At 42.6% G+C, this 144179-nt stretch overlaps 2 protein-coding genes across 3 annotated transcripts; one reads left to right on the top strand and one right to left on the bottom strand.

The window, feature by feature from the left end:
• Nucleotides 1-18052: 18052 nt before the first annotated feature.
• On the bottom strand, nucleotides 18053-41355 carry tacr1a (tachykinin receptor 1a). Its single transcript, XM_006625357.3, has 5 exons — nucleotides 39758-41355; nucleotides 26682-26876; nucleotides 21788-21938; nucleotides 21178-21374; nucleotides 18053-19790 (listed from the first exon to the last, which is right to left on the bottom strand). Exons 1-5 carry the CDS (start codon nucleotides 40150-40152, stop codon nucleotides 19496-19498), a joined length of 1233 nt encoding a protein of 410 aa, XP_006625420.1. The 5' UTR covers nucleotides 40153-41355; the 3' UTR covers nucleotides 18053-19495.
• Nucleotides 41356-62817: 21462 nt separating this feature from the next.
• LOC102689647 (tetraspanin-15) lies at nucleotides 62818-141861 on the top strand. 2 transcript variants are annotated; one of them, XM_015344585.2, is made up of 8 exons: nucleotides 62818-62860; nucleotides 99202-99387; nucleotides 102973-103047; nucleotides 104782-104877; nucleotides 112544-112660; nucleotides 122464-122517; nucleotides 123606-123722; nucleotides 137876-141861. In XM_015344585.2, exons 1-8 carry the CDS (start codon nucleotides 62834-62836, stop codon nucleotides 138203-138205), a joined length of 1002 nt encoding a protein of 333 aa, XP_015200071.2. In that variant the 5' UTR covers nucleotides 62818-62833; the 3' UTR covers nucleotides 138206-141861. The 2 variants fall into 2 exon arrangements, with proteins under 2 accessions (XP_015200071.2, XP_015200006.2); XM_015344520.2 differs by lacking the exon at nucleotides 62818-62860 and adding an exon at nucleotides 71161-71649.
• The last annotated feature ends 2318 nt before the right edge of the window (nucleotides 141862-144179 follow it).

Genomic DNA, 144179 nt, shown 5'->3' with positions numbered 1-144179 from the left:
AATAAATTAATGTATTTAAAAACACATTGTCTGTTTCTTCTCTCTGAGCTGTAGTTTTAATGAATAAGGCTTTGTGAACATGCCTTTTCAAGCTAAAATTTATGTATTTTAAAATGAATGGCTGTCACCTGGATCTTTTATACCTGTCAAGATCAAAACATTAGGCTGAAAATCTTCTGATATAAAAAAAAAACAAACTAAGAACAGAATAACTTTGTTGTGTGGATGTTTAAACAGCATATATAGATCCTGTAGCTTCTTGCTTTATAGGGTACATCATTAAAAGACCCTGTCAAGTTATGATAAATATGTTTCATGCAAACTAAATATTTTTAGGAAAATTAGACTTTTTTGTGCTTTCTAGCTAGCTCCCTGAGAATCATTCTTAAATGTTTTCTCAAGTTGCTTGCTTTATTAGTCTAATGAATGCACGTCCCATTAAGTTTGACGCAGGCATGTCTTTAAGAAAACCTAATTAAACCTTGCTTTTCCACCAGGGGAACTGTGCAACACATTTTGATTAGTAATGTTTCTGTCACAGTGGAGTCTTCTGAAGTGTTTGGTGCAAATGTTTCCAGCAATGCAGTTGTTGTAATAACCATTTATCATTTATCTCTAATAAGGGTTATAATGTGGAGTAATACCACTTTAAATTGAGAATTGTATTATGCCACAGGTGAAAATGTATAGCTCTAGAATGCACATATGCTTTGCAATACCATAGTATTCCCAGTTCCCAAATGTTTGGATGAAACAAAATCACTTAGCTACATACCTGAAAAACAGAAAGAGATCCCAGGTCTGCAAAGAGAAGCACCAATGACAGAGTCTTTGACTTAATTAATTGTGCAATCTCCTATAGAAGATGGGTGTTGTGGAATCTTCACAGGAATTCATAAAACTGTCTTATCAAAGAAACCCATCTTGATCATTTAACCTTCTTAGAGAATAATACAAAGCTCACTGGAATATCATATCAGTTGTCTGTTTTTGGAGAGTGCTATCCTTGAATTTAATCATGGTGAATTACCTCTGTGGTCCACCAGCCCAGAGTGCTGCAGTTGTTTCACTGATGGATACAGTAATTAATAGGCAATAATTTACACTGGAGAGAGAGAGACCTCTTGGACAATGGGGAGATTAGTGTGACCTGTGATGTGGACCCAAATCTGGGGTCTGCTGACCAGCTGAAGGGCACCTGAAGTCAAACTGAAGGTCGATAGCGCTGGTGTCGGATGGGCTTCCCCATGCTTTAATGTGCTCTGTTACAACCCCAAGTGTCTAGGGGTAAAGGGGTGTAACATTTAGGATAATTCTATTGGAAGCAGGGGGATTCTGGTGAGGGACTAGGAAGCGTGATAACAAGGGTAAGGAACTAGAGTGGTGCCAAAGGAAAGAAAATAAACAAAAGCTGGCTAGGACACTGAGGGAAAACTAATCTGACTACAAAAGAAAACCCGAAACACACGGTCTTCGGCATCTTCAACACCCTAGCTAATCTGCACTGACTACCCAAAACCATACAAGACAAATGGCACTCACCCGTACTAATACAAAATCAACTAAGTGTGTAAAGTGTACCCAACAACCTAAACTAACTTTATATACAAAAGTTCACACAAAAACAAGTGAACCAGGAAGACAAATAAGGGAAAACAAGAGTAATAAACAGGAGCAGGGTACAAAAGAACACAAAAGTTGAACATGTAACACTGGGGCAAGGTAATGGCAAAACAAGGATGAACACACAAACAAAAGTACAAAGAAACTAACAGAAAAACCAACAAAACCAAAGCTACACGGAAATACAAGCAAAGCCAAAGCCAAAAGGGACCAAAGTCAAACCAAAGGCCTCTTCTTCCTGAAAGCCTCCATGTTATATAGTGAATAAAATGTGTTCTGATTGGCTGAGAGTTAATTGATGATGACGTCATTTTGAAACAGTGGTGTGATGGTTGGCCAATGGGGAAGGGAGAACAATCAAGGGTCAGCAGTGTGGACATAACAGAAAAAACACACACAGAACACACACTGGGACGTAACATGCTCTTTCTTTCAGCAGGGATCTTCACATCTTCCTAAAGGGACAGCGTAGGTGTGTTGGTAGAATTTTAATGTCTTATTTTAGCTCAAAATTAATTAAAACAAAGCAGATGTCTGACAGGTGCAATTACACTCCCAAGGCTATGAAATCCTCCTGTGTTTTGTAGATCCCAGCAGCTGGGACTTAACCTTCCGTTTGAGTGTAGTGCTCTGCACTGTTTAGCCGACTGTCTGGATTTATCTAGCACACACTTAGTTCACAGTGTCTTGTTCGCATCTGGCTGATGGAGTTTCTTCTTCTCCCCATGTTTGTGTGTCAGAGTCACACTATTCCATTCCATTCTAAATGAAGACTTATGCTTACATTTTATTTGTAAACATTGTACATCCCCCTTGAACGTCACCACGTTCTACACACTTTTAACTATATATCCTGTCGTTCTGTTAGCCTTTTTTATGACTTTCAAACACTGTCTCAACGATGAAAGTTATGTGTCCACATAAATGCCTCAGCCTTGTTTATAGATTGACGAAACTCAGTGTTTCTCATCTCGTGTATATAGTTTCTGTTTTTGCTAACTGCATGTATCACTTTGCACTTGTCTACATTAAATGTTACCTGCCAGATATTTCTCCAGACAGGGGTTTCCTTTGCAACTTCTACAGTGTTTGCCAACCCTCCAGTTTTGCTATTGTCTGTGAACATGATTAGTTTACTAACCATGCCAGAACCATTAGTACATAGGAAAGGTTACAATGAGAAGGGGGCATATTGGGCCACCTAGTCTGTTTAGTAATTAGTAGATCTTATCCAGTCATTTCTTGAAAGAAGTCAGGGCTTAAACAAAAAGGTTAGGGAGCTTGTTCCTTCCTCCTACAGCCTACTGGATAAAGAAGTGCCTCATCTTTTCAGTCTGAAATCCCCTTCCCTGTAGTTTTGACATGTACCCCCTGGTTAATGTTTCACTGTTCATTCAGAAGACAGCTGGGTTGACTTTGCTGACGTCTACCCTTATACTTGTCAGGTTTCCTTGTAGTCCTCGCTGTTTAGGACTAAAAACATTCATTCCCTTCAGTCTGTCAGTGTAAGACATCCCTTTCAGCCCTGGAGAGCCCTGATATTCATTAGGAAGAGCAGCGGTCTTTAATACTATTCAATGTAGTACTCTGATAATTACATTACCCAATTATTGCATTCAATTATTTGTACTCTCTACTTTCTTAATCTAATAAATGTCATGTCTTAAAAACCAGCTTTGTCTATACCTCAGCATAGTTACAAAACTTTTTTTCGAGAAGAAATCGGCACATCTATCCATTTCCGATTCATTTTATCCAGTAAAGGGTTGCAGGGGAGCTGGAGCTTAACCCAGCAGGCAACAGGCGCAATTCCACACCACGCGCACACTCACACCACGGCCAATTTTACCAGAAACAAATTACCCTACCAAAATGTCTTTGGGCTGTGAGAGTAAATGGGGGCACCCAGCAAAAATCCAAAAAAACCTGATGAGAACATGCAAACTCCACACAGATTGCAGTCTGGGAATTGAACCCAGGTCCCCAGTTCTGGGAAGCAGTAATGCTCACCATTATGCCACCCTCTAGAAGAAATCCCCACTGAGAAATATTTTTGAGGGGCTATATTATTGCTTTATAAATTAAAAATTGATCTTAAGAGCTTATTTTATTTTTTAAATGTCTTCTTACCGGTGATACACTTTGATATTCACAGAAATACTTTCCATGTTAGTCTGAAAAGAAATCTTTAAAACTATGTTTGCTAATGAGACGACCTGAAACAGAGTTCAAGCTCTGGAACTCATTTTTTAACTTTATACTACATGGATAGTAAGAAGTAAATATACAACGTTTTGTAATATTAGGTTAATATTCAAATCCCTTTTACTGAAGGCGACAGTACGAGATTCATTGTATTCTTTCAAATGCATAATTTATTTTCAAACGCTGAAAAAAATCTAATTAAATTCTATTATGTGAACACTGTGGTCGTTAGTAATTTTTTAAAGGAGGAAGTCAAGAGCTGCGTTCAAACACTAATGAGCGCGAGTGTCGCATAATTAGAGGTTGTCGGAGAGATAACTAGCCTCTTTCACAGTGTAGTTTTGATAAGGTAACTAATTACTGTACCCACATGGGCAGGAAAGCAGTAGCAGAATGCAAGTCTTCTGATACGAATTAAACATGCCTTTTTTCATACGGTATGTTCAGACTTGATGTCTCAATGGCTTGCTTTCTTTTACAATCTAAAACAAAACAAAACAATAGTTTTTTTAGCATTTAGATCATCTAGATTCCGGTTTTGTTAGAAGGAGCAGCAGATCAAACTGAAAATTCTAATCAATTTTTAAAAATAAAATTGAAGATTGGGCAAACACCTGGCCGATGTCATTTTATATAGACAAGAGCAGCCTGTTACTGCAAAACACTAACTATCATGATTAAATGGGAAAATGTGAGTGAGAGGAGGATGGTTATGAAAAGATTTGGGTGTTTATGTCAACACATTATTTACTTCTTCTATAGTCTATAATATGGGGAACCCATTGAGAAAGCAAACAAAAGTCTATGATATAAAGTTACTGACCCATCCATCCATTTTCTAACTACTTCTTCCAATTCAGGATCACATGAAATAGTTAATAATGTAGAATTTAAATCTAGGGATATTATGTTAAGAGTTTGTAACAACTAATTAGGCTTTGTTTAGAATATTGTGTAGAGCGTTGGTCACTATAAAGATATTGCTGCTCTGTATTCAATTCAGACAGGAGCCATTCTGAGACATGAAGACTACAAGGGATCCTGATACAGGGGCCTTCTTCAAAATATAAAGTTCAGTGAAGTACAGACTAGAGGATACGAATGGAGATTACATAAAAGTTCCTTTCAAACTGAGAAAGGAATTGTAGGGGTGTGAAACAAGCAAATCATCCATGTGGTTGAAAGGATACTATGGCTTCCTTAAAGAAATGGCTGGATGAGATCCAATTAACTATCAAACGAAACTTTGTATGAGATGTTGTCACGATATTAGTCCCCCCTCCTTAAGGGTGCTCCAGCCCTTTCACTCAAGACTTTATTCGGTGCACCTGTTTCCCATTCCCAGCCCACCTTAAAGCCAGGCGCTGACGCTCATCCGGGCTCTGCATCTGATTTCCATATCGTGCGAGTCCGGGACCTGGAAGCGCCTGGTCCCGTTAAGGTTTTAACCTCTGTCCCCGTTCCCCGGTTCCGACCCAGCCTTTGTGGTTTTAATTCCTTGTTCTGATGGATCTCCTGGTTTTGGACTTACCCTTGTGTTTTGGATATTCCCTAAGGACTACTCTTTTGGATTGTTCGCCTCGGCCACACCTCCCCCGTGCACCAGCGCACCTTGGACACGCCCCCTTGTCTTCAGCCCCGTTTTCCTGCATGACGTTTCCCTAGTGTTTCCCCTCTCCGTCGGACTGTGTCGTCCGCATAGGGTCCGGAAAGAACTGTTCGTTACAGATGTGTTGTTGAAGATCCAGCTGTCACTGGGACTATGTATTTTACACTTGTAATAAGAATTCAACAATAATGTTAACAAGAGAATTGTTGCTGACATAGATTGATTAAAAATAATTAACTGAGGTTATTTATTGTATGTTTAGGCATCAACCAATTACCAGTTGAGCTCCACATCAGTCAAGTGACTTCCTCTGTGAAAACAGACTGACGCAGTGTAACTGGAAGTCTAGCTCAGTGAGTGCCAGTGACTGAAGTGAACGTTAACAGAATATGTCTATTGGTGTTACATCTGTAATGGCACATTCTGCCACAGAAGTTAACGTAACAGTTTAGCTAAATGGCTTTTGAAAGGGAAGCATAACAACATTTTATTAACATTTTCATAATTGTTTTTCCTAATAATGCTTCCTCCCTGCCTCTTGGTTTGAATGGTTTAACATTAAGTTATGCAAAGTACCACGCAATAGAAAAATTACCTTAATGGGTGTGCAATTATTTTCATTATGGTCATGACACACAAAGGTCTTGGGGCAGAATTTTTTTTAAAAAGCTAGAAAACCACAGGAAAATTAATTAACAGTTTTTCTAAAAGCTAAAACATTATGCATCATTTGCAACCAGGAAAATGAAAAAAACAATCTTGCAGAGAAAAGGTTTTGTTTTTATGCATACCACTTTTGGGGATTAACAGAAATTTTGTTCCAACAGAACACATACCTGTCATGTTATAGCTAATCATCGATATAAATATCAATGTACCTTAAATATCCCCAGTGATTGCTTATCATCTCTCATTATTTTTAATTACTCACAATACGGGTAGATTTGCTTCATGTTAATTATGCAAACAGCGCACTCTGTCTTGTTGTAAAATGTGATTAATGTTTGATATCACATATGCAAGCAAATGTCACTGATACAGATATACATGCCTTATAAAAATAGATTTGGACTTTGAAGGTAACTGTTTCCTACACTTACTGTGTTTCTATCCATCCATTTTTGTATCATCTCATCCAATTTCGGGTTGGGAGGGAACCAGAGCCTATCCCAGAAAGCAATGGGAACAAGCCAGGATACAACCTGGGCGGGACACCAGTCCATTGCAGGGAACACACAGACACAGATACAGACACACTCACATCAAAGGCTAGTTTTCCTACAAGCTACTGGATGAAACGTATAGCAAGCTCCACAAAGATAGCACCCCAGGCCTAGAATTAAACCCAGGACCCAGTTAGGCAAAAAAGCTAACCCCTGTAGCACTGTGCCACTCACTTCAATAAATAAAAAAAGAATCTTGGAGGTATTCAAGCTGGAAAGCTCTACAGGAATGTCTGGGCAAATCTTCTTTAATAAAGCAGAATTTCATACTATTTAAAAAAATCATGTTTTAACTTTTTTTTTTACAACTCTTGTATGAGTCTCTTCATTTTGCATCATCTTTGACTGATCATGCCTAATCAAGGCTAACATTTCTTCATTGGTTTTCCCAAAGGATTTCCAAACGTCAGTTTTTATAGCAAGCTTTGAGATATTTGATTGATCAAACTCGGGAGGAGAAATTGGTGACTGAGGTCAAAACACCAAGCATGCAGCAGAGCTGTCACAAACACCTCTAGGATCTAGTATCAAGGCCCTTAGTCTTATACAGGACCTGCATAGCAAGACATGCTTTCACTTGCCAAGAAAGACAGAATATTAGAATTAGTAAGTGTGTGGTACAGTGATACAGTATTCTATTTCAGGAAATACAGGACGTCACATTTTTTCAGAAATCTGACAGTTTTCTTCTTGTTTCCATTGATTTCAAACCATACATTTTCCTGTTCCTGGAGTAATTCTATCTAACATATCATAGCAGCCTTAAAACAGGAGTGGACTGGAAGACAGATAAACTAAATTCCATCACAGAACTTTAATGACCAAAACATATATTTCTTATCCCGCAACCCTGTGGAATTCCATTTTCACTAATGTAAAGAAATGTTAATTAACTTTTTTCACATACATTTGTTCCTGGTAATGGATTTTCACAGTTACTAACCATAGTAGTCGGTGTATGTGATTAATGACTCAGCTGCGTTTATTATATTAGTGCCTCAGAATTGCAGAAATACTGGGAGAATGTAAAACAATTCTGCTCGCTCCCCTCCTCAGTCAGAAAGCAGTGCCCAACAATCTTGTTGAATTAAAAAGCAACTGAAGCGTGCATGCCATTGATTGACTGGTGAATTTCATTATCTTCAAATTCTTATGCTAAACTCAGAAAAGAGCAGTTCACAAGTTTCACAGTGATCAGAACTCAATTGTAAACTTTGCAGTTAAATGTTCATTCCATTGTCAGGAATGAACCAGCCTAACAAAGATAAGAACTGTCGGGAATCTAGTTTAAACTCATCAGCTTAATTCCTTTGCCAAAAATGTTTGTGACAGTAACATAAAACTCAAAAAACAGTGGTAGGAAAAGCAAGGAGGCCTTTCTGTCTGTGTTGAGTGTTTGATTGTGAGATGAGGATAAATTCCTGAATTGGCTCCTACCGTTTTTTGAATTCTTACTTGGTTTCTGCTTCAACAAAGTCCGCAATCACCGGTCTTTCTATTGATCTTCCTATTGTCAGTCCTAAATGGATCCCGGACTGTGAGTAACTCTTTTAGTGCACCCCTCACTGTACTAATTGTATTGTATGTATTGTACTATTATTATTATTGTATCATTCGTTACACTGTGGCTGTGTTGTCTGTGTAATTCTGCACTGCAATTTCCCTCACGGGATCAATAAAGTATCTATCTATCTTTAATCTGTGTTTACGTCCCCACACACTTTCTTTACTGCTTAGCTTGACTTTATCACTACCTTCCAGGAAACTGATTACTTCTTTCCTTGAGACTAAAGAGATTCAGTCACTGTGACATATCTATGTATGGCATTTCCTGGAGACCATGGCTATCTCTTGACCAATTCTGGTCATTTTTCTTTGAATGTTTTCGATAACAACACCTTTTTGGAATAAAGTGACCGGAATTTAACAGCATCTTAAATGAGGTCTTACTGCTACAGTTCTGGTCTGGGCCTTGCATATACAGACGAAGGGACCTCCTCAGCCTAGTACAGTGCAAGATTGTGTAATAGGCTGAGGCTAGCAGGATTGTTCACACCTCTTTGAAGGTATTGTGGATCCCCACAGATTATTACATACCATTACTAACATGTCATATTCCCCATTTGTTTTTACACTCCTTATTAGTTTTTTACAAGGCTTCAGATTTTAGAGAGCAACATGAATTAGAACAGGGAGACACATGTCTTGTTGCGCTCTGCAAGAGACGATCCAGACAAGAGCAAACATGTCATTTTGAGCCAGGGTTCTGTTTAGAGGAATAAATTTGATGCGCCACCAGACTGATTTACATATACACACCATATTTTGTTCTGTCTTGAAATCTCATTTATTTTCCCCTCTGCACTGGGGTGTTTTAAGCACCATGTTAACTATCGGATTAGTTTTGTCATCATCTTGCTAAGATATTCAGCACCGTGATTGAGCCTCTGGTCTTGTTCTATCCCTGACACAGCTGTCTAATCACAGGTACATTGAGAACCGGTGGTTCCTATGAACCTGAGCAGCTGGAAAAGGGATATAATCTATTGTCAGGTATTTATTATCACATTTCCCACTAATCACTTCTCAGGGGCTACATCTGTGTATATGCTTCAAAGACATAATCATTTTGGGAAATAACTGACGATATTAAAGGAAGGGGTGATTTTCCTCCAACTCTTTGCTTAAATAACCAAATAAAAACAGCCCATATTTTTGTTCCATTTCGTCACAAGCTGTCCTGCAGGGATCTAGAGATTCACATATGATGTCTAGAAAGTTATGTATTGGCATGTTACCTACTGTATGTGAGCAACTCAGCCAAGTCCTTCTCTTTCCTTCTGAAAAACCAGCAAGAAAGCTGGGGCTCTTTCCTGCTCCAAAATCAAAGAAAATGGTAGTGTGCTTATTATTCTTGGTTGCTGTCAACAAGAGGCAATTTAATCTGTCATGTTGAATGTGTTTGCTTGAGGGTGAATACTGCATTATTATTATTTAATCAAGTTGAGGTGAGGCGATATGAGGGGGAAGGGGGGGAGAAGGTAGTCTGAGAAAAATCACATTTGTTTGCAGTTTTTGCCTTAATGGAAGTATTTTCCTTATCCTGGGATACACTGTGCACTTATATAGGTAAAAGTCTCTGTAATCTCTGTCCCTACCTCAGCCCTCCCAAGTGTTTTGCTGTGAACTACCACTTGTGAGGAGGCTCCCGTGCTGTGGAGTTTGGTCAATGATGCTGGAAGGGGAGATATATTCCCTGATTACATTTGGAATTAGTAGGTTTGGGAGAAGACTAACACATTCTGTTTTCTGTCTAGGAATTCCTTCTGGCTTACTGTAGCAAGGCTTTGCTAGCTGTCTTCTGGCATGTCCCCCGTCTTTTCACCACCCCTGAAGCCCAAATTGTCACCCGCGTCTCCCCAACTCCATGCCAGTTCAAAATTATTTTCCAATCAGTCATGCAGTAAACACCAGAGGGCGCATTTCTACTACTTTTCTTTATTCAGACAAAACTCCTTTGCCTTTCCAAAAAACCTCTCTTGGAGCAAGCATGCAGTGTTGGCTGGTTGAGTACTACACACTCCCATGGTATAGAGGGAGTCTGAGCATCGGGACTGCAGCTTGACTGAAGCCTGGAGACAGTTGGATTAGACCAGACATTTCGACAGCATCTCTTCTTACACTAAGGCAACAGTCTCTCTCTTCAGTCCCAACTCAACCATTCATCCTCCTTCTTGTCCTGTATCCTTCATGTTTCTCCTCCTCCCTTCAGATCTACAGGGTTTGGAAAACGTGCAGGAAAAGCTTTCAAGGATGCTAAGATCTCAAGTTAATCTGCCTCTGGAAAGTATGTTTTTTTCATGTTTGGGGCACATTATTGGGTACTTTGAGGGTAGAAAATGCACTTTTATGTTTCTTCCTAAAAACTGGGGCACTGCTTACAGCAGTCAGTATGAGGTTTAATCAGAGACCCAGCGTTAGTGTTGGACATTGTTTCAGTCAAAACCAATCACACACCTGACCTTCATGATGCAAAAAGCACTAACGAGGAAGAGCACTAAATTCTGGGTGGTGTTCTCCAATCCTTCCAGCCAGGTTGGGCACACTTGTATAATGTGTAGTGTAAGTCCAAATCCGTTTTCTGAGTCATGTGAGATAGTAAGCTGCAGAAAAACACCACAGAGCATCTCTGAAATGTTGACTCCAGCTACACTGGTTTTCTGCTAATGCATTTCTTTCAGGGTGGTGTGTTCAGAGAGGGGGAGGGCAGTGAAACAGGTGGCCGAAAGAGGTTAGCGCCACCCGTGTATCCCAGCGTTCAGGCAGAGCTCGAGGGACTGCAATTTTAAGAAGGAACGCTGCTGTCAAATACGATTGAACGTTTCCTTTTGTGTAACTTTCTGGCTTTAGTGCTTTACTCCTGGTTCTCTGTCTGTTCTGGGACTTTGAAATGTCACTCTTTGTTGGGCAGACATCTATAAAATGGCCTGGGCTGGCTGCCGCATACTTAAATCGATTTTTGGTCTCAGCTCTGCTGCATGCCATCTGCGCAGGTAAAAGACTGAATTGTTTCTGGCTCTTGAAATGGGGATAGGTCTCAGAGGCTGTCAGATAATGCACAGGGTCTCCTGTGCGGTGCCTTGTTTTCAGTATCTCATCTCTGAAGGAACATCACGTTGAGCTGACTCGCGCTTGACTCCTTTCTGGGAAATAAAGGCAGGTCTCTCCATTCAGCAGAGGCACCGAAGTTCAAAGGGCTATAAACCTTTCATTTTGTCGCTCTTCAACTCCAATGCAATATGTAATTTAAATGTACTCTCTGTTTTTCTCTGTACATTTTAATGTAATTATTTTGGGGTTTGATTCCCAGGCAAGGGTGGGAGTTGTTAATTGGTTTTTGGTGTCATTTTACCGGCCAATCTAACTTCTTGAATTGTCATCTGGTAATAATCCACAGGATGAACAGTGTACAAAGCTGTAGAGGTAAGTAACTTAAGTACATAATTTGCATGAAAAAATAGAATTACCACATGCTATGATGAATGTTCTTAGAAAAAGCATAACTGCATAGCTGAAAAATAAGTATATAATGTACATTTAAGAATATGCTCATTGAATTTCTGTGTACTCTCATTTCAAATACAGTTCAAAACATGTGTTTTGCATATATGTCTAGCTACAGTTACTAACTTTCTCTCTTTAAATATGTAGCAATACTCTTAGTCTTGAGGAAGATTTTGGAACAAAACATTGAGTAGTTTTGACCCATGAAGAATGTAAACACAGATTCTTTTTGAAAAGGAAGACATTTGGAAAAGGGGGAATGATAATAAAAAAAATTGTATTTAAAAATCTTGAGTGTGGTCCAGTTTCTGGGATTGTTTGTATTTTTATCAATTCCAATCATTTTGGGGACCATTTAATACATAAAATGAGAAATCCAGGATTCCTCCAAATAATGGATTTGGAAAAGGAAATATTTCTAGTTCTGTATTTTTTCAGTGCTGTGAAACATTTCATCTGGGAACTGTAATTTAAATTTTCAAACTTGTAGGTGTTTCTAAAGCCAAATATAATCAGAGATAATCAGCAGAAAAGTTACAAAAAAAGACTCTGGAGATAACAGTAAAGCTGAGTGACAATTATAAACCATTTTTATTTAGGAAAACATGGTTTGTAGCAGCAAACAATTATTTAAAATTTGAATCAGCATTCAACTGCAAAATGGTAAACACAATGAGGTACTGTTAATGACCATTTTAAAATAAAAACTGAAATTAAACACAGACAAAACTGACCTGCACCATTCTAAAAAGCACAACACTGAGGCAGCGAGATGGAAATTTTGGAATACACCATTCAGCTCACAATTTACTTACACTTTGTAATTATGTACAGCCCTCAATTTCCCACAACACCAACCCAGACTCCCCATCCTGAGCCCCCTCTGGCTAGATTAAGATCTGTTAATGTCACACGCAAATTCAGGTTTGAAGGTTGTCAGCCACATGTGGTAATTTTGTCATTTATATGCTAAAGCTCCCAAGAGATGCCTGCAAAAAATTGCTTTTGGAATTCAAGCTTTAAATACAGTATTAGGCTGTGGTTTGGAGATATCTATACCCACGTGGTAGGTTCAAATAAATAAAATAATTATGGTAAAATATATGTTTAAAAAACAAACAAATGTCACGTTAAAATGCATTTTCATAAAGCTGGATCCAGTGGGCATTAAATACAGGAATGAGAGGGAAGGTCTTGCACTCTAATCACTGTGTTCCAGCTGCTCTGTTCCCTGTCAGAGAGGGGGAGAGGCTGTGCAGGCATCACACCTAGTCATATCATTGTATTTTGGAGTCATTTCTATATTATTATACACTTTCTCTAGTCTGATAATGCATGGCACCATGCCACAAGTTTGCTCTCCTTTTAACTGCAATTCTTTCATACCTGTGCTGCATCTCTGCAGATGAATATAGATTTATATATGTGTATGCATCTAAATTTACACACTTGGATATTTTTAAGCTGCAAAGAAGGAAAAAAAACTGACACTTGGGCTGTGGAGGTCACAAGTGAAGAATACTCCATTGTCGCAATGTCGTGTTTTTTCCCCCAGTTTACAGTGTGGAATGAACATCTTCTCATTACTCCACAGTGTTTGCACATTGATGCAGCTCCTTGTATGAACATATATGCACGGTATGTCATGAAAAGTTCAAACCCTGCTTAAGATGGCAGCATGTTACAATTATTTGAAGAACATAATGATTGGTCATCATTTTGTCAAAGGTATTTGTCATTCAAATGGTTTCTCGGCAGAGCTTTTCGATTTTCATCCTTTTTTTAAAATAGGGAATCATCGAATAATTATTGTATTAACCTCCTTACAATGCTAAAGAGATGCAAGTTATTGTAGCTGCTGTTAAATAGGCAATGTGGGTCCACTCCTGTGTCTCTTTAAGCAAGCAGTGCCTTTTTCCAGGAAAAGTTTCAAATGGAACTGAAACTCTTCTTGCAGGCAGACAGCTTTCTAAGAAACCTGTCCTAAAGAGCATCCCCCAGTTCAGAAAAAGACTGAAGCTGTCAGGAACAGTTCTATCCGGGCCCTATGCTGACGACACGATCCAGAAGGTGAAGAAACAATAGGTAAAAATACATGCAGGAGTGGGTCAGGAGACAGGGGGGCGTGTCCGAGGTGAGCAGGTGTCCAGGAGAAGTGAGTCCAGGGCAAACAATCCAAGCATAAATCCAAAAGGGAAATCCAGAATGGGAGGCAGAGTCCAAGACCAGGGGATCCATCCAAAGAGGTTAAAAACCAGAACCGGGTCGGGACCGGTGGGACAAGGAATCAGGAACATGAAACTAAAACCATAACGGAGCCAGACGCAGCAGGACCCCGGGCTCTCAGGAAACGGGATTCAATGAGAAGCGCCGGGCAAACGCCTGCGTCTGGCTTTAAAGGTGGAACTAAAGAGGGGGTGGAATAGGGAACAGGTGTGGGGAATGGGACAGAACGAGGAAGGGCTGGAGCGCCCTTAAGAGGAGGAGTAACGATCGTGACTGAAGCTTGTGATTATACCAAAAAGGTATCAAGAGGTTCTCCTGTAAATAATGTAAAGGCAGACCTACTTTCAAAGCACTGTGGGGTGAGGGGGTGGTGCAAAATCTTCCTGTTTCTGGGGGTACCCCAGGACGATCTCTCAGAGCCCCCTAAGGGTGCCTCGTGCCCCTTGTTGAAAACTCCTGACATAAGTTATTTTCTTCCTTCCTAATCCCTGTTCAACTTAGTAAAGCTGACAGCCACATGTCTACAGAGACATGGTAGGAGCTCAAGGCTTGTTATATCACACACAGCAACAGGAAAGTGGCTAATCTGAACCATCAGTTTCTGTCCCTCACCAGACCTCAGGGTGAAAACGTGTTGTAGCTACCAAACACAAAACAGAAAAGCAGCTGTTCTTGCTAGTTTTTTCCCCTTTATTTTAATTAAATTCACTGCTGGCTTCATTGGACATTCAGGTTTTTGCTTCCGAAAACACAGAACTGCTTGCCTGTCCGGGGGCAGACAGATTTCTTTTAGGTGACCAATGGTGGCAAAATAAGGCAAAACTGAAATTTTCCATTTGTTCTCCATGGTAGCTGGAAAGGAGGCATTACGTTTCACTCACAAAGGCACTGGCAGTGTGACTGACTACCTGGATAAGGACAGGCAGTCCTTTGACAAGTGAAATACGAGCTCATTAAAACTCTGACATTCTTGCAATTAGAAAGGGATTCACAGCTTAGCAGTTACTGAACATTTACAGAGGCTTTGCTGATTTTTTGGTAACTTTACATGCTGTAAAAAAGCCATTACATTTTTGTGACTTGTGCTTTTCTTGAGTCTGTAGATATGAAATAATTCAGAAGGACAGTTTATCTTTGACAGCATGTGCTAGCAGTTACAGGGGGGAAAAATCTTACAAGACTTCTGTAGATCTATTTTGCGAAAATTGCTGAAGACCCATCCTGAATCTTTTTGTAAACCTCTACTTACCACGATGGCTAAAAGATTTTAACATTGAACCCATATACAGTAGATTCACAAAGACCAGAATAAGCAAAATATACAAAACATTTCCTAACAATGAATCAGAGAATTTCACAACACAGCACCCACCTCATCACTCACTAAAGCTAACCAAGCAAAAAATCATGTATCAAAGAATAATTTGTTTTCTGGATTTTGTTGTGTTTTATTTTGCTCGCATTTCACATTATTAAGCAAAGCTGCATCGTATCTGCCTTCTAGAGAGATACTGCAATATGACATTGTTTTTTAAATGTTTTTTTTCTTACTCCCCCACAGTAATTAAATGAAATATCAAAAGGTACCTTCCAGTTACTTTTGAACCAGAAAAAAAACAGAATAAAAAAACCCTACCCCTGTGTTAAAAGATAATCCCAAGGAAAATAAATCAAAACACACGACATAAAACATACAAGTAGGTTTCACTCTCATGAGAAGGAATTCTTGTACAGAATTTCTTCACACTGTGAATTGCCTTTTAATAAGGACAAATTATCCAGTGATGTGGGCAGTAAATTAAAATCCTTTCTTCTTCAGATCCAGCACGCTCCAGGCAGTCTCAGAGCTGAGCACGCACAGCTAATTCACCAGCCATGTTTCTGAAGATCCAGCCCTGCCAAGTCATCATGTGTCTATACATTGATAAGTGGCTGCAACAGCAAATGTGCATTGTGGAGTCCATCAACTTATCAAAAAATTGAAAAAATGAAGCCAGAAGACTCTATGACAGTCCAGGACCAGGACCCTGAGCTAAGCAACGAGAGGTTTCTGCTTCTCTCCATTAGGGAATCATTTTTGTTTGATCCACAGAGCACTTTAGTCCATTCACTGAGCAGCAGCACTTTTGCAGGCAAAAGAATCCTTGTTTCATCTTTCTCCAGGACAGGTACAATAAAGGCAATTGTAGCTCAGAGAGTCCTTGGAACTCTTATGGCAGAGACAGAAGAAACTTGGTCTATAAACAGAATAGGCAGCCACACATGTGCAGCTCAGTCAATTGTCTACAACCATGTAAAGTGTGCATGTCTTTACTCTGCGGTATTGCTCTGTGTGGTGGAGGATGGGACTATACTTTTTACATTGTTCTTAGTTTTTTCCAAAGCTGATGCAGGCATGTCCATTTGATTGGATTTTAGTTCAAAAGGGTTTCTACAGAAACATATGAAAGGCTACAAGCAAGAGGTGGGTACTTGGCCCATCTAGCCCATATTCAACCATCTCCTGAAAAAAGCCATGTTGTCAGCTTCAGCAACAGTGTTGGGTAGCTTATTCCATGCTCCCACACCCCGCTGGGTAAAGACAAGCCTCCTGTTCTGGTTTTTAAATGAACCTCCATCTGGTTTCCATAACATCTTTTCACAAGGAATAATGGGATCAAAGAATCTGACGTTCTGTGAAGTTGTGTTTGGTGTTTGAAGTATAATATACTGTATTCTGGTTTGACCTGCTGGGCTGAAGGCCAGCCCCCTGGCCATAGAACAAGGAGACTCAGACTGCAATGCAGATGAGGAATGACCTGGGGGGACCTGCAGAAGTGGACATGGAGTGCAGAAGGGATACATGGTACAAAATGTGAAAAGAGTTGTTTGCGTGAGATATACAGAATACAGCTCTGACATCGGTAAAGATTTAGAACAACTGGTTGAAATTGTCTTGCTTTTTCTTATTCCTCCTGAGCTTACTTTTCTTTTGACACTTAAAATTATGTGTTTTTTTTCTTCAACAATATAAGTCAAGGGACTCATCTGTTCATCTCCACGCAAATTCACTGAGAGGGGGGCAGGCAGTCAGGATGTCCCTGCTCTACTTAGTTCAATTTAACAGGTGAAGGTGCTGCATTCATTACAAAATGAGCAGAGGGCTGCAGATGAAGCATTCCAAGATTGACAGAGCATTTAAAGAGTGCATGCTTTTTCCCCCGCTGTTGCTGAAGCAGTGAATATGGTCTCTCTAACTGCAATTTTCGTGGAGAGATTGAAAAACAGAGACACTTTAGCAAGGCATGCAGTGGAAATGAACTGGGGTCTTGTTATACTAATTGTAGAAAGTTAGGATTCAATGAAAAATAAATGCTTCCTTCTTCAATGGGATTTGATTTTCTTGAGATTGTGTGGATTCAGTTGACTAAGGCTTTACTTTGTTTTCTGCTCTGTTAGTGGGGGTTCTCCTGCAAGAACAGTGGAGACTAATTGTTACCAATTGGGTTCAATTAACAAATTTGAATGCAGTTCAAAATAGTGCTGAGATCAAAGTCTTGCAACAGTGGGGAGCAGATGAGCCAAAGGCCATGAGTCTCTGGTTTAGTGTGATAGTGTGGGGATATTTCAAGCTCTGAACATGTGTGAAAGTATTCTTTTTAAAAACTCAGATTTTTGCTTTTCAGCTTATCAGTTTAATGACTCTTTTTTGCAAATCTATCTTTTTTTTAGTAAATTACTATTTACCATAAAAGTTGATGATTCTCATTTTCACTCTCCGTTACCGTGAGCTCCACAGTGATGTTTTTAATGCTCAAAATAGAGGTCTGTAAATGAATTCATCATGATATATTATTACCTCATAGTCTAGCCTTTCAGTGACCAGCTTACTTATGTGGCATGCTTTTAATTAAATCTGGCACAAAAGAAGTCCCTTACTGAAGAGTGAGGTTTCACCAAAACTGACACTAGTAATATCTTTTCATACAGTATCTGTTCTTAATTACTTACGTCTCAATCTTCAGAGCTCGCTGACATTTTACTGACTCAATACATCAATGCTGGCAATTAAGTTAACAGTTAACAAATGCAATATTAATTGAAAAGGAAACCGTCTCAGATATGAAATTTAAATGCTCACAGGCAAGTGGATTTTTAATTCCTTATTTTGTCATCAGTGGGCTCCTTCTGAGAAGAAGGTAGGAAAGTCATCCATCCATTTCCTAATCTGCTTATCCAGTACAGTCTTGTGGGGGAAGCCGGAGCCTATCCAAGCAACAGGCACAAGGCAGGATACACCACGGACAGGATACCTGTCTATCGCAGGGCAGAGACACAGTATATATGTATATGATGGTGACAATGTATGTTAATGGTGGGGGTACAATTTGTTAAATTTTGCAGAGCTTCAAAGAAATAGGAATCAAATTGCAGTTCTCTGACTTGGAATGCAAAGGCCAGGGCTGCAGGAGAACAGGGAAATATATGGAAAGCCAGCTTTTGGTCCCATTATTGTCTTGCAATTTTATTTTCTGCATGTTCTCTTGAGATTCTTGAAAAAATAATGATATTTAAGATATTATAATGATATAATAAGAAGTGCCTGTCTTATTATATCCAAAGTGGGCAGGAGCTGTACTTTGCTGTTTTGTTATTGCCTTTCTCTCTCTTCTGTGTCATCCAAATGTCAGTAGCATGTGTAATCCCCAGCCACAGCGCCTCATACATTTCCCAAAATAGTTTTCACAACAGGTGGGCCCATTCACTTTCCCTCCCCCCACCACCTCTGCCCTCCACCTCTTGTTTTGGTGGTTTTGTTTTGTTGTCAGTAGTTGTTTGGTTTTGTGTGGCAAACAAATATTGGGATCTGAAACGCTGAGCTGGAACTGTTGTTCTCTGGACTTGGCATATATTTGAATTCAGCATAAGGCAGATTAAACAACCTAATATTTGTAAAACCAAGGAGAAAGCAGGCATGCAAGGTCTTATATATAGAGTTGCACAATATTTACAAATCCATATGAATGTTTTGTCTCATAAACCTCATTGTAGTGGTCATCCATCTCTGTTATGGAGATGCTTTCTCTAGCATGTTCCTCTTTAAATGAAACACAAGTATGATCTTAACATTGCTGTGGTATTCCTCTAATTGTATGCTAGTAAAGCTCTTGTGTATGGAAACTTCAAGTCTTTGTGTTGATATGGGACTGGGATGGGACAAGCTAGGCTGAATATTGCAGTTCATAGCTTGTATACGTTGTCTAAATAAGTAGGGGCAGGAGGAAACTTGGAAGGCCATGATACTTTTCAGAAGAAAAAACTGGATTCCCTTTTCATGAGTAAATGGCAACTCTTCATACAGAGAACAGTGATAAGTAGTGTTGATGCAGCTCTGGACAAGTCCTGGAAAAATTAAGGCTCCCCAGAATGGCATGGATTTGGAGACAAGACTAGCTCTCTGGAATTGAGCAGTTCTATGTGCTTTGCGAATGCTTTGCAAATGCAGCTTGTGAAGAGTTGCTCCAGAATGAGGGACAGGCACGAGATGGGATCTTGGTGGGTGTGTCTAGGACATGTTGGTGCTGGAGTAGAAGCTGGATGTCTCCGACACGGTCTTGGAGATGCTCCGAGAGGAACCGTTGGAGGTAAGGTCCAGAGACAGGCGCTTGACCAGCAGGCCCTCCTCAGGGTCCTCATCGATGGCATTGATGACGGTGGACACCGTGGTCTCCATGCGGCTCGCCTTGTACATGCTATTCTGCGTGTGGAGGTACCGTTTCGACTTCAGCTCCAGGCCCTCATAGTCAGCGGCCTTCACACAGGGGCACCAGCGGAACGCCTGCTTGAACCCCGCGCGGAACCTGGAAGCACAGGACCCAGAGGGAGTCAGAGGCGGACGTTTCTCTAAACCAGCGGCCATGTGACCCTGCAACTCACTTCTGACAACCCACTGAAGCTCAGCAGGTGTGAGCCTGGCCAGTACCTGGATGGGAGACCTCATGGGAAAAAATAAGGTTGCTGCTGGAAGAGGTGTGAGTGGGGCCAGCAGGGGGTGCTCACCCTGTGGTCTGTGTGGGCACTAATGCTAATCAATCAATCATTTATTTATTGATTTACTTGCTATGTAGTCCTTTGCAACAATATGCTACAGAGCACAACTACACACTGTGTCACTTTGTTCATTTACTGCTAAACAACACAACAAGCACCTTTAGTTCCTGTGGTCCCTGAGTTACTCCTGAAGCTGGATCAGAAAGTTCCTGTATACTTTTGAAACAGTAAGAGGAATTTAAACTCAGAACCTAATGGAGTCCAGTGTTAATTCACTGATGTGTTCTAATACGATGCCATTTGCACATATCCCCGCTCTGGCCTTGTTACTGGACTATGTATTGTCAGACACCACAAACAGCTTAAAATGTACACACTTCCAGATTAGAATGGGAGAATAGTAAGAGTAGCAGTCACAATTAATTTTGATTTTGAATATTTTTTAGTTCTTTGGCCAATCACAACACTAGAGGAGATGAAAATTCTCAGTCCACCTTTTTGAGCATACGTAAAACCATTCTTTACTGAGAAAGTGACAGTGTCTTGAGCTCCATTAGTAATAATAATAATAATAATTGCTTACACTTATATAGCGCTTTTCTGGACACTCCACTCAAAGCGCTTTACAGGTAATGGGGACTCCCCTCCACCACCACCAATGTGCAGCATCCACCTGGATGATGCGACGGCAGCCATAGTGCGCCAGAACGCTCACCACACATCAGCTATCAGTGGGGAGGAGAGCAGAGTAATGTAGCCAATTCATAGAGGGGGAGTATTAGGAGGCCATGATTGATAAGGGCCAATTGGAAATTTGGCCAGGACACCGGGGTTACACCCCTACTCTTTTCGAGAAACGCCCTGGGATTTTTAATGACCACAGAGAGTCAGGACCTCGGTTTTACGTCTCATCCGAAGGACGGCGCCTGTTTACAGTATAGTGTCCCCGTCACTATACTGGGGCATTAGGACCCACATGGACCGCAGGGTGAGCGCCCCCTGCTGGCCCCACTAACACCTCTTCCAGCAGCAACCTTAGTTTTTCCCAGGAGGTCTCCCATCCAGGTACTGACCAGGCTCACACCTGCTTAGCTTCAGTGGGTTGCCAGTTGTGAGTTGCAGGGTGATATGGCTGCTGGCCATAGTACTGCCTTGCTGCGTAAGTGACTGGAAACTTGCAAGGTGGTGTGGCCATACCTCTCATTCAGGCAGCAGTAGATGATGGGGTTGTACATGGTGGAACTCATGGCCAGCCACATGATAGTCAGATACACCTGCTGGATGAAACGCTCCTCAGACAGGTGGGGGATAAACTCATCCAGCAGGAAGTAGAGGTGAAAGGGCAGCCAGCAGATGGCGAAGGTGCACACTACCACAATCATCATCTTCACCACCTGCATTACAAAAGCATGGCAGAGCCGAGAATCAAAGAAGAGGCACAGACAATTGAACACCAATACTAATACTAAGTACAAGGAATCAGCCTATAAAGACATGCAAAGGCCCATAACAGATAAAAGATATAAAAGAAATTAATATGACACAGGCTATGTCTCAAATCACATAGATTAAGACATTAGTGTGTGACAATTTCTCTTGCATAGTTCTGATCAGGATAAAATAAGCCAAGGGTGGTGTCAGCTATAGATGGGCTTTCCAGAGGTAGCAGACAAGAGAACTTCTGCCCCCACAGTAAACGAAGGGACACAACCATCTTTGAGCAGGGAGCAGCACCAGGGAGAGGCTGTTGAATGCCAATTCAGTGTCGGCTGGGGATTTGTTTAATCGTGTGGATGGATGGTGTCACCTTGCGCTTTGCTGTCAGCTGCTCGCTGTAGCGGTCGGAGGAGTCACCAGGAATCTCGCTTGCCCACAGGGTGAGCCCTACCACCAGGTAGGCACACCCCATCACCAGAAGGGGCAGAAAGTAGATCAGGATGGCCACACAGATGTAGTACCTTCAGGAAAGAGATGAGAGGAGGCTCGAGTCAAAAAACTGCAACTCCCCTCACACGCAGATCCCATATAGAGATGCTTGTAAGCACACTCCCATTAGTTGAAACATGATGCATGTACAGTATGTGTGTGCACATGTGCCCATTGGTATGTGCACACCAAGAGATGCATGCAAGCATTTTTGTGCACTCACCAGTAAAGTACCTCCTCAAAGAGAGAGAAACAATTACTGTTCTGAGAAACTCCCGTTATAAATAAAAACAAATGGAAAGCAGTAAGTTTCAGATCCTTTTCCTCCGTCTCATGTCTGACGGATTAGTAGCCTTCTTAAAAGGATAATGTTTACAAAATCCTCCAAGACCTAATAAGCAAATTGATTATTTAAAGCAACCTAGTGTGGAGAGGTTTGGAATTTTAGTGATAAATCCACGATCTCCAGGACATCGCATATAAATATGTGGCACCTTGCACAGCCCATGAAATACATTTTTTTTAACTGCTGCCAAGAAAAGACTGTTTCACATGTTACCGAAAATAAATAGGGAAGAAAGGCTTCATTACAAAGAACAAGATTCCGAACAGTTACCAGGGGAGCCTTTGAAGCTCAATTTATTTACAACACGAGTAACAGCGGTGCTAATTAAAGCATCTTGGAGATAAATGCAAAAGACAGGCATGGTGCTATGCAGGTGTATTCAGGGAAGTGAGGTTGCCTGTTCTGCATTAATTTTCAGATATTTTCTATTCACAGAGAATGCAAAAGAGAGCACAGATCTGGGAGTTAGATATGTAAGTCTGTTGTTTGTTGCCTTGGGTGTATGAAAAGAGCAAGCTTTTAGGTCAGATCTGAAATTGATAGTATTCTAAAAAGAATTGCTGGTTATCTCATTTAAGCCTTGTGGGTATCAGGCCCTTGTGTAAGATCACCACAATGTTTAGCAGAAATTCAGTAGCTTGGGTACATCCTAATAAATGCGATAGACACATTTTGGAAAACTCTGGAGCTAAATGAGCCATCCATAAGAAAACCTTCCCTGTTAAAAATACCAAAGTTTCCTGCAATTAAGTAACATTTAGGAATGCAGTTAGGATTAATTAAGATTTGAAAAGATTTTGCATAAAGTAATTACTTGAATGGTTCCCCAGAAAAGAACACTTCGAGATAATGTTACTGAATTTTGTTTCACACTGTCAAATCTAGACTCTGATTTCTGGGCACATATCAAGGTAGACGTTTTTGTGTTTCTTTCAGTGAAATTCGTGTTACAAAAAAAAACCTAAGAAAGAAAATCTTTTTATTGCATGCTTTATTGAATTTTATTAAAGATAAGATTTTTGATTGCAAGGGACTTTTGTGAGCCTTTACTCCCTTTGTATTTTTTGGATTTGAAGGTAATCCCAAAAATATGAAAGAAATGTAGGGAAAGCAGGTCATTTACCCCTGTAAAAAGGGGTTTCCACAATCACGAGAACCAGGAACAATTAGTTTACAGCCTTGTTCTATACAAACTGAACTGTTCCACTGATTTATAGATTCCATAGATTTTCTAAAGGCAGAAGGCTTAGGTGTTCTTGTACTAAATGGCTTTGGGTAATTAAGGAAATTCCCTATAGTGGTATGCTGCACAACTAAATCAATAGGACTTAGATACTTTAAAACTGGCAAAGGGGAAGCCAGAAGAGGATTTGGAAAAGACAAGCTACGGTAACTAGATCTGTAAGCCACTCTCTGCTTTCTCGCACCAGGGTAGTCAGGTTCATGTTAACAGGCGGAAAACGATAGACTAGCATAACAGCCTCCCAGCAGATTGTATGCTTCTGAGAGGAACAGATGAATGTTCCATTAGCAGGGGTGAATGATGGGAATCTGCAGCTAGCAGGAGTTGCAATACAGTAGGTCTATTAATACACAGCCACGTGGCCAATAGGCTAATCCCACCAAGGACAAAGACTATGCGTCTGTAGGTGAGGGGTGACTCCTGCCGGCAGTTTCACAACAAACGTGGCAACTTTAAAAGGCTCTTGCTCTGGGGCAAAGCTTCTGATTTTCATTTTTTTTGCAAGAAACATAGATACAGAAGGATTTATTGTCATTATTTTTGCATTTAAATGCAGGTTTAGGAAAAAAAGCCCTGGAGTTTATTTGCAATTAGAAAACATGGAATATTCCTTAGTGCTGGATCAAACTAAAGAAGTGAAACATCAGTAAAAATCCACCAGTACTTCCTTCCTTTGTCAAAACCTGTAAACCTTTCTACTCTTTGTTTAGTCTAGTTAAGCCATTAAGAGTTATTTTAAAGGTTTTGTTTTGTTTTATATCCAGCCTGTGTGGATTTTTTCAAGAAATGTTTGAAAGTATGTTTCACAGCTGGCAAACTATAGAATAAGTTCAAACGGAACCTAATTTTGAATCAAGACAGTATCTAGTCTCTTAACAAAGGTCCCCGTTGTTCCAAAGGTGTCTTGAGGACACAGGTCAGTGTTTTCACTTCGCAGCAGAAAATCTTTTCTCTGTGCTGTTTGTACCAAATTGCAGTTGTGTTTTCAGGCATGCAGGATGAACAAGAATATTTGTAGTAAAAGGGAATGGAAAACCCACTGATTGACCTCCAGACCTTTGGAATGGCTCTACTTTGGGATTACAACTGTGACTGACTTTTCTTTGCATCTGTACAGTATAGTCATTTCATTCCGATTATTACAAAGGGATTAAGTTGTACAAATTGTATACACTGCGAACTGAGCCTGCAGCCTTCACTGGCACGCTACATCTCTACCTTCAATCACAAAACTGAAACTATCAAATACAGATACTAAAATAGTCAAAGAGGGCAGATGCTAAGAACACACTTTGATTGTTTATGTGCATATTTCTGAATATTCACAGCTTGACTGCCGACAAGGCACCCATTGGAAAAGCTATGAAAAGAGCAGGGGTGGTTTGGTAAGTGATTCAGAGAGCACGTAGAGCTGCAGTATAACAGCCAGCATGAAGCAATTAAGAAAACTTCATTTGAAGAATGAGCTGAATATGGGAAAAAATGAAAACAAAGATTTTTTTTGCATTTAAAAAGTCTATTAACCTGCAAAATATAGCAGGTCTTCCAGAACACATGATTAAGCTCTTTCTGAAAAGGACTCATTCAATCATGGAGCCACATTAATCACATTATTACTCAGTGTTTTAGAGCTGTGACAGCAGGGAGAAGCCTTATATTAAAACACTGTGACATATTGCCTTTTTAATCTAGGTTTGGACTGCAAAGGGGATATTAGCCTTGCTGTGTTCCTTTGTCTACAGCTCCACGTTAGACTGGCTAACAGCTTCATTCTCAGGATTAGCCTGCCACCCTACAACCACCCCCTCCTCCACTCACCCGGGGGAGGTATATCTGCAGACTGTTAATAACCGACTAACCTCGGTGCCAGTGGCCTTTATCAGGCCTTATTACTATAATAAATACCAGGGTCTGCAGCCAGTTGACTGGAGCTTTTGGTCGATTTTTCTGACAGAGGCCTCACTATTATGCACTATATTTTGATTGTATTGCTCTGTGCTTTATCATGCTCTCCGTCTGGGATAGCTGCTATGAATTGTATTCGAAAAGGCACTGGCCTGTGTTTGACACTATAATTTCAAACGTCTTTAGTGTGGAGATGCCTAACAGACCTGGAGAGTCACAGTGAAGAAGCCAGTGAGCAATGTGAATGCAAAGGAATGTTAATGTAGTTTTCCACAATGACCAGTGGGCATCTTCTCCCAAGGGCACACAGGAGAGTGCCTGCGCTACTGCAGAGGCTTAGAAGCAAACTTCGCAATGGGCAGTTCTGTATACCATAGCAGTGTTTGATCAGTGAAACCTTAATAACTGCAGCAGTATTGTAGAACAATTGCCCATGTCTGTGTAATTGTTTGCTTTGACACGCCTAGTACTAATAATCCTGGGTGCTGGAAGTTTTTATGGTAAAAAGACGCTTACATTTACATACAGCAGTAGCAGGATAACCATGCTGGAACGTATGAGTTAAAATGTTTTTTGTATGAGAAAGGTTTTTGTACAGATTTTAATAATAACAAAAGAGATAACATCAGACGTTAATATCCTGTCTTGTTACAGCAAGACATGAGTAAAACAAACGGCTTGATTAGCAGAGTTAGTTTTCTTAGTTTTTCATAAAAGAAAACCAGCTGGTTTTATGAGAGAGCTTCTAAGGGCCCTCTGGATTAAACAATATGCTTATTAAAACACATCACCCTGCAAACTCACTGCAACTGAAGCTGAGCAGGTGTGAGCCTGGTCAATACCTGGATGGGAGACCTCCTGGGAAAGCTAAGGCTGTTGATGGAAATGGTGTTAGTGGGACCAGTAGGGGGACCAGTACTGATGGGGACACTATACTGTAAAAAGGTGCCGTCCTTGAGATGAGATGTAAAACCAAGGTTATTAAAAATCCCAGGGCATTTATCGAAAAGAGTAGGGGTGTAACTCCAGTGTCCTGGCCAAATTTCCCCCTGGCCTTTACCAATCATGGCCTCCTAATAACCCCTATCTATTAACTGAATATCATTTGCTACTTCAAAGTGTCATGATTGCAAGCTTTGAAGCCACAAAATAAAGTGCAAGTGCCAGGCACTTTATGTTGTCATAGTTTCAACAAAAAAACAACAAATGTGATTTACGAAGACTATCACTTTACTAAACTCGGAATGTATTGTAGCCAGAGTGAGTGCTGTCTGGACTTACGTCCTCCTGAAATTCCAGATGACATATTTGGGCCAGTCAACATAGCAGACGATGCGGCCGGGCAGCTCGGTGGTGTTGGAGTAGTAATACTGTGGGAAGGCCAGGCACAGAGCCAGGAACCAGATCACTGCCATGATGATCTTGGTCTCCGTGGATGAGAGCCGCTGCTGTAGAGGGTGAATTATGGCCACATACCTGCCAAGAGACCAGGAGGCTCTGTGTTACTGACAAATGCATGAATTACACAGACTGTGATTTCTCAGACCTGACCCTGAAGTTCCCCTTTGCTTGTGGATTTGTCGTCTCAAACGAGTTCTCTCTTCCTTCTTCCCAAGCCTTCCCTGAACTTATAATTTGCTCAATCAATCAGTTACACTTTTCAAGTGGCTTGTACCATTTTATAGCTGCCGTGAAACCTTTAAGCTGATAAAGAATTGAAAAACAATAAAAAGTCTGAGCAAACCAATTATTAGGCGGACTTTTTGTTTAATTTAATTTATGGAGAACTCCACTGGAATAAAACTTAGCAGACACAAGGTCTTCTAGGGCCATGGTTAAAAAAAAACCTTGAGCAGACTGTTGAGTGAACACAAATAGGCAACAGTACTCACACATCATGAGGTTTCCTTGACAACAGAAGGTGAGAGGACAGCACAGTACACAGGCATTTTCATATACTGTACTTGCTCATAGTACATCTTTTGTCATGTATGGGCAAGGAAAGCCGATTCCCTTACAAAACAATCAAAACAGAAAGAGCAACGAACAAAGTGGAGTTCAGGGCTTTGACTGCACAGCATGTGTTTTATAATTATGGATCAATTCCAAACACTAAAAACAGCATGTTCAAGAAATAATAAAAGAGAATGTCTTTCCACAAGCATCACACAAAGTCTGATTGCTCTTGAGGTCAGAGTTGCAAACCGAAATAAAAAGACAAAAAGGTTGATGTGTCACAACAGGGCAGCTCTCCTGTTTGAAAAATCCTCTGAAGTCATCTAGTCATGCTGCTCTTCTGTGACAAGGCGCTATTTCACCTCGAATAACTTTGTTTTAGAAACATACATGGTAACTTCATTTTAACTGGACAAAAAACAAAATCGGACTAAGTTCTGGCTCGGACTCCAGGCTATTATCATCCTAAAAAAAAAGAATGCTGGCCCTGGCACGACAGCAGGTTGTGTCATCATCAATCTGTCTCTCTGCCCCGGCTGCTGCAGAATTTGACCACCTGGAACTCGGTGCACCTGGAATACTGTTCTAGCAGCTCTTGAGAGGAACAGCAGCAACAACAAAGTTGACAGTTGGAGGCTTGCACCTTTTATGCACCTATAAGGCTCAAAGGCGCGTACCTCCAGATTCAGAGACAGTTTCTTTCCAGAAGATATCAGATTACTGAATTCCTGCCCTGCCACTGTCTCACACTGATGTTTCCCCCCCACCCCGCTCGTGCTGACCTGTATTTAAGCTGTATGTTATTTAACTTTGCTGTTGTTGCTGCTGCTTTTCTGTGTTTATCTTTTGGTGATTCCTTCATGTCTTTGTATCAGAGCATACATGCAAATAAGCATTTCGTTAAACTTGTGTATATGACACATAAACTGAACAGAACTTGTGCTTCGCTGACGTGTTCTGCGATAACGTGCTACTGAGGTGTTGCTCCTGGTGCGATCCAGGAATGTAAAGAACCCACGTGCGGCACAAAAGGCAGGTGAGTTGGGGAACCCACAGGCAGCACACTGGGAAGCCCAGACATCTGTGTTACTGGGACTAGAGCAGGCTGCTTGCTGACTGGCTCCTTAGCTAATCACCACACCATGTCTATCTGTGTGCATGGCTATTCTGCTGCCTTTCTTCCAGCAAGTGGGTTCGTAACATTCCTGGATGTTCTTGAAAGGTGGATGAAAGCACTGTGAGAAAAGTCCCTGCACCTACAAGCAAGCATTCAACCAAGCTTTGCCCTCGGTCTAGGAAATAAAACAACACACTTTAGTGTTTTCTTTTTCAATCCAGAGCATCTTTATGAACAGTGATGATCTTGCACCAGCAAGGTTAAGCCATTTCAGGGAAGACTTGATGGTTTCAAAGGGCTGTGTTTGAGCCTCATAATGAGCCTTATTATGATGAGAAGGTGATGGGTACTTGAGGAAAACACCTCAGGGATTTTTGGGGCAGGGAAAAGGGCTCCAAAAGCTGTCCCAGAGGTATGAGATGAACCCAAACATTAGAATGCAATAGATATAAACGAGTACACCAGCCATTATCTAATAAAATAAACATGGTGATGTGCTGGATGCTTTTCCAATTATGTTTAAAGAGCAAGCAGTGAGGTGGAAAACAAGATGCTTCCTTTTCAAGGAAAAATCAATGCTGTATGTGAGGCTTGAGAACACAGGGTGAAGCCCAGAGACACAGAACTTCAGCCAGAATGAGACTACAGTTACAGCCGCGCTCTCTGATGGACGCTTTTTTTGTGTGTGTGTCTGTATTTATTTAGTTGACTTTGTTGAGCTTACATTGCTTATTGTATTGTAATCCCTCTTTCCAAATTCCTGCATATATTAATTTTAAAGCCCTCATCTCTTTTTCCAGCTGCTTTCTCATGACGGTGTCTCAGGGACTCTGGTCTGCCAGCAGGGACTGCGTGTTCGTCAGCAAAGGTACAGTAGGTGCTCTCACTGGGCAGGGGGAGCCCAGAGGGACATCTGAGCAGAGATACCTGCTGGGTTCAACTAGCACACTTGTCAGAGAGAGAGGGCGAGAAGGGTGAGAGGAAGCGAGAGAGACACAGAGAGAGTGGGAAAGAGGAATGGGGAAAGTGGAAAGAAAGAGACTGAGAGGAGGGGGGGGGAGGGGACATCAGTGTGAGACAGTGGCAGGGGCAGAATTCAGTAATCTGATATCTTCCGGAAAGAAACTGTCTCTGAATCTGGAGGTACGCGCCTTTTAGCCTAAGAGGAGCATAAAAGAGCATATAGTGAAAGAGGGAGAGAAAGAGAATCAGAGATGTACAGGGAAGGAGATATACAATAGGATTACTAAAAGACAAATTTATAAGGGATTATCTGCCATGCTAGGTTTGCTGCATTTTTGTTTTGGAAGAACAGATAACTAATACTTTAAAGTGCCTGACTAGGAATATTAAAATACCACTCTGGGGATCTACTTCATTGTTTTTTTATTAGGATAAAACAGGTGTTAATGTAAATGGCAGTTAAAGGCTGTCACCATGGGAGAGAAACACAGCCTGTTCACATGCTGTCAACCAGACGTGTGTGAAAACATGATGTACCACATAGTCTCACAAGACCTTAAAATATAGCTTCGTATGGATTCTGAATCCTTAGTTCAGAATTCTGAATGCAACATTGCATAACAAGTCACCTATACTTGTATGTTGCAGCGGTCACTAAACCTTGGGGTTGTTTGAAATTAAAGTAAATGTGTCATGAACAGTTCTTTCCGGCCCCTATGCAGACGACACAATCCAGAATTGTGAGGGAACACTAGGAAAAAAGTCATGCAGGAGAGGGTATGGAGACAGGGGGCGTGTCCAACGGGTGCAGGTGTCCAGGGGGAGTGATTCCGGGGTGAACAATCCATGTAGAAGTCCAAACGGGGAATCCAAGACAGCAGCTAAAGTCCATGGCCAAGCGATCCATCCGGGGGATAAAACACGGGAACCGGGTCGGAACTGGCAGGAGGGGATCAGGAACAGAAGGTTAAAATCATAAAGGAGCCAGACGCAGAAGGACCCGGGCTCTCACGAAATGGGATTCAATGAAGAGCCTCGAGTGACGTCTGCGTCTGGCTTTTAAGGTGGAACTGAAGAGGGGCTGGAATAAGGAACAGGTGTGGGGAATGGGACAGAACGAGGAGGAGTAGCGATCGTGACAAAATGCGGTGTTCAGTAAAAGAGAGGAGAATATACTGTATTTCTCTTTTCTGGATACATATTTTATAGTTTAGGGATACAAGAAAATTCAGTCTGTGCTCTGGATGAAGTGGCCTGAAAGGTTTGCTCCCTTGCCCAGCTACACAAATGTCACACTGAACAGATGAAATGTCATCGTTGATGGTGGCCACACCTGTTTTCGCTTCATGGAAATGCCAGAATGCCAAGTGGGAATGCCCTCCCCCCTCATCGGCTGTTCTCTCAGGTTTTTACTCCAATGTGTGTGAAAATGTCCAGTCTTGCCCCGTCCTCTAACTGCAAGGAAGCATTATAACACCATGAGGTGCATGAACCTGGGAACTAGGAAACCAGGGCAGAGAGGCCTTAAGAAAGTGGCTGAGTTTTACGAGTTAAAGAGCTAAAGGGTTTTATGGCCTGTTGACTTTGGCCTTTGTTATCACATACATTGAACCTTTCACAGTTCAGTTTATTTATTAGCAGTGATGGCCTGTGTGTGTGCTGTCTGGTTTCAAAGAAAATATTTACAGAAACACACCACGCCAGTCTCCCATCCTCCACACAACATAAACACACAGAATGCTCAGGCTAAATCTGCCTGGTTTATGATTCCTGCCTCTGAATTTTAAATTGTATTTTTCTTTCTGCCATGCTGCTCCAATTTAGTTTGACTAATTTACACCAAGGTCTGCAATCAATTCCTTTCCTAAGGAGCTTCCTTCCAGAGATTGATCAGCGTTCTTATTAGCTCTTCTCAAATTGGCTTTTTGCTGGTTTTTTTCTCCTTTTCCAAAAAGGCTCATTTTAATTCAGACATTTAAGAGGGAGTCGGGCAGAGAGAGGTTGTTCTGTTCGGTGTCTTGTCTTATTGAGGATGTTTCGAATGACAAGGGATATATATGAATAATTGGGTCACAGTGAGAGCATGTCTGGCCTGTTGTGACAATGGGCTTTAAAACTGCCAATATGTAACCATAAAGGGATATAATCTGTCCTCTTGGTCCTTTATTCCAATTTATTTTAACATTAAAGCTCTCAGTTGTCTGTTTCAAAACAGTTAACCAATCCAATTCAGCACTTCTCTCCAATCTTGAACAGTTTGACAGGAAACCTTTCAAATCATTTCCCTGAATAAATTTGAACTGTTTCCAACTAAGCTGATAATTACACGAATTGAGAAAGTGAGAGCAAGCTATTCCTGGAATGAAAAAAAAAACATACCAGAATACCACGAGACTCTGGGACTTGAGTTTCCCAAAAGTAACGCCTTCTCAGCTCATCAGTACAAAAATATTGGATGCTGTTCTATCTGTGAAATCTACATCATGGATAACAGATTTGTGGAAACATTTGAAGCATGACAAAGGTATGATTGAGAACATGTGGAAAAAGAGATTGGAAGTCTTGTGAGGGTATAGAATATCATGATAATTCCTAAGGAAATCATGGTTCTTGAATGACAAAGCATGCCATGGACCAGAATAGTGGGTAAAGGACAAATTGCAATGGGACTGTTAAAAAAAGGCATTGTGAAAGCAAAGGTAAGTAATTCAGGGTAAGATCAAATACAATGGAAGTATATTAAACACACAGTGATGAAAGACTGATAAGACATATGTAAAGCATATACAGTATGACTACTTGGAAAGCATAACAGATCATGAATGAGAATATGGCAAGAGCCTTTTGAGACCCAGGTACCTCAAAGTGCAAACAAAATCAAACCAAAGTGGCACCAGAAAGCCTGCGGAACTGCAAAGTTCATCCAGGCAAGGGTTTTAACTCTGTGAGGTGTTCAGCGATGCGTGGAGAGGATAAAAACCGAGAGAGCAGAGGCAAGCTCAGCACTGCTCTGACTCTGTGCAGTGCAGGCAGATAAGTTACAACTCCAATAATATACACGCAGGGATTGTAAAGCCAGTGCCTCTGCTCTGTACGTCATTCCAGCCTCCTGAATAAAGGGTCAACTGCAGAGCCTCTCATAAATCTCTGAGACTCTTTTAAAGGTCCCTAAATGTGTACAAAATAAGATCAGTGGATTTATCTTTACAGTGTAATGCACAAGACATGAGAAACACTCACCTTAACCTGCTGCTGTTCAGATAGTAGATCATCAAATATTTGCTGAGTAATTGCTTAAAATAGCTTGGGAAACTCTGGTATATTCAAGAATTGCATAAGCATACAGTATCTCCAGCAGATAAAGAGATGCTTTACTTTACAGCAGGAGCCTTCTGAATGTAGTAACCATTAACCCAACCATAGATGTCCAGTCCGAAACAGTTCAAGCTGATTTGTGGTGAGATCCAATCATGATCAGAGAACAACAGTAAATTCTGGGGGGTGCTGTACCAAGATTCTTTTTTTTTATCTTCTTAGTAAAGCTAGGTCTTCCTCCCTTGGATATATTGTTTTGGTAGCATCCCTCATGGGCCACTACATTACATAAAAAAACGAGACATCATAATAACTGATGGCAGCCTGTAGTTTATAATTGTGGGTTGATGGGGTCAAAGAAAGTTTAGAATTGTTTTTGCCTTTACAAGCACATTGCCTTTGGAAAGGCAGTGAATAAACAGTCTCAGCATGCTAACTGAACTCTGGCTGCTTGTAAAATGTGTCCCTCCTGCAGTCTGCTCAGCATCTCCCTTCCATAATACAGACACCCTCATGAGCACAAATGTCACACACCTGTGGTTCTCTCTTGCCAGATGGTTTTATTTCATTATCCAGCTGCAGAACTGACTGTGTTTGGCTTGTGTCCACTCTGTGCACCCACATGGGTGCACACAGAGGTTTAGACAGACACCCCCGAGCACCAAAACTCAGCACTAGAACCACATATACAGTATATAGATATGACACACAGAAGCACATGACTATGAATGCCCAGGAGAAGCAGTCCATATGACTGCTTTTCCTGGGCCCGATTAAATAGAGGATAGATACTCTGACTTGGTGAGAAGAACCCAGTGTCGGTTTATTTATCAATGGGACCTTCTTATGTTCCAAGGCCTTGGTGCCTTTTGGAACTGTGACTTAGAATGAAACATCTGCCGTGTGAACTGACCTCCCATTGATGGTTATGGGCAAAAGAATCAACAAGGACTCCTGTTTTGTCTTAATGTTAATCCATATCTCCTGGCGTCTGCTTTCTAAGACTCAAGCTGGCTGCAGTTAGATAATGTAATTGCAAAATTGCATCCTGCAGTTGGCATACACCCATCCAAAACACTTTCAAACCATCAGATTCTGTATTCTATATATCTATATTATACATTTCTCATTTTCATGTAATAAAATGCCCACTATACAAAGTCTATAGAAATCATCTAATGACATCCACAACATAGTCTTTCTCTGCAGGGCCAAATCCTTCAAGTTTTGAGAAATCAGACAGCACTGCAGGACACTAGCTGACACTGTGATGCAAAGCAAATCTGGAGCATGCAGTGTCTGTATTCTGTGTGTAAGCCAGACTGGGATGCCCTGTTATAGCATCAAATCGGAACAGGTAGCTGGAGGCAGAGTGCGCCTGCTGTTTTCTGTACTGGCTTTGTGCAGTCTAACGCAATGTGATCAAATGAGAGATGTCCCTTTGCAGCTCTTGCAAAGTTCATCTGCAATGCATACCCTGCTCTGTCAGAATCCAGAAATAACACATGACATAAGGCGATCCCTTTTTTTGATGATGCTGTTGTCGCTGCATTTTGAAAGACGAGCGGATTTCTTGCCCCTGAAGGAAAAATACAGCAGCTTTGAAAATATGGAAAGATGGAGCCATACTGCGTGTGGGGAACTTGCACTCTCTTTCTGCTCCTCAGAGTATCACCACGAGCCTTTAAAACAGAACATGCAAGAAACTCAGACAATACAATTTGCTTCTACTTTTCAATGAGTGCCATGCCTCAATGAAAGTTCATTCTGTCTCCAGCAGGTCCTTAATCTTTCATCCTTCCCTACATTTTAGATGAATATAAGAACATAATACCTGACTGAAACACTATATATGTATTTAATGCATTAGTATTATCCCTTTCATCTTCTAATGTTTTGCCATTTTAGCTCTAAGTCATTCTACCTCATCTTTTATTGTACTTCTGGTGTTGTATTATAAAAAACATATACCTGTATATTATTAATCTTGTGTAGCCTCCATTGCAAAATGCTTTCTATTGACTTTCTCTTGACCTTTCTACTATCATTCCTTGCTTGTGCTTGCAAGTTATTGGTCTCTGTTTCTTAAACTGGATCCTGTTTTACAATGATTCCTTTCTCTTTTTTCTTGCAATGATTTTTTAAATAGTAGTTTTCAGCTCTCCATTTGCTTACTTGAGGATGAATCTGTTTCATGCAGAATAACAATCCATCAGAATGTCTGGAAACTCTCTGGAAATGTTGGCATTCATGCTCTACTGATTCCATATCTGTCTTCTCCCATCTTACAGCTCTTTTTTTTTTTAGAATTCATTTATTTAGAACAGTCTGCCTTCCTGAAATTATAAACCTTAGGGATTCTACCCGGACAGTATTAAAATATACTTCAAAGCATTTATTCTTTGGTGCCGATGCTTGGCATTTTCTTTTTGACTGCGGAGCAAATGCTGCAGCCCAGCTTCCACAGGTGTCTGGACAGAATGTGACCTTGATCCAGTGGCATGATGGCTGGGGTGGGGGGTCATTCTGCTCGCAACCTTCATCCACCAGCACAGCTGTTGAGATAGCCATGGTGGTCCATCTTCTCCAGCCTGTTCTGCCATGGAGTTCCCAGTTCTCCATCACTGAGAAGGGAAGATGCAGAAATCCTAACAGAGTCCTTCCATGCTTCATCTTGTTGATGCTGACTCTTCCTTGATCATTGCCCAGGTTTCAAGGCAAGAATGAGCGATACTCACTTTGGTGCATACCACATGGAGATCACAGCTCTATTAGATTTCTTCCACCTCTGACTTCTCCTCATTATTTTCAATCATGTGTAAAAAGACTAGATCTCAGAGGTATTCCTACCTATCACTGTGTGTTAGCCATGTTACAGTGATTCCATGCATGTCATAGTCATGACCGAAAATGGCAACTTCTGTGTCTTCCATTTCATTTTTAAAAAGACTGCTGGCATTCAAGGACACACACGGCATCATCCGGTTCTCTCGAGGTCTGTTTCTCTCTCAGCAGAATGGTACCCTTCTCATTCAGATGCAAGCCAGTACACCTCTGCAGATAGCACTTGTTGCACAAAGCTTTCACCACTTTCGCAGAAGTGGTCTTCATCACCACATGTCCTCCTTAGCATTCCATTCCAGCTGACCAATATCAGTGAGTAACTGATCAGAAGTCACTGGAGTACAAATTTGAGGTAAATGAAGGTGGACCTATGAAGGTGGAGCATTCAATATTGTGCAATTATTATTATTATTATTATTATTATTATTATTATTATTATTATTATTATTATGCATTTAGTCATTTAAAAATATTATTTCTATTTCTTGATTGCTAATGCAATGCAACAAATTCGCAAAGGTCATATGTGTGCTATAATTATGTTTCTAGTATATTGTTTTAAACGACTGTAAAGGTGAGTGCTGATTGTGTATGCAAATTTGTCAGTGCATTTGTTAATGAAGTGCCTGAGTTGACCTTTACCCTCAACAATCTGGCTCTGTGCCATCGCAATTCAAAACGGGCGAAAGACCAGGATTATATCTGTCCCTCATTCCGTTCCCTCAGCGTTAACAGAACAGTGGGCTTCAGGCTAGCAGTTTCTCCTTGCCCGTTTCACGAAGCCAGAAATACTGGATTCAAATTAATTAGAGCGCATTCGGGCACAAAATGTTCATTATTGTTGTTTGCATAGATCTGAAGCACTAAGCACTAAAAGCTCGATCATAATCTTCTCTTCATTTAATAACGCCGAGGACTTTTACAGCACATTTTTATGCGCGCAGGAAAATAATCCGAAGTACTGCGTGTATAGCGTAGCTTTCTCCCGGGGGACACCATTCTGTATTGAGCTGTGCTGGCTGAGCAATGGTTTTATAGTATGACACAGCCAGACAGTTTAAGGTATATACTGCTGTCCCTATTAACCATCAGCGCTGACTGATCCATAATGTTTTCCAAGCACGTACTTTATTTTTGCCAAATGTTGTTCGATGATTAGCGATACGATGGCGCAGTGGTTAGCAATACCGCTTCCCAGCTGTGGGAGCCCCGCGTTCGATTTCAGAGCCGGGGTGCTATTCACGCGTGTTTCCTTCGAGGGCTCTGGTTTTCGCCCCACAGCGTGAAGACTTGCTGAGAAGTTAGTTTAATTGCTTTCTGGGAGAGCTGGTCCTGCCCTGAGAGCGTGTACCGTACGTGTCTGTGTCTGCCCTGCGATAGACCAGTATCCTGTCCAGGGTGTACCCCGTCTTGCGCCCGTTTCTTGCCGGGATAGACTCCTGCTCCCCCATGATCCTGAATTGGATGAAGCGGTTAGAAAATGGATGGATAGCATTCGTTTCACACATACATCGCAAATCATCACTCACGAAAGGTTTGCTTCAATTCTTAGAGCACTAATGAACAGATCCAGTTTTTTAATACTAATAATCCCACCACAAAAAGGTTAATACACAAAAAAGCAGTGCGCATACTGTGTTATTACACATCTTACAAAAAAGATGGTGTACTACATCATAATACATGTACAGTATATCCTCGAAATAAGAAAATCGAAAACGTTTTTTTTGTGTCTTTTGGGGATTTTGGAACACCTTGTATAGACTATGTGTAAGAACTTGAAAAGTAAAGACTATAATGAATGAAGTACGTAACCCAATTTGTAAGTTAAACTGAATAAAATCACAATGAGGAAGAAGGCTCCACAGCCGAAACGTTGTGTTTTTCTTCTCTTTTCAGCGTGGAAAAAGCCTTTACTTGTTCCTTTGCAGCCTAAGCATTCTGACGCAGTAGTATTGAACTACTTAATACAATCGCTACTAATAAATTAAATGTTTCAGTATAGCATACAAAGTTGTAAAAAGCATACTTCCACACACCAGTTTTCAGTAAACAGTCTCCTGAGTGAAATATTCATACCCCATCTATCACTAGGCTTATTAATATGCCGCAGCTTTCATTTAATTTACAGTCAGTAGTTAAGTGGCGAACAATGGAAATTTGTGGGAAGCAACAGGTCCTCAAGACTCCAAAATTTCCTCTACAACGGAAAGGCTATCAGTCTTGTTTTTTTTCCGAATTAAGCAGTGGTCTACTCACACATACACGTCGCCTTTTACCTTTCCGTTTCCACCCCTATATCACTCTCGTCCGCGCTGACGCTCAGCGCCTTCGGGAAACTGCCTCAAAACCGCAGTTTGCAGAACTCAATCTTTGAATATTAGTCTTATTAGATTGCTTTCTGCGTGGAGAAGAAAAACGGGAGACAACTGAATTTTCTTCCTTCGTATGGTCTTTATTTCCTAAACTGTCTCATTCCTCCCCTGATTGCTTCAAAATTGCTTAGCTGCGGCACGTCTCTTTTTGAGAGAACGGCAGACCATTGCTATCACGTTATTTAACTTCTTCATTCACCCACATACTGTACATGCACCGCTACCAGACCTTACATCCGAGTTATAAAAACCTTCCTTAGGAAATGGTAAACGTTATGTTTATTTAAAGTGTTGGAGGATGCGCTTCGTGTAGTGCACCCATACAAGTCGGACCGCACAATATAACTAAGGCATATTTAAATTATGCCCAGGTGGGGATCTGCGTCAGCTTGCGTTCGCTGCAAAGGAGCGAGTAAAGGTTAATTTCACGCTCAGATTAAAAATAGAAAGAAGAAACACAAAGTTTCGGCTGTCTTAAGGAGGACCGAAACGTTGTAATATTCAGTATGAATGCTTTAATATTTCACACATCCTTAGTATTACATCCGCAAGTATTGAGTACTACAGTTTAACTGATAAGATAAGATCACTTTATTGGCCATATACAATTTCTTGCATTAGGAATTCGTCTTTTCGCGTACCCCAACTTGCTCTCCATGAGACCCAGACACACAGACTAGTAGAGACGTTTTTTGGGGGAGAGCCGGGGCAAAGTTTCACAAAAGCCGTCTTTATTGTTACCCTGTTGAAATTAAAATGGAAAGAGGATATCCTTCCAAACGAAACATATTTTCCCTTTATTGCCTAAACCTGTGTGAACTATAACGCCGTCTTCATGGAGAATTCACCTGCAGTATCAATCTCGTCTCACCCAACCCGTCGTCGTTCGGTCTGAACATTCCTCCGCTGTTAAAAGATTTCAAACTGTAACTGTATTGTAAACCAATAATCCGCCCGTTTTCTAACTGCTTTATGCAATTCGGGGGCGCGGGAGAGCCGGAGCCTATCTCGGCAAGCAACGGGCGCCAAGCGGAATACTACTCCCTCCCTGGACAGGACGCCAGACCGTCGCAGCCAGGGCACACATAGACACAGACACAGATACGCACACACTCACATCACAGGCAGTTCTCCTTAGCAGCTATCTACCATGGTAGGTCTTTGGACCGTCGAAGGAAACCGGAGCGAAACCGAGGAGACCATACAAACTCCACGCAGATAGCGCCCCAAGTCCGAAATTGGACCGAGGGCTCTAACGTTACGAGACAGACATTACAAAGCACTGCGCCGCCACAGTTCTATATCTTAGTAGTAAATTAGGAATCAGGGAGGGGCCGAGGGTAGGGACTCGGGTCAGGAGCGGAGGGCTTCTCGTTCAGATTTGGGTTGAAGTACCGTGCTGCACGCCTGCTGTATGAGCAGGTCAGCAGGTCGCCGTCGAAAATGGCAGCTAGTTCTCTAATGTGTTACTGACGAAACATGGGAACGGAAACAAAAACAGGTTTAAATTCAAACTGCCTGAGTCTACGCAGGGTACCCGACCCCAGGATACAGAGGAGTGACTTCAGAGCTGAAAACTGAAATACACGCAGAGGGAATTACAGAGGAAATTGTTAGCGCTGACGCAGAACATAAAATTAAAGTGGCGCACAGATAGAAACAGAAGGTTTGTTTTCTCCCTCCCCCAAAAAAAAAAAGTTACTCGCCTTAGGGAACGGTGACTTACCGAAGACCTTGTTGGGACGTGTATAGACAGGGGTGGATGCATTGATACTCGGAGGACTTACCTATCCAGTGCAATCGCGGTCATGGAGTAGATGCTGGCGAAGACGGCGGCGATGGGGAAGAAGTTGTGAAAGCGGCAGTAGTCCAAGCCGTAGTACCAGTCGTTGTGCACAGCGTAGGTGAAGTTGATGACCGTGTTGAAAGCCGACATGGACGCTTCAGCGAAGGCCAGGTTCACCAGAAAATAATTGGTCACCGTCCTCATCTTCTTGTGAGCCACAATGATCCAGATCACCACGATATTCCCCACGACAGACACGATCACGATGGAGGTGTAAGCGATGGCCCACAGCACCACAGTCCAGATGGGCTGAACGAACTGGTTCGAGTAGAAATCGGTGGCGTTTTGTTCCGAGTCATTCCACTGAGACTCGGTCGTCGCGAAGAGCGGGTCCATCTCTTACTCTTCAGGCGCCTTTTATAGCAAACGTTTTGTCTTATTTTAAATCGTACATTCAGGTTTCTTTATAGCGATTTTAAAATGCTTCTATAGCCCACTACACATCGCTGTACGTACAACTAATAACGCATAGGAACAACCACTATACTTAAGTTTGTAATTAAAAAAAAGGGTTTAAAGAAAAACTTTTACTGGGAGAACTCCGGCGGACCAGCGAACAGAATCGAAATGATTCATAAAACAACAGGTTGAAGTTAAATATTTTTTAAAAATGACATTGGCATCTCTATACCAATGGACATCGACGGTGAGAGATTACAGTCACCGCTACTGTTAAAGCCAAACCCGACTCTTCCGACACTACAGAAGCAAAAACAGGACCATTAGACAATTTAATCTGGGAATATAAAAAAAAAGTCACCGAGTTCGAGTCGGTAACTTTCCTCGACGAATGCAGCTGCTGCCAGGTGTCCACGAAACATATGCCGAGGGTCTCAGTCCCGGAGGTCTGCCTTCAAATCACGAGCGACGCTCTGCGGTTTCACCCCGGACAGCCGCCTGAAGTTCGGAGTCAAAAATAGACCGAAGGGGAGAGAGGCAGCATACCGGCACAAGGCTGGGTGTAACGAAAGCGCTGCAGTCACCGGCTTGGCGTGCTGGGCTGGGGACTCGGGTGACGAGCGATTAAAAACGACGCGTTAGATTTCTAAGATTTGGTGGCGAACTGAACAAACGAGGAGAGCGCAGCCAAAGGAAAAAAAAAAACAGCACAAAAAATAAGCCAGGTGTATATTTCTTAAACCCTGCTTCCAGAATTCTGCAATGGCCAAAAAAGAGCAAAACAACACGAAAACTTTCACAAGTATTCAAAGCGGTGGACCGCAAAGCGCGCTGGCTTTTGTTGGGGGGGGAAAAAGCGTTAAGGGTTAGAATTAACGGCCCCCGGTGTGAAATGGCAAGCGATCCGGTCGTAAGACTGACTCTGCTCTTCTTGCAAAACACTGCTTGCTTCGCATAGTGTTTCTCTCTCTCCCTCTCCCCCTCCTCTGTTTGCTTGCAGTCTATCACTCGAAGCGCTCTATGACTGATGGGGAGAGGAGGGGAGAGTAGGGCCAGCTGAATTTATATATATTCTGAAGAGAGACGCGCTATCCGCTACGACATGTACGGTATATAATAACCACGGGACTAAAATCGTCCCAACTTCACTATTCCTACAGACTGTTAACGTTGTGACTTACCAATCCGCCAATACAAAGGGTGTGTGTCTATGTTTAAGCTATTATTGTTATCCAATATATTCTTTATGCACCGGCAGTGAAATACGCAGCTAGGCTTCCATTCGAAGAACATATGACATAATAAATATTCTGAAACTTGAAGTACTGAAGCGGAAAGGTCTTTCGGCACATCTGTCCATCTGTCATTCTTCATTCTATTTTTAAGTCATCGCGTATGTAAATATACTTAAAGTGTTTTCGTGAGCAAAGTAACCCCGTTCTGCTGTGTCCTTTGACTGAGATCGTTGCAGTAGTTCTAACTCATCCCCCCACCCCCACCCACACACACACAATCCGAGTCCATCCACCCGTTTTCAAACTGCTTCATCCAATACAGGGTTGCAAGGGAGCCAGTCTATCTGAACAAGCAACAGCCCAAGATAGAGTACACCTGGTTTGGGACACCAGTCCATCACAAACATCGATCCACTCACACCATGGCCCATGAGCCTACACTGTGTGTCTGTGGACTGTGGGAGGAAACCAGAGCACCTGGAGGAAACCCACACGTACATGGGGAGAACATGCAAACTCCACACAGATAGTACCCCAGGTGCAGAATTGAGCCCAGCAATGCTGCAACACTACCCCTGTGCCACCATGCTGGCAGCTCTGAAAGGCAACTGAGATAAAAAAAAAATATGCCACGTTAAAGATCACAAATAACAGCCAATCTGAAGTAGATCTAACTGCCACACCAAATAAGAGTGATGTTGCCATCTACCAAGATCTGTGAACGTATATCTTCTAAACATTGGTATGTTATGGAAATGACTCCACAGTAAAATACTGCAGAGACGAAAGGGTCACAGTACTAATCCTTTTCAAGGGCTCACTTATCCTCTTTCTCATTCCATTTCACTCAGATATATCCATTCTAACGCAAAAGGAAGACGCTGTTGTCACAGGAGGTCCTAATGTTCTCTACATTATAGCTAGAGGGGAGACGCAGCAGCAGAACCGCAGTGATCATGGTATGGCATGTTTGAAAGTCTGCTCTGAAACGGAAGAGGCAGAAGCCCAAACAAAGGTTTATCATTTCAGGAAGGCAGGCTACGGAGGAATGAGACACAGCTTCAGAGCAGTTGAGGGGGGCGGGACAGATATGGAAGCATCAGTGGAGAATGGATGGCAACTCGGCGAAAGATATTCTGCTTGAAGCGGAGAGCAAACTCGTGTGGCGAAGTGGCCAAAGTTGTCCAATAAACCCTCCAGAAAATATAAGGAAAAAGAAAACGCATGATAAAATGGTTAAAAGTAACACCTTGAGATGTAGTATAATAAATTGCAAGCACAAGTAAAATATAAGAAAAGGAGAGAGAAGAGAGAGAGGAAAGGCTATTGTGTACATATGCTAGAGTATATAGTGTTTGTGATGAAGGGCTATGGCACACCCTCATCACATGACCTCAGCATTGTTACTTTCTTGTTTTATTCTGGGTAATAAGCGAACCAATAGAAAAACTATCTTTAGTTTATTGAAAATAAGCATAGTTATATATTGGTTGTTATTTGCATATTTGCATTTGTGTTTTCACAGTACTGTTCTTGTCTCCTGTTTGTTCCAGTTACAGACCACAGCTCGGCTCTGGTTTAAATGGAGGCTCACCTGTCCATCAAGCCGAGCTGGTGGTGGAGTTTGGGGTACTGATCCAGTTAATCTTGATTTTAGTCTTGTCTTTGTGCTGATTGCCCATGTCTGTGTGATATTACACAGCTTGGTTTAGTAGGCATCTCTGTAAGTAGGAGGTTCCCTGGAGAAACAGCAGTTGTTTCTGCTGAATGTTTTTCTTATTGCAAATATTTTGTTCTTGTAATTTTAGTAAACTAACACCATTTGCATTATTCTTTTGTCTATAATATTTATAATAATCTATTGCTAAGTGGTTTGATAACCAAACATATCATTATCACAATAATAAAAAAACAGTAAAGGATGAATTGAAGTTTCTCAGACATAACAAGATAAGATAAGATCACTTTATTGGCCATATACAATTTCTTGTATTAGGAATTTGTCTTTTCGAATACCCCAGCTTGATCTCCATGAGACACACAGCCAGGGAGAGAGGCTTGGGGTCAGAGCGCAGGGTCAGCCATTTATATGGCGCCCCTGGAGCAGTTGGGTTTAAGGGCCTTGCTCAGGGGCCCAACGGAGTAGGATTCCTCTGCCAGCCACAGAATACAAACCGGCAACCTTCCAGCCACAGGCGCGGATCCTTAGCCACAGATCCACTGCACCACCCCCTGTGGAGGCATTTTAGACGATGAAAGGGAAAAAGCTAATACTTTGAATGCATATTTATCTCAGCTGTTTACCAAGGATGAAACCACCAACATTCTTCAGGTTAGAGAAGGACAAAGTTCTGCATTGTCTTGTTTCTATTATTTGTAGGATTATGAAAACAGTAATTAGAATTACGTTAGATGATTATCCGCATAGCATTAGAACTCTAGGCGATAGTCAACATGGACTTAAAATCTGCAGCTTTTTCTTAATTAATGAAATGAATCTTAATTAAGGCAGAGTTCTTTAAGAAGCAAAAAAGAAAGCTGTCAATGAAGTTCCTCATTATAAATTGCTTGCGATAAGCATTCAAGAAAGTACATATCTTTGTATTGAGGAATTTCAGTTCAGTTTATTTGGCATATGCACAAGTGCAATGAAATGGTTATTTCAATGTATGCTCAACGACATCAAAGTTAGTGTAAATTAGACAGTATACTGTAGATAAGGAGTAAATGCTCAAATTGTAGTAGTGCCATTAGTGCAGTACCACAGTGATCAGTATTAGAACCATAAGTAAAGTCTGGTATACTTAGCAAACTAGTCAAATTCACAGATGAAAAAGTAAGGGTTTATTCCACCCCGAAAAGAGAAGGAAAGAAACACAATGTTTCAGCTGTGGAGCCTCCTTCACACCTGAAACAACAAATCATGTTCAAAAAGATTTAGACAAATTTTAAAACTGGGCAAAATCCTGGAAGAAGTGGCGAATGTTACATACAAGTAGCAAAGAAATACACACAATATAAGAGATGGAAAGCACTGACCTTGAAGATCATAATAGCGAAAAGATTTTTATGTTAACCCGTCATTTCCTTTTCCTAGATCATGTGGGTAAGGAATAAAAAGGCAAACAAAATGATAGTATTTGAGGCAAGGGATGATATATGAATATTGTCCAATGAACAAGTAAGAACTTTCAGAATAATGTGTATAACTTTGATCAGCACATTACAAAAAGTAGAAATTGAGAAGACTGTTAGCATTCCTGGGCATAAAGGAATGTCCTACATTGACAGGCCAGAGAAACTGAATCCTTAGCCCTTAACACAGAAGGCTTTTGAGACATCACATTGAAGTATTCAGAGTACTCAAAGGCACTCAATCACTTGGCATTTTTCAACCCAATAAATATATAATGCACACACGAGGCATTTTTAACACAGAGGGTGGAACAAGCTGCCCAGCTGTGTTTTTAAGCAATACCTTGACTGGATTAAATAACTGCATCACTTATCTACTAACAACCTAATGAACTAGACAGGCCGGGTGTCCTCCTCTTCTATATCGTGATTAATTATTATTATAGCCATTCATTTTAGCCGATACAGGGATGCAAGGAAGCTGATCTCTATCCCATCAAGCAACAGGCGCAAGTCAGGATACACCCTGGATGGGACGCCAGTCCATCGCTAGCACACACAGACTTGGACTCACTCACACCACCACATAATTCCTAGGAGCCAATTATCCTACCAGTATGTCTTTAGACTGTGGGAGGAAACCAGACCACCTGGAAGAAACCCACTCAAACACGTGGAGAACATACAAACTCTACACAGATCCCAGGAATTGAACCCAGGGTCGCAGCCCTGTGATGTAAAAATACTCCGTTCTTCTTCTTCACCACGGTGTATTTAATACATGGGTCACGAAGGACTTCAGAATTCTATACAGTGAGAGACATTTTCCGTTGCCTCTGCCTGCTTCGCTTTCCATACTGAGGCTACCCACATAGCCGAGAGCAGACTGCTGTGTTCATTTATGTTGGCCTTCTCTTTAGCAGGTGGGCTATACTGGATAATAAAAAGAATAATAGAAAAAAATCCGACACTGTGTTTGTCATCGATTTTAGTGCGTTAGAGAACAATTTCGGCATGTTTTCTTAAATGGCTTCTGATTCAGTAGTGTGTATGGTCAAGAATACGATAGCAGCACAAGGGCTGTTTTTTTATTAGCAGCAGCAGCTGTGGTCTTGCCTGCAAAATAAAAACAGACAAAAAGAATCAAAGCCATCTCTAACAGCGCGTACGTTTTCTCCTTTGTTCCCAGAACCTTTCAAACCCGCTTCGTACTACGACAGTTTCTCGCATTTGTTACCCTTAAGAGATGAACATTACGAAGGGGTTCATTCTAGATGAAGTCATTTTAATACTGTTTTAGATGTTGTTAGATGTTGCGCAGCAGCCATCTAGATGTAGTTTCTTTCATTTTAATTTAGCATGCACAACACCGAGCCGAGCAAGAAGATGACAGAAAAAGATGACAAAGAGTTTATATGAATTTTCCCGAGTCCATTTCTTTCAAAGATCAAGCAAGGTCTTGTGTTTACCGAAACACTTTTACATCCGATCCAGGAGTAATAATGAGCTCTCCTTGAAAAGGGTTCACAGAACGGCACCTGTTAGCTACATAAAAATCGACACTGTCGAAATGAATGTCAGCGCACCGGCTCGGGTAATGATTGCGTCACGAAGGGCTCTCAGCTCCGTGCGAGTCTCCAGTTTCCTTTGCTCCGCGTGGCGGCTTATCTGTGTCTCTCCGAGGACGCCTTCTCACCCATATCAGTATATAAAATAGGTTTTATACAACAATACGCACAACTAATAATTCAGTCAGTAATAATTCAGTCAGGCCATTAATCATGGGGAACGGGGGTGCTACACAGAAAATTGGTAAATTAATCAGCTGAAAGCGTGCATCCGTACCGAATGTGCTATTTGTGACCTCTCTATGAACCGAGAATTTCATATCCCCCGGGAACTGTCGTCATGAATTGGTATTGACCAGGACAATCATCCCTGTTTACTAATAACCACCTGTAAATGCTTTTACTGTCCTCAGCATTCCTACATCCAGTGACAAACTGGCAAGGTTTTGTGTAGAGCCTTACAGACAGAGGACTGATCCATTTCCCCAGGGAGTCCTTATGTAAAGACTGCACTCTCCCTGTACATGGTGCTGTTTATAAATACACTATAACACGCATTTAGCCACTGGACTACACCTACAGTTTATTCACCTGACAATATACGCCATATAATAATTGGTGGATATATATTCGTGCTGAGTGCTCATAGCTGTACTGGGAAAGTAATGCCCAGAGTAATGGAAACAGGCCAGCTTAATTTTTTAAGACAATGTGGTTTGGCTAGCATTTTGTGCCTCAAGTGGAGAGACAGGCTGAGACTTGATTTTGTTTCCTGCAAAAGTTATTTTTTGGAAAAGCTAAAAAGGAAAATGGATTCAAAAACGGTGATCAGGGGGAGCTGCGGTACTTGACACAAAGAGCTGGTGGTGCCTGGAACAGCCACGGAGACCAAAAGTAATGTAAACGTATTCCCTGAAGAAACCACTTGGATGAGGCTCGGGGATCAATGAATTTCCATAAAGCAGCCAGTAGCAAAGCCGTTCTTCTTCTTTTGTTCTAATATTTATATTCTTTCAACACAAGGAATTGTAGATTGTGACATGAAGATGAAACCGAAATGGATTTCAAATATCCTGTATCTAATCTAGAAGCATTACTTCTGTTTTTACTGCTGAGGCTCACACCAAGTCTACTTAATTTGCGAAGTCTCAGTTGTAGTTTTGCTTTGCCTTGTCCTGAGAGATCACTCCAGATGATAAATCGTTAATGCTGGAGATCACTGACCCGAAAGGAAGTTTATGATTGCATGCTCAATGTGTTCTCTTGTGTCAGAATATGAGTGACTGCCCAATTATGAGATTTATTTCTTCTTCTTCTTTTTTCCTGCAGTCTACCCTGCAGAAACAGCCTAAGGAGGACTGTGACACCCCCTGAAGGCTTACGGGCCTTTACAAGAGAGATCCAGAACGTAATCACGTCTCCTAGGAGTTTGAAAATCTCAGTATTGACGAAGAGCGCCGTTTGCCCTGGTCATTCTCCCCGACTGGCAGGTGAGATGAACCAGCAGCTCCTGCTCCGGCTCTCCTCTTCATTAATGTCATGTTTTATTTAATCTCTCTCTCTCTCTCTTCCAGGAAACTCCGATCCAAAAGTTCGAATTATTTTACGCTTCACTGACATTTGTTTCTTTGACGTTTGTCAGAAGATTACCATTATCTGCGCTTTGAAGGAAATTGTCTCGTTTTGCCTTTAGATATAAGGCTGTGGGACTCCGTCAGAGGGTAGGCCGATCAATACTACTCCTTCTGACCCCCGTGCCCTGTGCAAGGAATTTTTAACGTTAACATTTTCATCAAAGGATGTTGTTGCAAACAACTACTGACAGATAGCGGGCCTTGGATGACTCCTTTTAAGTTATTGTGGGGCATGTGCAAGTTCAACATCAAAATCCAGATCAATCGTCAACAGATCAGATTTCTGAGATTCTACCTTCCCATCATGCTCCCTGTCTCTCTGCAACTTTGGGAGAGACAACAGTAACAACAATGTCTCATCCTAGGAATTTATTCCAGAACCTAAAGAACATTTTAGCCGCTTTTCTGACCCAGGAAGCTTCCTTACACTGTCTAGTCTTGATAAGTAGTTCGCCAACAGCTCTTAAGCCATGACATCCAGTCCTGCCTGGATGGTTCTGCATGTGATAAACCTATTGAATGCTAAAAGGTTTTGATTATCTACTTAACTGAATACAAACCTATCGAATTGCTACAGCACAGTAGTTGTGATTGCATGGCAAACATTCTATTTCTAGATATGTGTCCCCTGATACTGTAAGAGTAAATTCAAACCATAGCTTCACTTCTTAGCAGATTTGCGTGGGTTTCTGGTCAGGCGTTCGGTGCTTCTAAATTATTATTTTGAGAGTAACTTCAGTCTGAAACGTTGGTTTCGCTGCTCTCGATTGCCCTCTAGTGGACGCTTTTAAGCTCATTAAAAATGTAGTTCTTGGCAAAGGCATACTGAGAAGGGGGTAGGAAACCACAAGGAGCGCCTTAACAGGCAAAACAGAGTCAGAAAAATGGGAAGGTCATGTATCACTTTCACCCAGTACATAAAATACCCATTTTAATGATACTTTTGCATCTCTGAAGGGCTGTAGTCCTCATACGCCCCAGGTCTCCATGCCTAGGCCAGTGCCACTGAGCTTCAAGGTGAACTCGTCAGATCTCAGAGGATCTTGTCAGATCTCAGAAGCTTACAAAGATAGGGCCTGGTCAGTACTGGGACGGGATTGGCATCATCAGCACATGTTCTTCTGCTTTGAATGAGCAGAACTGCACTGTTTGAATTCAAGCCATGAGCGTTGCACCACGGCAGAGGAGGTCAAGATTGATTCTGGGTTAGCACAGCAGCATATTAGACTGCTTCTGATTAGAATTCTGTAAAACCGCTGTCCCTCCCCTGTGACCCTCACCAGGGAAAGCAGATGAATGAATGGATACTTTCTCACACACACATACACACCTTTCTTTGTCTCTGTTGAACTTGCCAGATTGATAGTTTTTATATATTTTTTTATTTACCGGAAGATTTAAAAAACGTCTAGGCAAACATCCAACTGCGCTTATAAAATCTCGGCTAAAAACATCAGCTATCTTTTTTTTCAGTTTTTTCATTAATTTGAAAAAATGGCAATGCCCATATTACAGACCTGTGCTTGTGCTGTCTTATATAGCTTTTAGCGCTCTTGCACATCTTAAGATCGAGAAATCTAATAAAATCTAATGTTCCCAGCAGGGTTTTGATAGCCTTTCAGTCGTCATTCGTTTCAGTGTTCAGCGACCAATGGCTGAGACTGTAGAAATTTTATCGGATCGATCTATATCTGGGAATGTTTCCAATAGATGGGCCGAGCCATTGCTGACTGACATCTATGCCTCTCGGGTTGTTTCATGCATGTTTAATGATTGATTTTTAAAAAGTGTGTTTTTGTGCGATTATTCACACCTTTGCTGTAGTGGAGACTGAGTCCGGGTCAGGTCTTCATTGTGAAGTTTAATAATAATAATAATTGCTTACACTTATATAGCACTTTTCTGGACACTCCACTCAAAGCGATTTACAGGTAATGGGGACTCCCCTCCACCACCACCAATGTGCAGCCCCACCTGGATGATGCGACAGCAGACATACAGTAGTGCGCCAGAACGCTCACCACACATCAGCTATCAGTGGGGAGGAGAGCAGAGTAATGTAGCCAATTCATAGATGGGGATTATTAGGAGGCCGTGATTGGTAAGGCCCAATGGGAAATTCGGCCAGGACACCGGGGTTACACCCCTACTCTTTTCGAGAAACGCCCTGGGATTTTTAATGACCTCAGAGAGTCAGGACCTCGGGTTACGTCTCATCCGAAGGACAACGCTTTTTTACAATATAGTGTCCCCGTCACTATACTGGGGCATTAGGACCCACATGGACGCAGGGTGAGCACCCCTGCTGGCCCCACTAACACCTCTTCCAGCAGCAACCTTAGTTTTTCCCAGGAGGTCTCTCATCCAGGTACTGAGCAGGTTCATACCTGCTTAGCTTCAGTGGGCTGCCAGTTGTGAGCTGCAGGGTGATATGGCTGCTGGCTTAGGCTTAATGAAGCCTTAGAGACACGAGGCATTTCTGTTCAAATGAATCAGTCCTGAAAAAATGACTTAAGGTGCATTATCAAATAAAGCTAGCGAAAGGCGAAAACGCCTATTCAGAATTTCAAAACGGTCCCTTGTAATGCACAGGTGAGCTCAGAAATGCTGAATGACTTTAATTTACTGTTCTGCTGCTCGTCCCAAAGTTTCCATTTCCCCGTGAGACGTAAACTTTCTTTCTGGTCATGGAGGAGGGAGTCAGCCTCTTCCTCTGTCACAGTCCACCCACACGGGCTCAGCAGAATAAGGAGTGGGAGCTCACTGCTCTACTGCAATGCACTACACAGCCTACAGGAAGAACAGAGACCATTAGAAACTAAGAAAGGTTACAAAGGAGAGGAGTCCAGATGGTAACTATTTGATCCAAGGACCTTATCTAGCTGTTACTTCTTGAGAGACACCAGGGTAGCAGCTTCAAGAACATGGCTGAGTAGCTTGTCCCACACTTCCACCACCCACCCTAGGTCAACCAGCAGCCATATCACCCTGCAACTCACAACTGGCAACCCACTGAAGCTAAGCAGGTGTGAGCCTGGTCAGTACCTGGATGGGAGACCTCCTGGGAAAAACTAAGGTTGCTGCTGGAAGAGGTGTTAGTGGGGCCAGCAGGGGGCGCTCACCCTGTGGTCCACGTGGGTCCTAATGCCCCAGTATAGTGATGGGGACACTATACTGTAAACAGGTGCCGTCCTTCGGATGAGACGTAAAACCGAGGTCCTGACTCTCTGAGGTCATTAAAAATCCCAAGGCGTTTCTCGAAAAGAGTAGGGGTGTAACCCCGGCGTCCTGGCCAAATTTCCCATTGGCCTTAACCAATCATGGCCTCCTAATAATCCCCCTCTATGAATTGGCTTCATTACTCTCTGCTCTCCTCCCCACTGATAGCTGATGTGTGGTGAGCGTTCTGGCGCACTATGGCTGCCGTCGCATCATCCAGGTGGATGCTGCACATTGGTGGTGGTGGAGGGGAGTCCCCATTACCTGTAAAGCGCTTTGAGTGGAGTGTCCAGAAAAGCGCTATATAAGTGTAAGCAATTATTAATTATTAATTATTATTATTAACGTCTAAGCGTTGTTGCAGTGTGGACTGGAGAGACCGTATTAAGATGATCATTGTCTTATTCTGAGGGAATACAGCAGAGTTGGTATGCAATTGACGGAGCACAATTCCTGTGCATCACTGACACGATCAAATAAAATGGTCGGTGGAGAAAACAGTGAAGAAGACAGGCTGAATAGTTATGCTTGGCATCGCTGCCTGTTTGAAATTAAGGACCCAGTCAACTTGGTCTTCTTGTGTAGGGAGGTCAATGTGTGCGCTAGATCAGTTTCTCTGAGGTGCAGCTAGACCAGGGAGTGTGAATTAACCCGTCACATGTGGTTGCTGTCCTGTGCCTCAGTCCTGTGGTCTCCCAATCGAGTGCTTTGACCAACAGCATCAGTGCAAAGATGGCCTCTTCATGGGTGATTATTCAAATCTAATTGCCTGGCTCCTCTTGTTTCCATTGTGATGTTAAGAGAGATGGAGTCTCTGTGACTAGGGTCTGGAGGAGACTGTTCTAATAGAGGCAGCCCTGGGCTGTGCAGTCGATGTGATCTCTGTGCTCTTCTCATCAATACATAGTCACGTTCAATCGCACCACGGCCCTTGACTGCTTACAGACCACCGTCTGCCATTACTGGGCCTGTGCACACAGAGGTGGGGATAACTCTGTGTAACATGCTGGAATGAACCTCTCTTCAATAGCGCCAAACAGGATGTGACAGACTAATTCAAAGCACCACTGGAGCCAGGCATGGTTCATCTGCTGCGGATGGGGTCTGTTTCTTTAAAAAAAAAAAACGAATGCTGTAATGCAATGTCATCATTCATTCATTCTCTTTTCTTTTAACAAACCCCATGGCTCCCACGCCTTGGTTCATTTGTGCCTATTTCATGATCAGATATTTCTCCCTCTGCTCCGCGCCGCCCCTGTCCGTCCTGTCAGTCAACGTGCTTTCCCCCTTTCTCGCGTCAATCACAAGGCGCTAGTCCGACGGCTCACTGGGTACAATCGCCGAAGGATCTTCGCCCGCGTCACCAGACCTTCACACTGCTTGACGCAGCCGCAACTGAGCTCATTAATAAACTGGATTTACACTGATTGGAACCTGTAGGGCCAGCAGACATCGCCCCTAGAAGTGCGCTTGAGGAAAAAAACAATCTTTTAACGCTGATGATCTCATCTGCATACCGCGAATCTCCACACTGCTCTCCTCAGCAGTTGGATTGCCGCTCTTCATGAATTTTAATAGGATCAAGAATGGAATAAAACAAAAAGACTTAATGAACACCCCTCACTAACATCATTAGAAACCTATTAAGCACAGCACTTTCGCTGGATCAGTGGTGTAGCGAAAACAATACAGAGGGCAAACGGAGCCCAGTGAAGCAAATCAAGATTTTACGGGTCGTGATTTAGTGATATCTAGAAAAAATTGATTTGTGTTTCATTTTGGCTTTCATTAGGGAAATGCATGTAAGGCAATTCAATCCAGGCATGAAGAAGGAAGTGTTCTTTTTGAGGCAAGCCATTCATTATACAGCTGTATTTCAATAACTGTGGTCTTTGATTTTCTTTTTGCCGTAATCTGACAGCAGCAACAAGTCAACATCGTTTTCTCGGAAGCGACTGTGGCAAATTCGGGACATTTTGCTTTGAGCCCAGACTGTGTGTTTTGGTTTCCAATGATTATAACACTGGGAGAGAGAAAAAAAATCAATCCATCCATTTTCTATGCAGTACAGGGTTTCAGGGGAGTCAGAGTGTATCCTGGCAAGGGATGGTCAAAAGGACATGCTGGATAAGACACCAGTCTATCACAGGACACACACAGAAACACACACACACACCAGGCCAATATTCCCAGAAGACAGTCTACTACTGTTTTTGGTCTGCTGGTAGGAAACCCACAGGAACTGAGGGAGAACATACAAACTCCACACAGATAGCACCCCAGATCCGTACTTGAACCCAGGACCCCAGTGCTTGGGTGCAGCAATGCTAACTACTGAGCCAGCATGCCTCCCAGCCTGTGAAAAAAATAAAATCAAAGCATTCTTTACCCATTGAGCAGAAGTTAAAATACAAAATGTCGCTATGGGTGCAAACAGAGTGCGATTTCGGTAGGCCTGTGTGTGTCTGCATGAAGGGGGGTGAGAGGGTATTAGCAATTAGTACGTTAATGGTCTGTGCAGGACCAAAGCTATTTCTTTCTTTTTCATATTGAATCTAAATGAATGTGAAAATTGTGAGCATTAATACCTTAATGCTAATGGCACGGAAAGGGCACGGAGTGGCTTAATGGTTTTGGTTCTGAATTTCTACGGCTTTTAATTGGTGCACCACTAACAAGGACCATTAGCTCAATAAGGCATTACAGGTACAGGGAGTGTAATCAGGAATAGCCAGATCTGGGTTAAGTGTAAATAGCAGAAGGGAGAGCGGCTTATTAGCCCTGTTCAATACAGAAGTGCTCGGATGAGTGCGTGTGCGAGACGAGGAGGGAAATTGACGCGGAGCTCGGGAAATGGACTTGTTGGAGTGACGTTGCCCTGGCCGCCTGGAGAGGTCCGGAGGAGAACAGACGGTTCTCCTCCAGTCTGCGTGCACCGCAGTGTCAGGGGAAATATCCGAGGCCTGCTTTACTGATCGCGGTCGTGTCTGTTGTAAGACAGTGCTCTGGTAAGGAGACGGAGTGGGTGTAATTCGCCTAAGAAGTGCAGCGAGCCGACACGATATATAAGGATTGTTCTGGCACAGAGCCTCTCGTTAAACTGTCAGCGGCTTCTTTCATTTGACAGGTTAAAGTGGTCTTTTACAAACTCGGATTGTTTTCGTACTGTATTTATAACACAAACCGCAGCGTCCCGGTGCCACGAGAAAAAATATATTTTAAATCTCGTACATCGGACTTTTCATCTCCTATGTAGGACTTTTTTTAGCTTGGATGCTGCAGTAGAGAACAGTGAGCTATGCGTTCACGCGAGTCGCCCATTTGTAAAGAGAAAATCTAACAATTTCGTCCAAACTTCAGATTCACCCAAAATATCAGTGATGATACATAATTTCACTGGGCGTAACAACACCCACGAAGTGTAAGTGTACCGAAAGAATTAGGGAGTATTTAGTCAAAAATTCCTTACACTTATATAGCGGTTTTCTGGACACTCCACTCAAAGCGCTTTACAGGTAATAGGGACTCCCCAGGGCAGATGGGCCAAATCCTCTATTATTTATGCCCTTATATTCTTATATAATCGTCACTTTGCATTGTTAGCATCTTGACTTTTCTTTAACTGAAAATATGAAATCTCAGTCTGTTTTTTTTAAGTAGTTTTATCTTTCAGTGTTTGTGCGGTGACTAGACATTCCGTATTAGCGTCCGTACCGTGCGTCATTGCCACCCCTTGACGACCCGAAATAATAATCGGAGAAAGCACGTGTCGTTTGTGATACCTGTGTTTGTTCTGGAAAAGGGCCAAAGTCGGAGGGCATTTACCGCAACCACCGTAAAGAGGAGACGAGAACATACCTCATCCCCTCTATTCCAGATTCACGTTGACATAATTTGTGCATCAATTTCCCTACGGAATCAATAAAGTCTTATCTATCTATCTAATGGTACGACAGACGTATCAAACTATAGTACTTTTTTTCTTATTGACATACAGTAACTCTAAAGAATATAATCGAAGCGACACCTGAGTGCGAATACTCGCACACCTAAGTAACAGAAGAGTGTGTCCGTGTAAAAGCAGGGAGCGTTATTGTCTGTGGAGATATGCAGGCTGTCGGGAAGGCGCGGGCCCTGGAGGGGAATCGCGACAAACCCGCGCCGAGCAGACAGGGCGCTCCCAGACACTCTCCTCCGCGGAGCGGAAATTAATCCCGGTTTCAGATAAAGCCGGTTTTGGGCTGATGAATGAGAAGAGATAACAAACAAAACAGCTTCAATTAGAGCCCCCTCCTTGTACACCTCACTGCTACCCGTGATTAATTCCTCTCTGTCTGTTCTGAAAAGAACTCGCGCTCATTCTCTCCGCTCCCCCTTTTTTTTAATTGTTGTTCCTATTTGTGGGCAGCTGGGTTCGCGCATTCAAGGGGCATGCTAATTGAATTGCGTCAATTTCTATTTGCATCCCATCACCTCCGGGTAAGGTATGGTACAAGCAGCGACAAAACTAAATTGTACAGCTTGTTTTGTAGAGGGCAACCGTTTTGCTTGAGCTTCTGCATCAGTAGCCTAACCTGCTGGAAAATACATACTGACCACTTCTACATTTGCATCTGCTTTGTTGTGCCTGGTGTTATGTTGTACACATTATTTCAAAGTGAAGGCTGCCTGGCCGCTGTGAATTTTAATTGTGTTAAAATCCTCAAATGTGGGTGGAAAGCCTTTCATAATAAATAATAAATCTTAAAAGCACCCGAGACTGCACGCGGTACTGTAAGAGTGCACGCAGGAGACTGGAGAGGAGCCCATTTTTGCTGATGAAAGAGGTTTGGCAGTAAAGTGGACATCGTTGATCTATGAAGAGAAGCAGAGAATGCGAAGGACCACAAAACCCTTGCATGGTCAGCGATAAACCGAGGCAGCCATAAACTTTCTTATTTTAACTCATATTTCTGTGCCCCCTCCCCCGCTCTTGTATGACGATTTGGCGAATCTGCTCTCGGTTCTTCTGACCTCCCTTTGACGCAGCTCGTCATCTCCCGTTTACCGATGTATAATCAGGTCTGTATTTTCTTCACAATCAGGTCAGTTCTGTGATAATAATCATTACTGTTCAGAGACAGTGAGTTTTTGCTGCAGATTTCTTCTGTGTTTCAGGAATAAGGGCCCTGCGGTGCAGCATAATGGGAAAGATTGGACTGCTTGCTCCAGATGTATCCCCAGTAAGGGGTTATTATCTTGCAGGTTGCCCTGCATATTTCAGAAATTCCTATATCCATGTCAGTGGACCTATCATGTGTTTTCACTCTGGCCCTGCACGTACAGGGTTCAAGGTGGGACTCTGTAAGGGATGGCTTTCCACTTCAGAGACGCCAGTTAGCCTGTACAGCATATCCTTGGACTGTAGGGGGAAACTAAGCACTCGAGAACACGCAAGCTCCAAACTTAAGGCACCCAGTCCAACCCCAAAATCAAGATCTACAAGCTGCGAGGTGGTAGCCTTAAACCACCACACCCATGAGGAAATATCAGTTCAAACGTTAATGACAGTATAGGCACAGTACATTTTCAGCATACCTCTTGCAGTTATCTCTCATCCCTTAGTAACTTTCTCTTTGTGAGTGCTCTTTGTTCAGTGCTTGGTTTATATAAAAAAAGATCTTTAAAATGGCCATGTGTTTGAAAGTCAGAAGTTAAGAGACTTTTGATATTACTGCACTATGATACCATTTGGTAAAGCTGACTCTGAGCTCAGAATCTCCATATACTGTTATTACATTACTGTATGTAGGCTAAATGCAATAGGATTGTTCTAAACTTTACTTATGTGTAGTCCATTCTCCAGAGCCCTATTCAAGAAGCAGTTTCTGCTACCAGTATTCTCTTGTAATCATGTTCCTTCCTGGGAGACTATTCTACCATATTCAGTACAGGACATTCTGTGTGATTGCAGGTTACTGTTGTCTCCATTGTTGCTGTTACTGTTCATGTGCTTAAATCTCTCATTTCTCAGGCCGAACACTGTGCTCCGTATGTTACAGGTTCAAGCCTGGGTCATTTCTCCAGCTGTGTGTGAGCAGGATTCCCCAAACCATGGTGCACGTTGGTGTGGGGCTAGGATGACTTGTCGTCAGGGTGAGTGAGGCTCTTCCAGTCACCACTCCCTGTCCTGTAAAGTGCTGTGGAGCTTGTACTGTGTCGGCATGCCTGCCAGGTGGGCGTGTCAGAGGAGGATAGGATACGTTGGACAGGGCAAGTATTGTAGCCAGGGGTCTGAAAAACAACTGTTTCCAAACAGGATTCCATACAAAAATACTGATGACCCTTACACCCGAAGAAGGCTCCACAGCCGAAATGTTGTGTTTTCTTTCTTCTCTTTTCAGCATGGAATAAAGCTATTACTTGTTCCAAAAAACTGTAGACTGCTACTTAGAGATCAACAAAAAACGCACATCTTCTTACTTATTTTTCATTCCTTCGTCTATTTTTTTTTCTAATTGAAGGTTGAAAATCTTGTGGTCCTGGAAATAATTTACTGTTTGATTTCAACATGTTTTTCAAGTCATGACGGCTGGGTTTTTTTTAATCTTGTTTTTCCTCAAGCTAAAGGTCCACAGATTGTTTTTCATCATCAGGGCTTCTCTCAGGGTTCCTTTTAACTCTGCCCCTGTCCATTACTGGATTACCACAATTACCACAGGGCAAGTTTATGAGGGAGTTGAAGTACATTGGAGTAGCAGGACAAACATGTGGCCTGTCTCTCTGGCTTGTGCATTAGACCAGAGAATGAGGAACCTGATGTTTCTCGCCACTTTGTCAGTGGATTTCCTTCAGCTGTAAGAAATTAAAATGCATTGGGAAATCAAAAGGCAAAAAAACACCCGAAGGACCCTGAAGAGGCCACTTCTGTCAATATAAGATAGTGGAGCTCTGGAATCTCTGCGTCATCCGGGGCGGAAATGAAAGCACCCAGCATCAGGTTGTTCAATCTCTGCGCAGAGTGGCGAGGGGCGTGGGTGGACCGTTAATTAATCAAGTAGAGAGTCTGGAGACAGGGCTGTGGCAGTGTACCTGCAGCCAGGCACTCTCCCAGTGGGGCCCGCTCTGCAGACCTAGCCCAGCCTGCTCGGTATCCATTCTCTCGTAGCTTCAGGGTGTCCTGTCAAGATCAGTACTCCAGTCGTGTTTTGCATAGGCTTTAGTGCAGAGGGATGTTTTCTTTGCGAATGAGATGCTGCTGTCCCTGACTGTTTGCTCTTCCTCTGTAATATGTCATAAAATCAATTGAAAGCCTGTCGCATTTTCTGGGAAACTGTGGAGCCAACATGCCTTCTCCATTTTAAAGAAATAATTAGCTATTTAAAGTGATTCCAAGCTAGTGCCTAGAGGACAGTATTCTGGGTATCACTAGACTCTTAACTAAAGTATGTAACAGTAGTGTTTTTTAATACTGAGTTCTCATTCTGTAGAATTTCATTTTGCAAGCACTAAGTGTTTTGTGTGGCTCCTCTAATAAAAAATGATTTGCCAGTTATTTACAGTTCAATAGGAATAACAACCCCACAGAATTAAGTGTACTGAAAGGTCTATGGAGTGTCTGGCTTACCCTGCCTGGCTGGGGACTAATCTCCTGGCCACAGAAGTAAGAAGTGACCAATGGGCAGCTGCAGAGGTGGAGATGGGGTAAGGGAGGGATGTTAAAAGAAAGATGTACGCAAGGGAGAGAATGGGATTGTGTGTAGTCTTTATGTTCTAGGAGAGGAAATGATGTCAGGAGGCTGATTGAGCTGGGCTGTTATCATCCCTCCCAAATGTTTGTTATAAACTCCATTTTATTTTTATTTCGTACCTTTCATCTCTAGGAAATGGTTAGATACAGTCTGACATAGGACTCCCGAGTTGATCAACGATACAGTCTGACATAGGATTCCCGAGTTGATCAACGAGGAAGAGGCACTTACTGACAACACAACTACAGTCCCAATTTCTCGGACCAGTTTTTCAGTCTCGGTAACAAAATAAATTATTGATGGTATAGAAACAAAATGATCAATTACAAATTAAGCACAAAATGGTGAACTTTGTGAAAGTACTGTGAGATGCCATAATGTTACAAACCCCTGATCTTGCCACGGGCGAGAGCAAGAGTTCCCACGAATTATGACGTGATGCGGCCCTTCCTGCTCACTAGTCACTGTCCTAGTGTAATGTGATGTACGAGCGAATAAATACAGGATGTGCGGCAGATATTTCACCACGAAGCATTCTTTCAGGACCCTATGCAGACAACACAATCCGGGGAGGAGTGAGGAAAACACGGGGGAAAAAGCATGCAAAGGGGCTGGAAGGAAAACAGGGGGCATGTCCATGGTGCGCTGGTGTTCGGGGGAGGTATGGCCAAGACAAACAGTCCAAGGGAGTCCTAGAGCAAATCCATGGGTGTAGCAAAAGTCCAAGACCGGGTAATCCATCCCAACAGACAAACATAGTTAAAAGCCGGAGCGGGATCAGATGCTCCCTAATCCTGGACTCAGAAGGTCAGGACGCTGTGAAGAAGCCTGTGCCGTTGAGTCGCTCCTCGACTAGGTGGGCTTCCGGGCATCCATCTTCCAAAGCTGAGCCCAGATTGGCAGGAACGTCTGGCTATTATAGAACAGGGGCAGGAACCGGAGGCAGGTTCAGGAGATGAGTATAAAAATAGGACGGGCTGGAGCGTCCTTAAGAGGAGGGGTATACGAGTGTGACAGAATGTGTCTATCATAATCTGCGTAATTGTCTTGAAGTTGAGAGCAATATCTCTGTTGTATTAAAAGAGATGTACTGTATTCACAAGCCTGCTTCTTTACAGTGTATTTGGTCTGCTTCACATTACTGGATGTTTTGTTGCCTTTTCTAAATCGCAGAATATGGTGCAGCGCATGTCTGGAAATTTAGTCTATTTTGTGATGTACATTGCAGGTTTTATTTGTTATTGTGTGTATTTTACCTTCATTGTTTTGTTCATTCTTTATTTAAAGATCACATGATAGTGTTATGAGTTTACTGAGAGCAGGATTTCCCGAGCAGCAGGTTTTAGTGCTATGATGACCTCAGAAGTGAGATCGGAGGAGAGATGTGATGATCCTCCAGCCGGCACTGTGGGGTGACCAGCGCGTCAGTTAGGGTTTAAAGTTAGAGTTTCAAATCGGATCTGAGTACAAAATGGCAAATAATATACTTTTATTCCCATTAGTGGAGAATCAGGCCCCTGCTCACCCAATTTCTTATCTTGGTGGAGAGAGGGTGTCTTGATGTGAAGGGTTAATATCCAAAATATTGCATGTGCTATAACACTATAGCACAGTGTGCTACTGTGCAAAACATCATTCCTGGCAGGACTGTTACTAGAGGCTACCTGTCCTTACCAAGGGTCAATAATGTACAGGCAGATCAGAGTGTGCACCCTTTATGTTATAAGGTTGTTATGTAAAACACTTTTTGTTCTTGTTGGAAACGTGACTTCAGCTGGTTATGAATAATGGTGCCCAGTTCAGCACATTTGGCGCCTTTTCTGGCGCAATGCGTTCTCTAGAGTTAGGACCAGAGCTCTTCACATCTCCACCCCCAGCTCGATCAGGAATTCCGTCTGCTCTCGATCCATCCAGCTCCTGAACCGCACTGAGCCGTTAAAGAGAGGCCTGCAATGCAGGCCTCACTGCAGTGTAATAATTTGACCTGTCTTTTATCAGAGTCAAACTGCAGGAAAAGGAAATTCAATTTCACACGCGGACTGGTGTCCCAGTGACTAGCATGCTATCAGAGTGAGGAGAGTGCAGAGACGGTCATCGGCTCGCCTTTCAAATCTCCGGTTGTGAGAGATAACTGGAGAAATTTTGACACCTTAATTCAACAAATGCCCTCAATCCAATTCATTTTTTTTTTCTCCAAAAAAATAAAAAGGTACTCTAGTAGTCTATTCTGCGCACACACAGACCATGATGTGAAGCTTGTAATTGAATCAGTGAGATGTCTTGCTGGGTTTTTGATGTATTAATATTACTGGAGACACTTGAGTCCCAGCCGGCTTGGAATTACTGCAGAATGGAAACTTGTCAAAAGGGGGGAATGCTCTTGAAGAAGAGATAAAAGCAACCCCCTCCCCTCCCCCAAAAGAAGAGAAAAAAAGTTGAAATACCGTGCATTTTAAACAGTCTCAAGAGCTCAGGAGAGATACATACTGAAAACTCAGGGCTGCAAATGCAAACCCAGTCACTAAATTGGGCCTGTGTGGTGGGTGAAGGCAGTCCCACATTTTTATTTAGCCAGAGCAGTGATTACTTTTTTTATGATTTAATGTTTTCATGGCCATCCAGTCAGCCATAACTTCTTTGCCAGCATGTCATGAGAAAGCCCACTTTCAGATGAGACGGGCATTGCTGGGTTTTGTTTTTAATAAGCCTATACCAATGGAGAGGAACCCAAGGAAGGAAATGCCATCTCCAAGAAGGGAGATTCCACGCAGAATGTGGATCCCTCATATTTTACAAGAACTACTGGTACCACACCTGCAGCTCAAGAGTGTCTGTCTTTACGAAGGAGAGAGAAAGATGTCACCTTGCAAAAGCACCTCAGCTAGGTTTGCCTCTTACCCTTGCATGCCGCCTTTTTAAATTCAAATCCACCCCCAACCCATTTCCCTCAGATCCCCCGTGTCCTCACTCATCCATCAGAATGAGCACTTAATGCTGTATCGGATTCTACTCCAACATAGAAAAAAGCCATAATTATATGTTCAATGAATTCATGTTTTCAACACAGAGGTTGTTCTGCTCCGATACTGAAGGCTTCCTCTTTACCGATGCAGGTCACTAAACCCAGCTATCAAGTCTGATGCGTGCCATGAACATATGCATTAATCTCAGAAAGCACGCTAGGGTGAAAGCAATCCATACTGACTGGTTTTTGCCTTCACGCTGTAATGAAGAATCTTGATTTGAAAAGGGTTTTGTCTGGAGGATTGATTCTGCTCTGCTTAAACACGTGTCTTGTTTTCCCATACTTCTTTGGTTCCTCAGTAATATGTCAGTGCTAAATATAGCAAGAAATCTTACTTCTGATCATATTTCAAGACAACTAGAGAAAAGCTGCTGTGTCCGATGTAGAACTATTTGCAAGTGCGCTGTTTAAAATTCATGGCAGGGGCCTCTGCATCTGAGAAAATCCTGATGAATATATAGAGGTCAATGTGTTGGCCATGGCGCTGTACCTGATGTTTGGGTGGCATACATATCCACAGAAAGTGTTCTCCTGCAGGTGAGAAGTGACAATCGCTCTTTGTCATCTTCTCACGCACAGCTGAGACAGCTGGGGACAAATGTCGGCAAATACACTAATTATAAAATGCAAGAGAAGTTACAAATAATGTCCTGGGTGATGTGGGTCATGTGTAGATAAACTCTAACAAAAATAAAAGGACAGAAAAAAAGAATCTGGAGTTCTGTGGTTGAGAATAACACATTTTTATGTAGCGTCTGTTGTGATTGGCCAGGTCTCACTTACAAAGCTGTTAATTTGCATGGTTATTAAATAAAGGAGAATAGGTACTGTTGCACACCAGCTGATTAAGGGACTGCCCTTGCAGCCAAATTTCCTCTAGGCACCACCAAAAAGACCTCAAATTATTGTAAATAGACAAACCAGGTGACCTTTCATTCTTAGATTACTGGGGGTGGAGAAGAGAAGCACATTCTCACATGGGTATAGTTAAGTGTTTGGTTTATATAAGGGCGTGCATGGGGGAAGTGGTGGAATTTTTGTGTGCAGATACCTGAGACCACCTTGCAATGTGATGGCAGCTTTGTTAGCCAGAGGTTTGGTGAGTACTGAATTCATGATTGGTAAGGAGTGGCTTACTCGACTAACTCTGTATACTAGTGTGATTAAACATCATTTGTGGAAGTTGATAGCATCTGGAGTGGCCACCCTAGTGTAGGGGTTCTTCAGGACCAGGACTGAGACCCCTCTAAAAATGCTGAGTGTTCTTTCCAGCAGAGCTGAATTATTCAATTGATTCCTTAATTAAACTAAAGTTGCTTTTTGGAACATCAGTGTTTCTCCTCCAGTTTTATTGAGGAACATTTAAAAAGCAACCAAAATTTAAGAGCAGAGAACAATTCCAATTAATCCAATGAGTCAATTTATTGTTCAGTGAGTAAGGGCTTGGCTCCCCACAGGTGTGTGGGCCTCCAGGATTGGGAATCCCAGCCTTAGTGTGCAAGGCTTCCTAACCCCGTATAGCATAACTAAACTCAATGAGCTTGTATGTCTGCAGACATCCCTTCTTGATCGCCAGAGGGTTGTGGTTTTAATTTAACACCTTTTATTTCTGCACATGTGTGCTTTAATATTTTAGAATACCACTTTTTTTTGTATTTCCCCCCCATTTTAGGTTTGCATGTGTTGTGACAGAGTATTGTAAGTCCTATAAAAGTTGATATTTTGTTGCAAATCATTTCCATGCAATAACTGCCAATAACCCACTGACACCCCCAAACTCTTGGTGTGTTCTTCTGAGATTCTTTTGTTTTGGGGGTGGGTTCTGACTTCATGCATTTCACTTCCAGAAATGGAGAACGCATGATTGTATTTGAATCGGGAGATTGATGTGGCCAATTTAAGATTTTTCACTTTTTCTGCTAGTGGTTGTGTTAGCAGTGTGTTTTGGTTTACTGTCTTACTGCATGATGAATGAGTCTGGATGTATTCCCCCCCCCCATAGGCAGACATGTTTCTGTACACTTCTGAAGTTATTCTGCAGCTACAATCATTAGTTACATCATTGATAAAGATGAATGAGCCAGTTCCAGAGGTGGCCATGCATGCCCCAAGCCATGCTACTACCTCCACCATGGTCCATGGGTGAAGTGATGCTTTGGATGATGTGCTATTTGTTCCTTTCTCCACACTTTCACCTTGCTATCACTTTGGGAGAGGTTTCTTTGTCTTGTCTGTCCATGTTTTTTTTTTTACCCTTTTTTTGCCCAGCCTGGTTGTTGCTGATGGCTAAGAGCACCAGTAGTTTCCTGTCTGATCAGCCTGATTTTGCTGTGCCTAGTGTCTGTGCTATGGTTCTTATTCAATTCTTTTCCTGCGGCATCCAAATTGCTTGCAGTTCTTTCATAGACGGTTCTCTACTCCTCACGTTGCTTTAGTCCTGCTGACGCTACAAAAAGAAACACCTGGCAGCCAATTCTCCCAGTTCTTAGGCTCACCTGAAATGGGGGAATTAAACACAAAGTGCCATTATTCTAAAATAGTACAACATAACCATGGAAACACCCAGAAATAAAAGGTAACATTCTGTACTTTTGCGTCATTCATTTTTTCATCTCAGATCTGAATTGCTCAAGTACAGAAAAAACAGCAATTTTGTCTTTGCTGTCCAAATACATATGTAGGGCACTGTAAATGTTCAAGTATGAATAAAACTTCAGGAGAATTACCAGTAACAAGTTGAACCTGTTAGCTCTTCTTTCCTAATTGGTCACAGTGTAAGGTGCTGAACTGCGGCTGTACATTCATTTCAGGAGAAGAAGCGTTTTAAAATACTCGGGTTCTGGAACAGCGGATGAGCTTCCAGCCGAGCAGTTAAAGTGTGTATATTGCGCGTTGTTGTGGGAAAACATGGTAGGTCTCGGGCTCTGATCCTGACTATAGCCCAGGCCCGGGGAGGGTGACTTGACAGCTCTGGCTCAAGCTGATAGTTTCGGTGGATTATGCATAGAATCTGGATCATCAGGGTCCTGGAACAGAGAACTACTGCTCCTTTCCGTAAGCCAGTGGAACGTTAAGAAGTGTCTTGGTAGTCTTTCAGGCTGCCGAGGAATCTCTGGGTTCAAGTCACTGGCAAGATGCTCCAGTCTGAATTATCAGCCCTGTACACAGCTTTGCTTTAATTTGGACAATTTGCAGCCACATTAGCCAGCAAGGGCAAGACAGGATGTCTGAATTTGTCTATGCATTTGTGATCCATGACTGTTTGACAAGACACTTTAGAGAGATCGATTCACTGGCCCAGACACAGCTGTACTGTGCTGATGGCCTCATATTAAGGGTGAAACAACTGTCCATGATTGTCTTGACATTCTGTGCAAAGCGGAAATCTAGCACAGTGAAATGGCCATGCCCTCATATGTCCTCTGTTTCTTAGAATTGCTCTTGAAGCACCTTGACTCTGAACTGACTTTGTAAATACTTTATAAATGCATACATTTACAACTCTAATGCAACAGATGCATTGTTAAAAGCCAATTACATGGCTCTTTGGTGTGTGGGGATGAGCTTGGCTCCTTCAATGTGTTCTTGTGGGGGCCAGGAGTGTGGGAAGGAGTGGGCTGAGATTCACCAAGCTGGACTGTGGGGATGTCTGTACAGCCAGACGCTTTCCTCTGGGATTCAGCTGCTCAGCCAATAACCTGCAAAATTCATGGTTGAATTAATCCTGTGTTGGTTTTCATTTATGAAGTCGGTCTGGTTGCAGCGATGAAACTGATTTCTTACCCATTTTAAAATGGTAAAGGAATCGTCTCTTCAGCTGCAGGCAGCTTATAAAATAATAATCAGGGACAGATACAGTTACAGCCATTCCACAATTGATGCCTTTTAAGGTACTGTTTAACTGCATAGATCAATATTTAATATCGCAGAAATGAAAGGCTGCAACCCTGCAATATTGTCTCTAAAAAAGTTTTTTGCCGCAGAAAGGAACCAAACTTAAAACTCCCATTGGATTTGGGGTTATTAATAATAGGCATGGAATATCTGTGGGATTTACCATTACCTATGTGTTAATTATCAGATAATCTTGGCACATAGGTATTTCATAAGAAAATGAGAGCAAAAATAAGAATGCTTCACAAATGCAGCGCTTGATTCAGAATAAAATGCGATAGTTAATATTAAAAAAAAAACTCTTCCAGCACCTGCTAAATTATTCATTCTGTAATTAAACTTCAGCTTATATTTTCTAGGCACTGTATCTCTGTCCCTATCTGAGAATTTGACAGCTGTTCTGTGTTCACAAGAAGCCAAACTGAAATTAATTCGTATAACATTGAATTAAGAGCAGATTCACAGAACTAAGATTCCCCTGTCAGACCAGGTAAGCATCAGCATTTAGAAGGCTCTTATGGCACAGACAAGCATTTTAAATAAAACCGATTTGTTGCCATAACACAAAAGTGCCTTTGGCTTTTCTTAACGCCTTTTAATTTCTCCTCCATTCCTTGTTTGCAATTCCCTTGCCAAACTGTCACTCAGACTTTGTTTTTAATCAGTTTTTCCACTCTGATCTCCCCCATAAGTTAGCTGGAGTTTTGAGAGAATTCAGCTTTCATGCCTGTAGGCTGCCATCTTTAATTGTCTCTGTCTTCGGGGAAAATCACATTTTATTTCTTGCCATTCTTTTTAAAAAATGTTTCTTTGGAAGCACAATGAGGAATAGCTACCATCAGAGAAAGCTGTAAGTCCACGATACTGGTGTTTGTTTCTGTTATTGAAGCAATTGGTGGAGATTTGATGGAAGAGCAGAATATTTTATTCTGCTGTGAATTGCAAGGAGTAAAATGTTGCCATACTTGTGGATTGAACTCCTCTCCATCTACAGTACTGCTTTGAACGGCCGTTTTGACTACATGGCCAGTTCCCTAGGGCTCCGAATTTGTGGTGCTCAAGCAGCTGTGTTTATGCATGTTAAGAGCCCTCTTGCGAGTGAAGAAAAAATGTCTCTGGATAATTATCCATTATTCTTCTTTTTACCCAGGCTAAAGAATGAGATAAATGCAGGTTTTTTTCATATTTAGTCATTTGTTCAGTTTTGGGCTTAAGACTTGAAACTGTTTAAATTCTTCATAATATTGGCATGGAAACGGATAGTATGCAGCCACCTGACTCTCTGTTCTATATGATGTGGTGCTTTTAGGCCAAAAGCAGAACTTTAAAATTCTATTATGTTGCTTAATTAAATGTTTGACCAACAAAACATCCCGTCTTTCCTGCAGACAGTTGTTCTTATATCCTATAACGGTATTGAACACTAAAATAGAATAGCTCATGTATTGCAAAGCTGTATTCACAGAGGCTGAAGATAAGCTAGGGTCTAGCTGGATAATGAGAAGGACAATAGTGTAGTGTGAATGTGGTGACTGGAACCTGAGCCCCTGGTTTCTGTTTTACTTCCAGCCTCCTTGTTTTCTACCCACAAGCAAAAGTCTCTGGTTTGGGTTTAGGGTTTTTCTGTCAAACTCACACCACCTCACCAGTTACCTCTTAAAATCTAGAATGAGTCATGGACTGGAAGTCATGGTAATGGCACTCAAGATTAAGTCTGTTCATTAACGGGCAGGAGAGTCTCTTCATCTCCCAATATGTATTGCTACATGTGACCAGAAGGATTACAGAATATGACAAAGGGCAGTATGCTGCAGGCAGGCATTCTTGCTCCAATAAAAATCGGTGCATGTGTGAAACAGTCTGATTGTACATGAAACTGTGATTTTGAAGTCATGTGCCCACACTTGAAACATTATGCATATTACCCAGAGAGAACCCAGGAGGCTTCAACGTGAGTCTGAAACCCAGGAGGTTTATACATAACATCCAAACTCTGTAAGACGGGCACCCCAGCTCACTCAGAACCAGTACCCCAGAGCTGTGAGGCAGCAGTACAATCCCCACCAGACCATAGTGCTGCCTAATTGGGATGCATTTGTTAACTGACAATGCATTAACTTCTGCACTTTATATAAAGTATATGCACCTTTAAACAGAATTATTAATATTAGTGTAATAACTTGATTTGAATTTTGTGTTTTATTCTTCTATAGGGCTGACTGGTAAAAGTTAAGGCTCGACAAGGAGTCTTACAGTCAAGAAAAATTACGAGCATGGTTATGTTAATAAACTATTACACTGGTAATATGTATGTACTGTATATGCACGGTTGAGCCAGCTTTAACAGGTAATGATTAAAAACCAGCATTTTAAACAAGGATGCAGTAGTGAACGATGCGATTTTTATCAGTGATATTAGCTCCTTGCCACTGACAACAGGAATAGATAAATTCCCTCACAAAGGGGAGCAAGGGTACAGCAACACAACTCAGACTGATTGCAAACATCACGAGAGGTTTGTAGGAACCTCTTTTTTTTCTCCCTTTTTAAACAGAACCCATGACTTCAGAAAATGCTTACTCTTAAACTGCTAAATGTATTTGAATTGATCCACCTGCTGTAAAATAAATTAAATCAATTTGTCTTCCCTGCACTGCTGTTGTTATTTAAATACGCCAGCCATTAATTACAACAGAAGGGCCTTGCTATCACATTGGAGATAAGATTTTTTTTGTTTTATCTTATAACATCTATTTAATATCTTAATGGAAAAGAGCATGCTGGGAAAATTGTTACATTAGAACATGGATTGCAGACAAGAGATGGCAATCAAAGCGAAATCTTCTATTATGAAACTCATTGCATATTTATATTTATTACACTTATAAAGTGATAAAGAACTTTAGTGGGTGGTAAAGAGGGAGCTGTCCTATCCTATTAATTACCCAGTCCAAGGACAGTGTCTTACAGCCAGCCTATTCTGAGCTTGACCAAGAACCACAGCAGGAACACTCACTCTTAGTCATGGGAGCTATAAATTCTTCTGGTTATGGAGCTTTTGATGATTAGGGATCATTGAGTTAAGCATGGTTGTAGTTAGGGACAATTCAATCGTCTGTTGTCACTGAGGAGTCTTGAGTTCCACCGATGTCTCACAGGGTTGTTGAGAGCTAAGATGCACAGATCAGGCTTTTGCTTAAATTCTTTAAGAATTAACTAACATGCAGGATACCTGAACACTTCAGTAGCATAGAGCACCATACATGTTAATCAGTTTTTTTGTTTTAAAATACCCTTAAGCTCAAGGATCACTTAAGGAGTGAACTAACAAGACATTTAACTTAACACATCTGGTTTTTCTCCTGCAAATATTTTGCCCAATGGAAAATAAGAACCAATTTAATGCCAACAAGCATTCAAGGATTTTAATATTCCATGCTTTATTAAAAATACCATTGTCGTTTCATTTATATTTAATTAAAGTTACAACATGAATTCTAAGTGTAATTGTAAATGCAGTATTTTGGTCTTGGTTCAATTAGATTCCAATACACGTCTCTGTGTCCGCAGGTGTGAAGGAATTCTTTACCATTGCAATCTCTCAAACAGTGTAAAGTAACTCAATTATATTCAGTTAAGTTATTGTACGGTCTTCTTTGTTAGTAATGTTTGCTTCATTTTTTTGTTGTTTTGGATTGTGCACTAAAACAAATTTTCCCCAGAGGATGATCAAGCTTGAACTGGATTGAACTCAACATTCCTAATATCTGTTCAAACGGATTTCCTACTTCCTACCGATCTAGTGCGAATGGCGATTTTTTTTTTTTGCAGCACCAAATACAAAAAGCAGTTTAAATCACCATGTTATGACAATTGTTCAATAACTACTGTATTGGTATTCGTAATTATGATTGTGGTTTCATGACCTTGGATGCAAGAGCTGTGCGTTGCATCAGTGTGCATGTCGCAAAGGTACATGTAGATGCTATTTCCCTTGATTAAATTGCTGAAAAGTAAAAAGCCAAAACAAAAAAACACCTTTTGGCTGTGGAGCCTTTTTCCGATGGGTATCAGAGATACTGTACAGTATATGAGGCCAAGGGGTTGCATGAGAGAGAGAAGACATGATAGATGTGATCTGCACGAGAGAAGAAGACATGGTAACGGGTAGTGGCAGGCGAAAGTGAAGCTAAAGAGGGGGAAGCCTAATAAGAGAATTCTGGAAGGCACCACTGTGTGAATAGGGAGAGATCAGAAAAAAGATTTCTGGATCAATTTGAAGGAAATGTGTGAAGCAAGTCTGAGGATACTGCTGGCTTCTGATGCCTTTGCTGTACAGGAGTCTTTCAAATCTTGTGAAATAATGCTGGATAATCCTAAAAAAAACTAAGGGTTCATTGATTCTGGGCCACATTTTAAACTACAGTATCACTGTTTAAACTCGAGGACTCGAAAAACGAAACGTGATTTTTTTTTAAGGACAAGTCACCATTGAATGTGGTTGTGATAAATGTTTTATGAATATAGCCCAGTCTCCTATGGAAATAGCAATTGTCACAGCCTGCTCTCTGTAAATTCAATATGACAAACTACACTGGCGCATGTAGACGTGAAGACTATATAGCTCAGTTTATGTCTCTGACAGAGCAGGACTTTGGACGTGACGGGGACGCAGCTAACATTTTCCGTCTGCCTTCTTCAGAAATCAGGCAAGGTTGGAAGAAATTAGCCAACGCCGCCAGTCCATTCAGTGCAGTCGTGGCGCGCAGTCGGGCCTAATTAGCAAAGCAATTTGACAATAACAAATAAATAACATTCTTGCCAGGGATTGTCGCAGAATCCCTGGAGAAACGCGGCACACTACACCGGTTTCGGACCGCTGAAGTGAAACGGGCCTCGCCGGATTGTGAGTTAGCAGTTAGCTAGCAAGTCATGCGATGTACAGCGGTAATTAATTAAAAGCATCTCATGAGTCGACGATTGATTTACACGATCTTTAGTTCTGCTCTCTGGGACGTGCATTAAGCAAATAGCAATAAAGTATCCAGCATAAACTATGTGGCTTTTTAACTGTAAGAGGACTCTGACATTGAAGGGAAACTCGGCGGGCTGTGCGAAGCAAGCACATTTTAGTATTTTCAATATCATATAAAAAGCCTGTACTATAAAAACAAGGAAGTCCGTTTTATATGTAATTAAGTGATTTGTTAAATTGTGCAGGAAACACACGATGGTGACCTTTAATTCACTTCGGTCTACACAGTAAAATAAAACATAATTTTCAGTTATATTGGACAGACAGTAAGATATTAATCTGTTACTTTATTCCTTCGAATAAAGATGCATAAACAACCGGCTTCCCACGACACAATGGCGAAGCGGAGACCCTCGATGTCTCTTGACAGTGCAGAAGAAGACGTGTCACGATTAATTTAACACGGAGGCAGCGTTTGACCTATTTTCTCAAACTAACCCACTGTATCCAGCGTACTGCTGTCTCGGCGTGCTTCGTGGCAGGCGGGAGCGCCTGGGTTATGAAGTGACCAGCCTTACAAAGTCTGTCTGACTGTTCCGGGACACCCAGGTGTGTTTGCGATTACAACTGCACACCTTGAGCTGGCATAGCGATACAGCTCCCCTCGGGGTGGCTGGCCCTTTAAGCCAATTAGCACCACAAAGCTTGAAGGCGCGGAAGTTGTTTTTTTTTTTCTGGAGGAAAAGTTTTTCAACCTGTTTAAAGGGATTGTTTCGTTTTTGTTCGCAAGATCGTCGGGAAAGATAAGGTTTGACAGCTACTGGGCAAAGCCGAGAGCGGGGGAGACACAAGCAAACAGTACAAAGACCGAAACCGAGTCCTGCGATCATTTTGTTGTTGTTTTTTTGAAAGACGTGTATGTTTTTATAAAAATGCCCACATTCTCGGAGTGGAGAAACGGCAACCAGTATTACTACTGCCTAAAATTCACACTCAACGTTTATTCAATGTTGTTTTCGGTAAGTACAGCTTCGTTTTCCCTAAATCTCGATACTCTGCTGTCTATCAGCTGCCTGTAATTAACGTCATTTCGTTTGAATAAATGTGGGGAGACATGAATTACCGGTGCATTTTGATTACGATTGATAATATTTGAGTGGCGATCCTATCATCTTTGATAGGACCGGAATGTAGACAGTAGGCGGTTTAAACAAAATCACTAAGGCTAATCACTAATTATATATTTGTTTAGTCTTGGTCTGTTTATAGTCACGGCCTTGCTGTGGATGGTTTATAGTCTTCTTGGAGAAGGCATACAACAAAAACAACTTAATGTTATGTCGGGCTAGAGATGTTCGCTTTTTGTATGTCAGTCATTGTGTGGGTCCATCTTAAAGGGGCGCAGCCCTGGCTTTTATTGGGATTCTGTTTGCCGACGGAAATGAACTTAAGGCGAAGTCTGATCATTGCAACAAAGAACCTAATGAAAACGTTGCAGCAGATCGTACAGGCCAATAGTGCCACATGAAATGATAGGTCTACTACTAATATGGGTTATTAATATCAAGGAGCTGAGAAAAAGCACGATTTTCAAAGAAGACAACTGCGAAAATTAGGCTAGATAACTTTTAATTTTGTGATTTACCCGCCCCCGGTGAGCTCGTAGAAAAGACATGTCATTGCCAGCAACTACTGCTGCATGTTGTATTGCTGTGAATTTGATAAATAAAATGTATTTTTGCCTCGTTAGTGTAAGCCGTTATTCTTGTATTCAGAATTCACTTCAAATTGATTGTGACACGTGTTCTCTGAATGTCCCGAAAACTCTGCAAATGGAAACTAAACTTTAACAAATTAGACGTTAGAAAAAAAGATGGAAAAGGTGCTTTCCATATCTATACCCTAAAGAAATTAGAATTCACTATATTATTTGCTTGTGGTGTGTCATTGCACATTAAGCCAAAGTGCATTCTTTCAGATCTGTTTGACTGACAAGTGCTAGACAAGAACATAAGAAAGGTTACAAGTGAGAGGAGCCCATAAGGGATTGATGAGGCATTGCACTTAGTCAAATTCATTCAAATTAATTCACAAATCGAAATCGCTGTTCTCTTCAGCTTTGGTCACAGTGCATGACTGCAAAGACTCCAGGGTATGACTGCAGTTAAATGCTCAGATCTTCTTTTCCTCAGACCTCACCTGGGTAGTTGTCTGTACAGTGTTTCTGGGCGGGGGGGCGCTCAGCTGAATCCCAGAATCCAGGGAGGGGTCAAGGCAGCCTGGGGTCTATCCTGGAAGGACAGGGGGCACAGAGGAAGGCAACCCTAGACAGGATACCAGCCCATCACAGTGTGTGCACACTGGGATGACTGCAGACATTTACCTGTCCGGTAATGTCCAGAGCCTGGCAAACACCCCACATGAAACTGAGGAGAACATGCAGACTCCACACGGAAGGCACCCAAGGCCCAAGAGCTGTGAAGCAGCAGCAGCAGCACCACCACATCACCATTCAGCCCAATTCCATGTCATGACTCAGAATTTGCCATCGAATGATTTCTTCCTAATATTCAATTGCAAGTTCACTCCATCCCCAGTTGTGTGGGTATTAGGTTATGAGGTTTTTTATTTTCTGTTTTTCTGTGTAATAAGATTAGTAAGTGTTCCAGTGAAGAGGCGTTTTGTTCAGTCATATTCTGAAGGGTTCGGGGGGCTCTTTGAGGTCTCGGCCTTTTAAGGTGGCTCCAAACAAAGCCCAGAGACAACAGGCCAGCTGAGTGGTGTTGATCCTGGATCTGCGGTTTCTCGCGCTGCGCTTTCAAAGTGTCTGTTGCCCCCGGAGAGCTTTTGATTCGCTGATTGTTTTCTGCGAGCGTTTGCCGGCACTCTGGCCTCTGGGCTGTGGACGCTGATGAGAAGATGGGAGAGCACGGGTGATGTGCTCCTCTCTGCCCACTCATCACTGGAGCTCAGTGTCTGTGAGAGATGGCTTAGACTGCTGCCCTGAGTTGTTAGTAAGGCAGAAAAACAAGTGTTCTCAAAACCGCTGACATAGCGGGGAATGTTTTCTTTTCCATTGAAAACATCTGTGCTGTGATCTGTTTGAACAATCATGATTTGGCCCGTAGAGCGGCGAACTGGTGGTCTGGTGTAGCTCTCACTGCCAGGGCCACTATCTCACGGCTACACAGTCAGCAGTGGTGCCCTGGATCATGGTGAGGGGAGGAGGACTGGAACTGGCTGCTGCCACATTAAACTCCAGCAAGTATCTGCCACAAGCTTGAGAAGTCTGGACTATAGCCTGGGCTGAAATTCGTGTTCTTCAGGCAGCAGTGCACATTTTGCGCTCTGAGCTGGGGGTATTGCCAGATGATCTATTTAAGACCCCCTTTCCTTAGTGTTTTATATGACATTTTAAGTACATGTTTTGTCAAAGGGAATGTGTTTTCCAGGATGGAAATGTAACCAGATGCATGGAGCCATTCAGGAGTTACCATGCCAATAACAGTCATCTTTGACCTAACAAACTGAGAGGAGTTTGTACTGCAGACTGGCTGATCTCTCTAACTCTGGGGTCTAGGAGCAAATCAACAAAGCTTGCGCTCAGCCAGTGGTGGCTAGTTTTGTGAATAGTTTTAGCGGGGTTCGCATGACAGTTAATACTACAGCTTCCCACTTATTGGGTATTGGGGTTCGATATCCAGATAAGAGACACCTTATCTATGGAGTTTGTGTGTTCTCTCGGTACAGTTTCCTCCAAGCTACCAGAGACACTGGCTAGGTGAATTGGTGCCTTTGAATGGTCCCTCTGTGCTTGCATGTCTGTGTGTGTCCTGCCTTGTGCCTCATATTTCCAGGATGGGCCGCTTTGTGCTGCGATTGTCTGGAATGAGTGGCATTGTGATTGGATGATGGACACCCCTAAGCTCCCCAATGAGGTAGTGTTCACGGAACAGCCTACCATCCTGTGAGCTGTTGACCCAGCCCTGTGCATTGTTACTGTAAATGGAGAAGATGTGGGGAATGGGTGGCCTGTCTCTCCCCCCCGAGAGACCAGTGCTGTGCATTACATTGCGTCTTAGGAGGGTCACGGCTCTCATCTAAATCACGAAGTGTTTGGAAATGTACTCTGGCAGGCCACAGCAGAGAGAAAATGTTTCCACATCATTGCCTTGTAATCGAGATGTGCTTAAAATTGTTTATCTTATCCATTTATTATTATCAAGTCCAGTGCTGTTGATTCATAGCCCTTTCTGATAATCTGACTTCTCTACCTTACAGTACTGACAGCGGCTGCGAAGGTGAGGGGTCAGATCTGTGTCTGTGCCCATCCAGTGTGTGACCTCTCGTGTCTGTTTCGCTGACTCTCTGCCATCTGTTTGTCTTAAGCTATATTTCAATATTTTTCTGAGCCCGTCTCTGTCTTTATCTTTATGTGTCTATTATCCTTCCATCTGTGACTCCTGACATCTCTATATAATTGAGCCAGCGGGCTGTGTCGCGGTGAGATAGCTGAGGGAACTGGTGTGTGTAAATTGTCCTAAGGGGGAGCTTGTTTCAGTCGCAGTCCACAATGTCAGTGGAACGACAGAGGATGCTGTTCTCTAGAAACTTGATGCTGCTGTTTCCGTGGTGATCACAGGACACTGGGGATCGCCATCACAATCGCTACAGCGCCAATGGAATGTCAATCACAGTTCCAGGACATCATTGCCTGACGAGGTTGTGCATGTCCGGTTTGGAAAATTAAACTATTTTACAGTCTCGAGGAGAGAAATTGCTGTAACAAGCCAGGTTCAGAACCATTAAAGCAGTGTTTGTAAGATGTTAACTTGTCCCTCAGTTGGGACTGGTGATAGTCATCAGGCGAGATTTCATTGGCAAGATTTAGGAACACATGATGATGATAAACAAAGGAAAAAGGTAAAAAAAAAATTAAGTTAATCACAGTTCTCCTAAAAGTTTATGATCAACCTGGTTTTGTTTTTCATGTTTACATGTTCCATCCTGCTAAAAGGGTGGAATATTCTGGGAACATGATCTTTCGCATAACCTCACATGCACTCCCAGGGTATTCCAAGGTGGAATAAACCAGTACTGAGACATAATGGGTTGATCATAACATTTTAGGAGAACTGTCTACTTTTCTTTGGCAGTGCAAGTGACACATCAGCAGGTAGATGTATTGATCAGGAGACAGGTGAAGCTGACGCGATTGATTGGCACAATCAATTTTTGATTCAGTGCTGCGTTCTAAAACTGGTCCCCCCCCCCCCCAAAAGAATATGTGTGTTTCCAGTGCTGTACAAGGCTAGGTGGAAATGTGCCGAGTCTAATGCAAATGGAAATGGCTGGAAGCAAAGTTAGCTGCAGTTCCTTATTATAATGTAGGTTGAGTGTATCGTTTTGGCCCTCCTTTTTATTATTTTTGGCCCTTCCAGCAGAGCCAGCCCCCGATCATAAATTTCCTTTAGCTCGGGATTGATTCAAAATAGGAGGACAGCTCACTGCAGGATTTGTATTGTTGACTTTTTTTGCAGCACAATTTACGATCTACTTGGCCAAGGGAAAGGTCAATAAGGAGCAAATGGCTCTTTGTAAATGGGTTGATTGGGTCTTTTTTTTGCACCCTGGATTTTCTAGTGTTGGTCACTGTAAGCTTGGAGAGCTCTGTTGGATATTTCCATATGATGTTCAGAGTGTTTTGATGTACACCCCCCACGAACAATTTAATATTTGTGGTGCTTATTAAGTTATTTTGCATGGTGGACCAGTACAATCCACTACACCCATAAAGTAGCACATACTGTATGGGGAGTACGCAGCAGAGGGCACCAGTGCTCAACAGCTTTTATAGTCCAGAAACACTTTGCATGCTCTGATGGGCTGTTCGTACCCTCTCTTTGTCTGTGGGCAGGTGTCCTCTATGGTCTATTCTGTATTCGCAAGCAGTGAACGTATCGTAATTATTATTATTGTCTTGCAAGCAGAAAGTGAGGAAGTGCATGCAGCCTCCTCCCACCCACTGACCCGAGATCCAGTTGTCATTTAACATGTCACAGGTGCTGCAGCCCTGACAGTGCAGCATGCCTGCAAGCAGATGGCGCTGTCACTGAGAGGCCTGGCTGGGTAATCCTGCCCTACTCTTGGTAGAGCTCAGCCACTTGTGGGGGGGAAACCTAGGTTAGAGTCAGAAAGTCAAATAGCCCAGGCTCGAACCCGTGATCATAGAGCTCGAGAAAGCTCCTTTACCAGTTGATCCAATTGGAAAATTTTACTAAAGCACTGTGAGTTACGCACCTTGCTCAAGGGTATGACAGCAGCATCCTCACCCAGGATTTGAACCCTCTGCCTTCGAGTTATGAATCCAGAGTCCTAACCACTGATCCACACTGCAGCCATGCATGTGTACTTGTACATCTAAACCTGTAATGATATACAGGAATGAACTGTACTCTTACAGTTCTGCACAAACTACAGAAATGGAAGTTACGTCTGACTCTGTAGGACATCTCGGTGCTTTAGAAGCCTTCCAGAGTAGTGCGAGATCAGGGAGTTCTTAGAAAAGAGAGGGGAGATAATGAGCAGGTGTTTCTTTTGAGGCGTCTCGCTGGCAGCCAGCTGTGATATTCAGAGATATATTCAGAGAGGCACAATGGTGACTGCCTGTGGAGTTGCCATCGAGAGAGAGAGAGGGCACCATATCTCCTGTCTGTCACATGTACCCATCCTGCCCTGATTGCGTGCTTCACTCTGGGATTAATAAACAGAGCTGCTGATGAGACCGATTCACTGCAGAGCCGTTTTCACAGCTCGTGTGTGTGTGCGCGCGCTTGTGCCAAAGAACATCGGGCTCTTTTTTGATTCTCTTCATTTGAGTTCCATTACACAACACTGAAAATTACGGCGCTTGAATGTGGGTGAGGATAAAATCAAAGATTTTTATGGGCCTTATTATTTGTATTTTTTCTATCAGCTGAAAAGAGTTATTTCCTCCCAACTGCACACACAGGATCAGTATTTGTTTTAATCACCCAGCAGTCCATGCCTTTGTATTCTTTGTTTGAAAAAGTATTTTTGGGAATATTGTCTCGGAATCAATCCACACCCATTAAGAGTGTCTTAACTCGCAGGGAATTGCAGTCATTGTAACTTCGACTCTCATGCTCTTTCTGCCATCCAAGTGTAGACTGCTGTTGTTTTTCCTTTCCAGTCAGGGTTGTTCTGTAAAGGTGTTCCTGGCCTTCCCAGGAGCAATCTCTCTTTGGCACTGCTTGGGTTTTCAGACAACACATCAGCAGGTAGGCCGATGAGATGCTGACAGCAGGAGACGGGTGAAACTTGATTGGTTTAATCAATTATTAATCCAGTGCTGCATTCTGAAACTGGTCTCCCTGGAAAGTGAAGTTCAGAAGGAGGTGAAGTTGGGGGGGGGGGGGAGTTTTTCGACAGCCTTTTTTAAAAATTGGTCACAGTTATCGGCAATTAGGTGTGTGCTGAAATATTTATTAAAGTCCTATTTCATTAAGTCTCTGTAGCAGTAGAGCAAGTGTCCCATGCATGGTTGTTGTCCATCTTGCATAAGCTTCTTCAGATTACTAGAGCCTTAACAACTGTGACAAGCTATTAAACTAGTCCAATTAAGAGAGCAGTTATTTGAAATAGGGAATTAAGACCTTAACTGGATTGCAGACCTGCAGCCAAAACAGCTCTCCAGAACCCAGGTTTCCTCCTGGTCTGCAGCCCTGCGGAACCTCAACTGGGGATATCTGGTAAAGAGCAATATGTAAGAAAACCAGTGCTATAGAAGTCGCTGGATTTAGAGGAATTCAGATCAGACCCTTTTCATTTTGTGTAAGGAAACCCATCTGAACCTCTTTCAAGAAATGGCCGGATGAGATGCTCGGACCGCTAAGCTGTGAGCAATCAAAAGAGGTGGATGAGCTGGCCCGTCCTCCTTTGTAACCTTTCTCATGTTTATTCTCCTTGTGGATGCTGTCGATGAGAACAGAGTCTGGATGTGTGCTATGCAAGCAGTGAAGGGCTGTGGAAACCGCTCTGGTATTTGAAAATACCATGACTGTTCTGCCTTGGCTCATTTGCTTTGTATGCGATGGATGATAGAAAGAATAACTTGCTGCCATTTATGGGCCCTGTATGACAACGCGTGCGAAACCCGAACCAGCTGTTTGAGAAGAATGTGCTGATCAGTCCTTTGTCCTCTTCACAAAAGTGCTAATCCTTCAGATGCAGCCATTTGGCATTCTGAAACGGCTTTTAATACCGTGTCCTGGGTCCGCGCTTCTTGAAGAAAGCGAGAGGGGGGGGGGGAAGAGAATATCTGAAAGTGTGCGTCAAACAAAATGTCATAATTATTGGTGGAGGATTCAGTTGGACTCTTTTGTGTTTAAAAGAGCAGGCAGGCAGCACACCTGTTGTGCATCTGTGGCAGAAACTGTAACCAGCTGGATTTTTGTGACGTTCGCAATGTCCAAAGACGTCCATTCTGAATGCGTCTTTGCCTCGACATGACATTTATGGTAACGGAAGGCTTTGCTTGCTGTAGCTGAGGAATTAAATCACATAGAAGTGGCCTGTGCCTTTAGAAAGGATCTCTGAGAGAGTGATGGAGCCTTTATACTTGGCGTCCTTAATAAAAACCTATTTCAAAACTACACTGAGCTGCACGGTGATGTCCTTCGTCCCTGCACTGCCTTTTCAGTAGGAACTCTGATGCAATTTTATTTTCATGCCAAGCTTGATTTCAAAAGCAGTTCTTAATTGGTAGCAGAGGCTGGGCCGGTTTCTCTTCTACACTGTCTGGAGAGGAAGGAGCTGTGCTTATTTCAGTACCACAATTCACCGTTGACAGAATAAGGATTGCGGGCGGTAGACCTGGCCAGGTTTGTGTCAGTTAGGTGGCTTAAGTAACAGCTGTGCTAAAATCTCTCACAACAGTGAAACATTAAAGGCTTGAGTGCTTGGCAAGCCGGTCTACCGTATGCTGAATAATCAAATACATGGCAGATATGTCTAGTAGAAAGCTGTGCAGTAGTGGCAAAGAAGATGACTCGCAGGGCATCGGGGAAAATGGACCTTGCCTGGATTTATCTGCAGCTGTTTCAGAGACAGCTCGACTGGATTGTGCCTTGCAGGTTTCAGTCGGAGCGATGACTGCCCGGTAGAGTTGTCTTTAAACCTAAAGCTTTTACATCACATGAGAGCCCTTGCAGGAGAGAGCTACAGAATGTGAGTTTTCAGCAGCTTATGTACAAGTAAAGTTTCTTTTCTCCGGGTAGATAAAGGGATGAGGGCCATAATCCGGAATTTTCCAGATTCTCTGACCTTGCTTCGCTGACTAATGTTTTGATACCCAAGAACACTTGTTCCTGCTATCTGGCGTCTTGCAGTGTTCTTTTATTCTTTTTCACAGAAGTCATTTATTTGTACCACACAGTCCAATTTAACCCCGTGAGTCCCTTCCTGAAAACCATCATGTGAATTGCTCTTGTCATCTAGAAGGGGGCAACAGAGGGCAAATCTTTTGTTTTGAGTGAACCAAGGATTCTTACTTGTGACCAGCAGTGACCAATAGGGTGAGGGGGTCACCGGGCTGCCAAGACAGGAGTGACTTACACTGGTCTTTGGTTGCCTCAGGGTCTGGTTTGATTGGGCTTTATCCCAGCCTTTAATTAATTAATGGATCTACTTAACAGGCTGTCAAAATTCTAATTGGTCTACTGGTGGGGTACAGTGCTGTTGACCTGGAAGGCCAATTAGTCTGAAGGCTTTCATTCTCTCAAAGGTGAGACCGGAAAGCACCTCTTTACCCAAAGGGTTGTTGGAGTATGGAGCAGGCCCAGCCCAGCCATGTTGTTGAAGTAGGTACCCCTGCTTCTTTCAAGAGAGAGCTGGATGAGATCCTTGGATCAATTAAATACCAAACAAACTAGATGGGCTAAGTGACCTCCATGCATTTGTAGCTATTCTCATGTTTGTAAGTCTCTAATTGATGGCTTAACTGGACCACTTTCCTAGTTCTTTGGGTGCTGGGGGGTAAAAGGATTGTGGCACACCAGGACAGGTGCTTTGTACTCCCTGTAGTGAGTGGCGATGAGGTTTCGGAGTACCCGCGAAACCCTGCAGGGCTGTGGCTGCTTAGAGGCAAGATCACCAGGCGCTTGAAGAGTGAAGTGTTGCCTCCTCTCTTCTCATCTGCAGAGAAGTACCATCAGCAGAGTTAGATTAGTGTAGAAAAAAGGAAGCCGTTAGAAACTGAAAAACCCTTCATCAGGACACTCTTTTCTCCTGATCGATGAAAACTCTCTGGTATGTTAATGCAGAGATGTTCTGCAATGAGGTTTTCCAGTTAATTCGAGTGTTTTGCCCACCACATACATACTGTAGGTTACAATATGTGTATATGCAGTTAGGCTACAGCTGTGTAGTCAGTCAAGCAACGATTGAAAACCCGTGCAAGAAATTAATGTTAGTCCCAAGCTTTCTATGCATAGATTTTCTTTTGTACTCTTCTAATAACATGTTGTTGTTTGTGCAGTGTAGGTGGTGCCAAGAACCATACACAGTGTGTGTCAAGTCCAAGGGGTGAGTCTGTAACTATGTGGAGCAGAAGTTCTCTCACCTGGGGCAGTGAATTAGTGTCTGGGGAGATCAAGTAGACTCTGCTAAAACAGAAGGGATCAGACGTTCCAGAAGCAGAACGATCTAAACCTCAGCACAGAATAATTTAATAATGAGATCGGGCCACACAGGCAATTGAGAACGGGCACTTTCCTGGACACCAGGTGGTTTTGTCACATCAACAAGCTCTGCTTTGAAAGATGCCATCATCTCTGCCTGCATAACTTGGCCGTGTGATCCGTTGTGTGTATACTGTGTAGATAATTCTCTGTGTGCAAAAGGAATTTAACAGTTTTCTAATAGAGACTCGGATAACATCTGGCATTGGAGCAGGTCTCGGGTCTGTGCTGGCAGGATCTTAATTTCAGCATTTTCTGGGTAGACGGAGAAGGCAGGGAGGGGTGTGTGGACAGTCTGAAATCCTGCACCAGTTGGTATTTCTTCTTACCATATGGTGAACTCAAATATAAACATCTCTTTTTGCCTGAAAATCCTCCTCTTTTTTTTAATTTATGAACCCTATGCATCATGTCCCCGCAAGTGAAATACAAAACAGATCATGAAAGATGTTGATTTCTAGTGTTGTGCTTTTCCTGTCATGAAGACGGTCATGCAAAAGGTTGGTGGCATGTTTATCCCAGAGAGGCAGAACTCTGTGTGAAAATCAGGCAGTTCTGCCATGTCGGGGCTGATGTGAGCTGATGTGGCACAGATCTGCAGGGTTAATCATGATCACTTCCTGTGCAGTAGCTTCCTTTAATGAGCAACGGTAATTCTCTACTGCGGCTGTACGTGTGTGTTTGTGTGTGAAGGAGAGTCCAAGTCCTCTAGTGTCACTTAACCAGGCAGAGGGAGACGAATGGCCTTCTGCGCAGAGGGGGAGTTGCAGTGAGCCCCTAATCAAGATAATAAGCCCTTGGCTCTCTGCCCAATTGTCCATTAGAAGTGCTGTCTTTCCAGCACTCTCATTTATAACCAAGAATGAGTTTATCCATCCTGCTTACAGGTACCAATTGTGTTGGTAATTGTACAATTATAGATTTTGCAGAAATATTGAGAAACCTATTTCGTAATTGTATGCTTGCAGTATCAATCCATCCATTTTCTTACCTCTTTATCCAATAACCCAAGCCTATCCGAAGCAATGCTCGCGAGGCAGGATACATCCAATTAGGAACTCCAGTCCACTGCAGGGCACAAACATACTGTAGTTGCACCAGAGCCAATTAACCTACCAGCATGTCTTTGGACTGTGGGAAGGAACAAGAGCACCCAGACGAAACCCATAGTAACATGGGGAGAACGTGCAGTACAAAGTCCACATAGAGAGCACCTCAGAAACTGAACCCAGAACCCCAGTGCTGTGAGGCAGCAATGCTAACTGCTGAGCCATGGTGTTGCGCTCTTGCAAGATTATAGTCTTTACAAAAATAAGATACTGTCATTGTGTTCTTTACTTATTGTTGTAATTCCTTGTTTTTTACAGTGTAATGTTAAGGATCTTTGTACTATATTATAATATTAATAAACTTTATTTTATATAGCGCCTTTAAAGGTGGCTTCACAGACCTCTTGTGCGCTTGAGCACTTATCTTAAGTGTTATTTGGTGTTTTCCAAATTAATTAACAATAATTAATATGCATGTGTATGTATAGACATGCAATGCAATAGTGTTCTTTTCATCACAGAGTTTGGTTGTATAGAAACAGACAAAGCAAAATCCATAAAGAGAGAAAGTGTCGAGTCTGCTTTTTTGATTTTTGTAGGTAAGGTACAGCTTTGCAATCAGTACTTTGGGGAAAAACAATCTCTGCCATGCTAAATTGTACTCCAGTCTCAGCCCCTGAGAGAGATGCTTCATACCTGATCCCAGATTTCTCAGGTTTTTAGTTTGATGAGAAGATGAATGAGATTAGGCTCTCCTTAACAATAGAAGTCATTTTATTTGATTTTTTAAAAAAGTATGCCTTTTCCTTGTTTTTTTCCTAGCTTTGGTTTCACTGGTGGCCAGTGTCCAGCTGCAGCTCAGGGAATCCAGATCAGAGCTTGGCATCAAACGCTGATCTTTTCGTGCTCCTGTTTTAAACAAGAGAGGTGGAGGGGGTGGTGAGGTGTGTGGGGAGTGACACTGGAAGATGTGACCCTCTCTCTGTATCTTCATGCAGAATCAATAGGAAGTTCCAATCACCGGTGAGAAATGCTCACAGTCAAAAACATAGCATTTGACAGATTGCTCTAGTTCAGAGGAGAGTTTAGAACCAGAAAAGGGCCAGGCAGTATATAGTTTAAGTACATGGAAATTAATGGGTCTGTGTTGTGCAAAACATTGATTTTTCCGACAAGCTACTTGAGACAAATTGTCTCTCCTCTCCTTTCCCTCCCCTTTTCCTGTTTCCAATGACTGCTTCAGTGTCTGATAGTTTACCCAGAGCACAGACGTAATATTTCCAATGATAACCTTGACATTACACCCAGCGAACAATACACTAACTGTAAGAATGCCATTTAAAGTTCAGTGTGAGCCAAGAACAGGACAGAATGAACACTGGCCCTCTGAATACTCTACTTCAGCAGATCCTTCTGATTGTGTTCACTATACTTTGCTTGCAAAGCGCTTCAAGATGTTAAGACATGTAACGCTAGGTGATTTTTTTTTTTTATAGGCCACTCTCTAGAAAACACCCCGTAGGTACTGTACCAAAAAGTACCCCTTTTCTGTATAATATGTTGAAAATGAAGTCAAAACTAAAAATCTAAAAGAAAAGCTAAATCCGTCTTTGAAACTTTATCTGACTTCTTCACAAGTGCCTCACAATAAGTAACCAGACAGTTAAGCTGCTTACTGGCTTCCAAAAAATAAGTCTTTCTGAAACATGTACAAACCCAAACTGTTTGTAAAAAGCTTCACAGTCACTTTCTTCTTCTCACTGGTGGATCTTCACACAGATCTGCTCTCTTTCCCAATATGGCAGATCACACCAAAATTGGAAGCCTCTTTCCTGGGTTTTTAGTTGTCACCTGACCAATTGTTGGCTCTCAAGTGGTCAGGTGACCGAGGGTGGCAACTCATGCCTCACAGCATTCTGGGGAATGTAGTTCCGACAAGGATGTTCATCTTGTTTGAACCTACTGCCCTCATACACTACTATATATAGAATAAAACTATTCATTGTTATTGATTAAAATAAAAATGTAGTCAAGAAGGACTTTTTTTAAATAGGGGCACAGTTTTTCTGCATTTTAGTTGTATGGTGTGACAGAACAGATTGAGTTATGTAAGTCTAAGTCAATCTGAAACTGTACTGCAGCTCCAGACTGTCCTTTGCAGCACAATCATCCATAAAAGAAATTAAAATAAAGCAAACTGTCTCATAATTTTGTTCCTTGGCAGAGGTTTTCTATGCCAGTAAAAAATACCTAAAGGCACAGACTGCATTAAAACCACAACGTTTTATGCACTAAAAAAGGATAATATCTGTAAAGGATCTGCAAAATCGGTTTCTTTCAGTCTATAAAATAAACGATTTATTCATACAGTGCTAAGTCAATGAGCTGGAAGAAATGCTGCCTGTGTTGCCATTCTCTTTTGAAATAAGGCAGTGTTCTCTGTGAACGTGTGTGTGCTTCTGCCTTCATAAACACAGCACTTAGGCTTCTGTTCTATCCTGTTTGAGAACAGAGCAGTTCCTATGTCTGTGTTGGTGTAGATTTAGCTGTTTATTACAGGGTGTGTGGAACTGGGTGTGGCTGTGGTGCATGCCAGTGTGTGTTCAGACCAGGTTGTGTTAGTTGAGAAGGGCTCAGCTGCTGTGTACAGTACAGGATACAGGAGGAAGTCTTCCACACTGTCTGAGGGCCTGGGGTACCTGTAGTTCTGATAAACACTTGCACTGTCTGGCCCTGCTGTGCTTCATTCGGAGAGAGAGAGCGAGGAACACGACCAGCATAGACCGACACAGACCTAGATTAAAAAAAATGAAGTAGGGATATGCAGCCGACCAGATTGATAGAGACCCAAGTGAACAGATGGACAAGCATCTGTGTCCATCTTCCTATACAGAAGTAAGATACAGCTCCCAGCCCCCAGGCTGGATTTGGACCAAAGAAAAGTGCAAGATGAAGAAAAGCCATTTGGCCTTCTTCTTTGAGCTCGCTTTGATGTTAGCCTGACCTGGCAGTATTCAGGATGGAATGATCAAAAAGCCCTCACCTCATTATTAGCAAATCAAACGTACAGCATCCCAGGGCTAGATCCACCCATCCATTCATTTTCTAACGGCTATATCCAATTCAGGGTCGCAGGGGAGCCCAAGCCTATCCTGGCAAGCAACAGGTGCAAGACAGGTTACACCCTGGATGGGGTGCCAGTCCTTTGTAGGGCACACATAGACACAGCCACAGTGCTGTGAGGCAGTAATGCTAGCCACTATGCCACCATGCCACCCCCCAGGGCAAGATGTTTTGGGGATTTTAAGGGTGCTGTTGATCTTAGAAAGGCCTGTGTTGCAGTCTTCCCAGTATAACATCTCATCTCTTGTTAGAGAATCTGAGAGTTTTAACTGAGAAAATTCTTTGCTGTTGAGAAACCAAAGGCAAAACGCAGGACAAGGTTATACAGCTCACAAACCTACATAGACAAACCTATACAGCTCACTGTAACCCTGTTTGCTACAGTATGTATTTTAGGGAGAAGGAGACTGTTTCCCAGAAGGAAGCTTCTGAACTAGCAGAAGCCAGGGGGTTATGAGAAACGGCTGTTTTCAGTTCAGTCTGTCTCCACGGGTATAAAAGTTTGTTGAGGCTCTCACGGTTTTGCTGAGATTTAAGTTTGGGCTGGAGCTTTGTTTGCCACTATAATTAAGTGAATGTTTCAAACAATTAGCTGTCAAAGACCTTAAGAAATTCCTGTATTTGACTAAGAAAAAAATAGTTTCAATCTTTAATTGGCTACTCAGATTGAAACACAAACCAGACGACACCAGGCCAGGAGTGTCCAGTCCTGGTGCTGGAGGGCTGATGTGTCTGCAGCTTTTCTTGTCTTCCTAGAACCAGAGAGCTGGAAGAAGCAGTTAAGTTGGTCCAGTTAAACTAGACCAAGCGGATTTTGTAGGGGTCGAGTTGGCATGGAAACCCGCAGGAGCAGGACCCCCAGCAACCGAGTCCGATACGATTGGATTGGCTTGAATTGAGAGCACTCCTGTCAGTAAAGCAACACAGAAGGCTTGCACTTTGACTGCCAAAGTAAGAGAGAAACCATTCCTGCGTCTGTTGTTCCTCCACTCCTTATACTAGAGCCCAGCCAGCTGTGAGCTGGAATCCCAGACAGTCCCCATATGTCCTGCCTGTCATTTGGAGAAACGCTGATAGACACAAAGCAAAGTGGGGGGAAAAAATGGAAGGCGGAATCCTTTAACTGCTCAGCTCTGCTCAGGTCAGAGTTTGAGGCTACGTAAGCAGTAGGGGAGAGTTTTAGTCCTACTGTTTGAGAGGCAGCACAGTTCGTGTCCCGCTGGTATCTGTGCTTATTAGTGAAGACCTGAGACCTGCCTTATTCCACACAGACCCAACTTATTTCCTTTCAACTGGGAGCTGAAGTAGACTCTGAAACCCACTGGTGTTCAACTGAAAACCAGGTCACTTACGGTCTCATCTCTGCTCATTAGCGAACTAATTTAAAAAACAAAACAGTTCTCAGCCTTGACACCTGTATTTATATTCATGATCTTTTTTTCATTTTTCCTGTCTTTTTTTTTTACTGCTGAGGCTGTGATTATGCAAGAAAGGATGAATTTGCTTTGGATGAATGCCCTCTCTCACAGCTTGGCCCGTGACTGCCAAAGTCTCTTCCCAGCAGTGGGACACAAGGAAGCCCAAACTCTGCAGAGTGACATTCTTTGTTGGAAAAGAGGTTTTTGAGCATTGGTATAGGTTTGGCCTTGAGCACCTCTCTCTTATGTGATTTTTTTTTCTTTAAAAATAACTTTGCTATGAAGGAAAATAAATAAGTGGCAATTCTAGTTCGGAGCCGCTGGTTCTGAATTGATGGGGCTCGTGACCAATCTAACCCTTACATGAAGATCAGACAGAAAACTATAAGAAAGGTAATAAATAAGAAGCAGCCATTTGACTGCTGCTAGCAAACAGAAAAGACTGAGAGGACCCAATGCAAATACCCAGAATCTTCAAATCGCTGACAAAGCTTGCCCATCAGACTCATTTAGGATTAGTAGTGACGCAAACCAGAGGACACATGTAGAAACTACATGGAAGTAGGAACAGTGGCACTTTTTTACGGAGTGTTTTGGGAGTATGGATCAAGGCTACCCAGCCTTGTTGTTGCAGCTGATACCCTGGCTTCTTTCAAGAAAGAGCTGGGTAAGATGGTTGGTTCTGTTGCCTATCAAACCAAACGGGCTAGATGGGTTGAATTTCTCATTTCGAACCCTTTCTTGTTCTCCAAGGATGCCAGGCAGTGGTTGGCAACAGCAGTGCTCTGCAGCTTTTTCCAAACTTCAGTAAGTGTTTCAGCAAGCGTCGGCCTGTTTTCAATCATAAATGCGCATCCTCTCAAATCTCTCCTTGGGCCCCTGGGTCTCCGTTACGCTAGAGGTCCTGCAATGGAAAGAGAAGACCGCTGCAGCGGGGTCACCTGCGGGCAGAGTCAAGAATGTTGGAGCAGAGCCGGTTAGCCGTTTCAGAGCAGTGACTTTGAGGGGGTAATGTGGTTAAACTGAAAATAAAGCAGCTCAATGGCTTAACAACACCCACAAAAGAATCTACTGCCTCTCAATGTCACTTTCCAAAATCCAACTAAACACTGAATGTGAGTGTTTTTTAACTGGAAGTGGATCCCAGGGCATGATTAATTTAATTAATTATTAATTCATGTGTTTCTTTATTAGCCCTATACAATTTCTTGCATTAGGTATTTCTTTTCGCATACCCCAGCTTTTCTCCATGGAGACACAGACACACAGACAGGGAGAGAAGCTTGGGGTCAGAGCGCAGGGTCTGCCATTGTACGGCGCCCCTGGAGCAGTTGGGGTTAAGGGCCTTGCTCAGGGGCCCAACGGAGTAGGATTCCACTGCCGGCTGCGGGAATTTAACCGGCAACCTTCCAGTCACAAGCGCAGATCCTTAGCCACAGCGATCTTCCGCTGATTGACCATGGTTGATGGGTAAAAAGGTTTAGTTGCTTTTTTCTGCACTGTTTTGCTCCCTGAGCACACATGCACATCCTTTAACAGCTCAGCACATCTGAAAGTGAGGCTTATCTCTGTACTGATCTTTTATCCCAAACATACTGAAGCTAGCAAGGAGTGGGGAAACGGGTCCTGTGGGCTCCGACCCCACTGGGTACGCTGCTGTCCCGGGGACAGCTCTGCACGTGCTGTGACCTTCAAAGTGTTCTCAAAGGGTCTTGCTTCCCATGTCCACCGCTGTCCTCTTCCCTATGAGGGGCTAGCACTGTAGTTTCCTGTGCATCAGGGTGCAAGAGCTGCCTGCTCAGGGCCGAGTGGGGACACGCCGTGTCTGGGCAATGATCATACTGACACAGAATGACTGAGGATGGAGGTGCGCGTGCGTGCGCGTGCGTGTGCATGTGTGCGTGCGTGTGTGTCAGAAGGTTCCTGGCTGTGGGAATTGGAGAGTGCTTGGTGATGCAGTGCGATGAGGTAATAATGATCAAGGGTTAGATTATTAATTGCGGCAACTCCAGAACATGTCAAGAATCCCAACGACCTGAAAGACTGTGATAATATGGGGCAGCTCTCTCTGGGCGCAGAGATGTCAGACGTACAGAAGGCAGAGCCGTCCAGTCTGAGTCTAAATGTCAGCTTTCCTATCCGAAAAGCCTCATCTTTGTGGTATTTCACAAATTGGATATCCCTCTTCTCAGTTTTCCCCTCTGATATATTCCAGTTGAGGGTTATCTTTAGACATCCCCTGTGAAAGTGGGATGATGATGGGGAAAGCACTGGAAAAAACATGATGCAAACCGTAAGAGCCCATAGATAAGAAGCCATTCAATTAAATATTGTCAGGGTTTAATATTGTCAGGCCAACCATCAGGATTACAGTTTCTCGTGTTGGACAGTCTGTCACTGTTCAAATGAGTCAACGTCTCAGAGAGATAGAATGGCAGTGGAGAACAAAAAGGAGCTGCAAGCACCTGCTCCAGCCAGTTCAAGGTCGGGCCGATTAACCTGCACTGGCTCCGTATCGGTCTGCTGCTGGAATAAATCAACTGAGGAAAGATAAGAAACAGGCGCTGATTCTGTTGTCCTCCGATTGGAATCAGTACTGGAGAGCCTGTAGGTAATCAGGCTTTTCCACTCCCACTTAAATCAACCCCCCCCCCCCCACACACACACATCAAAAAAAGGTTTTAGTTTGGGCAGCCTTAAAACCTAAATATTTGATTGCTGGACTAGGCTGTAAAAACCCGAGCTTCCCTTTCTCTCTCGGTCTTGCTGAGAACCTTCTGTAAGGGTGCAGCTGATCTGGTGTCATTCTTCTCGGTTCTACAAAAGGAGGGAATCTGGCTTCTCAGGAGAAGTGAAATATTACCTACCTTGTCTCTGGGTGCAGACAGATGAACCTTATAGGCTTGGTAGCCGGCATGGAAGAACTTGGGTCTGGTGGGATAGCTGGGATATACAGTACTGGACACCCAGTGGGACACAGAGTGGAAGCTGATGAGAGAAAGAAAGAGATGAAAGGTGATGGCTTGGAGGTGGGGGTGTTGTACTAGCTCAGAATTTCAAACGGCAATCATAAGTAAGATGCAAATTTTGGACTGAATTAATAAAAAGCCTTCACTGGTGCAGTTCCTAGCATTGTGCGGCTGCCTAATGCATATTTAGCCTCTGTGGAAAATATTTCTAGGATTTAAGCAGAAAAAAAACGTAAGAGTCACTCAAGCACAGAAGAAACCAACGTTGTATTATTCAAGGTCTTTTCATAAGATCTGCATAAAAGGCAAGCTCTGAGATATCTGCTCTTGTAGATCCTAATAGTTAACTGTTATCTTTTAAATGTGTACTCCCCCCCATTTGGATATACTGTAGAACGCTCATCACAGATGCTTGAGAATAAAAGCATTGTTGGGGCATTACATTCCTGATGCGTTCACCCACTTTCTACTGTCTACCGTAGTAAAAAAAAAAACAATGAAAACAGGTTGTTTTGCGCTTTTTCAATTCTCTACAGCCATTATAACCGGCATAAGGCAACCATGGTGCTTAGCGAAGTTTTTTTATTATCGTTATTTTGCTGATGTTTACATTTATTTCGTTTTCATAAATATGCAGCGAATGCTTCGAGGTAAACTTTTAGAGCATGCAATTCTTGAAAAGGGAAATGGGAAGAATAATTGGATATTGACATTCTACATAAATACAGGCATACTCTATATGTTTTGCATTATTTCTTCATGAAATATTAATTATATAAAGTGGTTGAAATTCACCTAAAATGTGAACCAGTGAAGCAATTTGTTACACGATTAAAATGCTTTGTATATCACCCTGAGGTTTTTTGTCTGTCACCATTTAATAATAATAATTATAATTGCTTACACTTATATAGTGCTTTTCTGGACACTCCACTCAAAGCGTTTTACAGGTAATGGGGACTCCCCTCCACCACCACCAATGGTGCAGCCCCACCTGGATGATGTGACGGCAGCCATAGTGTGCCAGAATGCTCACCACACATCAGCTCTCAGTGGGGAGGAGAGCAGAGTAATGTAGCCAATTCATAGAGGGGGAGTATTAGGAGGCCATGATTGGTAAGGCCCAATGGGAAATTTGGCCAGGACGCCGGGGTTACACCCATACTCTTTTCAAGAAACGCCCTGGGATTTTTAATGACCACAGAGAGTCAGGACCTCGGTTTTACGTCTCATCCGAAGGACGGCGCCTGTTTACAGTATAGTGTAACGCAACGGGGGCTCAGGCGGGCGCCCTTGCCGCATCTGGTCGGGCCCATCCCGACTGGAGGCTCGAACCCGGGACTTCCGCGTCTCTCTGCAGCGACCTAGCCCCGTGAGCTAAAGAGAGATCTCTCTACAGCCCAGTAGCTGTGGTCCTGCTATCACAGGGAAGGGCGGTGACGTCACCCGCTCTGGTACGCCGGCTCTTACACACACTGCTTGTCGGCCGTAAGCGTTACAATAGTCTCCCCGTCACTATACTGGGGCATTAGGACCCACATGGACCGCAGGGTGAGCGCCCACTGCTGGCCCCACTAACACCTCTTCCAGCAGCAACCTTAGTTTTTCCCAGGAGGTCTCCCATCCAGGTACTGACCAGGCGCACACCTGCTGAGCTTCAGTGGGCTGCCAGTTGTGAGTTGCAGGGTGATATGGCAAAAAAAAAAAACTGAAATAAAAAAATTGATTTTTCCAGAGGAAGAAGTGGTAAAAAAAACAACTGGCTATTACATTTTGATTTGTTTATTATTTGGAGTGGTATTGTTTTGATCTGACTTGCATAAAGAATGAGAGAGAGGGGGAGTGCTGTGGCTTGATTAATCTTAAATCAATATTGGAAACTCTGCTTTTCATTTACTGTAGACGAGGGGGAAACAATTGAACTGCAGTCCTTTGTGTGCAGCGGTGAACTGTTGGTGAATTATTCTCCACTGAGAAATCAAAAGAAAACTTCACTTTTTGCGAAAACAGACCATGCAGATGAGTAAAGTCTCTTCTTTTTAATGAGTTCATTTTAAGTTTTAGGTTCTAAAATTCCCAGTCGCACGCGGCCTTGTTCAGACAAAAAAAAACCGCGCGAGCGAAGCGATGCTTTCTAATTGAAATGGAGCGGAGGCTGTGCTTGAGGCCCGGGCACGCGACGAGACTTAATTACAGCTTGCAATTTCTTATTAACGGTGTAGCAAGTGTAAAGGCACGTCTCTTGATTCTGCTCAATTTCGTCCGCTCAACAGGAGAGGGGAACTGAATCACATTGCTGGCGCTGTGCGGTAACCCGCCGGCCTCGCCCTCCCCTCTCCCTGAATTCTGTCAGAGCGCTTTAGCGGGATGGATCGCCGGAGCACTGGGAGCCCAGTGCAGTCGAGAGCTGGATAGTTGAAAACTGCTATCCATCATTTGTCCCCGTTTAGAAAATAAGGCTCAGTCTGATTCACAGCGGGCAAACACGCCGAAGCCCAGTTGTTTCCATATAATGAGGGCTGTCGCTCAGGGTTGCTTTAATGCGCCTGCGCGCTAGAGGTACAGTTCGTCCCTGGGTTCTGTACCTTTTTTGATTCGGAAGTTTATCATGTAGAACGGGGACAAAGTTCGCCGTTTTGCCTGCACTCTTAATGGAATGGCTCAATTACGGACTTGACAATTCAGTATTCTTAATTCGCTGTCATTACTATGGTCAAGATAGCGAATTTGCTCCGGATTTAAACGGCGTGATGTCATACTCTGTGCTATTAGTGGGTGTGGGTTGGGGCGTGGGTGTGAACGACTGGGCAGAGCATCTTGTGATAAACGATTGTTATTGCCCTCTCATCTTATTTCTGTCAGAGACCTTCATCGTTAACAGCAGGTCCGGATGGGGTTTGGGGAGTGGTGGGGGGGAGAGAACATTCTCTGTGATTTAAGAAGGGAATTGCATTACCTGGTTATTCCCAGGTGCCCAGCCTCACAGGCCCAGGCTGTGCTGGCCAAGCTCGTTGATAGGGCCTTCTTAGTTCACCTTCTTTTTTAGAAAAAAGTGGAGTTTCTGTGGGTTGAACACTCCCTCCCCCTTATCAATGTGCCAATGCTCGTGACCTTGAGCAAGGTGCTTCTTCATCTTGATTGCTCCAGACACTTACCGAACTTGCTCTCCTTCCTGCAGATGGGATTTAAAAACGAGGTCTCATTACCTGTGACCCCACAGCAGCGGCTCCTGATGCACAGCTCCCTGTACTTGACGTGAGGTGGGATGAACCAGTTGCCATTCTGAATGATTACAATTAGGAACGCATTTATTTCCCAGTTGTGTCTCCTGACGCTGAGATCATGAAAATGAAATGTAGCTCGGGCATTTAGCGTAGGAAATGCTTCATTTTGGAAGTACTGGAATAGGCAGCAGAGGTGTGAGGTGAGTGTGTAAGAGGCTATTGAGAGAAAAGCTGGTAATTCAGATTTGCTCTTTTTGTTACCTTGACTCATCGGAGAAGTATGCTGTTTTTACTGGTGACAATTTTTCTCAGGTCCTTACTGCTTGGCCATTTAATAATAATAATGATAATAATAATTGCTTACACTTATATAGCGCTTTTCTGGACACTCCACTCAAAGCGCTTTACAGGTAATGGGGACTCCCCTCCACCACCACCAGTGTGCAGCCCCACCTGGATGATGCGACTGCAGCCATAGTGCGCCAGAACGCTCACCACACATCAGCCATCAGTGGGGAGGAGAGCAGAGTAATGTAGCCAATTCATAGAGGGGGATTATTAGGAGGCCATGATTGGTAAGGGCCAATGGGAAATTTGGACACCGGGGTTACACCCCTACTCTTTTTGAGAAACGCCCTGGGATTTTTAATGACCACAGAGAGTCAGGACCTCAGTTTTACGTCTCATCCGAAGGACGGCACCTGTTTACAGTACAGTGTCCCCATCACTATACTGGGGCATTAGGACCCACATGGAGCGCAGTGTGAGCGCCCCCTGCTGGCCCCACTAACACCTCTTCCGGCAGCAACCTTAGTTTTTCCCCAGGAGGTCTCCCATCCAGGTACTGACCAGGCTCACACCTGCTGAGCTTCAGTGGGCTACCAGCAGGACTGTAGAGCTCCAGTACTACCACTGTAGATCCCAAACCCCTTCTTGCCTTTAATACAAGGGGCTCCAGTCAGTGGGCTGTCTTTCCTAGCACACAATTCTCTAATAATGCCGAATTCTGTCCTGTTGGGAAGAGTGCGCCCATGATACCGATATTTGGGTGCCAATCAAGGCCGCTTCCTAATCTTTTCCACAAGTTTCCAGCACTAGACGTGCTCACTCTCGCTTGAAGGGTTAGGTGTAGGAGTGGCCAGCATTAGTCCTGAAGTGCCACAATCCAGGGAGTCTTCTAGGTCAACCTGAAATCATCGCTTTCTAGAGACTTGGAACGCGCCTGCCTTTTGCTTATCAATTAAATGAATCAATTAAGTCAGGAAAGCCCACCTGTGGCCAATGAGCCTTTTGCTTATCAATTAAATGGATCAGTTAAGCCGGGAAAGCCCACCTGTGGCCAATGAGCGCCACGGCGCCTTGCGATTTTCATTTTAAATAATTTATAGACTATGTCATCGAAAAAATAATAATCTGCTTTTATTTTATTTAATGATATTGCCCCACGTCTTTTCAAATTGATGATTAGAATTCAAATCTTCTGGGGCTCTGTGGCTGTCCAGTCCCTGGGCAGGCCACCCCAGAGGCGGTGGGCTCTGTGAAAGAGCAGAAAGTAAAAGTGTGAAAAGCTAACTTGAACTGGAGCCCACCATGTCCCGTGGTAAAAACAGTGCCAAGCTGGAGCTGAGACTGGGTGATGGGGAAGTCTGGCGAGCTCTTGCAGAGCAATGCTTTTAATGTCGACTCTTTTGATCCTTGTATGGGGGCAGAGGTGTAACGGAATGCAAAATCAGTTTTCTTTTCTCCTTTTTTTCTTTTCTCGAGAACGCCATGGTTTGTTTAATTTGGTTAAGATAGCGGGCTGGGGGCCAGGGGCTACATTTGCAGTCTGACCGACTAATGTCTCTTACATCTGATCTCCCCATCAACCTGCCTGTCCCTGATCCCTCCTGGCACTTAAGGCCACGCTGATAAAAAATTAGGAGTGAATGCAGGGAAATGGAAAAGAAAAAGGGCTGGAGGATAGAGGTTTTCTTGTCAAAAATCTAGAAACCTAGACAACTGATTTATGAATATCTGTCACAATCTGGAGAATGCTAAGTGGGGGAGATGTGTATATACTGCATGTGTACTAAATAAGTGCTTTTTTGCTATGCAGTTTTAAAATGTTTTTTGGGGGTTTGTATCCATTTTTTGCTGCTGGAAAAAGGGAATTATCCCCCCCACCCACCCCCTCCTTGTATTCCTCCAGCGGCTATCGAGCAGCATGAGCTCCCAAATTAACATTTTAAAACTGGTTAACAAAATCCATTCCCAGAACCTGGGGTAAAACTAACAGGAAAACAAACTGCTCTCTTCCAGTGTGAGTAGAAGTAGATAAGGGTTAAATACCAGCAGGAGGGGGGTAAATAAGGAGGTGATCAGCAGGCTGTCTTGTATGAACACTAAGAATTCTTGTATTCCGAGGTTAGGTTGACTCTACAAGAGGTCATGGCGTTAAATCGTGTTGGCAATTTTGCAGTTCTGCTACAGATCAATTGTGTGAGTCCCTTGCCTTCAGCCAGGTTTTCTCTGAGCGTTGTTGCTTCCAGCGTGTCTCCCTACACTGAATTCTGATGAGACTGTGATATTCTGCAGTTAGTGCTTATATTTCTGATGACAGATTTTAAAATTTCCAATGCAGAATTTTGGAATGATCAAAGTCCAGTGACACAATGAAAGCACATACACAGCAGGTGGGCATTAAAAAGATCAAATGTACCTTTACCCTTGTTAACTTATTCCATTTGTGTACACGCATCCCACCATTACGAACTGTAATGTCTTCATGAAAAATATCGAACTGGGTTCATTAAAATCTATGGGTTGGAGATAATGTCTTGAGAAGTTCACACTTGACCACTCAAAAATATTAAATCCACCATTGGCAAAAAAGTACAATTGAATAATCTAGAACTTCCGAGTGATTCATTTTACTTACTACTGCTTGCTGTTTATTAAATTTAATCACCCTCCCTTATTTTTAATTCCCAACTTTTTGCTGTCAAATCGACTACTAAATCTACTCTTTTTAATTACTTTTCCAATACTGTGAATATTTTAGTCACTCGGAAAAGCCTGTGGATTCTGTGCGCTGCACATATTTTCATTTAAGGTGTGAAAAGAATAACTGAGGGCAGTGGTAATGTATTCAAGGTCACTATACGGCTTGTGCTTGAGCCCTGGATGGAGGTCCTACCTTGTTTCAGATCCAAGTGCTCCAGGCTCACTGGGCCTTGTGGGTCTGACACACACTTTGAGAGACCCTGCAGCAGCTGAGGAATGTAGACAGAGCTATGAATGAAGTGTACTCCGGTGGACGTGGTGATTCTGGGTGTGGGGCAATGGGGTGGAATGTGAGGAGGTTAGCCGGGCTCTTTTGTGAGGGTGAGCAGTACCTGCTGCGGGCCTGTCTTCGCAGCATCCATCTTCAGGGGTTTTGTTAGTTGCAGACGGGCATGGGTGTCAACTGTTTTGTGGATTCAGGCACGATTTGTCAACCGTTTCTTCTCCTCCCTGGGTGTTACTCGTCTGGGTCTTGCACCACAGACGAATGGGACACGAATCCATCTGCCATTGGATCCTTGGTTGTTGTTATGAAGAGAGGAAACAAGCCAGCGTCCCTGGAGTTTTGCACTTGAGGAGGCCTGAGGTGTTGCAGGATGAAGAGGTTTAAATGGAACTACATTATGTGCCACACATGTACAGTATGACTTGCCAGAGGAGGAATGAGCACTGTGACCCCGACAGGTGACAGGTGCAAGGTGTCTGGTTGTGAAAACATTGGCCTGAGAAGGTCAGAAGTCAGATCAGAGAAGAATCTGGCAGATCATCCCTGCATCTACTGTACACTACCTTAAGTAGTATAGCTTTAAGAGGGGTGAACAGGCAATGTACAAAGGCCACAGAAAACCTGTGCTGCATTAGATCCACTGGATTGTAAAACTTTCAGGTTAAGAGGCTGTTTGCTAAGTCCTAATCTCTCCTGGTTATACTTGGAGGGTAATACAACTGCAGCAAATAAAGCTGAAGATTCTTTATGTCCTTGGAGCTGTTTTTCAGACTATAAATCCCAGCTGTAGTCGGCTTAACAAAAATTGTTTTGTTGGTGGGCATCTGTGCTTTCCTCCTGTGCTGCTGGGCACAATTCTACATTCAGGGATGTCAGCTGAAATGTGATCATCCATCAGTCCATCTACTCTACTCTAAGAACCTTTCAGTTATTAATGAGGGAGCAATTTACAACAGCAGACTAAGGAGAAGCTGAATTGCAGTTGTTGTATCGAAGGCCTTACAAGTAATGTACTGTATATTATGGTATTTGTGAGCCCAGCATCTAAGCACAGAAAAGGTCTAAATAAGCAAGACGATAAGTTATGGGTGCTAATTAGCACCAGTGATTAATAGCCCATCTGAAATGTAAACTGGACCAGGATTGAAAACAATTGGTCTGCAGTATTAGTTCAGACAGTTCCCTTATTCAGGGGCTATATACAGTAGATGAAATATTTCAGACCACCCTCAGACTCACAGTATTTTCTTAACACACTACTGACTATGTAGTAGTCAGAAAATGTTTTCAGGTAGGGACGCTGTAGAAGTCTGACCTGTCCCAGGTATGTTATACAGCTATGTGACATTTCATAAATAGCAGAAAGGTGGGGGGGGATAACACTATCAGAAATAGCCATTGTGCCATGTGTTAAAGTTTTTTCTGAAGTTTTTCTATAATGCGTATACAGTGGTCACTACTAAACACCCATATATGGCAACAGCATAAGGCCAGAGCTATATTTGGACTGTAAAACGCCTTGTAACACTGCTTGAATTCAGAACACCATGAGAGATGCATCTTGTGTGAGTCTTCTTAATTGTTCTCCCAAAATTGCCTTTTTCTGTCACAAATTAAAGCTTATGTAAAACCTCCGAATTCACGTGCCTCCAGTTATACCAAAGGCTCAAGTATATGGTTAGAAATCACTTACAAGTTGGGGATTATGAATAATTATTTCACTTATTGACTAAACCGCTCGGTCAATTGCTGATTTTTACCAGTTTCTTAACCCCCCATTTGTAACAGTATGTTTCCAATAAAAAAAATCAATAAATTTTTTTTTAGAAAATTCTAATGAGCCATTCGCTCATTTACACACTATTTTGTGAACTATAGAGTTCTATTGAAATTCTTTTCTTCTCCCTGATAGTCTTTCTTTACTCTGAAACCTCAATACAGCCTGTGCCAACTGGCCACAGCCGGTTTTCAAGACCTCCCTCGAAATATTAATGTTGCGCATTTAACCGGAAATTAAATTCTTGTTTTATCTTTTCACGCCACAGTGAAACTGTATTGTCCCCAATCCCATTTTTTGTGTTTCATGCGGAAATCACACTGCACCATCACTAGCTAGCTTTTGTAACTGCCGTGCTGCAATACTGTTCTTCTTAATGAGATTTTATCCCATCCATTCCTTATCCAAACACTGTTGCTCGTTGTTAAGGGTTATGGGAGCTCAGAGCCTGTCCCAGAAACACAGAGCACAAGGTACAGCAACGGAGCAGTATGGGACAGCTCTGTGCTCTGGAGGTCCAGAACATAAGTGCATACACACAGTTAATCTAATATTGAGACACCACTTAATCTAAACCAATATGTTATTTTGGAGGCAGGAAAAAAATGAAAACACAGGTTGGAGTACATGGAAACTTCACACAAATGATTCAGAATCGAACCCAGGACCAGGAGACCTGAGGCAGGAGCACTTCTCATTGTGTCACTGTTCTGGCCATATTTTTATTCTCTCAATTCTTTTGAAGGTCATTTTTTGAAAGCTAAAGAGTCACACCCTGCATGTTGAGTTTTCATGAGAGGTTCGATTGGGTAATGAAGGCAATGTACTAGAATTTCAAAAATATCCTGGAAAATGTGCATTTTTACTGACATAGCTTTAAATCTGCCTTTTCCCCTTCCTCCTCTCATCCTCTCCTTCTCCATTACACTCACCTCCTCTGTTCCACTCTCCTTCCGTCTCCCTCTCTCCCTCCCTCCCAGTTCCTGGGCCTGACCGTGCTCTGTGTAGGGATCTACGCGGAGGTGGAGAGGCAGAAGAACCGGACTCTGGAGGGTGTGTTCCTGGCGCCGGCCGTGGTTCTGATCCTGCTGGGGCTGGTCATGTTCTGCGTCTCTCTGGTGGGCATGGTGGGGTCTCTTCGTGACAACAAGACCCTGCTACACATGGTGAGTGACCAAGTTACCTGTCGCCATTCTTGCCCTAAAGGGAAAGTAATCAATATTGTAGCTCCACATGGCGAGCACTGTGAAGTTGGCAGCTCTACAAACAGTACAACCTGATGCATTGGCTTGTGCTCCATTTGTGTATCGGTGGTGCTTTTGTCCCAGAGATATGGTGCCAACTTTTTGCAGGGGGTCACGTGACTCTTATCGGTGTTGTAGGGGGGGCGGGTGACTTCACACCCCGAAACAAAGGTGCTATATTTCAAGAACGAAAGGACCATAGGAGCTACTTTCAACGGCACAAACTAGTACAAATGCGGTGGGTTTCATTGTTTGTGCTGTTTGTAGGGGGGCCAACTTCACAGAGTTGGTGAACAAGGACAAAAAAACTGTCATTTCAAGGGCACCTTGCCACTCGGCATTGAAGCTTTAAACGCTTCTCGGATGGTTCTCAAAGGTGTCACAAGTCACGTAATGGTGGATTCTGGAGTCTCAGGATCATCATTAATCAAATGATCATCATGAATAGTCATTTTATAGGCCTTTCCTGCAGACAACAGACATTCTAAACAATTTGCATAGTACAAGTGTAATGCCTAGAATTTAGACAGCGCAAAATGTAGTTGTTGTTCAGCAACTGTAGCGATTCAAACAACAGCATTTGGCTTTTCTTGAGTATTGCATAGTCCTGGAAGCTTTTTCTTTGCAAAACCTCCATTTGTTACGTAACTATGTAACAACATGTGTGTTACAATTAGACTAACCCGTGTTTTAATTAAAGCCATGCAATCTTTAGATCATTCTTACAGTAAACCTAAGTGCAGCACAGTATGTAATAAGGGAGAGTTTTCTTGTATTATACGTCATTCATCACAAGTGTGACATTTATTTGCGCAAAAGGCACCTTTCTTTACTTCTTTCTGCCCATGCAGATGCTAAGCAGCATTTGATATCGCAACCACTAAAGCAATTGCAGCAGAAAGAATGCGTAGTGGAAACAATAATTGCTGTTTTGGGCCTGTAATGTTTATGCAAAGCAGCACTGACATCTTGCATGTCTGTGATTGGGGATGAGTCATTTGCTGGAGTCAGGTCGATGCTGTATTCAGTGTGTGTGCCTGTGTGTGAGCCGACGAGGCAGGGGTTGAGGGGTTGGGGCACCGAGGTTGCAATTAGCAGAATTAAGCCCAGAATTTAATGAATGAGTGCCTCAGAGAGACAGATAACCTGCAGGCAGCATGTGCCTGTCAGACCGGTGTCGGCAGGGCCTGTTGAGAAAGGTCTACTCTTGCCAGGAGTGGCTTGCGAGATGAGAGGGTGTCCATCATGTTGCTGATGAGGAAGGGCGATGAATCATCTTTTCCTCTCCCTGTCTTGGATTGTCCCATGAGGGGCGGCAGGGTGTGAGGTGACCTCCTGAATAGCACAGTCTGGCCTAGGGGCCTATCAGTACGAAAGAACCAGGCCCCACACCCCCACCCTGATCCAAAGTGTTGGCAGGAGCACTGTTTTGCTATAGCCACCTACAGGAACGAATGTTTTGTTCACTTATTTGATGACTTCTTTTGCTTCTTCTGTGATGTGGAGTGAAAGTTGGAGGCTCAGTCTTGTTCCTTGCTCTGCCAGTGGACAGTCACGAAGGGTGTTAATTGAACCGAGAGGTGTCTTTGACATAAGTGATGTGCTGAGAAGAGAACAGTGCAGATGTGATGTCTGATGTCAGGCTGTTGCCTCCTGCCCTTGATAATGATCCCAATTGTACCTACGGGACATGCTTAGGAATCGATTGAAGTTTGACAAATTGAGCTGGATCAAACTGTCGGAAATGGTATTCCACGGGACTAAGCCTATTAGTGGATGATGTATAGATTTCAGATACAAGCTAACCACTTACAGCTTCATTTTTAGTTATTTTCTACACTGACGTACTTTCCTTCACAGAGTAATATACTGTACTCTTAGCTGCTTTGTGTCTTATTATCTCGCACCTGTTTTGAATTTATAGGAAATGACGTACTTCCAAATAGAGATCGATCGTAAAACTGATTGATATGACCTGGGGGGAGCCTTTTGGTAATCCGCAGTAAACCTTACATCAGAGCAGAATCCCTCTGTGCAATAGAGCCTACTTAGTTTTGGAAAGTCCATGATGGGTAATCACTGCAATTTAAAGCTTCAGTTCAGCTGTGAAATTCCCTTCTATTTTATTGTAATGCAGAAGTAGAGAGAGGGTAGCCATGGTACTGAATACTGAATAATGGGCTTCATGGATTCTTTCCAAGTACAGATGTACACATCCTCCAAATTCCAGACAGCTCAGTCAGTAGGTAGTTCTTGAATTTGCATGCGAATCCAAGGTCAGCATTATTTTAAGTCAGGGGTCTATAGCCCCAGGTCTGGATAGTTGCCTAATAAATGCAAGTTAACATGCTTTCAATGACTGCTCCATAATTATTTAAGCCAAGCAGCCCAATCTAGGTGTTTTTACAACGGTTAATGGCTTTAAAACTTAAACTCCTATTCAGAAGAACAGTACAACTGGAACAACTAGAAAAAGCATGTCTGAGTTGGTGCTATGGTTCTCTTTGCAGTGCTGTTTTGCTGGGCTCTGTGATTACTGATCAGAATGGTGATGTCATTAGAGGAGTACCCCAAGGATCTTTATTAGGAACCCTGCTCTTCCTAATATATCTAGATTCTGGTATTTTAAGCTATTTAAGTTCGATAATGATACCAAAATGAGTGGATTAGCAGACACTGACAATGCTGCAAAAGATATTCAGATATACAGTATTTGGACACAATTCATGTAGTCAAGCATAGAAAGTTACAGGCAGTTGGGAAAAACACTTTAAAATAGGAGACCTGGAGCTTCAAGAATGGAATTGAGCTTCAATGGGTCACATTCCTAGGCTTAAAGGAAAGTGATACTCTGATCAGCTGAAAGAACTGACTCCTGAATGGATCCTATGGATCTACATAGACAACCCAATGGGTTTGTTCAGAACCATCAGTGAAAGACGAACCAGAGGATATAAGAAAACACTTCAGGGAAAACGGTCTCCTGGCAGAATGAGATCCTCCGATTAATCAGCTGGCCTCCTCTCCTCTAACCTTTCCTATGATCCATACAGAGCTGTAATTTTTTGTGCTAAAGCCTTTTGTACACTCATGTAAATATGCTATGTAGAACATTGATTATGTCTTAGTTGCCCTGTTTGCTTTCTCAATGTGTGTTCTGGAGCTCGGTTTCAATTAATTTTGAAATAACCTATTCTATGCGTTTCAAAACACCATATGGCAAATGGTTTGGAACTGTGACATTGGTTTTGAAAACCAAGGTCAAACTGCGATGTAAGTAATGCTTGTTAATGTTTGGTTCCTTGGTGGCCCTAATTTGCTTTTTAAATTGCCCCAGTAATCTTTAAAACAAATTAAATGAAAGTCACGTCTGACTATTCAGCAGGTGGCCTCCATTGCGGATACTGTACAGGTTCTGTGAAGAGAGTGTGCTGTGATTGTTTTTTTTTTGGCAGCAGCCTGAAGGCCCCTCTCTGTGCTGACCAGCGCGTATTTCTCTTCCCACAGTTCCTGTGTGTTCTCAGTGTGCTTTTGGCCCTGCAGGCCGTAGGGCTCATCACAGCCCTCATCTTCAGCAAGAAGGTAAGGTCATGACTTTGCCTTCAGTCCCGGCCTGTGCCGAAAAACTAGACCTGCATCTGTCATGTCATAACAGTTTTCCTGCTGTTGCTCACCGGTACACTGTGCTCAGCTCGTTCCTTTGCTTGAACACTCTAGAACACCCTGTTCTGTGCTACAGTACGACAATATCCAGTGCTCATTAAGAGCTCGGGAACACATCTGCCAGTGTTAGAACTCCGGAATTCTTCATTGGCTCTCGACTAACTGAAAATAAAATGTTCTGTCAAGTGCTCCATGTTCAGCAAGTGCTACTGTAGCCCCAAAGGCTACGCCAAATCTCGTTATCCCACAATCTTCCCAAATTACATCAGGCAGCTGCAGCAGTGATTTGGCTTTATTCTTCTGACTTGCTCTGCTGTTGATCTGAAAAAATGCTTAGGTGCTAATAAAGTCTCGCCCCCTTTGAAGAAGAAGTCAAAAATGAAATTATTCTTTGCAGTGCTTTCATCTAAAACAGTCTCTGCCTATCTGATATTCTGATACAGTTCCTGAACATTTGTATTCTATCTTCATTTCAATGCTAGAAGGGGGAATGTTTGAAGTACTGTACATCTTGCCTCTATTCCCATTGTCAGGACTGTACAACACCTGGTTAGCAGCTGTTCTTTAAAAGTCAAGATCATCAAAATCCTAACTTCTGGTGAAGGGAGGTGTGGTGGTGAAGGGAGTATTTCACTTCAGCAAAATAGTATTTTAAACAGGCAGTAGAAAAAAGAAGACAGAACGAGTTTTAATTTAGTTTTAAAGATAACTCAGTAAAAAGGCACAGGGCACTACACTATTAAAATGAGCAACCCTACCCCCCCAAAAAAGAAGCAAAATGTTAGTCGTTATGATTGCATTCCAGGCCTCCACGGTTTGGGCAAGAGGCATTCCCTGAAGCACATGGTTTAACTGCAGACAGGTTGGTGCCTGCTCCAGTTTATGCTTGGTGTTGTTCCCATTAATGTTAGCTCTTAATTTTAGTTTTAAAATGGCATGGCTCTGTGTATACATAAAGCTATATAGATGGCTTATTTCATTATCAAAAAAGCTAATTTCCACTTCTTTGTGTGTTAGTGTTGGAGAGAGGATATATAAACCCTGGCAGTATGATCTCTTTCAATCCTTCTGAGTGGTTGTGTAAAGGCTTTTCCAGTCTTTTTGCTGCTGTTTTTAAGTGAAAAGAGCAGCTGATTCTTGTGATGCCAGGAGGTACATTAAACATAAGCTGGAGTGGGAGTGAGACTAATTTTTTATATAAATATTTTTATATAAATGTTTTCATCCATTAGTTCATGGTGGTAATGCATATCAGTGAGTGATGTCTACTGTAATGATTCTTTTAACTTCAGGAATTCTTGATGAAGTCATCAAAAGTGTCATGCTCCCTGGGTGTCATGTCATGCTATGCCTTTGGTGATTAATCGTAGAACTTTATCTACATCGTAAAGGAACTTATTGTTACCCCTGGAGTTAAGCCTAAAAATCACCTTTTGTAGTTTTACAGAAATATTTTTCTTGTACTTTAATGCAAAAAACGCATATTTTTCAGTACTGTAGTGCGAGCGACCCAGACTACAATTCAATTTATTTTTTTTCCCAGAACTAATCACACCAGACCGATTATTAAAGTGTCTCTCCTAGATAGGAAAAACTAGGGTTTTCCAGCATTTACCCTATGGCTTAAACAAGTGTCTTCTGTCTTTTGCCCAGACCTCCACTATCTTCCAGAACAGCATTCGAGAAGGCATCAAGCACTACTATGACGACCTGGACTTCAAGAACATTTTGGATTTTGTTCAGGAAAAGGTAAGACTCACCGACCATATAAATGACTCTCTGGAGGTTGTGTAGGGGCTTTCCATGTGGCATGACGATGCAGTCTATTATAACTGTGTTTTGGTATGACTAGGTTATTACGCATTTTTTGTTGTGTCCTACCCTAAACTAAAGTGTTTGTTGTTTGGAAGGAGTGTACGCAGCACAGACAGAGCATTACTGATACTGAAGACTTCTGACAATAGCTGGTGTCAGTGGCAGGTTATGTGGTGAGGCACAGCTTGCAAAGCAAGCAGAAAGGTGATTTATGGTCCATTCAGTCACAGAGGAATCTTTCTCCCACCCTTTAAATCACCCCAACCCCCTCCTTCTCTCAGTGCAATTTTTTTGTGCTGCATTTCCCAGCTTTCCATCATGTCCAAGACATTTGAAAGGAATGACGTTCCCCGGTAACAGAATTTATTTTTCCTTAGCAGGAAAACATGCAAAAAGCACCAAATCAAATGCAAGCTAATGGCAATAAAAGCACACCCAATGCCACTTAATTTTGCCGACAATCCAACCCCATTCTTTTTTTTTACTGTCTTTTCAACATCTTATTCGCCGTCTGAGTTGAAGCACTGTCTGAAGGCTGACCTCCATTCTCTACAGGGTCCTACTCTGCTTGATCCCTCAGCCTCTGTCAGTCATGGCAGCTTATCAAATCATATCCCTATTTAAATCCTGTCCTCTAGTTTTATTTAAGAAGTCCTTACTTTACAAATGAGAAGAGGCCATGACAAGAGGCCTCTTTGATTTGACTCCTACAACATGGATGGGCAGCTTCCTCTATCTCTCATCCTAGCGTTAATCTCGCATCAACAGGGTCCGCTTGTCGGCACGCCCGTCTCCATTTGGTGGTTTGAACGAAATCTTTGAGCTGACGTTGCCATTAAATGCGACCAAGAATACATACTCAAACTGGCGCGTCGCTCCACCTGCCGTCGAAGTTGGGGGGGAGGAGAACAAAGTAGCCAATTCATAGAGGAGGATTATTAGGAGGCATAGGAAATTTGGCCAGGACGCTGGGGTTAGACCCCTACTCTTTTCGGGAAACACCCTGGGATTTTTAATGACCACAGAGAGTCAAGACCTCAGTTTTATGTCTCATCCGAAGGACGGCGCCTGTTTACAGTATAGTGTCCCCTTCACTATACTGGGGCATTAGGACCCACATGGATCACAGGGTGAGTGCCCCCTGCTGGCCCAACTTACACCTCTTCCAGCAGCAAACTTAGTTTTTCCCAGGAGGTCTCCAGTCCAGGGACTGACCAGGCTCACACCTGCTGAGCTTCAGTGGGCTGCCAGTTGTGAGTTGCAGGGCGACATGGCTGCTGGCTGGGCAGCTTCCTCTATACAAGATTTAATTAGTGCCCGTAGTTCGCACTGGTGTTTCACTGTTGATTCTGAAGAGGTCTACCTTTAAGGATACTGGAATCGGGTCCCCTGGTTGTCTTTCTGTTCAAGACTAAAAAGGCTCAGCTCTTATAGCCTGTCAGTGTAGGACATTGCCTTGATCTCAGAATGGTAACTGGCTGTTCTTCACTGGACAGATTCCAGAGAAGCAATATTTTTTCTGTAACATAGTGACCAAAATAGTACATTGTATTCTAAAGGAGGTCTTACTAATTATTTTGACAATTTTAAAATAACATCTCTTGATGGAAATTTGTCCCTAGACATAGCTCCGGTGTCTCATGCCAATGCCTGCTTTTGGATTTCCATTCCTTTTCATTTCTGCAACATAGATATTATTTATGCTGAAAAGATCCACGTTTTCTCTTAAGACAAATCCTAGAGGTCAGTCAATGTTGATAGTACCAGGCCAATGCAGACTTAAGATTCTTTTCCACGCCAGGGTGTGGGGATTGTAGGCCAATCGCCATCCTTTTATGAACATGAGCAACTTTGTGTAACAGAGTAAGAAAGTGAAACACTTGTAATACATCATCTTAAATAGAATTTAGTGAAGACACTTGCATTTTGCTGTACCAGGGCCAAATTTGGCAAACTGCTGTACTGCAGTTTTGCTTTGCTGACCTTCTGCCATCTGTCAGAATAAAAAAAAAAAAGAACATGAAAATGTGTGTTACTGCAGTAACAGCATGCCAAAATGCTTCGAAACAGCACACAGCGTTTTAACTCATCACTCATCCCACCCACATTGAAAACTTTTTTTCCTCCATATTAAAAACTTAAATTGATCTCTGTAAAACAGCATAATGCTGTTTTTTTTTGTTAGTTTGCTTTAATTACTGTGTCTTCTTTTAAGATGATTACTGCCATTATGTTAGATAAGTTCTCTTTCAAATAAATTTCTCATGGCAAGTTTCTCAAATTAGCTGAAGATAACTGTGTCTGACATTTTGACATTTAAGTAGGGTTTGCGCAGGATGTAGTTTTCAGAAGTTACTGACATGGCTGCCGATGAAAGAGAATGTGACGTTAATTCATGACCATCAAGGGTGCAGTCTTGCCTTGTGCCCTCTGCTTAGAGAAGAAGCTTCAGGCTGCCTTGATCTTTACCAGGATTTTTTCTCTGTGGAAAAATGATAGACTAATGTCCTAACTTATTTGCTAAACTGTTAACCTCAGTTTTTCAATGTGCTTCAATGTACAGTATTTTCCACTTTTGTATTCTGGTTTGTGTTTCACTGTCGATTCTTTAGAAGCCCATGAAAAGGTCCAGCTCTTTCAGCTAATACAGGACATTCCTTTGAATCTAGAAATGTATCTGGTTACCTTTGTCTGGACAGATTAAAATAATAATAATAATAATAATTGCTTACACTTATATAGAGCTTTTCTGGACACTCCACTCAAAGCGCTTTACAGGTAATGGGGACTCTCCTCCACCACCACCAATGTGCTGCCCCACCTGGATGATGCAACAGCAGCCATAGTGCACGAAAACGCCCACCACACACCAGCTCTCAGTGGAGAGGAGAGCAGAGTAATGTAGCCAATTCATAGAGGGGGATTATTAGGAGGCCGTGATTGGTAAGGGCCAATGGGAAATTTGGCCAGGACACCAGGGTTACACCCCTACTCTTTATGAGAAACACCCTGGGATTTTTAATGACCACAGAGAGTCAGGACCTCAGTTTTACGTCTCATCCGAAGGACGGTGCCTGTTTACAGTATAGTGTCCCCTTCACTATACTGGGGCATTAGGACCCACATGGATCACAGGGTGAGTGCCCCCTGCTGGCCCCACTTACACCTCTTCCAGCAGCAAACTTAGTTTTTCCCAGGAGGTCTCCAGTCCAGGTACTGACCAGGCTCACACCTGCTGAGCTTCAGTGGGCTGCCAGTTGTGAGTTGCAGGGCGACATGGCTGCTGGCTGGGCAGCTTCCTCTATACAAGATTTAATTAGTGCCCGTAGTTCGCACTGGTGTTTCACTGTTGATTCTGAAGAGGTCTACCTTTAAGGATACTGGAATCGGGTCCCCTGGTTGTCTTTCTGTTCAAGACTAAAAAGGCTCAGCTCTTATAGCCTGTCAGTGTAGGACATTGCCTTGATCTCAGAATGGTAACTGGCTGTTCTTCACTGGACAGATTCCAGAGAAGCAATATTTTTCCCAGGAGGTCTCCCCATCCAGGTACTGACCAGGCTCACACCTGCTTAGCTTCAGTGGATTGCCAGTTGTGAGTTGCAGGGTGATATGGCTGCTGGTCATAAATGTGGTCATAAAAGTGCAATAGTGCAATTTTAACACGGCATCCTTAAAATTCTTCTTTTTTGACTATATACCTATTTTTTCCCATCTTATTATGTGGTCAGCAGCCATATCACCCTGCACCTCACTACTGGCAACTCCCTGAAGCTCAGCCGGTGTGAGCCTGGCCAGTACCTGGATGGGAGACCTCCTGGGAAAGCTAAGGTTGCTGCTGGAAGAGGTGTTAGTGGGGCCAGCAGGGGGCACTCATCCTGTGATCCATGTGGGTCCTAATGCCCCAGTATAGTGACGGGGACACTATACTGTAAAAAGGCGCCGTCCTTCATATGAGACGTAAAATCAAAGTCCTGACTCTCTATGGTCATTAAAAATCCCAGGGTGTTTCTTGAAAAGAGTAGGGGTGTAACCCCAGTGTCCTGGCCAATTTCCCCATTGGCCTTTACCAGTCATGGCCTCCTAACAATCCACATCTATGAACTGGTTTCTTCTTCTCACTGATAGCTGATGTGTAGTGCAAGTACTGGTGGATCATCCAGGTGGAGCTGAGCATTGGTGAAGGTTGAGGGGATTACCTGTAAAGCTCTTTGAGTGGAATGTCCAGAAAAGCACTATATAAATATAAGGAATTCTTCTTATTATTTATGATGATATTGATAACATTGAATGTTTTCCCAGTGCTGAATTTTATCTTTTTGAACTTCCTCTACAGTTTTTGACAATCCTCCTAATTTTACTATCCCTGCAAACCTAGATCTAGATCGTTGATATAAATCGGGAAGAGCAGTGGTGCTTATACATCCCTGTAGTACTCCACTAATGAATTCACCCCAGTTTATTGTGAACAAATTTCATTTTTCCCAAACACAATAAAATATGTACTATAAATATAAAAGGACTCCAGTTTGAGCTTTTTCCCCTCACCTGTAGTCCTTATCGTTTCCATTAACCCATCTGTCCACGACATGAGTGACTACAGTGATGGGGTGAGCTGTCCATCCCCTGGGTCACAGGTTTGCATGTAGACTTGCTGGGTTATCAATTGAAGATCAATGTGCAGTACAAGAGGATTCATCTTTCACAATACCCCTCTGATTACTGTTTGTGTTAGACTGGCTTTTGCTTTGACAGTGATAAAAAAAAAGCAATATCAGTCTCGACCTTTAAAAAAGAAATGCTAATCGTGACTGTGCTGGTGCATCTGGTCTTTCTGGCTGTGCACTTGAGAACTCTCCTTTAATAACTCTCAAGCAATCAGGGGGAAGGAAAGGCAGGGAAATTAAGAGAAGCTGCACTGGAGTCCCATGGCAAATTATCTCAAAGGAGAGTACAGCCATTGTTGTGGATTATGGCTGGAAAACAAACAGTGCAGCTGTCAGTTATGGGAGTGCATTTATTGATTTTTGTGTTTTCAAAGGCTTGTTCCTTTCTAAACGTTTTGTCTGGTGAAGTTGCTTCTAATTATATCAATGTTAATTTGTCATCTTACTATTTAAATTGTTTGTTCATTGTTTTTCTTTTTGGGCTATGGTTTTGAAGTTTAGCAAAATCATGTGATGGCTGTAGAGGCACAGTGGTCAGCATTGCTGCCCTGCAGGGCAGGAGCCTTTGGCTTCAATTCCTGGGGTGCTGTCTGCGTGGAGTTTGTATGTTCCTGCCCATGTTCACAAGGGTTTCCTCCCAGTGATCACAGCCCAAAGACATACTGGTAGGTTTTATTTGACTTCTGGGAAAATTGGCCCTGGTGAGAGTGTGTGTGTTTGTGTCTGTGTATATATCTGTTCTGCGATCGACTGTGTGCCATCCAGGGTGTACCCTGCATTGCACCCTGTTGCTTGCTGGGATAGGCTCCGGTGCCCCTATGACTACGTATTGGATAAAGCATTTAGAAAATGAATTGATGGTTGTAATAGCTGTCTGTAATGCAAAATGTAATTAAAAAAAATCTTTAAAAAAGTGGTGTGGTGGTTTCTCAGGTAGGTTTAAAATCCTGTATTGAGGTTATGGTTGCCGTGTCACCAGCTGATTTTTCACATGGTGGCATGTAATTAGCAGAATGCCTCTGGTATGGGCTTGGGATTAAAAGCGCTGGCTTCTCCTGGCTTTCTGGCAAATAGCAACTTCTGTGAGGTGACAACAGGCACTCAGTGAGAGAGGTGCTGCCCTCCTTTCAGGTGCTGTGGTGCCTTTAGCATGTAAAATGAGTTACAGTATGACTCTGTACTCTAGTCTGGGCACTGGTGCCTTTTTCGACAGCTCCAAGGGCTTGATGTAATCTATTTCATGCTGCAGTTTTTCAGTGTCTGCCTTAGAGGTGTGTTGCTTCCCTATGTGAAAATCGCTGAAATCTGAGCTTCCAAGTGTGCAAAAAGTATCAACATTTAAATCTAGCATCCCATAACACTGTGACACTAGTAGTGTCTGCAGTTGCCTCTGCACCCTGTGTGCTTGCGAGGTCAACGCTGTTGACTGCGAGAGACAGCTCTGGCACAAGCAGCAGCAGACTGGTTTGTGGGTACACTTGTGAAATTGCATTGTCAGTGTGAAGTATGGTTTATCAGTGGCAGCTGGGAGATCACGAAGGTGCTTGTGAGTCCATTGCTTTCAAGAATTCATGAAACTACCTAAAGTGGATCATTTCGCCATGGATCCATATGCCCGAGGAAAACTTCAGATATGTTCAGTTTCTACTGCAGGACTGCTGACATCACCAGACTGTCTGGCTGTAATTATAGCTTCATTACATTAGTCACAGAGACATCCATCAGTGGCGTAATGATAGAAACAAGAACAAAAAAAAGTTTATAAAAATGTCTGCAATGAGGTTCACTTCCACTCAGTGTGACTCCCGCGGCAGAGAAGGAAATTGAACGATTCTATAATAATGTTGGAAGTGTCACCCAGTTCATCGCCTTGTTAAAAGGTTAATTGGGAGTCGCAGGAGTGCGAGGAAGGGAGCGTGGGCACATTCATCACAGTAATTAACTCCCAGCGCTCCCAGGATTGCCTTCACATGCCTGAGGAATGATTGTCACCTCGGAGCACCTGGCTGTGCGTCAGCATGGAGTGGTTCTGCACAGGGCTGGGATCCTGGGGCTCGGCCTGAGCGACACCGGTACTGTCTGGGTCTGGTAATGCGGAGCAAATACATTTGGGTTCCTCTTCAGGGTCTTCTCCTTTCCATTTGACCTCAGAACCCAATTATGAATAGTTAATGGGTGAAGTAAAGGTTTTTCAGGTATGTCTGCTGGTGTTCATTTCAACTCTGCTCACTGTCGCTCAGTTCAGCCCTTAATTGAGCAAGAGGAACGACTAACCAATAATTTACTTTATTTTCAACTCCTAAGAAAGTTGTAAATGTCAAGATGCTCTTGCTGGTGCCCAGACAATTAGCTGCTTAAGTTCTAAAAGAAACAATTGAAGAAGTAGATGAATGAGTGGAATTAAGCATATTGTACAAATAAGTAGCAGAGCTCAGATGAAGTGAAAAGGAGTTATTGTTTAAGAGATTACCTTTCCAAGAAGAATAGTTGAAATAATGTGGTGGTGTTATGGATTAGTGGAGAAGCTTCTGGACATAGCAGTAGAAGCCTGCAGGTTCAAATCCCACATGGGGCACAGCTTTTGTACTGTAATTATGAGGATCTGTAAAAGACCCAGATTCACTGCTGGTATTAACTGAAAAGCACTGTCATCATCTTAGTGTGTCAACTGAGTAAGAAATATGTTTTAGATTTTTGAGAAATGAATGGTTTTATGTGTATTTAAAAACAACAAAAATATTCCTTTTAATTGATGGAGAGGTATCTGCCAGAGCAAATTAATAATTATTTTATGTAAAATCAGGGTGGAGTGTTAATTATTCATGCTTTGTAGTTCTGTACAATTTGAGGACAAAAGCTTTTGGTTCATTTTGGTTCATTTCCTCTGTCTCTTTTTTTTTTCTTGCCTTCAAACCTTCCCCTGTTGGCGGAGCCAGTTCTCATGCTGTGGAGGAGATGAATACCAGGACTGGGGCATCAACCAGTATCACTTCTGTAACGGGACAGGCCCGCTGGCCTGCGGCGTGCCCTACACCTGCTGTGTGCGACACAAGGTGAGCCCTGAACACCCTGCCCCTTGCTAGCACTTGTGCTAGAAGCTTGCCATTCTGTGAACTACAGGATGTCTGGAGGGGTAATATTTAAATGTCGCACAAAGAAAAATTTGGGTTGCTGTTGTAAATGGGGATCCGAGAGGATCATTCTTTGGATTCTTTAGTGGGGGTGTTGGGAATACAGTGCTCTGCAGTTCTCACAGGAATAGCATACACAAGTGTGCATTTTTATGAATGTTAAAGTGCGTCATCCTCTGGTGCACTTTAAGAAAATTCTAATTTTTAAGAAAAGTGCCCAATTTAGAAGTGACTACTATGCATCCTCAACATGGTGCATTGCTAAAGGTTCTTATGAATATCTCCTACCCCCCAATCATCATGGAAAAGCATGTCTAGAGTTTCTGTAATAGTCTAACTGTGATAGTGGCAACAAACTCGAATAACTGGAGAATGCACAAAAAGCATAAGCAATAATTCCTTTTTACTATAGGAAATCAACAAGGCTGAGATTACCGTTTCTGCATCAAAGCACAGAGGACATCCATACGATAGTTGCTGTTCCTGTGGTGGTTGTCATCAGAACTCTTCAATCTGCTGCCTGATTGAACATTTCTAGTTATACACAGAAGCTCATCTTCAAATGTTTTTATTGGTATCATTCCTGCCACCTTCTCAGTTTGGCATCTTCTATGAGGCCTCTCCCTGGGTCTAATTATCTCTTTCAGGATCTTGTATAGAGTGTTCCTGTGGTATTTGACGAGGCTTTGTGGCTATTAGCTTACTGTGTATTAGCAGAAACCCTTGCAACTCCTCTAACCCAGCAGTGTTAGAGGGTAAGTCACAATTGCTCACCTCTGTCCTTCTGGGAGTCATCAGTATGAAGAGGGTTTATTCTGTTGCTAAAATAATAGAGCTGTGGTTTAAGAGATTGCCAGGGTCGTTATTTAATTATTTCTGTTGGTCGTCTCCTTGCAGGCCACACGCCCAGGAAAACCTCCTTCGTGACAAACAAAAGATAATTACTTCATAATCCAGTAAAGCGCTCGTTAGCTGGTTGAGATCGAAGACTAGGCTATTAATAGATTTGATTTGGGGTGCTTTATTGCCCAGTAGTGTTTTAGCGTTTTCTTTACATAACTGACTGTGGGAGATTTTCTCAGTAATCTCTAGTCAGATTAAGAAAAGGTCACGCTCGGTTTTGTAATATTCCTCCCATATCAGAGTCAATACGATCAGCAGGAGAAATTTTAGTTTTCTTCAAAACGCTTGAATATCTTTAACATTTTCCTCAAAAGAAAACAGCATATATTCCAGTTTTCTGAATAATGGGGGAAAATATTTAAATTGTCAAGCTGCTGGTTTTGTCAGACTTGCTCAGGGGATCTTGTCTTTCTGCTGCCAATTTAATTTCAGTGAAGTCAAGCAGAGAAATGGGAGAGTGTGTCATTTATTAATCCCCGATTCCCCTCCCCCATTTACTCCTGTCCAAGAAACTGTAAACCATTGCTGATGTATCAGTTCCTATAATCAATTTCACATCCTTTTTTCCTGTGCATTTTGAGTCTCTACTTAGCATAATTTATAAGTCAGAATGTGTGTTTGTCAGGAAGCATGTGCAAAGAAACAACACAGACATTACATTTCTGCCGTTCTCAAACTTTTTGACTCGCAGATGCTTGGAAGAGAGCAGCTTGGCGTGAGAAACATGTCCTGCAAGAGCCCACTCAGAAATGCAATGCAGCTTGGGATACAAGCCATTCTGCAGCAGCTCCCACAGATATGCATTTTTTGTCAATAACTCATCTTCTAACAGGAAGCGTCAGAGCCAGCAATCTCACATTTAAATCAAAAAGATCTCTTCAAATCTCTAATGAAATTAAACAGAAAGTAATGTACCGGGCTTTAGTCATTTAACTGAATCAGCCCTATCTAGGGATATTGTCTTGTTGTAATTTCTCATTTGTTTACTGTATTCAAAACATCCAGTTTCCCAGGGTCTCCCAGTGATTGAACTCCCATACTGGAAAGTGAAACCAGGCCAGAGTCTGAAGAGAGGAAATGTGTAGGTGTATGGGGAGTTTTTTATGTTTTCAGCAGACTGACTGTTCAAGAGGAGATAGGAGCTATGTTCTAGAATTAAACGCATTGAATTTAAATGATCTTTTAAAATTGTATAATGCATTAGTAAGGCCTCATTGGAATATTGTGTACAGTTTTGTCGAAGTACAGTGTTATAGAAAAGACAGTTGCTTCACAGGAATCAGTGCACAGAATAGTGACCCGATACACCAGAAAATACTGAGTCTTTTTAGTCGGGAGCAGAGAAGACTCCAACGAGACCTGCTTTAAGTATTCAAAATCCTCAAAGATTGTAATCAAGTCAGCACATTTCTGCAGAATGAACAGTGAAACATGAACCAAGTGGCACAAGTAGTAATGTAGAAAGGCATTTAAAAGCTAGAACAGGAGGCATTTCTTCTTCTGTCAGTCTAGTGACAGTGATTGATTTGGTGAAAATCTAAAACTATGCAGTGAAGCCTATTAGCCATTTTGCAGCATGGGAACATTAGCCTTCTCTCAGTGGCTCCCCCTTCTGGCCAGCCTAGGTGCCTCTGCTGCACTCAGTGAAGGGAATTTTGTTCTGAAGAAGCCTCTGCAAATCTGCTGAATGTCTGATGTACTGCCGTGAATGCGCTGATCGTATGATTAATTGTAAACTGTGTATCTCCAGACGAAAATTTCCTGCTTTTAATTGATCCCTCCTTTTCCTCAGTTTAAATTCTCCATGAAAATAATGTCTTTGGAGTTTTGCCAGTAAGCTTAGCTGGGAAGGAAGGCTTCCCCCATCAATGATGTGTTTTTTTTCCCCTCTTCTCCTCACCACTGCTCTCCCGGATTCAGTAAAATTAACATGTTTTAATATTCTCCCCTGAGTGTCTGCTGTATTTTGGCAACCTGCTGATATGATGCTACAGAAAGCCTAGTGTTTTGCAAGATTGCTCTCACTTCACAGCAGAAGCAGCATGTGGCTATTTCAAAAATGGTACCTCTGTGTCTTGAGACCAGTGCAGATGTGTTAGGTGTTCAATCACCGCATCGCTCACAGGAACCACTGAATTCCCATTTTTTTCCCGACTTGTATCGCAGAAAGTCTTTCTGTGTAGCTCATATGGGATGTAAAATAACACTTTCCTGGCATGTGGGTTTTTAAAACACTCCTGTACATCTGAATGTTGTATGTCTTGTTCCTCATACACGTCTGATTTTATGTTTTATTGGTCTGTTTATTTGTTTATTTTTCTTTTGTCTAGAATAGAAGAGAAAGGTCAAAAGCAGTAGTACGATGTTCCACAAGCTATTACATCTTTTGCACACAGAATTTCGACCACATGTCTTCAGCCCAAGAGAATCCCCAAATTCACACATACTGTACGTGGACCAATGACAGGACAAATCTTGGTTTTGTTTTTCATAGATTGTATTTTGATTTTGCTGCGCACTTTTAAAAAGCATCATATATAAGAAACGGAGAGTATGGAACGTAGTGGTTCTTCATTAAAGCTTGAGTTTAAACTTCATTAAAGTTCAAGTTTGAGTAGCACTAGTGCATTTCTGTAATGGCAATGAGCCCTGCTTCTCTAAGGTGAGAAATGTGCACAAAGTCTTTCTAGGTAGGCTCTTATTGATTAGCTATGTACTGTTTTTATATTTTAGATTTACTGATCTGTTTACTCAGATTTACTCAAAATATATCAGCGATCTTTAAATATCTTGTATTTAATTTGGGCAGGTATCTGCTGTTGGTGTGTGAGTGACAGCAGGTATCTGCTTTGTTGAATGATATAAGGCAGGAGTCACAGATGCTGTTTGATCTTGATCAGCATAGACAGCCTCTCGGGGATTTGTTCATCTCCCGGTAATCTTGTTCTGCTTTGTGTGTCTGGGCAGCAAGAGAAAGAAACTATGATTAGCGGTGCCGATACATACTGCTAGCCAATGTTTCGGCAGGCACTCCGGAAGGCTGTTTACCTTGGGAGTTTATCATTCAGGGGTTTAGGAGACTCTAATTTTGTGTGTCCAGGGTTTCGCTGACCCTCAAATAGCCTTTTTTTTTCTGCTAACGCTAACGCTGTAGATGTTACAGGTGACGGCCCTGCATTGATGGCAAGCTGATGCCTGCAAAGCCCCAAGTTTAGAATTCACAAGCCTGAAAACTTGAGGAAGTGCAAAGAATGAGAAGAGCAGGTAGGGATTCATTCCATAAACAGTTTTAGCAGCAGGCCTTTCACCCCACAACGTACTCTTTTACCATTTATACTCAAGACTACCTATAGGGCTGCTTTTCTGTATATTAACCATGGTATTCCCTGGTATAATCGTAGGCAGGTGTAGAGAAGCCGATTGAAAACATTGGTAAACCCTGATAGAGTATGGATTAATTGCAAAGCATGACGCAAACTTGGAAATGGAACAGAATTAATCTGAGATACACAGAGGACCATGATAGTCTTTAATAATGGCACAGGCCCCCTGGAAGCTGCACCACACATAAGAGAGTAGTGAAAAAGTATTCTCTTGTTTAAGGTATTTTAATTTAAAGCTCCCCCACCACTACCCCTCCTCCTCCCATTTTCATAGGTGCAGAAATGATGATAAAAGCATTCAGGGAAAACATTTACTAGGAAATGGCACAGCAGTGATGCCGGGTAATTTTTTTCCAGCCTTTGATAGCGGAAGTTTTAGATGGAGTTGTCCTTCGCTACAAAACACTTGTCTCTGTCAAGGGACATCTGATTCAGGCTGTAGGCCAGTGAATGTTCTGTTTGTTCAGAGAGGGATTGAGGCAGACAGGAAGAGAAATTGGAGGGAGTAGTAGAGCATTGTGTTTTCAATAAAATTGCCTTTCTCACTCTTGCTGCAACAGGGCAAGGAGGTGAAGCTTTCTATTGGAACTGAAAGGTCCATTTCCAAATAAACAGACATCAGGCCCTCGCTGACTGTGGCTGATTTGTACAGTCAAGGTCACTATGGGAATAGAAGATTTTTGGTGAGACAAATACTGCATACGTCTGGCTTAGACGGTTTCCAGCACTGCTTGCATTTGTAGTTCAGACGTGCTGAATTTCAACAAAAAGAATACATTGTGACTGGGGTTACTGAGCCTTCGGCAGTAATCGAAATATCACTGCTGTTTTGCTCTTATTGTGTTTTATCAACCAAATCAAAGTTATTCATTAATGGGGAATTTGATGTGTTGGTTTCAGGAAGTGTCTCTTACAAAAAAAGCTTGTTAGAGTTAAAAAAAGCCATCTTACCCTTCATCCTTTGTCTCCCAGCTTACATCTTCCAATGTCATGTCTGAGTTAGCAGTATATTTAGCATCAATAGAAACCCATTGCTCTAATTATGCATGAGTAGGTGAAAGATAAAATATACTGATTTTGAATATGAATGAAACGTTTGGTGTAATTTTGACTAATTGATCATTCATGACTGGAGTTCAACAAGCACAAAATCACCTCATTAGTGAAATTATAATTGGATGATGGACCAGGAGAAACTGCACCAATATTGATTTTGAGTGATTTTGCACAAGCACTCAATTGATGTGGGTCAGATGATTTAACTTGTTAAATATCAAGACTGGTGAAAACCAAGAAACCAAGAACATGGCCTTCAAGCCATCAGCATATTGCATACTGGATAAAGTTTTAGCACTGGTGCCTGGAGTATTTGCAGCCAGAACCTTCTAACCTGGCAAGACGTTGCCACCTATCACTGTATGTCAATGATGTGCCACCATTTGGGAGACCATATTCATGACGCTTCATGAAGATTGATGGGTAGGTCAAAGCATGATGGTCTTGGCAGGAGTGACTGGCCTCCATTTGTAGTGATTCTTGGCAGCCTGACTGAATGGTGCTACATTGCTCAGGTCCTGGGGCCTTTGGCTTGTTCCCCTACCTGTGAGCACAACCTGGAACGATGGCATTCCAGCTTCCAGCAGGATGACGTGTCCTTGTGCTGCTTGTGTTACAGCTTTCTTGCATGACAAGAGTGTGACAGTTATTCTGAGATTGCCCAATTTCCCAGACATGAACTCCGTTGAACATTCATGGGTTGAACTGGGATGACATGTGGCCTGTTGGGATCAGAGACCAGTGAACAGCCTTTTTCATGCACTATGAAAAGAGTGGGACAGAATCCCACGGGATAGCATCCAAAACCTGATGATGTGAAGTAGTGTGCCACACATGTACAGCCTGTATTGCTTTCAGAGGTAGCCTCATGCTGCTAGCCTGTGAGTTTCACAGTAGACTCCTGTTTAGCGCAGTGAATTCATTTGTCACTTCTGTTTGATGAGAAAAATAATAATAATGGCTGCGAGAGAAAGCCCAGTAGAGAATCAGAAAAGAGGGAGCCAAAAAGATATTGGCAGCTTGTATCCTGCAATAGGTAATTCCTTCACTACCACTAGTTGGATGAGTGGGTGTTCAAAAAACATAACTCATAAACATAGTTTATCAGGATTATGTTTAATAGTAATTAGCTGATTAACCTTGGTTCAGATACAGGATGCATATGTGTGGGTGTACATGTGTCTTTGCAAGGATCTTAAGGCTTTTCAGAGACTGTCCAAGATCTATTATGATTATTGATTATTGGAGACTGATTTCCTGGAGAGGGGCAACTGTGGGGCTTATTTTATCCCACTGGGAGTTTTTCCTCTTCCCCGTGCCCACGCGCTCTGTAAAGAGCTCTACATAAAGGCTGCTGTATCATATAAATTGCCTTGAATGTCATGCAAGTGTGTGGCTGAGGGTTCCACTGCAGGTGCAATTATTGAACAAGTGGCTGGTGCATCGATTTGCTGTTCTGTGATGGGTGATGTTGAACTACATTTGTGACGGGCGGCAGGAGAGAGGAATGAGCTGTCCGAATGAATTAACAGGTTTAGCATTTACTGTCCCACCTCTCACCAGACCTGCTCAGCACCGTTTCACATAACTGGGCAATGCGTCCTGCTCAAACTACCGGCGGTATTCCAGATAAACTCCAGTCAGACAGCTAATGAGTCCTTATTTTTAAATGCTTTTCGCATCGCAGGAGATCCCTGTAGTGAGCTCTCTGTCATCATCTGCCAGTCATCCGGCTTCTCCCCTATTCAAGGGTTCTGTTTGCACAGCTAATCCTCTTAACATCTTTGTTTTATCTTATTAACCTATGCTATGGCATTTAAGCTGCACTTTAATGAACATTAAACTTCTTGGGAAAGTAACACTAGCCATTGTAAGATCAGTGTCTAAAATAATTGCTCATTCTTGTCCTCTGCCCTTGGAGGACAATATTTGCCACTCCTAATCGGCCCATCTGCTCCCAAACACATACAGCTTATGCCATACACCATGATGTTTAGGGTAATGAGCTAAGGAGACCAGGTGACTTTCACATGAGAGGGAGAAGTTCTACTAGAATAATTTTGGATAGCCAAAAAAACATAACGTCTCTGGGTTGTGGGAGCAGTCTGGAGCAGCCAGTCACTTCTCACATGGGGTTAGCATGCAAACTCCACACAGACAGGCACACAATGCTGAACACCATCACATTGTGCTGCCTACCCCTTCTGGTATAAAGTTTAAAAAGACAGACTTCAATTTTTTTCTTAATTACTGTTTGTGTCAAAATGAGTGTAATCCACACATATTAGAATCATAGTCTCATTGCTCCAAAATAAAACTAAAGACATCTTCAGGTTTGAGGCGCTTCTCCTTGTTTCTGATATCTGTGGAACTCCACTTCTTTCTGTGGAATTAATCTGTACTTGTCCCTTTGCAGCTGGTGAGCTGACACTTCTCCGCACTCAAACGTTTAAAACTTCTTTTTTTTATTATTTTGGGGATGCATCAGGTGGTTTTGTGTCTGTGAAGGATGGAAGCCGGAATCCTGCTTTTATGAGTGTTGCCCGTGAGGGCCCAAACCCTGTCGTTTTCTCAGCTCCAGATCTCTAGCTCTTAATGTCAGGCTGGGAAAATAGCCCTCTACTATCTATAATAGCTGCTTCTGACGCAAGCAATCAGAAAGAGAGCTGTGGGGGCAGGGTGCAGTAGGTATGTGGATTATTAAAAGGTAGTGTGAGCAGCAGGAGTGAAGGAAAACAACGTCGGGCTTCTAAAAAAATATTAATTTAGAAAAGGCTCCTGCTGTCTGGCTCAGATTCTGGCGAGTCAGACGGAATTGCTTGCTCTTTTGATTCAGTTACTGAGTAATTTTCCTATTACAGGGATAGATTAGATGAAGTCTATAGGAAGTCCATCTTTTCTATGTTCAAGAGAGATAGAAGTATCTCTGTGAGGAGTTTCAAGGGTGATCCTTGCTGGGATGGCAATTAGACTCCTATTGCACAGCTACGGGAACCTTTTTGAGTTTTACCAGCTGCTGGTAAATTAACTCTGGTTGTTAATGTTTCATGCTATCTATTTGTGTGCCAAAGGGAAAAGAGGGTACGTTTCAAAATGTACTGTATGTAAGAGCAGTGCAATCACCTTGTAGCCCGTCTTTGTCACATCTCGGTAACTAAGCAAGGGTGGAACTGGTCAGTACTCGAATGATAGCAGATCCCATGTGATGTTTATAAGAATACAGGTGTTAACTCCGGTGTTCTGGTTACTTTCCACTCCAGGCTAGAATAGTACTGCGTCTCTGAATTTCGCCCTGGGATTGGTGAAGTAATTTATCAATTCTCCGCTCAGTCTTCTGTGTAGTAAGGCTGCTGGCATAGAATGGTTGTTTCCCCATGTCTCCCAGTTGAATGATGCTCTTCAGTGGAGGATGAAGTTGATCCCCCAGTTTATCCAAATTACTTTGGTGTCTTTTGGGATGAAAAGTATATGAATGTAAACTGGTTATTAAAATTCATTGAAGTTTGGGTGGTACAGAATTTCATTAATAAGGAAAAATCTGTTACGAAAGCACCAATGCACTTCACACTTGACATTATTTACCTTGACAATATATCCACAGGTTAGTATTTTGATTATACATAAAAATTTCTCAAGTCATGGATTGCACTGGGTTGTGAAAAAGGCATGTGTCGAGCACAGTTTTTTCACTACCTTATTTAGAGTAAAACTACATTGTTGAATGTGAAGATAAAACGATTTTAAAATTGCACATTAGAAATATTATGTATCTATTTATGTCTACAGATACTGTAAGCCTTTTCTCATTTATGTTTACAGTTTGTTTAAGAGCCTGCAGTTTGTCACCTGCAATGAGTCTTCATTCTGGTTTTGCAGCAGGTTGCACTTTGTGAACCGGGATATGTGCGCTTAATCGTCTGCTCACTACTGGTATTAAAACCCATTTGCCAAGCTGCTCTGACAGTGCGCACCAGTTGGCAGAGCAATTAGGCGACCTCCCTTTCAGCACAAGGTTTTAGTTGAAATACAAAAGGATACAACTCACTTTTTTAGGAGAAAAAGGTTCTCGATTCTCACCCTGTTGTTTCCGGGGGCGGGGGTGTTAAATAATATCCACTTTTAAAAAACCTCGTTGTTTTCTCTCTGTTCATGAAAATGAAGGAATGGAACCCATGGAGAGACACTGTGAATACAAAACTGTGGAGCTATTCAGAACATGTTTCTATTTGAAATGTGGTATAAATACGTTTTCTCTGTCTTAATGTAATTTTTTATTTTGTAAGTCCTTTGGGTTTTCTCCCTTCCTGTAGCTCTTAAGTGTGACATGATCAGTGGTCTAATGTTCCTCTATAACACTCCTGCTGCGGTGTTTCTTTGAGACAGGCTGCAAGAGAGGTGGTCAACACGCTGTGTGGATACAAGACTCTGAACAGAGAGGTGAGAATGAGACACTTTGACACCCAGCTGGTCAGTGTGGTCCCTGGCTTTTTCAATCACAATCGCCGTGCATGCTTAGAGTGCAAGACTTCGCAGTCAGGCGTTTTCCAGCTGTTTTAATTTCCAACACGTTCTCCACAGATTCAGGAGTGTATTGATTCTGTGCCTTCAAATCTTTGATTATACTAGACCATCACAATAAACACTAGCAAAGCTGTTACCCTTGAACACAGCTCCATCGGTTGGGTAAGATAGCTTGTTGAAGAGTATAACAATAATAGGACCCTGAATTTGTTAAGTGGTGTTGAGTTCAAAGCCATAACCAATAATCTGCCACCTCTTGGTTGCCAAGATCACCTCTGAAAGTGACTGGAAGTTCCTGATCATGGCTCCACAGTGATATAATATTGCTTAAATCTCACATCCTTGAACCTTTTTCATGCAAAATGACAAGTGTGATGAGCTGGTCAGAGGTGAGACAAAGTTCCCCCAGTCTGTCAGAAGCACAGTCTCCCCGCAGATGTTTTTGGCTCATGTCAAATAGCTGACTGATCTTCACACTTCACACCGTAGGATTGCAAGAAGTCACAGCGCAGTTCTGTGAAGGTTCGAAAGGAGTTTTAATCTGTTACAAAAAGCCATTTTTGGAGAACGAACAGGAACACACAAAAGTGCATTTTCCTGTTATGCTCTATATACCGTCATTCTCAAAGGGTTTTTATTATCTGAATCTGAACAGCCCCCGTCAATCTCTTGTATTATCATAAATGCCATGTTTAGGAAAGAGAAACTCTAGCATATGTATTTAGAAATTGCATAAAGAAAACCATAATAGTACAATAGCATTTTTTACAACATTTATCCTCACCTTCCATTTGCTCTGAAATGTCACATACAGTACTGTATACTCTCTGCAGAAATTCCACACAACAGGTGCCTGCCTTTATTCCTTAGCAAAGCTTCACCAGATTTATAATGAAACCTTTCTCATACACACACACACTAAATTCTACGATTCCCAAAAGGGACGAATCTGCTCCACAGTCGAATTCTGATGTGTTTCCCTGTGTGTGGATCTCTCTGTGCAGCGCGTGGATTTGGATGGGGTGATCTATGTGAGAGGCTGTATCCATGCCCTTCATCTGTGGCTGGAGGACAACATTGGAGCATCACTGGGCATTGGCTTCGCCGTGGGGCTGCCGCAGGTAAGAGGGTGTTCAGTCATGGGACGTGACAGGTTCAGTAGTAACACTCATTAACACTCTCAACTTCCCGTTGTCGTGTCATTAGCTGACTGTGACCCTGATTCTCCACGTGAAAGAGCCCAATTGATAAGAGTGCCACTGGGAGTCTGGTGGGAATGAGTTCTCCAGGGATTTGGTTTTTTCCTCTCTCCAATGTCTGAGAAACCACAACTCCTGCGTCTGGGTTAAATCAGCTGGCATACACCAGCAGGGAAGTGCAAGACTCCTCCATTTGCTGCTGGCTCTCCTGTCAGATCTTGCAGTTTGTCAGAAGATGTTCTCAGCTCCTCAGGCAGGCAGGCCAGGGGAGGTTCATTCACCCCTGAGTGTTAGTCATTGATGTAAAGAAAATGGTGGAATCCAAACCGAGTGGGCAAAATTACTATACAATGTTTTTGAAGAAATTGTAATCCCTCTCGTACAGGTACAGCTGTAACTCTTGTCTAGTCTCACTTACTGTATCACAACTCTGGTCTCTTTGTATTGGGTTTCCCAGCACGAAGTCACTGAGCATTGGTCTGTGTCTGTTATATTCTTTGGATTGTTTTTTGAAGGTTTCATTACATCCTTGAATAACGACTCTTCAGGCATGATTTGGCTATTATATGTTTCTCTGTTATAGTGCCGAAAAGTAATAAAAACAGTCACGGTTAGAACAGTACCAGTCGATTGTTTTTCTCTCAGATGGCAATCGCCCTAAACTGATAGCTTTCTTGAGTTCTCAAACGTCTTAAATTGTTTTTACATTGACAAACCTCGAATTTATCCATGCCTTGAATATAATGTCTCTTATCAAGATACTGCTTCTTAAGATAAACTTAAATTGCACTTTTGATTTAGTGATTGACTGATAGTAAAGTATATCTTTAATAGGACTGAGGCAATTTTCCTTTGGTCAGAATACATCATATACCTTAAGAACTGTGCTAGGTCTAAAATGTTTATGTTCAATGTTTATGTTTATGTACAATGTTTATGTTCCAACTTTTAGCAATACTTTTGGAATACCATCAACTAGAAAGATATGCTTTTTGCTCACACTGAAAAGAGAGAAAAGCAGGACAGTGCTAAAACCCAATCTGTGCACTCTGACAGCATAGCTGCCTGCAATTCCATCCTTAAGCTTCCACTGTAGGCACCACTGTCCCGTTCAAAAGAAGACCTCCATAGTGAAGTTTAAAACACATCTGAAATTAGAGGATGAGCAGAAATAAAACCCCTCGCACACAACAAGAGAAAAACCTGGGGTATTGATGTGTACAGTACCTCACACATCAATATAAGAAGAGGTTAAGTGTGATGTGACAGATACTGTAGTTTTGCAGACCAAAGCAGTATAAGATATGTTATCAAGGTACACTCACTAAGGAGTTAGCATTAATAGCTAAATCATCTGGCATCAGTGTGCATAACCTCTCGTGTCTTTGCATCTAACAGCTAAATAGCATTTTGTGCTAAGGGAATGAAATTAGGCAGATTGATTATATCAATAAGCAGAAAACGGATTACTGCAGTCTTTATTTCAGTGCACAAGGAACCATAGATACACCCCTGCTCACCCCATGTGTTTGGCACTAGGTAATGAAAAAAGGATATTGGCCTTTTTCACCTCTGAGTAACTTCTTGGGTGTTTGCATAGTGTCTGAAATTATTGTTTTCTTGGTGCTTTTACCATCAGTCTCTTCTCTTTAATCAGTAAACTCAATGTCTGTGCTGGGGGCAGAGTCTGAAGTCTGTCTGCGGTGTTTCTAATGGGAGTTGCTTGGAATTAATATATCAGGGGTCAGCGAGTTTTCCTTTTAGAGTTCTGATCTGTGCCAACAGTACAAAGATTAAAAACAAGCAAGAACAACAGTTATGCCCCACTCCCCTTATGATGTGCTTTCCCACCCCAGCAACAATCCCAAACCAGAGGACCTCAGTCTAGTCTTTTTGAACAATGAAGAAAAAGTTCTTCAAACAAGCAGCAGTGGAAATTGATTTATTTTTATATTTAGAGATTCCAAAGGCTGAGTCCGTCTACATCTGTGACTGAACTGGTGAGCACCACTCATAGGCCTGGCTCCAGGGGTGGGTCCTGGTGTCTCTAATCTGGGCAGGGTTCTCTAAGGTTTTAGTTGAATCATGGCAGGAGTGGAGTTTTGATTGTTCTTCATATGGTCTTAGGCTGATTTGCCAAGGGTAACTTTACCAGGAGCACAAAACTTCCCCCTTAGGACGTTCCTATCCTCAACTATGGTCACGAGCTCTGGGTAGTGACTGAAAGAATGTGATCATGGGTACATGTGGTGGAAATGAGATTTTTCTGTAGGGTCGCTAGGTCGTCTGGGAGGACTTTGGAGTAGAGACGCTGATCCTCCGGATAGAGCATCCCACTGGAGATACAGTATACCAGGCACGACCCACTGGGAAGAGACCCTGGGGCAGACCAAGGACAGGCTAGAGGGGTTATATCTCTCAGCTGGCTTGGAAGCACTAGGGAGTCCCACAGGAAGAGACTGGAGACTGTTGCTGGGGAAAGGGAGTCTGGTCTAGTCTCAGCCTATTTCCATCATGACCCTTTGCCAAGAGTAAGCAGTTAGAAAATGATCACAATGAGTTTCAGAAGACTTATATTCAAGATTTTATAAAAAGCCTTATATTTACATTGATGAGCATTCATGGTAATGCATATTTTAGGGCTAAGAACTTGTTAATGAGTAGAAAATCATTGGCTGTGGTCTCACCGAGATTAAACAGCTCTATGAGGACAGTCACCACCCCGGGCATGAGCTCTTCACCCCACTGCCCTCACGCAAGAGATACAAAAGCATACAGACACTTACCACCAGATTCCTCAATAGCTTCTATCCACAAGCAGTGTGATTGGTGAACACATTTAGCCATGCCCCTCGGACCACACCTACACCGTCTACCTCATTATGATTTCTAATTTATTGCACATCTCCAGTCATTGTTTACATTCAAACTCTTTACTTGTTTACTTGTACATTATTTAGTTTGTTTGTATATTGCCTTGATGCACTGTCTGCAGTTTGTGTTTTTACACTTGTCTTAACAATCGAGAGACTTTCTGTAAGTAAGAATTCCATTGTACCAGTACATGTACCGGGTACATATGGCAATAAAGTTCAAGTTCAAAAGAGATAGGAGACAGGAGCTGGATGCTCAAATTGGAGCAACGTAGTTAATGGAGTACCACAGGGATCTGTGCTAGGATCACCACTCTAGTTAATATCATTGATCTAATTTAGTAAACTATTCATGTACCAAAATAGGAGGATTATCAAAAGCTGCAGAAGTGACAGAGGAAGTTAAAATGATTAAATTCATCACCAGACAAGCACCTGGCAGATAACGTTGAATGTAGAAAAGTGCCGTCTGTTACTTCCACATAACAGAAACATTGTCTAAGGATACGACCTATTATCTCAAGCCCAGGTAACAGCCCTGCCACCCTCCCCAGCCCTCAGAGAACTTTAAAACTCCATTCTTGGGGTTAAGTGGCACTTACAAAGGGCTTACTAGTGCCTTAGTGGTGTTTACCGCCGCACGCCAGCCCTGTGGACGTGCAGTGGTAAGCTTCATACTGTATGAAGAAAAGGAGAGGGAAGGGTGCCAGAGCGGCAATGACTGCTGGCCAGATGGTTCAGGGTATTTAGGAAGAGTCATCCACAGGTGACCTCTCTCCTTGCTCTGGATACCTCGTGTGGAGGTGACGGATATCGGCCGTGTGTGTAACAGGGCTTATCCTCCGAACCAGTTTCAGAATGATGTCACCCCCCTCTAATATTTTGAAAAGGGTAAAGCTGTCCCTTCTCTTCTGGCATGGTGGAGTTATCCACTGTCTATGGAGGGGAGCAGAGCTCACAGGCGAGCAGAACAGAACCCCAGGAGGGGCAGGGATGGCTGCACTCTTCATGTGTGCAGTGATGTCTAATCCGTGACACAATTGTACAACAATTTACAGCTACTGAATTTGATTGTTGCATCTCACTGAAATAAATACCAGAGGTTTTAGGTAAGAAGAGAAAGCAAGACAGTGTAGGTGGAGTGAAACAGCATCCCAGTAATCTCTTATCTTTGTTGTGACTTTTCCTGCCTCTTTGCCTTTGCCTCTGTTCAGTCACACGACACTTTGTCTCTCTCGGTTTGTTTCCTTTTTTTTAAACAATTTGTAGTCTTTAAGATAAGTGTTGCTACAGCATGTAATGCCTCTCCTGCGCATTTTTATCTAGATGAAAATCGATAGACAATTGGAAGAACAAAACAGAAAGGAAAAGGAATACAGAGACAAGGGCGACGATAGCAGTGTGGTATCAGGCTGCTGGTACCAGTGAGAAGAACTGGAGCCCTTCCCGCATCCAGTGATGGATGGCATTCCTCACAGCTTATCTCTGCTCGAGTTCCACAGGCCCAAATTGCAGCTTTGTCCTTCCTGAAGGAACTCACCATGCAATTTTAGACATCTTATTTACAGCAAGTTTTATCACTTTGATGTGGGATAAACAGAGCACAAATAGTCCCCATCTGTCATTCAATTACAGTATGGTAAGGGCTTTGCAAAAAGATCTATTCTCTCAGGGGCTGCGAGCACAAATCTCTTGATTAGGGGTGTTTGTGAACTGGCAGGGAGGGTCCCAGGGGCATCTGGCATGTCTCTCGGCTATTAATTCCAAGTGATGATGATGACGATACAGCTTTATTTTTTGGGGGGACTGTCTTGAAAGGTAGTCATCTCAAGTGCTTCAAAATACATAAAAAAACATTATGTATAAAGTCACATTAAGGAAGATTACAAAGGCATGAAAACAAAAGCGATACAGAAGATAAAACATTCGTTTGAAAGCCCTTTAGAGAAATTCTGTTTTTAGGCTAGATTTAAAAGTTTCCAATGTGGCTGAGTGTGTGATTTGGACCATAGCAGCTCAAAACTCTGTCACCCATAGACTGTAGGTGAACAAGTGAAGACATAATGAGCTAAGGTCTCATAGAGGGCAGCAGACTCATATGCAGTAGGGAACGCCAACATAGTTTGTCTTAATAGGGTGTTGGGCCAGTACAAGCCAACAGAACAGCTTCAGTGCACCTTGGCAGGGGTTCTCTAAGTGTCTGGAACTCTATTGTAGGGATGTAGCACCTTTCTTCCACGAGAAATTCCATCATTTGAAGTTTTGTTGGTGGTAGAAAATGCTGTCTCAGGTGCCACTCCACACTCATCATAAGTGTTGATTTGGGTTGAGATCTGATGACTGGGACGGTCATGGAATATGGTTTACATATTTTTCATGCTCATCAAACCATTCAGTGACCACTGGTGCCCCGTGGATGGGGTCATTGCCATCCTGGAAGATTCCACTGTCATCAGGATAGAAATGCCTCACCTTAGGATGAACAAGCTTCCTCAGAATGGCTTTATATTTATTGGAATTGACTTTTCCTTCTGAGGGGTTGAGCAGACCTTAACCATGCCAGGAAAATACACCCAAAACCATAACAGGGCAGCCTGAACTCTCCACTGTGGGAAAACAAGCACTTGAGCCGGTAGGTTTCTCTTGGGAGTGTGCCACATATGTACTTGTTAATAGCAAGGTGAAGTGCAATATGACTTTTTTCCATTGCTCACTAGTCAGCTGCCAGGTCTTTGCACCAGTTTACTTGCAAAAGTGCATGTGTAATAAGGGGTTTATGCACTACAATCTGACCACAGTATCTCTCTCTATGAAGTTCTCGATGGATTGTGATTGATGAAACTACCTTAGATTAACATTTGCTATCATTTTATTCAGAGTTGCTTGTCTGTTTTACTTTGTATCTCAAACCAATGCATGCACATTTTGCTGAAGGAGTTGGCACTTTCCTCCACAGTTGCCCCTAGATGATGATGTCTTCCATGCCATGTCACCTTAGCCACTGTTGCTCATGAAACATTAGGAAGTGGAGTAGTCTTCATCACTGAAGCTCCTGTCAAATATGTCCCAACAATCACCCCTTTCTCAAAGTCACTGAGATCTCTTCTTTGATTCATGGTAGCCAAAATAAGGAGCAATTGGCCCTGCTCAGCATTTTGACCCAAAGTATGGTGGGATGTTCATTACTTAATTAACTCAGGAATCACAACTGTAATAATCACCTGCTTTCTGTATACATTGTATCCCTTGTTTACTCAAGAGTTTCCTGTATTTTTGCAGTTACCTGTACAGTATCAGGTAAATATTGGGGAGCCAAGTCATTTAGAGTGTTGAAGGTAAGCAGAAAGCCTTTTTAATTGAAAACATATCCTGGCAGGAAGCAGGTGCAAGGACTCCAAGACATGAGTGACGTGATCACTTGTTGTGTGACAAATAATAATGTAATGTAATGTGTAATGTTTCTTTATTAGCCCTATACAATTTCTTGCATTAGGAATTTGTCTTTTCACATACCCCAGCTTTTCTCCATGGAGACACAGATACACAGACAGGGAGAGAATCTTGGGTCAGAGTGCAGGGTCTGCCATTGTACGGCGCCCCTGGAGCATTTGGGGTTAAGGGCCTTGCTCAGGGGCCCAATGGAGTAGGCTCTGCCGGCCGCGGGATTTGAACCGGCAACCTTCCAGTCACAGGCGCAGATCCTTAACCACAGAGCCACGACCTCGTCGGGGTCCTACCTGCAGAATTCCGAATCTGTAATTATTATTCATGCTTGTCATAGTAGACCAGAAAGCACTTTTTTGTGCACTCAAAACTTCGAGTCTCTTCCAGACATCATGTTCTATCACATTGCCTTCCTCTTGTAACCGTGCCAACTAATATGCACATTTTTCAAGTGCCAGCTGGAGGAAAGGTACTACTGGCATACTTGCCAATCCAGCCTACTGTCAGCTGGCATGAGGGAGCTATTTCCATGCTGCCAGAAAGGGATCCCTCCTCTGATTTTAGGCGGTCCTGTCCTGACATGGCCCTGGGAAATACTGCTGTGCTCTGTTCTCTCATGCCCAGTCTGTAGTAGGCAAAGTTTGGAAAACAGACATTTAAACATGGAGCATTAACAGAGGTATTATTCACCCAGGATCTTGTCAGTTCTAGGTGTGCAGTATAAGTAGGGTAAAGATTCACTGTGGCATTAAAGTCTGTTCACTATTGCACAATGTAATTCTGAGGATTCAAAGTAAAAAGCATGTCCTTCTGTCCATCTGAGTCTTACACTGATGTTTTAGAGCAGGCTTACCCAGTTTACAGCCCTTCAGTGCTTCTCCATGGCAGTGTTTTACTACAACTAGGTCCTTAAATGCTGTATATACTGTATCTAGCTAATTAAGGAACTGGACTGGAAGGACTGCAGATTGAGAAGCATTGTTATTTTTCTAGAGCTATCTGGGCAAGACAAAACCCAGTTTCTCCTAATTGAGTGCTGTTTTGCTAATGTTTCCTCACTGTATGGTTTCGCACATTAGTTTGTTTTTCTCTGAAAGTTCATTGGAGCAAGAGATGCATTCCTAGACACTGGGGGTTCAGGCTTTACTGACTGCGGAGTTGGAATTTCAACAACATAAAATTATTTCCCCGTCTTTCTCTCCCTCTCCCCTTTCTTTTTGTCTGTTTCAGAGGATTTTGTTCCCCACACTCACTTTTCTTTTTCTCTCCCCCCACCCTGTGATTCCCTCCTGCCCAATCTTCTCTCCTTGTTTCCCTTTCTCCCTCTCAGCTCTCATTTCTGTGCTGCTGTGTGACGAGCCAGAATGTTACAGTCTGATGATCGTCAGTGTATCATTTTGATTCAAGGCAGAGCACAAAACTGCAAAAGCTCTTCCTCCTTTTTCCCCCCTTCTCAGTCTCTGTGTCTTATAGCAGATCTGCTCTGCTCAGTTTGGACGATCACAGACTGAGCCCCACCTGGTCTTAACAGACAGCTGGCCGGAGGGTCCTGTAAAGCTCTTTAGAGATCATCAGGAATAAAATGTCATATTAGAATGAAACTACCAACACCTGCAACTTTAAAGTACTGCACCTGGATGTTCTTGTCTTAACTGGACCAGTTCAATCTTTTGTGGTTCGCTGAATTTCTTACAATCAGATTAAAAGAATTGGGAGGGGTGAGCAGGCCTGGGTGGTCCTGATGGGCCACAGCACTGTCTTGCTGTTTGCTAAAACTCTTCTCAGCTAGGAATGTACTTGACTGAACAGCTTGTTAAAAAGCTAGCACTTAGCAGTCCTAACCAATCCTGAAAAGGGGAATGAACAATACTGATTTTTGTTCAAATATAATTTTTGTTCAAACAAATCACATAATGGCACTGTTCACCTGTGGAAACACCTTCTGATCGAGGACATTTGTCTGGTCTTGTGATATAGTCCCACTCTGTGCTACTCTTTTCCTTCCCCATCTTCTTCAGGCTCTCTGTTATTTGGGGTGGAGCGGTGGCTATGTGGCTAAGGATCTGCGCCCATGGCTAGAAGGTTGCTGGTTCAAATCCCGCAGCCAGCAGAGGAATCCTGCTCCGTTGGGCTCCGTTAAAGCCCTTAACCCCAGCTGCTCCAGGGTTGCTGTACAATGGCTGACCCTGCGCTCTGACCCCAGGCTCTCTCCCTATCTGTGTATCTCATGGAGAGCAAGCTGGAGTATGCGAAAAGATAATTCCTAATGCAAGAAATTGTAAAGGGTTAATAAAGTGATGTTTATTATTATTATTATTACTATGCAAATTCTCACGGTAGATTTAAACACTTCACATGGTTACTTATTAGATTGCTGCATCATTTCAATGCCAGAAAGGCCAAGAAAGACGGGAGAAGCCCTTCTGCCGGCTTGGCCAGAACTGCACCGCATGGGCATGCATGCACAGTAGCCCTTGTGCTATGCTTGCATCAGTCCTAGTGCCAGGGCACAGCTGCCAATATGATCACAGATCACTCATTTGCTTCTGAGTACCAGCTGATGAACAAGCCGAAGTCTTGCACCTGCCAAGCTCGGCTCAGGGAGCTGCCATCTGCATGCCCACTTGAGGGGGCTCTTCCAGGCTTGCTGACATGCAAACGAATAGCGCTGACTTGAACAGAGGGTGGCAATGGAATTCGTCTTTAATTGGAATGGTTCGACAGCTCTGAGAATTTCAGCTAGATCAGACCAGCTGCACTTTTTAAAATTAAGTGTAATGGGATTTGGAGTTTAAAATGACTTGCTTTGCATACTTGTCCTGCTTTAAAATCAAGCATATTGACTGCAGGCTGCTTTATTGCAATACTTTATGAATTCATTTATGTAAAGCACTTTAAATATATATTTCCTGCACGTAAACGTCAGTTGCCCGTTCCTCAGGCAAAATATTTTAACATCTGCTTTGGTGTACCTTCACACTCAAGCAGAAAATGGACAGCACAGTGCAAGAACTGGAGCTTGAGTCTGTTAGCAGACCATTAGGGCATGTAATTCTCATGTTTAATCACGTGAGGAAGAGTTCAGTATAGCTATGAACATCCCAGCGTCTGTTGTGGTGTTGATCTAACAGATGTTTTTGGTGTTTTAGCCCTTGCGGGTCTATGTTCCACACATTTGATCTGGAATTAGCACCAGAGTATTTTTTGTGTTTTTTTTCCAGAAGAGCAAACTCTGGTATAGGAATTCTTACAAACAGATGTTCAAACACAAAATCTTTTCATTTAGTTAGGAAGGTTCAAGCAAGCCTGAAACAGGCAAGAGTACCATTCATGACCTCTGCTTCCTATGACAGAATTCTGATCATCTTATCTGTGTTTTCAAGCCATAAAACGACATAGCACTTTTCCCTCTTAGAAACTATTTTAGCTGTGGTTTTATTAAATGTATATAGTGCTTTTCTGGACACTCCACTCAAAGCTCTTTACAGGTAATGGGGACTCCCCTCCACCACCACCAATGTGCAGCATCCACCTGGATGATGGAATGGCAGCCAAAGTACGCCAGTACATCACACATCAGCTATCAGTGGGGAGGAGAACAGAGTGATGAAGCCAGTTCATAGAGGGGGATTATTAGAAGGCCATGATTGGTAAAGGCTAGGGGGAAATTTGGCCAGGACACCGGGATTAACACCCCTAGTCTTTTCGAGAAACGCCCTGGGATTTTTAATGACCACAGAGAGTTAGAACCTCAGAAGTCTCATCTGATGGATGGCACCGTTTTTACAGTTTAGTGTCTCCATCATTATCACTGGGGCATTAGGACCCACACAGACCACATGGTGACTGCCCCCTACTGACCCCACTAACATTTCTTCCAATAGCAACCTTAGATTTCCCAGGAGGTCTCCCATCCAGATACTGGACAGACTCACACCCAGATGATAGTATCCTGTGGCAAAAGTTACTTGGCCATCATGATGAGCCACCAGATGCAGGACTGAGGTATTAAAGATCAATCTTTGCCCAGTGCTTCCATCTTTGAGAAATGCTAAACTCTAGTTCCATTCTACAGGAGACGCACTGCTTCAAACTCTAGTTCCTAGATGAGTTTGGATTGACGTGACCTGTCAGTATAAGCTAAGAGCATTATCAAAAATAATCAGGGTGTGTCTCCATAAGTTAAACCCCATTAAAAAGTCATTTTTTTTGTGCTTGAGCTATCTTTATTTCAAACCACTCCAGGAATCACACAGACTTCCCTGTCTGTATGAAAAAGGCAGTTGAGCTTTAGGGTAGTAGATAGATCCTATGTATATATTATAATTTAAAAGGCATAGATGTTGGACTTGGAGTGAGTGTCAGTTAATAAGCATGCTGTTTCAGAGCTGGGGTCTTGCTTCTCCTTTTAACAAACATATATGGGCACTCCTGTTTGAGGTCTGGGTCTCATTTAGATACTGTAGCTCTTCATTATGTAGTGGGTGGTGTGGTTTAAGCATCTGAAGTGCCAGAGACCTCATTCCATTGTTAATTTGAATGGTGTACTCTCTCTGACTCTGACTCAGCCGTAATTGCTAGGTTGTAACCGTTTGTTTCTCTTTGATTCCAAAACAAGGCAGGGTTGTTCTGTTAGCTGAATGAGAAGTTCATGTAACAGCTCCTGCTCTTGGCAAAGTGACAGTCCTTGAGCGCGCCTCTTCAGCATGCTGTTCTCCTGCTGCTTCTGTAAGGTGAAATCATGTCATTGTTGAAGAGTGCCTCCCGACAGCACTTGTGCTCTTTGATAAACCTGCCTTCTCTACCAAGCAGTGTCTCTTCTTAGACTGTCAGAGAGCATGCTGGCGCAAATGCCATTCATTTTTCCACCTTCAGCATTCCCACTTTCTGGATTTCCAACTTCCATTTATCTCCCCCCCCCCCCCCCACTTGAATCCATTACAAATCTATTAATAGCTGCACTGGTCTTTTGCAATAGTAGGAAATGAGCCCACATTCATCACCAGGGGGTTGAAAGAGAATGATGGTTTAAATGGCACAATGTCGACAACAATTCCTACCTCAAAACACAGGTAGAACTGTAACGGCAGTAAAGAAAGAAAAGCCAGCATATTTACATGACTACAGTAAATACATGCATATGTAGTATCCACTTACACCCATATGAAGGTAAAGCTTTAATCACAATACTGAGCACAACCTATAGCTTATAGTCCATGGAATTGAGTAAAACCCATGCCGATATTTAAGATTACTGTATTATTCTAATATTGCAATATTATAAATTCTGCATTAAACCTAGAACATTTTGTGCCACTTTCTGTCCCAGATCCAACACAGAGGTTTTAAGCATGCAGTACCAGTTACAGAGTAGATGAATCAAGAGGGTCTCGAGCGCTGTTCACTGTTGTATTCCTGTCTTGGTTCGTTTAGGCCCTGTGAGCTGCCCACTGTCAGTGTCCTCAAGTGATATCTCACTGGCAAGATGAGATGCTCCAGCCCTGTGCTGTATGCAATGGATGGCGTATGTGTGTGGTGGAGAGGGAGTCACAGTGTTTTCAAAGCCAGTAATAAAATAGAAAACAATGGTGGCAGAAAACAGACGTGCATTCATTCAGCTCCAGCCAGCTATATTATTAAAGGGTGAAAACACAACATGGAAATCTCGTTTCTATGCCACGCTTCTATTTAATTTTAAAAATCCTTTGATTTTTTTAATTCTTATATTATTAAAAAAAACGCCAGCCTCCGACTGGGGGACTTGAGCTGTGTTTACCTGGGCTTGTGCGTCTTTATCGCCTTCCAGCACATTCTCTCTCCTTTGTGCAGTGTGCTGGAAAGCTGGAGCTTAGCAGGCGAGTGCATTTTCTTTCTCTCGGTGGCGCTTTGAGATGTAAAACAAAACCTTCAAGGTGGAAGCAGGAGTCCTTTTCCTTCGCTTCTCCATTTTAAATAATTGAAAAGCGGGCTAATTAGGCCCAAATGTGTCAGCAGGCTGTTGGGTCTTATAAAGATGGGGTCACCTTCCTTGGGATTTGGTGTTTCTCTAGGCACCAGGGTGTTCCAACATCCTGCTTCTTGTCACTCAGCTCCCAATTAGTATGGGCTTCAGTGGCGGCTAACTGAGTGGTGTCGGCGGTCATAGTGCCGAGATGCCTTGCATCCTCACTCAGACGAGTGCATCGACATTACACGCTTTAGGGGTGACTTCAGCTATGCTGTGAAACTTATTATTGATATAGAATGTATTGATTTATGTTTTTCTTGTACAGTATTCAACAAAGAAGTAGGAATGCGTAGCGAAGAGAGGATTGTAAATGTACTTCAGTGAGTGAAGCTCTGTGGAAAAGATCTAATCGGGGTGCAGTAGGTGAAAGGGATTGTGGGTCATGCCCTACCCCCTGATGGACAGCATGAGCCACCGGAATTTTCATACTTTCAGAAGCTAGGAAGAGGTTTAGAATGAAATTAGAATGTTATTTTTACCTCTGTTGAAATGTATGGCTGTAGCCATGGTGCGCATGCTGCAGTCCACCCAGGACTCTCACGGTCTCCGTTCGCACGTTTAGCATAAATACCTCCCCCTGCGCTATGAATACTTACAGCTAGGTGAAGCGCGAAGGAGGCAGTGCAGTGTGGTTTGTAACCTCTCACGCCACCTTTTGTGGTATAAAACCCCAGCCAGCCATAGCAGAAATGCTGCAAATGTATATGTGCACGTGCCACAAACCTGTATCTGGAATTTCCCCCCGTATTAGAGGTGCAGCCATGTCTTCCATTACAGCAGGGGACACTTGGCTGCAGTGCTGGTTGGTAACAGCTGACAAAGAGACTGGCTTATTCTTTATTAGCGACGCCACAGGTGTGGTTCATCTGTTGCCTGGTGTGTGCTGGTCTGTTTGCTTGTTCTCTCGTATTGCCGGATGCTTATAAAGACCATATTTTGGAAGTGTATCTTGGAGCAAAGAAATATAGCACGTAATCAAATGGCTGTACAATCACATATGCTGTACATACTTGTAGATGGATTGTATATATCAATAGCAGGAGTACGCACCGTACAGTGCTACATGGGCAGGAGTGCTATGTGTTGTTTTTGTGCCCTCTAATGGCCATCCACGAGGTACCAGTATTGTCTCGAACGTCCCATTTGAATGTATACTAGAATGGATTGATCCTCAACAGTAAGGTCTTTCATGGTATGTAAATAGTCTGTGCCCCAGACCTTAGATTCAGTATGTGGCTGAGGTTCTTGGCAATCAAGGGAGAAATGTGTAACCAGTGATGACCCCTACTGGATGAGAGTCTGCGATTAATTCTTTCCCCTCTGGCAATCTCTATGCGTCAGGTTTCTCTTCACCTGGAAAAATAATAATGTTGAACTTGAAAGTAGAAGCATATAATTTTTTCATTTTTACAGCTACGAGAATCTTGTCCTTGAGTCTTTTTTTATTTATTTCTTTTTGCAAATTTGGTTTCCCTCAGTCCAGTGAATTCATTTTCTTTGTTACAGCTTGTGAATGTTTTGCATTATTTCCAGTATATTGTATAATTGGACACAGAGCTGGTGCTCTTGACTGAAGAGGTGGCTCTCTGTAAAAACACTCCTCTGTCCAGTTACTCAAAAAAGAAAGACCCGTCGCGTGACTGAGAGCCCAGAGTGGAGTGAATAGCATCAGAAACACCCGAGTCTGGCTCCCCTACTTTTCCAGGTAGCTGTATCGTTACCCAAATGATGTCTTTCCTCTGTGCCCACAGATTTTTGGGATCATCTTGAGCTGCCTGTTCTGGAACATGCTAGTGGAGATGAGCCAGTCCTTTGATGTGGTGGATTTCCGGGCTCTGCGGCTGTCTGGCATCCAGTACAGCGAGCTGGACCTTTCTGGGGCAGGCTGGTGCCTCTGTCTGCCCCGGGATGGCGGATACTTACCGGTACCGGAGTCTGAGACCTGGGACCCCGAACCTGATCCATATCCTGTCATCGAGAGTGTCCCATCATCGTGTACCGAGACCCAGAGACCACTCTCAGAGTCCCAGGACACCCCAGCGCTTGACGAAGTGGACATAGGCTTTGAAAAACAGAACTAGAGAATTGGACTTGTTTTTTTTATTATTATTTTAGCATTTTCAGGAAATTTAATAAGATTCCCTTTGATCCTTTTCAGCTTTTACAAACTGCAGGCTTTTGTACTGTATGTAGTTGGATATTTCACGTCGCTTATTTTGAATAAATTTGCACAGACAAAATATGAAGTGATATTAATTGTGGGCAATTTGTACAGCAGCCTGCATAGAACTGAAATGGATCAAATGTCTGCACGATGAGAGTCTGATTTCCCTGCTTTTTCAAAAAGCTACCAAAAGGGAAGAAGACTTTCTTGCACTGATGTTTTTGTGTTTGTATGTTCTAATAGTTTTATAAGCTTTATTGCTATTTTAATATGAATAATGTAGTAGTATAGTACCTTCCCCTGCTTAGTAGTTTGTTTTAATTAATTTATTTTCTTCCCTTATCACTCAGGTGAAGACGTTTACAGGGAAGCCTAAAATAACTGATGCAATCTTGAGACTTTAGGAAAATTAAGATTAAGAAGATTAAGAGTTGTGAGATTTTATAAAATATTCTATGAAATATTTTATAAAATAAAGTGATATTTTATAAAACATCACTACTTAATTCACTTAAGGTGCAAATATTTTCAGGTCAGCCTTGAAACTGAGGCTGGGAAGAGTAATCTCAAACCTGGAGGACTTGATTGTTTATGCTAGTGGACAACTGACTTGTTTTAAAAATGCCAAAAAAATGCCTTACCAAAATAATTACAGGGCTGTCAATTTAATCAAAGCCATTTCCTAGAATTAAGTGATTCTAAAAAGGGAATGTGTGTGACACAGACGGGTGTTAATGAGTTTGACTTTTTTTTTTAGAAAGGAAGAAAAGGAAAAAAAAAAATAATTTGCCTTCATTCCTATTAATAGATCAGACATTGTGGTCGTGCCTGTGTCTTTGAATTGCATTAGGATGGAGCTTTAATCCAGAGCTCTTCAAGGTACGTGGTCAAGGCTGAGCTTATGAATCTGGACTGGAGGAAGACCCTCGAGGCTCTCAGTGTTGCAGGGCTCACTTGGAGAAGAGTCTTCAGAACAGTTACAAAAGAGAGGAGGCCATTCATCCTCTCTGGCCTGTTATATAGTTAGTAGCTAGTATATCCAGGGAGCTCATCCAGATGTGTCTTTAAAGAAGTCAAGGTACTGGTTTCAACAAAATGACTGAGTAGCCTGTTCCTGACTCCCACAAGACCTCAGAGCAGTGGGGGCTGGCTAGAGCACACGCTGTAAGCTGAGACTTTTCACTCCCAAGTATGTCATTTCGGACATGTCAGAGAGCGTTTTATGCATGTGCCTAAGTGGTAGATTATGAGAAAAAGAGAAAGCCACAATCGTATCAATTTCCTCCATCCTTCACACATGTGCAATTATTAATTGGTTTCTCTAAATTGATGCTGACGAGTGACCGGCGTCACATCCAGGGTGTGGTCCTGCTTGATGACTTGTACCTCCACTGAAGGCTTTCTGTTGCTGTGACCCTAATAATAATAATAAACTTTGTTTTATAAAGCGCCTATAAAGGTGGCTTCTCAAAGCCTTTTACAGAACAGCTGTAATGTGAGGAAATAGTAGATGGGGGTACGGTAGGTAGCAAAGGGGTAACAGAACCAGTTAAGGCTCTTCTAAAAACGTCTAAATTTGAAGGAGTTTAGGGAAGGTTAACTCCAGCCTAAGGGAATAGAGTTCCAGAACTTTGGGGCATAACAGAAGGAGGCCCTGTCACCCATAGAGTGTAGACAGGCTTGGGGGACAGGTAGGAAACCAGAATTAGAAGAGTGAAGGTTGAGAGGTGGGGATAAGGATGATAATAGCTCTGACAGGTACTGAGGTGCTAAGCTATAGAGAGCCTTATAAGTGAGCATGAGGACTTTGAAGTCGACATGAAACCTGACGGGAAGCCAGTGCAAGGACTCCAGGAAAGGAGTTATGTAATCACTTGCATTAGACGTGGTCAGGATATTGGCTGCCAAATTCTGAACATACTGAAGTTTGTTCAATGTGGATTTAGAAACCCCAGCGAGTAGAGAATTACAGTAGTCAATTCGAGAGAAGACAAATGTATTGACCAGCTTTTCAGCAACAGTTAGCGACAGCATACTGTAGGTCGTAGTCTGGCGATATTTCTGATCCTTTCCAGGAATAAGCAGCTTTCTCTAAATGGATGTTTGGATAGCCACGGGTAAAATGTAATTGCAAACTCAGTGCAATGTAAAGACTTTAAAGTGCTTGTATGTAGCAAATATCACTGTAACATGGGTGCCGCCATCTTGCAGTCTCCATATACTGTATATTACTTGAAATCCAAAGTGAGGCTCAGCCAGAGCTGATACAATCAACCTTTGTCTTGCTTATTCAACCAGCATTTTGTATGAAATGTCAAGTTCATGTAGCAATTCTTTATATTTTGGTCATCGTGCATTCTAGTCATCTCTTGACACTCTGTGCTGTAACTCTTACCCTGTTGCTCATGTGAAGTGATATTCCTACCTCCCAGATGTATGCGATCACTGCTTTCCACTTCTTGCGACAGCCGAGCTCAGGTCCTGACTATGTTAAGATGGAGGCCTTCCCAAAATGCTTTCGAGTCTGTGTTCCAATGCGATTTAAAAAAAATTAAATCCACTGGATTAAAAAATGAACGGGACAGGAGAGATCTTTATGCATGCCAAATAGTGCCTGTGGGCCAGTAAGTTTCCCTTCCCCTTCCTTGAACGTAACATTTGAGTCTAGGTGTGTGATTCAGTGGTTGAGATAAAGGCACTTTCAGGTAACTCCTGTTTGATTTCCTGCTCAGACTTTGGCTTGCTTTGCCACCAAGAGATGGAAAAGTATTAACAGGGACTGTCCAACTGCAATTCTGTGTAGAGCCACTTTGGAGAAAAGTGACTGCTAAATATCTTGTTGATATGAAGCTCTTCAGCTAGTGAGTGACACAAGTGGAGAGACCTTGACTGCTCAGGACTGGGCGGCTGTCGAAGTAGAGGAGCTGTTTTTCCTTTCAGGATCATCCACATGCTGCTGCGCAGTTCCTTGACAAGGAAGGACAGGTTGATGAATGGGTGGCTTTTTGTGTTGCATCTTAAATTCTTCCTTCACATCTGGGCTTGGTCGGTTGGTTTTGTACCAACGCTGAAAACGGATCTCGGCCTGACCACACCAAACTGCCGTTTTTCTTTTGTTCTAAATGTCTCACAAGGTGTTCAAAATCCTCTAGTCTCCTGCCGATTGGCACTCCTGTTTAGCTGTTACTTAGTGACATGAGTGCATGTCTGTCCTCATTCACCTCCTTACAGACTAGTGTCCATTCCTGTGAGGCTCTGTTATACTGTGTAATGTGTCTTTTGTTGAACTATTGCAGAGGGCAAGAAATAATGCAAATTATCAGTGTGATTCTTATTATTTATAATTTTATTCCAGAATCATTTGAAGCACTGTATAACAGTGTAGTTTTTTTTCTATTGTCAGTAAGACATTGTCCGTGTTCAGGCTAATGGGATTTTTTTGGAGATCTTATTTTGTTAACATTCCTTCTGCTTTTCTTTTTTTAAAACAACTTGAGGGATTTTTAAAGAAGTACTGTTTCTGTGTTCTTTTGAAATTTGTGAGAAAAATCTGGAATAAAGGAAACATTATGAACAAGGCCCAGACGGAGGTATGGTTCAGTCTGCCCTCACGTCTTGACACCACAGAAGGGCAGTGTGATGATGGCATCTGTTCACACAAAACAGACACAAACTGCAACGCTGTCACTTTTTGTGAGGAACCTCTTAATATTGCCAGAAGTATCTCCAGCTGTCGTATCAGGCCTAAGAGAAATGCCCCCACTTTCTGAAGCTAGATTCATTTTTGAAGTTCAAAAGACACAATGTAGTTCTGGAATAGAATAGGCTGTATTTTTTTCATTCAGTGTAGTTTTGGAATCTGTGCTTCTGGTAAGAGGTGGAAGGTTTGACCTGGAGCAGGAGTCTTCAGCACCAGAACGGGGGCTCTGGTAGTAACCTGCCAGGGTTGTGAACAAATTAATGGTGATCACTTGATCAGAGTATTTCAGGAAACATTTGAAAAGTCTTAATATCCCCCATGCCTCAAAAACCTCAGTTTCTTAATTTGAACTTGCTTAACTGATCAGTAGTGTATAAATGCTCCCTGTCTCTTAAAATACAGTAGTTTGTGTAAGATGACCTACTGGACATGTACAGAATCTTAGGTCTCGCCAGGACCATGGGGAACACAGCACAAGCAGAAAAACCTCTGAATGGTCATTGTTACTGGATCAGTAAACAGAACGGGAAGAGAATGCCTTCTGTGGCTGGCATGCGAAACGTCAAATTTCATTTAGCTTGGCACTCAGCAAAATATTTGCTAAAGAGCAGCAGTGCGTCTGAACTTTGTTTTGAACAAAACTCATGAGGGCTTTGTGGTGAAAGTCATTGAAAAGTGAAAACCCTTTGTGGGGGTTTAAAAAGGGTAATTTTCCTATTACTTCCATAAATGCTTATTCAGAGCCTGTACAGATGATGCAAAATGCACACATTTACAACAGTACATCCTGTGTCACCACGGGGGCTCAGAGGGATTAAGAGACAATTTTTAAAATAATTATAGAGCAATTAATGGAGAGTAATGAGTTCACCCACGCAGTGTGCAGTAAGGCTGTAATCACACTAATGCTCTGTATGGAGACCTGGATTTTAAAACTGCACCCTCAGGGGTTGACTTTCCAAGTGGATCGGTTCAGCAGGAGCAGTGTGCCGCAGGAGGAGGCAGGGCCCTGGCACTGTCGGGAAGCCCGTGTCACGATGAGCTGGTGTGCCCCCAAACCCACTGGCATGGCCGTTCCCGTTGGGAGGATTTCTAATTGAATTTCACAGCTGAGTATGCTTTGTCATATGCACCTGCTATTCGGGGTGGGCGGGGGAGCCATTTCACAGAAGTGACGGCGCAAGACCAGGCTTGTAGCCTAGATTGACTCCGGCCTGCTAACTGTGCACTGTTGTGCATTAACTCTTTGTTTCCAGCTGTCAGTGTCTCCCTCCATCTCTCTTGATATTATAGTCTCATTCCCTCTAGTTTTCCTGTTGTGTTCCTGACACTTTCTCTTTTATCCTCCCATTTCCTGTCTCTTTCTTGTTAATCCCCTTTACGGTCTTCCTCCTGGTAGCCTTTTTACTTGTGATCGGTTGTGTGCGTTTGCTCTTACTGACCCTGGCTTATTTCAGCACCCTGAGATACAAAACGCCTGTTGCCCTCAAGGCAGATGTGAGGGAGACAGCATTAGCCCTTTAACAGTTCCTGCATCTTGTGCATATTTCTGTCCAGCATGCTGCCTCTGTCTCCTGTGCTGTAAAGTGCAGCCAGACCGAGAAACGTAGACGGAACTGTATAGACAGGAAATCATTTAAACCAGTTTCCTTTTTAAAAAGTCAGATCCCAGATAATGGATTTGTATGTAATATTGATATGGCAGAGTATCTTCAGTTACTGGGGCGTACAAAACCCTTAGCAAATACCCAAATAATGACCATGTCAATGGAATTGAGTCTGAACTTTTCTTCATCCTTGTTTCTGTTTGTTGCTCCACATTGTCTTTATCTCTTTTTGTCCATCGTTGTCTTCCTCTACCTCTGCCACTCTCTTTCTTGGTCTGCTTGTCAAACAGACATAATGAAGGTAAATTCAATATGGTGGATAACATCTGTCGGCAACAGGGGTTCTATTGTGAACATTACTGGTCACTCCTGAAAGCATACAAGCTGTAAATCTGTGACTCGTGCTTTCTGCCACGTTGCAGATACTGTAACGTAGGATTCTGTCCCCATTCCTCTCACAGAGTCTGGTCAGGCAGGTCTGTGCCTGTTTACAAGTCCGTGAGCCCTAGATGTCCAGCTCAACCCATAGATATTTAATGGGGCTCAAGCTTGGAGACAAGGGTGTCCATGGAGTAACTATTACA

Source organism: Lepisosteus oculatus, chromosome 2 (assembly GCF_040954835.1).
Source record: "Lepisosteus oculatus isolate fLepOcu1 chromosome 2, fLepOcu1.hap2, whole genome shotgun sequence".
Classification (NCBI taxonomy): Eukaryota; Metazoa; Chordata; class Actinopteri; order Semionotiformes; family Lepisosteidae; genus Lepisosteus; species Lepisosteus oculatus.
The sequence above is the reverse complement of the archived record's forward strand: the minus strand, read 5'-3'. Positions and strand labels throughout refer to the sequence as shown.

Coding starts and splice junctions, on each gene's coding strand:
- tacr1a (XM_006625357.3), bottom strand. CDS start 40,152: ATGGACCCGCTCTTCGCGACGACCGAGTCTCAGTGGAATGACTCGGAA. Junction 26,877..39,757: donor ACCGCGATTGCACTGGATAG/GTAAGTCCTCCG, acceptor GTCTCTTGGCAG/GTATGTGGCCATAATTCACC. Junction 21,939..26,681: donor ATCTGGAATTTCAGGAGGAC/GTAAGTCCAGAC, acceptor TCTTTCCTGAAG/GTACTACATCTGTGTGGCCA.
- LOC102689647 (XM_015344520.2), top strand. CDS start 71,563: ATGCCCACATTCTCGGAGTGGAGAAACGGCAACCAGTATTACTACTGC. Junction 103,048..104,781: donor CCCTCATCTTCAGCAAGAAG/GTAAGGTCATGA, acceptor TCTTTTGCCCAG/ACCTCCACTATCTTCCAGAA. Junction 122,518..123,605: donor ACAAGACTCTGAACAGAGAG/GTGAGAATGAGA, acceptor CTCTCTGTGCAG/CGCGTGGATTTGGATGGGGT.